The 144,179-nt window shown below is 40.2% G+C and overlaps 2 protein-coding genes and 1 non-coding gene across 4 annotated transcripts; 2 read left to right on the top strand and 1 right to left on the bottom strand.

The window, feature by feature from the left end:
* Positions 1–31,253: 31,253 nt before the first annotated feature.
* Positions 31,254–50,892, bottom strand: MRPL39 (mitochondrial ribosomal protein L39). The gene is made up of 10 exons (XM_004757437.3): positions 50,760–50,892; positions 49,828–50,034; positions 47,659–47,798; positions 45,343–45,442; positions 44,327–44,394; positions 42,082–42,194; positions 39,440–39,505; positions 38,361–38,514; positions 34,413–34,460; positions 31,254–31,352 (listed from the first exon to the last, which is right to left on the bottom strand). The coding sequence occupies exons 1-10, from the start codon at positions 50,821–50,823 to the stop codon at positions 31,305–31,307; spliced, it is 1,008 nt and encodes a 335-aa protein (XP_004757494.1). The 5' UTR covers positions 50,824–50,892; the 3' UTR covers positions 31,254–31,304.
* A 9,904-nt stretch (positions 50,893–60,796) lies between these two features.
* Positions 60,797–60,903, top strand: LOC123393403. The gene has a single exon (XR_006608168.1). It is a non-coding gene; the product is annotated as a U6 spliceosomal RNA (small nuclear RNA).
* An 18,656-nt stretch (positions 60,904–79,559) lies between these two features.
* JAM2 (junctional adhesion molecule 2) lies at positions 79,560–142,146 on the top strand. 2 transcript variants are annotated; one of them, XM_045085187.1, is made up of 11 exons: positions 79,560–79,841; positions 115,383–115,448; positions 122,127–122,234; positions 126,021–126,173; positions 127,751–127,953; positions 129,849–129,948; positions 134,386–134,493; positions 136,255–136,270; positions 139,336–139,378; positions 141,197–141,424; positions 141,654–142,146. In XM_045085187.1, the coding sequence occupies exons 1-10, from the start codon at positions 79,775–79,777 to the stop codon at positions 141,227–141,229; spliced, it is 897 nt and encodes a 298-aa protein (XP_044941122.1). In that variant the 5' UTR covers positions 79,560–79,774; the 3' UTR covers positions 141,230–141,424; positions 141,654–142,146. The 2 variants fall into 2 exon arrangements, with proteins under 2 accessions (XP_044941122.1, XP_044941121.1); XM_045085186.1 differs by lacking the exon at positions 79,560–79,841 and adding an exon at positions 79,849–80,134.
* Positions 142,147–144,179: the final 2,033 nt, after the last annotated feature.

Below are 144,179 nucleotides of genomic sequence, written 5' to 3'. Positions count from 1 at the left end.
ATTTTATTTATTTATTTGGCAGAGAGAAGAGAGAGACAGAGAGATCACAAGTAGGCAGAGAGGCAGGCAGAGAGAGAGGGAGAAGAAGGCTCCTCGCCAAGCAGAGAGCCCAATGTGGGGCTCGATCCCAGGACCCTGAGATCATGACCTGAGCTAAAGGCAGAGGTTTACCCCACTGAGTCACCCAGGCACCCCAGAAAATGACTTTATATACAACACCAAAGTCACAAAATCACTGATAACCTGAACTGCATTAAAATGAAAAACTTCTGCTCTGTAAAAGACAATTATCAAGTGAATGGGAAGACAAGTCACAGACTAGGAGAAAGTATTTGCAAAAGACATATCTGATGAGAGACTGTGATTCAAAATATACAAAGAACTATTAAAAAATCAACAATAAGAAAATAAACAACCCGATTTAAAAATGGGCCACCGACCTTAACAAACACCTCACCCTAAGAAGATATATAGATGACAAGTGAGCATATGAAAAGAGGCTTCACAGCATATGTCATAAAGTAAAGGCAGATTAAAACAGCAATGCAATACCACTACACACCCATTAGAATGGCCAAAGTCCAAAATACTGACAACACCAAATGCTGGTGAGGATGTGTAGCAATGCATCCTCTCACTCAATCCTGGTGGAAATGCAAAATGGCACAAGCACTTTGGAAGACAGTTTGGCAGTTTTTTACAAAACTAAACATACTCTTACCATACAATCCTGAAATCATGCTCCTTGATATTGACCCAAAGGAGCTGAAAATTTATGTCCACACAAAAACCTGCACACAGATGTTAATAGCAGCTTTAATCTCAGAAATGCCAAAAACTTGGAAGCAACCAAGATTTCCTTCAGTAGGCAAATGGATAAACTGTAGTACATCCAGATAATAGAATATGATTCCCCACTTGGGCTACCGAGCCATTAAAAGACACTGAGGAATCTGGACAAAGCCCATATAAAAAGGCGGTGCTTCCAACTCTATGACGATTACATGGAAAAGCCAAAACTACGGGGAAAATACAAAGATCAGTGGTTGCCAGGAGTTGCAGTGGGAGGCAGAGCTAAACAGGTAGAACACAGAGGAGTTTAAGGGTAATAAAAATTCTCTGAATGATATTATGATAACAGATACACGTCATTATACATTTGTCCACCCAAGAGTGACCGCTAAGGTGAACTCTAAGTTTCGGATGACCAACATGTATCAATGTAAGTGTATCAATTGTAACAAATGTACCACTCTTGTGGGGAATGTTGATAATGGAGGAGGCCTTGTATGTGTAGAGACAAGGAGTATACGTGAAAACTCTGTAACTTCCTCTCAATTTTGCTATGACCCTAAATGTGCTCTTAAAAAAAAGAAGAAGAAGTCCTAAAACAAAAAGAAAAAGAAAAAAAAGAATATGCAACTTGTCTGGATTCTCTTGTTCATCCTCGGACACCTTCTCAGTAGGTGCACAGTTCCAGGATACTTAACTCCCTGAAAAATATTAGAGTCTGCACATTGTTTATTCCTCCCAAGAGTCCAAAGTTGTTTAGATTAGTGATCTATACACACCTTTTCTCCATATGGTATTAGATCTTCTGTTTTCTACAAATTGACCCAGTGTGGGTAGAACTTCTCGAATTCTTTTATATCATTTCTCAGCGAGGGTAATTTGTGAATGCTACTCCCTTTCATTCACTTTTTCCCATTTCCAAGGCCAGCACTGAAGTCCTTATTAAATTACACTCAATTCTTCTTAAAACAGGCATGGAGGGGTGCCCGAGTGGCACAGTTAAATGTCTGACTTTTGGTTTCGACTCAGTCTTGATCTCAGGATTGTGAGATCAGGCTCCACACTCATCATGGAGCCTGATCGAGATTCTCTCTCCCTCAAATCCTCCCTCAACGCACTCTCTCTCTCTCTAAAATAAATAAACCTTTAAAAAAAAAAAAAAAAGGCAGGCACAGAGATGCCGAAGAGTATGCAAAAGAGCCACTGCTAATATTTAAATAATATTTGAAATATAATTATAACGTTAGAAATAAATCTCTGTAAAGAGACAACTGGGATTATTTTATTTACATAAAAATACAAAAGGCGGGTGCCTGGGTGGCTCAGCTGGTTAAGCGTCTGCCTTTGGCTCAGGTCGTGATTCTGTGGTCCTGGGATGGTGATTCTCCCTCTGCCTCTCTCTCTCTCTCAATGTGTATCATGAATAAATAAATAAAATCTTTTTTAAAAATACAAAGAGAAAACCTAATATATTATCAAAGTCAAGGAGTGCTATGGACTAGACTGCATACCCCCCATGGACTAGACTGCGCACCCCCCCCCCCAAATTCATATGTTGAAGCCCTAACTGGTCACCAATGTGATTGGACTTGGAGATAAGGTTTTTAGGAGGCAATTAAAGTTAAATAAGGTCAGGAGAGTGGGATCCTAATCCAAGAAGATTAGAGACCTTGTAAGAAAAGAAAAAGAGATCTCTTCAGATGCGTGCTCTCAGAAAAGGATATGCGAGCACATGATAAGAAGATGGTCAGCTGTAAACCAGGAAGAGAGACCTCACCAGGAATTAGACTGGCTCACACCTTGATCTGCACTTCCAAGCTTCCAGAACTGTGAGCAGTAAATGTCTGTCGTGAAGCCGTCCACTCTCTGATCTTTTGTTAGAGCAGCTAGAGCTGACTAAAGCAGGGAACAACATCAGGGTAGTACTGAGTTTACAGCTGGTTCCAGGTGCCTGTTTATGCAGGATCTTCCAGAAGAAACAGAACACAAGAACAGACAGTGCTGGCACTTGAAGAAGTCTCCCTGGACATTTCAGAGAGGGGCGGGGGGGCCGATAAAGACAGTGGAGAGTGATTTACGAAGAGTGACTCATCAATTCACCAACCGAAGTTGAGAACAGGGAGCCAGGCCAAGGCAGATAAGAACGAGGCTGAGGTCGGATACGGATGAAGTGAGTGACGGGGCTGGGCAGAGGAATTGTCTCTGTAAGCGATGCTGGTAGACAGGGAAGCAGAATGGTCGCTGCCGACATTGTTCATGAACCAAAATATTTTCAGAATCCTATTTCAGTCCTGAGACCCTAACTCTTCGCCCGTCACATAAAATATTTCCAACAGACTATGACAACCTGGCTTCCCAAAAGCAGAAGACATGAGCCTAGAGCAAAAGATCTTTACTCTGAAAAAGTTTAAACATGAAGATTATGGAAGAAGTTATGTACAGAAGGCAGCATATATGCAAACAAAGGACGCTCATGAGACAACTGGTGCATACAAATGATTAAACAATTAGGGCACAGCTAATCAGAGCCTGAAACTCCTTGCAATAAACACTACTGTCCTATTCAGAGATTTGACTTAACCTCCCTGTGCTTTGGGAGGGGGTGAATGGGAAAGATAAAGTTGAAAGGTTAATTCTCTGTAATTTGTAAACTCCACCTCTTGGACAGAAAAAAAAAAAATATTTTAAAAAATTAAGGCCACTCCTTTATCCTCTGAAGGGAAAGGCACCGCAGCATTTGAGAGTGTCCCATAACACTCTCAACCAGGAATCCATTTACAGAGGAAATGTGGCTGAGAAAAACAGAAGAGTTCATTCAGATTTGTGCTTCCAAGATGTTATAAACAGTGACAGGAATAAAAATTAAATTATAATAGAAAAAAAATACTTCTGAGGCTTTGTGTCTGAAAAATAAAAACAAACACTATTTATTAAGTCTGAACATCTTCTAGAGGCAACATTTTTAGCCTCGGGTATTAATTACGGTTGCGCCACTAGGGGTCTAGAGGAAGACAATTCAACCCCACTCATCCCCAGGGAGAGAGCATCCACAAGTTCACAGAGTCATGCATTATTTCCATTTCATTGTCCAACAGAGTAAAGAATGAACTGAAACCCTGTGCTGCATGAAATAACCTGGCCAAGCCAGAAATGCCCATTTCTTAGCCCACCCTCTAAAAAGTATTATTTACTTTGAGAAATGTCTCTCTTATACTCTTTAAGTTTAGTATTCAGCCCCTAAGGAAATATTTTTTTCTCCATGATTAATTTTTAAGGCAAGAGACAGTAGGCTGGTTCCTAACCATTCCCTGTGATTAGTGAGTTTTCTGCAGAATCTGGGGACTTACGGTGCTTTTAGCAACACTTCTTCATTAGCATGTAATTAAACCAGCTGCCGCAATCTATTCATTGTTATCTACAGTGTTGTGTCAACAAGTGCAGCTCTTATCTGGGAGGTCACTGGGTTGACTTGTTCAGTCCCTGGTGGACCTGAGGAGTCCTGAGGAGGACTAAGGACACCAACCAAACCAGCAAAAACATCCGGATCCATTTGCTAGGGCTGCAAATGTGTTAACAGAGTAACACAAACTGGGTGTCTTGAACAACAGATGCTTATTGCAAAGAAATGTATCTTTTCATGGGGAAGGTGGAGATCTAGGTGTTGTCTTCTAAGGGAAGGTTCTGGTCCGGTCCTCTGCCCTCGGCTTGTAGCTTGCCATCTTCTCTCTGTGTCTCTTCATATCCTCTTCCCTCTATGTGTGTCTCTTTCTCTACACACAGCACCTTTTTTTTTTTTTTTTTTTTTTTTTTTTGGCATAAGTACACCAGTCCTATTGGTCGGATAAGGATCCACCTTCACACTGTCCCTTAATTAATTACATCTGCAACGACCCTATTCCCAGATAAGGTCACAATCTAAGGTACTGGGGGTTAGATCTTCAATATTTAATTCTGGGGGGACACAATTCAACCCACAACAACATCCATGGAACAACAATCGTGCCAGCAAATGACCTTTACTTAAGCTTTTACTTGGAGCAAGCACTTTGCATCCATCCTTTTTATTAGCTGCCATAACAAAATACCATAGATGGGTGACTTAAACAATGAACACTGATTTTCTCACAGTTCTGGAGGCTGGAAAGGCCAAGATCCAGGTCAAGCAGGATTCTGGTGAGAACTCTGTCCCCGGCTTGTAGGCAGCATGCCTCCCACTGTGTACTCACATGACCTCTTTGTGCAGATGTGGAGACGGCTCTGGGTCTCTTCCTCTTCTTATAAGGATAAGAGCCTCACTCTTCTGACCTCATTGAACCCTGGTCACCTCTTCATAGGCCCTATTTCCTAATACAGTCACATTACAGGTTAGGGTTACAACATAATAATGAATGGCTGGAGGTGGGGGCCAAGACACACGAGTCACTCCATGGCAATCCCCAATGGAAAATCCTATTCTCCTCATTTTAGAAAGGAGAGAGAAATGAAGAAGAAGAAAAAAGAAGGAAAGAAAGAAAGAAAGAAAGAAAAGAAAAGAATAGAATGAGAAAACTGACACATAGGAAACTTAACCCCAGGTCCCACAGCTAGAACTATATACAATGAGATGCAAGTTGGTTTACTCCCAAAAACCATCCGTCCACGATTATTGGGTGTCCCAAACTAGGACGTAACATGAGAAAAGGGAAATCTAGATAGGCTTTGCAGCAGTCTATAATCAGCAGAGGGGTATGACACACCCTGGTAAGGACCATGGTTCCTTTCCCCACTGGCAACTGCACTATTCTGCTCCAGATCCTGAATGATCTAGAAGGCAGGGAGGCTGAACAATGGGAGCCATACACACGGGGCCGGGCTGGGTCTGAATCATATCTCCGCTACCTACTAGGACCGAAAGTGAAGTGTTTGATCTCTCTGTGCCTCAGGGTCCTGCATGGAAAGAGTTTCAGGCCATGGTCTGGCACATAGTAAATTTACACCTGCTTTAGAAATGTTACTTGTTATCATTATGGCCATATAAGCCTTAAGAATGGAGAATTTTTGTTAAGATTTTATTTATTTATTTGAGAGCGAGGGAGAGCACGAGAGAGAGAGAGAGCATGAGAGCAGAGGCAGAGGGAGAAGCAGGAAGAGACTCTGCACAGAGCCGGGAGCCTTGATCTCAGGACCCTGGGTCCATGACCTGAGCCCAAGGCAGATTCTTAACAGACTGAACCACCCAGGTGCCCCAAGAATAGAAAATTTTTAAATGCTTCCAAGTTCCTTAACCAACCCCCCGCCATCTTTAAGCACTATGTGCTCTAACATGCTTTCAGAGGTTCCAGAAATGAATTTTCTGGCATCAGCTTAATACACAGTCTTCTAAGCTGTCGTCTGCCCTGGGAATGGAGACCTGGCTATGAAAGAGCTGCTCTGGGATCTAGCAGTGATTCTGCCTTATCTAGGAAAAGGCGCCAATCACAGGGCGATGAGGCTAAATCCGCATCAGACCACCACCTCTCTCTCCACATTTCTTTCTTCTTCCTCAAGGTCTGAAAGTTGATTACACTAACGCACAAGAATGAGTTACTCCACGAGTCTTCCAGCAGATATGTCCCATGTGTTAGATCCCTTTTAGTCCCCAGATCCCTTTCAGTCCCCTGTGTCAAATGACCTGCTCCCGGGAAATGTCCCCCTTTTGGTAGGATGGGAGAGGTCAAGAGGAAGACCATGAGGTCAACACTTTAAAACACTGGAGTCTCATATGCTCCAGGAAAATGTCCTGAAGGTGGTAAGGGGGCAAGGAAAGAATGCTGCAGAGGTCGACGTGAAAGAAGTTTCGAGCCCTGTATCCCAGCATCCCCAAAGACAAATGTGGGCAACCCGGCCTATACCTCTCAAACCGAACTCTTGACTCTGGAAGGGTCAAGAGTGGAGATGTCCCATGGAGGAGTCACTTGGGCCATTTCTTCCTCTGTTAGGGACCCTCCAGCCTCCGCTGGATTTCGTGGGGGAGAAAAAAGCCTCGCGTTTACTTCTGTGCGGCTGCCGCTTCTTTCTCCTGTGGAAGGGTTTGTCCAGACACCACCCCTGCCACCCAGTCGCAAAGAGTAGCAACTTCCCCTCCGGCCGACCGAGCGCTCATTTGAATGCGTTTCCTTTTCAGTACGAACAAAGGTTGGAGTCCGAGCCTGGCAGCGCGGGGGCAGGAAAGTTCGCGGCGTGTGTCGGGAGAAAAAACACAGAGAGAATGACCCGCGAGAAAGGGAAAGGGGGAAACACCAATCCTCGGGGGCGCTGGGCTTTTTCGACTTTTCCTTTAAAAAGAAAAAAAAAAGTTTTTCAAGCTGTAGGTTCCAAGAACAGGCAGGAGGGGGCCGAGGCGGGGGGTTTTACAGCACAGGCGGCCGGTCGGTTATGAGTCACAAGTGGGTTATAAAAGGGTCGCACGTTCGCTGGCGCGGGCTTCCTGTGCGCGGCCGGCCCCGTCGGGCCGCCTGCAGCGTCGGGACCGGAGCAGACGCGAGCGCGGGGACAGCGGGGGACAGCGGAGGCCGCCGGGCCGCCAGGTACGCCGACCCTGCCCCCGCCCTTCCGCGCGCGGCGGCCGGCGGGTCCCACGGCCCCCGCCCGGCCCCAGGGGCGGGGGCGGCGCGCACGTGGCCGCCGGGCGCCCGTCGGAGGGGCGCTGTCCGCGGGGCCCGGGCCGGGCCGGGGAGGGGAGGGGAGGGGAGGCCGCTCGGGGGTGGGGGGCCGCGAGGGCAGGGGCGCGCGGAAGGGCGGCTGGGAGCCCCGGCCCTGGACGAGCTCAGCGCGCGGGGGGGGCCGAGTGTGTGCGAAACGCACCCGAGAGGGACAAGGGTAGAGCCAAAGGGACTGCGTTCAAAACGAATCCTCTTTCTTTTCTTCTGAAAAGCAGCTAGGAATAGACCTTAGTTTTCTAAGGGTTAGAATCCGAACTTACCGGATACCAGTGCCTGTTTAAGGAACCTGAGGCCGGAGCAGAACCTTCAATGAACTTTGGGATGTATTCGCTCCCGTGGTGCCAAGGGTGCAGTTTTTTGGCAGAGCACACTGGCTCTCTTTATCCCTAAAACCCCTATGGGTGTCTATCCTCCACATTTTACAGTTCCCGAGGGTGGGTCGGGTCTTTTGATTTTTACATCATCCTAAGCAGACTTATTAGGATGATTATGAATCAGACTGAAGCTAGAATTACTGAAGCTGATGGCTGACAAAGATCTAAATGAGAATCCAGTCCTTAACGATGAGGGACCTTGAGGCCCAGAGAGGTGAAGTTACTGCTCCAATACCACACAGCAAGTCTAGGATTCCCCTATGATTTGAAGAGGCCAACAGTATCTAATGATGGTCATAATTTAACTTATAATTTGTGTCAGATAGATGAGGTTCAGTGGAGATAGACTTTTCACATGTTATGTAGATATTTCAAAGCCCAAGTCACTCATTAGGTCCATTTATCCCCCTGAAGAAATAGTGCCTCTTTTATATGGCTTTAACATAATGTATAATCTAAATGAGCTAAGGCAGCCTAACTTTTAATAATCCTAGGACTGATCATTTCAAATGGGTATGTATATTTAATTGCTTATCTGTGTGAACAGGAATATAAGCTAAAAAGTTGAGGAGGCAGTTTGCTGCACATTGTCTCATTTGATAGTCATAATGATAGGAAATTGGCAGAGTAGGTGGTGGTCTGCTCGTTTTGCCCACGAGGACGTGTGGCTCACAGAATTTGTGTTTTCTCTGGTAAGGTCATTAGGTTCTTAGTGTAAAGCCTGCCTTTAGGCACAGATGTGAGATGTGGGATGTGGGATGCTGGGGGTCGGGGAGGACTCGGGACATTAAGCCCTGTCAGTTCAGGCTCATTTCCATCAGACTTTGTTGCCTCCATGATTTCGTCAGAGGACCCAAGCGCATTCAGTAATTACTTCTGTTGCACGGGCTACTCCTTAACCGTCTGTAATAACTGGGTTTCCCCCACACGGCCAGTCGCTCACCTTGACCACAGAACAGAGCTTCCTAACCACACATATCAAGAAAGAGAATCATGAGCGCTGGCCGAGACCCGTTTCAAGGCAGAACAGTGGCATTTGCACTGATTTCTACTCTGTTTTTTTTTTTTTTTAAGATTTTATTTATTTATTTGACAGACAGATCACAAGTAGGCAGAGAAGCAGGCAGAGAGAGAGGAGGAAGCAGGCTCCCTGCATCAGGATGCAGGGCTCGATCCCAGGACCCTGGGATCATGACCTGAGCCGAAGGCAGAGGCTTTAACCCACTGAGCCACCCAGGCGCTCCTTCTACTCTGTTTTTTACCTGACTAATCCTATGTAAAAAGTATAACTTAGTGGCCTTTAAAAAAAAACAGAATCTCTAAGTGTCACGTTCCCTGCACGGGAAGGCCATCATCGCATTCTGTCTGTGCCAAACACCATGCTGGCTGCTGGAGAGAAGTCAGCAGGAGATGACAAAAGGACAGCCCTGCCCTCATGAATCTTAAAAATCCAAGAGGTGGACAGGGCTAACAGTACGTTGCTCTGCAAGTTGGCACGTCAGCTGCAGTGAAATACTACTTCAGCTAGTTCGGATGTGCTGTGAGTTCTGTCCTTTACTTTCCCATGGCCAACACGGAGAATGAATAACCTTCATCTTTCTTCATAGCTCAAGTCAGTCTTCTGTGAATCAAAAAATCCACTCCCGAAAAGCCCTCCTCGGTTTCAACTTTCAAATAGGTTTTTTGTTTTTTTTTTTTTAAATCAGCTGTTTTATGTCATGACCAAGATCTGCCATAAAATCTCAAGGAGGTTTTTAGAGTATTAGTTCTTTTTCCCTACCTGAAATCTAATGGAAGCTGTCTGTGCTTTGCTCAGAAATTTTAAGAAGAGAATATACACGCATCCTCACACACAATTTTGCATTCATGGCAGTGGGCTTCAGGCTTCCTTGAATCTCTGTTGTGACCCCTCTTGGGGTGGACTTTCATAATCCGTGTTCTGAAGCCAGTGGAAGTAAATAGCTTGAATGATGGCGAGTGGCGTGCGGAGCCTCTACCTCACACCTAGACAGAACACCTCTGTCCTTGACTAGTTGGCATCTCTACATTTTTATGAGTCACCAGCTGTGAATCATAGCTGAAGCTACCGATTTTAATAGCTTTACTGCTCTGGTGGTATGCCTGGAACCCACAGCACAGAAGCCTGGTATTATGGGAAGGGCACCAGCCTGAGAACCATGGTAGGATTCTTGTCCCACCTCTGTGCAAATTTCAGTGCCTCGTTCTGCTCATCTCTAAAATGGATGGCTGGGTTTGAGTCATTTCTAAAGTCCCTTAATCCGATGAAGAAATTCTATGACCCCAGCATGACTACCACCTCACTTCACTTTCATACATCTTCTAAGGCGCAGCTGGACTCAGTGAATTCATTTCCTCTGTCCAAAGAGAGTCAGAGTAAGTAAGTACCAGGATCATTGACTGGAGAATGTATGGTTGTCTTTCACTGACCTTCAAAGCTGCCACATGTTGGCTGAAATTGGATAGAATAAGAAAATTGTGAAACCCTTCTTCTCAAGGATAGATGTTTAAATTTTTTAAAAGCCTCTCTCTATCCCACCTTTGCACTGACTCTGCTCTTTCTTAAATGTATTCCCTTTATCTCAGTCTCGTAAGGAAAATAGCACTTTTAACGGGATGACTGCTGTGTAATTCTCAACCACCATGAAACACGGAAGCTCTGTCCGATCAGTCTTGTCTTTGGGTTTCCAGTTCAGGGCCAAAAGCACACTTATCCTCAAAGTAACACGTCGCACGTCTAAGCGATTCAGCATCCCTGCTCACCAGACTTTCAGCAACATCAAGAACAGAGAACCGAAAGGCACAGTTCCTACCCCAACACACGATGACATACTAGGTAGAAAAACAAACTTCACAGCAGTCCAGTAGCATGGTTTAAAATTTAGATTTGTGCCAATTTGGTACCAACAGTGCCCAGTTCTGAAAAACAGCATCCACGTTTGGCAGATGGGGGTTAAGGCAAGGGCAGAAAGATGAGTGAAGAGTATCAAACAGCTGATTTAGTGAAGTTGTGCAACTGGTGTTTGGGTAAGGCAAAATGACACACGACGATGACATCTGTGTAAGTCTCCATAATGAGAATGTTCTATACACAGAGGAAGCAGAGGAAGCTCCTGGCTGTCCTAACCAAATGCTGTGCTTGGCCACCCTCGGGCCAGCAGAGTGGTTCAGAGCATGGACGCCAGAGCCAGGCTGCTTGAGTTTGTGTTCTCCAGTGCCCCTGCCCACCCACTCTTTAACCTGGGGCAGATCACTGCCCTGTCTGAGCCTCAGGGCCACCAGGGATCAGAGGGGAGGCTGATCTAACTCACTCCCAAAGCCGGTCTAAGGAATAAGAAGTCCAACTCGTGCCTGGCCCAGAGACCCATATAAGTGTTTGCAATGAGTTTGTATACATGTATAACCTTGCATATTTCAAGAAACCAATTTGGAAAGTGAGATATAAATTCAATTTGTAAAGGGTATAGGTACAAATGGTCTCTAGTTCTTGACAAGGTGAATACTTGTTTGGTTGTAAAGAGTTTTTGAGAGTTTCCTAACACACTTTTTTTTTGTCTCCTTAACCCAAAGAAAAACTAATAAGACACTTCAGAAAACTCCTAAGGAAACATTTTGGTATACATTTATGATTTGGAGATTAGGGTACCAAAGAATTATTTTCCTTTGACTTGTGTTTGTTGATAACCTCTAATTTACATAGTGATTCAGTCAGACAGTTGTAAATGTATCTTGTACTTTTCAAATGACAAGGTGGTAGCCGGACAGGTACCTGCAGGCCCTCAGCAGCGACCCACGACTGATGCCGCTAGTACCGCAACCAGCATCCACTGAGCCTTGACTAGGAGCCTAGTGCCCATCCTCAGTGTTTCACGTTCACTGTGTCCTTCCATCTTCACAGTGACCTTTTGAGTAAGTTCTGTCACTATCTCCATTTTTAAAGAAGCAACTAAGACGTAAAGAGTTTAGTTAAATTGCCAAATATCACACAGCCAGGAACACTGCTGGGGTCAAGAAAGGAACCCAGGCAGGCTGAAAACAGCAGAGCAGGAACACTCCAAGACCTTCCACTTAGACTCACAACATTTGTCACATCAGCCTTCTTTCTCTCTGTCCCTATCCATCTCTCTCTCTCTGTTGGTGTCTGAATCACCGCTGGCATCTCACCTCTAAATGCTTGGACATGGGCACCTGGGTGGCTCAGCATGAAGCATCTGCCTTCTGCTCAAGTCATGATCCCAGGGTCCTGGGATCGACCCCGCATCAGGCTCTCTGCTCAGCAGGGAAGCCTGCTTCTCCCTCTACCACTCCCCCTGCTTGTGTTCCCTCTCTCTGTGTCTCTCTCTGTCAAATAAAAAATAAAATCTTTAAAATAATGGAATAAATAAATAAAATAAATGCTTGGGCACATGTCTCCTAAGAATGAGGGCACACTCCTCCACAATGAAATGAAAACACATATTATTACATCCAAGGGTGGTTTTAAAAAACAAGAACCTAATTTTTACCCATAACTTCAGATGATTATTTCTGGTAGTATCCTCCAGCTTTATCCTATAATGGCCATGCTTTATGGAAGGAGATCCAAGCCTGAAATCCCCCAAACGTAAGTAGTCCATTACTACTGCGGAGTAGCACCAGACCTCATTAGTGTATTTCCACATTTATAAGCTTCTATGATACTAGTTCTCCAAAAATCTGCATATTAGTTCAATCTCACTGAGTTGCTCCAGTGCCAGAGCCAAGCCAGTTGTGCAAACAGAAATGCCTTTGAAGTATCTCAAGCATTTACTCTCAGAACTAATGAGTGTTAGCCATGTATCAAGCTCTGAGGTAGGACCCTGTCTCTGCCCTCAAGGATACCTCAGCCCTGAGGAAGAGACAAGAGAAAATCACAGCATGGTGTGAGGCAGAGAGAGAGGGTCACACCAGGACCCGAAGAGAGCCCCGCCTCCAGGAGTTCACTGTCTGTAAGAAAAAGAAAGAAAGCAAGGTGAGCAAGCCCGTATCTGAGAAGCAATTTAAGTAGGTAGACAGTGCCTAAGTGTACTTAGGACACACATCTAGAGACACCTTGAGGAGTACCAAACATGACCCTCTTTTGGTGTGTTAAGACACTGAATAGAACACTGTGGGGATGTAAGTAATAAAGGGTATGGTGTATGCCTTGTACCAGGGTATTCCCATATATCATAAGAAAACTTTTAAACAGGCAAAACCAAACCTTTTGTTCCCAGAACTTGCTCAGTTTTTCTGACATAGTTCCCAGTACACAGATTCCCCCTTGTTTGAAGCCATGATCACGTGTAGAGAAGTGTAAATAGAGAAGTGTAAACTGTGGCTCATAGAAATAGAAAAGAAGACTTTTCCTAGGATGCCAGACACACGGGCCCTAGTACATGTAATGGACAAAGAGGTTACCCATAGTGTGTTCCAAAGAAGGCATTTTCTAGAAATTCCACACTGAGAACAAACACTGTGAACTCAAATGGAAGAGGAGGAGGTCTCTAGAAAAGGTAACTCTTTAAAGGATGACAGAGCAGTCCAGAGTTGCTAACTGCCATCATGTCTCCTTTTTCCCTTGGGAAGTGGGGGATAGGGGTAGGGGAAGGATATTGAAAATAAATTATAAACAAAAAAAGAAAATTATTACAGTTCTCTTGTGGAAATATATTAAAACGTCTAAGTGGTTAGGCATGTGGAAAAGCTTTGGAGAACTTATGAAAGGAGAACGAATGGCCATGATTTAGAAGAAAAGAATGCATCTCCCTCCTGAGCTCTCTCCTTCCTGCCCGTTGTTTCTATCCAGGTTGGTTTGGTAACATTTTCCCCAGGTTTCGGGCCAGCAGCTGAGCTGGCGGGAGGTTGGGGTAGTGAGGAAGGCCCTCCGCTGTGACACACTGGTTCAGGATGGGGGCTGGACTCGGGCTGGCTCTGGACCTCCTCCTGCTTACTCCACAGAATTGCTCTGGGGGCAGATGCTTCTAACCTATTTTCTCCCACATTCTTATCTGAGAAGTGAAGGTATTAACACTGGCTGTTGGGAAGGCTGCTTAGCTTGGACATAAGATCACAAGTGGTTTCAGCAAAAACTTTCTAGTTCTAAAATTGGGGAAAACAGGGGCGCCTGGGTGGCTCAGTGGGTTAAGCGCCTGCCTCCAGCTCAGGTCATGATCCCAGAGTCCTGGGATCGAGTTTCACATCGGGCTCCCTGCTTGGTGGGGAGCCTGCTTCTCCCTCTGCCTGCTGCTCCCCCTGCTTGTGTTCTCTCTCTCTTTCTGACAAATAAATAAAATCTTCAAAATTGGGAAAAGCAGAATAATCCTCTGTGGTCCAGATTCTTTCTCATTTGTACATTCACAGTTAAACGCCACTCATTATGACGTTTCCATAGTGATCCTATGAATTCCACGTTGGTTTTCTTCGGAGAGAGTTCAAAAGTGTGTCACACTTAGTTTTATGTATTAATATCATTACTGGCATATATCTTTAGAAACATTCATTTTCTGTATTTCAAGATACAGAAAGGTATGTTGTATTAAAGCAGTCTTGCATGCAAACCAGTCTTTTCAGCAGGAGCTCTTAATTTAGAAATAGTATTTTCCTTAAAGAATTCCTAATTAGGGGCGCCTGGGTGGCTCAGTGGGTTAAAGTCTCTGCCTTCGGCTCAGGTCATGATCCCAGGTCCTGGGATCGAGACCAATATCGGGCTCTGCTCAGCCTGCTTCCTCCTCTTTCTCTGCCTGCCTCTCTGCCTATTTGTGATCTCTGTCTGTCAAATAAACAAATAAAATCTTTAAATAAAAAAAAAAGAATTCCTAATTAGAATTATCAAAGGATGTTAGATTTTTGTGAAAGCAGATGACATAAAGAGCCATTCCCCAGCAATGGCTTATACAGAGAATTTTTCTTAAATGTAAGAAAAAAGTTAATGATATAAAAAGTGATCTTAGCATTCACCAAGAGGTCAGGATATGGGTGACGCTGACAGAACAATCCATTTTACTTTTAGAAGATGCATTTCTGTGCTTTTGAAGACAGGAAGACAGGTGCTACTTCCAACCGCAGTCAGTAGCAGGCCACACGATCAATCACTTTTCACTGCTGGAACTTGGGTAAATTCAAAAGGAAACATAATATTCTTTGCCCATTTCCTGACAGCACAGAAGTTGACTTAGCTTTAAAATCAGTTACTGACAGGACACCTGGGTGGCTCAGTCGGTTAAGTGTCTCCCTTCAGCTCGGTTCATAGTTCCCAAGTCCCATGGGATGGAGAACTGAGTCAGGCCCCCTGCTCAGCGGGGAGCCTGCTTCTCCCTCTTCCTGCTGCTCCCCCCCCTTGTGCTCCCCTCCTCTCTCTCTCACTCTTGTTCTACCTCAATAAATAAAATCTTAAAACTCAGTTACTGAGATGTAACATAAAATAATCACATTCTACAGAAAACGTGATTTTTAAAAATTCATACAAATAAACAGTTTAGAAAACCAGCCACTTGAATATTTTTTGTCACAATACTAAAGGTCTTTATGAAGAATTACTGAAAGAATACACTTTCTAGGAGATTTTAGACCATGTAGGAAGTTCAAACACAGAGGGCTGAACTAACAGTCAGGTGCTACTGTTTTAAATCATCTGTGACTGTTCTAGGCTGGACATGAAGAGGGGGAGCTCTTGAAATATTTGGAGTATATCCTAATCTCTCCTCTAAATCATTCTTTGTCCCCACTAAAACTTTCCCACCCTGAGTCCTCTCTCCTCAGTCCTTTATCTCTGATTCCAAAGATGACTAGCTAACTCACCTACTAAGTCCAAGTGCCGATGGGAGGGGCTTCAACTCAACCTTTTCCTTCCTCTCCAGGACAACTTCTTTCCATTTCAACAACAGCTTACCGGAAACCTTGCCAGCCAACTTCCTTCTCTCACCCCAAGGATGGTACTAGTGGTAAGAAATTCAGACTAAGTGGAAGGGAAGGGAAGCACTATGACAGATGTAGAATTTTTAGAGGGGCAGGTTTTTGAGAGATCATGTTGGCAGCCACCTTTGACCTTAGGTCAAAATGGTAATCAAGAAATTGTCATTCCAAAGATTAACCATGACAGTTCAGATTTTCTCAGGATCTGGATCTTCACATACCTGCATTAATCTTCACTGCTTATTATCATGACCTAAGCCAAAACAGCAACTCCCAAATATAAGAAATCAGAGTAACTTCTGGGGAATACCAGATATGCTTTCTTAGGCAGTTAGTCACTAGTCACTTGTAGTGATTGGATCCAAATAGGGATCAACACTGAATTCCATTTTAATGCTTGTGTTTTTTACTGGTATATAAGAAAATTAAATAAATGTGGGAAATACTTCAAAGAAATTATCTGCATTTAACCATTTTAATTTTCAAAAACATAATTTCTTTTCATCCATTAAAATGGCTTTGGATGAGAATTTGTACTGCTCCATCAATATAGGATCATGCCTTTTAGCAGAAATTGGTGTACATTCCCTTCATAACAACAAATAAATAGTTTCCAAGTAATTGCACATTTCAGGATCAATAAACTCATGATGGCTGAGTTATGAAATTCAACCACTGTGACTCTTTTTTAAAAGAAAATTCTATGACATGCAGTTCTTTTGGTAGGCAAATATTAAGTAGCTGGTGCTAGGAATAAGAAAAATGGGAAAATATACAGGCATATACAATTGTGGAAGGCTATAACTTATAATTCATCATGAAAAGAGATCCTTAGTGACAAATTTAGGACATATTCTGTTCTGAATATATAGCTGATACCATCTTTCCTGGCAAATCAGTAAGGTAAGAATTAAAGGATTGGGGTACTTGGCTGGCTCAGTTGGTAGAGCACGCAACCCTTGATCTTGGCATTGTGACTTCGAGCCCCACTTTGGGTGCAGAGCTTACTTAAAAATGGGGGGGGGGGTGCGCCTGGGTGGCTTAGCCGGTTAAGCATCTGCCTTCAGCTCAGGTCATGATCCCAGCGTCCTGGGATCGAGCTCTGCATCGGGCTCCTTGCTTAATGGGAAGCCTGCTTCTCCCACTCCCTCTCCCTCTCCTTGTGTTCCCCCTCTCGCTGTATCTCTCTCTGTCAAATAAATAAATAAAATTTTTAAAAAATAAATAATTTTTAAAAAGATAACATTGAAATCATGTGGCCCTCCTCAAAAAAAAAAAAAAAAAAAAAAAATCCTTTAGGAAAGCTTAATTTGAGGAAAATTTTCTCCAGAGTGCTCCCTTCAGTTCTTACTACCAGAGGAAAAGTAGGCTTGCCATATGATGAAAGATATCTAGTACTATTATTTATCTAGCATATATACCAAGGGCTTCACCTTGGTAGATTTTTATCTAAGGTGAGAAGGGACGGTTTTGACACTCAATTACTTTGAAATCCTAGATTTGTGCCATAGTAAAGCTTATCTTGACAATGGATGTGGGCCTACAAGTACTGTGGAGTGAGGGGTTTTGAAGCAGGTCTTCAGAACCACCCTCGTGAAGACTCCTGCTCTAATTTATATTGTGTGATCCAGACAAATTTCTCATGTATTGCCAAACACTGGAAATTATGCTTGTCACAGTCTTAACAAATGCTTAGCAGCTGTGGCTATTGATTGCTGGGTCTAGAATTACGTCCAATTCGTGTCCTACCACTCTACCGGTGGGGTGGCTGTATTCTTTCCTCACTGCCTTGTGACAGCATCTTCTGCCCAGTGTCTTGGCTATTAGCCCAGCTTTTGTTGTCTGTGATCACTAGTTTTCGTTCAGACACAGAGCAATTCTGTCGTTGCTTAACTTAGTTAACAAGCCTCGTCAAAAACACTGAGAGTGAGCTCAACTTCAATACTCATGGGCCTTCTGGCCAATCGGATTGTCTACAAGTCTACTGAACATACTTTTTAAAAAGCTGTTCTCGGATATTTTCTCCTTCTGTTTATTGGGGTTAATGTTTTTCATCTCTCATTGTTTTTAATGGGATTTACGATTTTGTAGTAGAGTCAAACTGCTCATTCTCTGCAGTTTTAGGAATTCATCGTGCCTGAGAAGTCTGTCTAGATACATGGTACCACAGTTTCTGCTTGAGCACTGAGATCAGAAGACCCCATGATGCTTTTCATTTCAGCATACCTTCAGAGTCTGAGCCAATAAAAAGAAAGGTGTTAGAATGTTTAATACAGTATATAGCACATTGTGAAAAACATTTGTCACTTTTCTGAGCACTCTAATCAATTTGTGAAAAAAAGATGAAAGACAAAAAAAAGAATCCAACTATTATACTAAATGCATTTTTTTAATACCTGTGTTCAGATGTCATCTTTAAAGAACAGGAAGAAAATGTGTGGGTGGAATAAGTATGCTATTTACCTTTAATATGAATTAGAAAAAGCTCTTTAAAAAAGGTTTGAATTATATTGGTTGGAGAAGAACCAACATAAGGATATTAATATTTATGGAGTATTTACTATATCTAAGGCACTATCGGTAGGGGGGGAAAGTTATTTTTACAGTCTTTATTGACTAAAAAAAAATCTGTAAAAGGCATTAAAATCCTCAACTGACATCATTTAATTCAAAGCTCTTCATCTTTAAGTTAATTCATCTCAAAAAAAGCAAAGGTAAGAAAAAAATTACTATCAGTAAGAATGATATATTTCCTTGGTTTGGAAATTTCCAAACCACGATATTCTGCCCTGTCAAAATACATTCATTGGGGAATTTTTTACTTTAGAATTTCTTTTGAACTTAATCACAGTTTTTTACATCTAGCTGGTTTCATGATTAAATAAAAGAGAAGGTGATTCCCCTCTTGTATGGAGGAGACCACATACTTGAATGGTACTCTAACTTCTAGGTTCTGCTATAGTAACACTGAAACCAGAAGCTTGTGGGAGAAATGTCACTTTATCTGAGAGAGTAAAATCAGACTCTAACAGGAAGTAGCAAATTCATCTTTTTCTTTTTTCTTACTCCACTCATTGCTGAAGACAAGAAGTTTGAGAAACAGTACTTTTTAAGTCATACTTCCTTTACGTAGATCAAAACCAAAGCCACTGGGTGGTGCTTTCCCCAAGGGAATCTCTAAAGAGCAAATGGGGCCATTTAATGATGGATTCATTAAAGGAGGGACCCCACTGCATATACCACACCTCTTGAAAAAAAAAAAAAAAATAAAGCTAAAGCCTCAACTGTTTACAACAGAATAAAAATCTAGCCCGAATCTGACCTTTATAAACTAGGTGAATTGAATTCAGGTTTAATTTTCACAAATTATAAAACACTATTTTGAATGTTTTGGCCTTTTACTTAAATGATCTAGTTCCCAGGTAAAACTTAAATCAAAAACGTACTGTCAGAACTCAAGGGTCACCTCTTTATATTTTAGCATGTGGCGACTCTGAAGAGTTGTTTTGGTTTTGTTTTAAAAGAACATAACACATATGCATAAATAACTCCGAATTTAAAATATAGATTTGAAAATAGTCCTCAAATACACTTAAAGGTAAAAATGCCTTTTAATCGCCAGTTTCCCTACCCTTTTCAATAAATTACTTCCTGGGATTCAGTGAGCTCACTCTCTGTCTTAAAAGGAAAATAAAGACTGTTTTTGCTTTCAGATTTATATTCCCTCACTCCAGCTTTATGACTACGTGTGCACACACAACCATTTCTCTCTCTCTTGCAGGTGGCGCAGACCAGGAAGGGGAAATCTGTGGTTTTAAATTCTTTATGCCTCATCCTCTGAATGCTGGAGGCTTGCTGTAGGCTGTATGCTGTTAATGCTAATCGTGATAGGGGTTTTTACCTGCAACTGACTCCTACATGTTAGCATTAACAGGGTATAATGCCTGTTACTAGCATTCACTGGAACAAATTGCTGCCGTGGGAGGATGACAAAGAAGCATGAGTCACCCTGCTGGATCAGCTTAAGACTTCGGGCTTGATTGTTTTTGTTAATCATAATCTGGTCACCGAGAAGTTCCACCTTCAGTTTTTAAGAGAGTAAGGTCATTCAAAAGATTTACCAGCAGCATTCTGAATGCAACCACTTTTACATGAATCTTCAAGCCCACATCTTTGTTTTTATTTTTAGTGAAAAATGTATTCGCGTAGTTTTTAATTCAAAGTTATGGTGTGTTCACTGTAACTGTTCAGCAGCACTCTTCATAACTCAGCTGAAAGACATATGAACTAAACATATTCTGAAACAAATTTCTAGAATATCTCTGTAATTAAAAATTAAAAGGACCCTGCAGTTGCATCATGGATGGCCCAGCAACATTTTTAAACAGATTCACAAGTTGGCATTTTTCCCCCCTCATTTAACAATTTCCTATTTAGACAGCTAACACTTTTATTTGAATCTTAAGGGGGAACTGTATGGCTATGACAATGAGTTTTTTTAGAAATGAAATATTTTACCAATTAGCATGGTAAATGATGTCTGAGATAAACCTCTCTCTTTTCCCTACAAGGTACAAAGGCTTAATAAAAAAAACATTTCATATTTGAAAAGAAGTCCCAAATCTAGGTTCTTGAGTTTAATAGCTTGGCCACATAATCATGTTGTGGGGTCAGAGAATCCACTTTTCCTCTCAAAGTCTGTGTGTTCATCCACAGAATGGGGCTAACACTTTACAAGGTTGGTGTGAGGCTTATGTGAAATAGAACTAATTTGTAAAATAGAATGTGTTACATTAATGTTTTAGTAAAATTCATCCAAGAACTAGTTACCCCCCACACACACTTTGTTAGAGAAAAGCTAATGATTTGATTTACAGAACTGTTCAGATTTGGATTTCTCTGCAGCTGTTTTTTTTTTTCCATAATTCACTATATCATTTACAAATAAACAGTTAATCATAATTGTTAGCATATTTAGCGATACTTGTATTAGCAACTCTTCTCAACATTTTGTCAGTTGTAAACCAAATAAACCTCTTTTAGTCACTTAGTTGATTTAAAATAATTTGTTATGGCCTTTTTTCTTTTGCAAAGTATAAACTGTAATTTCAGAAGTCATTTACGCAAAAAACAAACCCAAAAAAAGACAATGGGAAGAAATTATGAGAATACCAGCGGGAACAGTCCTGATCCCCAGGACGTGGTAGTCTCATCTCAGGGCATCCCCTCCACCTGGCCCACATTTGTGCTTGAGTTGTGTGTGCTGCCAAGATAAATTTCTCCTTTTTTTTTTTTTAAAGATTTTATTTATTTATTTGACAGAAAAAGGGAGGAAGAGAGAGAGCACAAAAAGGGGGAGTGGCAGGCAAAGACAGAGGGAGAAACAGGCTCTCCACTGAGCAGGGAGCCTGACTGTGGGACTCAATCCCAGGATCCTGACATCATGACCTAAGCCGAAGGCAGTTGCTTAACCAACTGAGCCACTAAGGTGCCCTAAATTTCTCCTCTTAACCCTTGAGACGGACATTTGGCTCCAAGGAACCCCAGAGTAGGCACACCACATTGAAGGGAGTTCCTTCAGACCATGCATTTATCTGCACTGCTCATCTCTAAGAGGAGTCCTTGTTTGGAGTCCCAATTCTCCACACCCCTGCTTGCTGCCTAGTCAGAATGTTAGGCCTGGAATAGACTCATCAAGTATTACGTTCCTGCTGTTATAAGGAAAAGCCATGAATATCGAAAAGTCAGCTTAAGAAAAACTCTGCCATGAGGGACACCTGGGTGGCTCAGTCAGTAAAGCATCCAGCTCTTGGTTTCGGCTCTGGTCATGATCTCAGTGTCCTGGGATCCAGCCCCACGTCAGGCTCGTGCTCAGCACAGAGTCCGCTGAACATTCTCTCTCCCTCTGCCCCTGCCCCTGCTCGCGCTAAGTAAATAAAATCTTTAAAAAAGAAGAGAAAAGCCATGCTGTGAAAGGCTTTATTTAAAGAGAGCTTGAGTACATGAAACTTGGGTGAGTTCCTTAATCTCTGTGAGCCTCAGTTTTCTCACGGGTGACATGATAGGTCTATTTCAGGAGGACGGTGAGCTCAAGCGAAAGAGGGCGTGTAAAGAACGCAGTGTCTACTACACATTACGTGTTAAATAAACACTGGCTTTAACGCTTCCAGATTTTGGTTATTAAATCCAATGGGCTCTCCCTGATGGCACACTAGCTCCAACCTAACCATAATCCCATGGTGACAACCCAGTGAAGTGAGACCTGCCACGGGTGCTGGGTGTTCTCTGATGCCCAGCTCTTCCTGATTTCCCCATCTATTGGTTCTCTTGACCGATAGGCTCAGCTGTGCCAAAAATTCTTGGAACATGCATGAGACTGGGTGTGTCTTTATGTTGGAGAAAGGGGTAAGTAGCAAGTGTAGATATTTTGAAGTGACAAACTCAGGGGGCCTGAAGTGAAAGCAGGTGCCGTGGCAGATGGAAAAGGTAAAAGGAACCTGATTTTGTACACAGAATGCTGAACAGAGTGAAGCATGACATCATGCAGGACATGGTTTCTTTAAAAAAAAAAACTTTGAATATCAAGACGGTTGCCTAGGATCTGACCCACTTCCCTATAAACTTGCTGAATTAGAGACTACTCACTCTTAGCAAAAAGACTCAGTAACAAAAAAAAAAAAGAGAAAAAAGAAAAAATAGAATAAGGACGGGGAAAGAAAGAAATGAAGTCAGGGAATTCAAGAATATAAACATGGAGTATGAGAATTTTTCCAAAAATAAAGAGATGACAAGTACTTTGATCAAAGAAAGTAGGGAAAACTTCTGAAGAAGAAAAAGAGCTTGAAGAAAGTAAGAAGTCTGATAAGGAATAGCATGGAGGACATTAGGAGAAGGAAAGGAAAGTGAGTTGAGGGGAACTGGAGGGGAGACAAACCATGAGACACTGTGGACTCTGAGAAACAAACTGAGAGTTTTGGAGGGGTGGGGGGTGGGGGGTTGGGTAAGCCTGATGGTGGGTATTAAGGAGGGCACGTATTGCACGACCTTGGACTAGCCATAAAATGCATAAAATGAATCTTGGTACACTGAAAATATAAGATTAAATTTAGAAAAAAAAAAACAAGAAAGAAAATAAGTCTGTAAATGGGAAGCACTCAAAAGAAGTTGGCCCATTAGGTGGTTTTTCAGGTAATAATGACTAGGAAACAGTGAAATCAAGAGTAAAACTTGCACCTAACTGTTCAGCTTTCCACTCTGGACTTCAAATTCTTTCACGGCAGTAAGGGTAAGGAAATAATGTATACATAGAGGGTTTGGGTTTTTCTGGTACTATTATAACAGATCTAAGTGTTCAGGAGGAGCCTTCATCTGCTTAATCCATATACTCCTAACCACTGGAGTACGGATTTGTTTTAGATAGATTTCTCAAATATCACTCTTCTACACTTCTTTGCAGTATTCAGGGATTTCCCAGGTCACCGGCTCTAAAACACTCCATCACAATTTGTTGTGATATATAAATGACTGCACTAGAACAGGCGTATCCTGGAGGCCAATCCACTGTCTTGTAGGTTTATCTCTTATGCAAATACTTACTGATTTAATCACACCGTTACTATTCCAAGTCCAACTGTCCAAACAACTTAAGTTTAAATATACTGAACATTTTACTCTATACCCACAGGCTCAGAGAGGTGATTTTTAGTAAATAAAAGGTCATTACAGCAAACAAATGACTGAAAAGTTCTACATACAGGTGAAGAGCTGGGGCAGTGATTCTTACTTTGGAAACATGTCAAGGTGCAGGCTCCCAGGCTCCCACTGCAGAGCTGTGATTCTGTAACGGAGCTCAGGAAGCGACCTTTTACCAGGTTAACCAAGTGATCCAGATGCAAATGGTTCCTAAATCAACTCTGAGAAACAGCGGTTTATACCCAGTGCTACTGCTGATGTGGCAACCAGGAATGGCGCCCAGCAGAAATCCTGCAACACGCAGATGTAATTCGGTTTACTGTTCACACACGGTTTATTCTGTGTAATGAGAGGTTCTGCCACACGGGTGGAGCGACGGGGTACCCGATCATTTTGGGGGATAAGCAGCCATTAAAATGCAGGTCCCATTATCCACCCCAACCAAAAACATTAACGACCTTGGACTAGCCACGCGCATACCATCAGCGGCGGCTTAGAGCAGTCATTAAGGAAGGTCAGTGAAGGGATCGGGTGCCAGTTCCTGCCTCAAGAGTGGCTTGACTAAGAATACAATCACAAAATATCACCACCACCTTAACTGGCTCTGTGCTGCCAAAGCTTCACCAGTCAGGAGACTGAAGAGTCCACTTGGGAAAATCCTACCCTTTCCCAAATGCTGACAGCTCAACAATTTGGGATCCTTTAGCTTGTGCCTAGCACATAGGAAAAGAATGCTAGAAAGCATTGCACCCACAGTGACTTTTCTAATCAGTTCTCCCAAAGTACAGTATGTCGCTCTCCTATAAAAGTGCTTTGTGGGGGCGCCTGGGAGGCTCAATGGGTTAACTTCTGCCTTCAGCTCAGGTCATGGTCTCAGGGTCCTGGGATCGAGCCCCACATCGGGCTCTCTGCTCAGCAGGAAGCCTGCTTCCCCCTCTCTCTCTGCCTGCCTCTCTGCCTACTTGTGATCTCTTTCTGTCAAATAAATAAATAAAGATCTTTTAAAAAAATAAAAAAATTTTTAAAAAGTGCTTCATGCTGTGCCCCCTACTTATCTGTATACATGTTGCCCTCTCTTCTAGATCATGAGCTCCTGTAGGAAAGAAATATCATTTTATACTTGTCTATATCCCACTGAGCTTAGGGCTTGAGTGGAATGAGAAAATGTATCCAAGTTTTCACCGCCTTTGGAAATACAGCCTGTTCTGATGTTGAGACTATCTGTGCCTGGCATATGTATATGTCTTGATTATAGGAACCATTTTTTTAAGTTGACCTGTATGGACTCATTACAAACAGCTCAAGCATCAGTTTGGCTTCTCTTAAGTTCTGCAGATAAAGAAGGCTATCTCCATATTCATTTTAAGAAATTCCATTATTGGGGCACCTGGGTGGCTCAGTGGGTTAAAGCCTCTGCCTTCAGCTTGGGTAATGATCCCAGGGTCCTGGGATTGAGCCCCAAATCAGGCTCTCTCCTCAGCAGGGAGCCTGCTTCCTCCTCTCTCTCTCTCTGCCTGCCTCTCTGCCTACTTGTGATCTCTGTCAAATAAACAAATAAAATATTTTTTAAAAAAATAGGAAAGAAAAAGAAATGCCATTATTGAAAGACTATATATGAAAATTTGTCCTTTTAATCTCTACAGGCAGTCTTGACAATAACACCCAACTTGGAGATTCCTTAGAAATAACACTGCAGTAGTAACCTCTCCTAAAACTTCCCTATTTTCACTTTCTTTCAACATATGTAACCATATATGAAAGCCTTAAATCTGTTCATTGAATAAATTTATCTTTAAGTACGTTATCTATACTATCAAAACTTAAAATGTACATAGTCTTTGATCAACAGGATCACTTATAAGAATTTATATTATAGGGGCACCTGGGTGGCTCAGTCAGTTAAATGTCAAAGACTCTTGATTTCAGCTCAAGTCATGATTTTGGGGTTGTGGGATCGAGCCCTATAATGGGCTCCATGCTCAGCATGGGGTCTGCTTGTCCCTCTCCCTCTGCTCCTCCCCCTGCTTATTCTCTCTCTCAAATAAATAAATAAAACCTTTAAAAACAATAAATAAAATAGGGGTGCCTTTGTGGAGCAGTTGGTTAAGCACCCGATTCTTGGTTGAGGCTCAAATCATGATCTCGTCGTCATGAGATCGAGCTTGGTGTCTAGCTCAGCACTCAGCACAGAGTCTGCTTGAGATTCTCTTTCTCCCTCTGCCTCTCCCACTCATGCTCCTCTCTCTCTCTCTGAAATTAATAAATACATCTTTAAGATAAATAAATTTTTAAGTTATAGATCTACAAGCACATGTGTACAATCATACATACGAGTTACCAATTGAAGCATTACTTTAATAGCAAATTTAAAAATCAACCATCGATTAGATAATTGATGGAGTGATTAGATAATGGTGTACCTACAGGTGGAATACTGTATACTGAAAGAACAAAAATAAAATGTGTAACTTCTAAAATAGAAAGGAGGGGGCGCCCGGGTGACTAGGCAGTTAAGCATCTGACTGTTGGTTTGGGCTCAAGTCATGATCTCAGCAGTGAGATCCAGCCCCATGTCGGGCTCAGCACTAAGTGTGGAGCCTGCTTAGGATTCTCTCTTCCTCTCTTTACCTCTACCCTCACCCTGCTCACACTCTCTCTCTCAAAAGAAAAAAAAAAAGAAAGAAAATAGAGATAGTCTAAGAAAGGAAAAAGAGAAAATAAGAAAAATCAGATCAAATACTTGACAAACAATAATGTAAAGAAATGATACTCATTGTAAAATATACATGCACTAAAACTTATTAGAAGATGGTAATTCCGGGCGCCTGGGTGGCTCAGAGGGTTAAAGCCTCTGCCTTCGGCTCAGGTCATGATCCCAGGGTCCTAGGATAGAGCTCCGCATCGGGCTCTCTGCTCAGCAGGGAACCTGCTTCCCTTCCTCTCTCTCTGCCTGCCTCCCTGCCTACTTGTGATCCCTGTCTGTTAAATAAATAAATAAAATCTTAAAAAAAAAAAAAAAAAAAAAGATGGTAATTCCAAGACTCGGTTTTAAAAGAAAATGACAATTTCATGCTATTTGCAAAAGAGACTTGAAACATAATGACCAAAAAAAAAGTTGAAAGTAACAGGACAGAAAACCAAATACCAGGAATATAGTAATAAAAGCCCAAGGTAATAACAGAACGAGATTAAAGAAAAAATTAATTAAGGAAACCAGATTAAAGGGGATGAAATCATTATGAGGGATACAGAGGATCCTTATTTAGTGATAAAATGTGCTGGCAAGCTACAAAAACCCAAACCAGAATACATGTGTTAACAAAAGAGTCTTAAAATACAAGCAAATACTGATTTAATTACAGCAGAAACCATCAAAGCCACAATCATTGCAGGAGCATGGATTTAAGGGAGAAAAAAAGATTCCTCTATGCTTTTTTAAAGAGAAAACTTAACATAATGACACAAAAAGCTGAAAGAAATGAAAAAATATTTATCATATCCTGAAGAAACCTCATGGAGAAATTTCAGTATCAGAAAAGCAGATTTAAGACAAATGGCTCAGAAGTTGACAAGATGATCCCACAATACCCACTATAATGTTGAAAAAGAAGACTAAAAAAGGACTGATCCTACCAGAACTCTGACTTATTTAAATTCCAGTTAGTTAACATCCAATGTAACACGAGTTTCAGGCATAGAATTTAGTGATTTCATCACCCAGTGTTACTTCAACACCCAGTGTTACTTCAAGTTAGAAAAGGCTTTCTTGAATTTCTTAGGCACATATAAATCATAAAGGAAAAAATGGATAATTCGACCACATTAAAAATAGACAACACAAAGTTAAAAGGTAAGCCAAACTAGAGAAGGTATTTACAGTAACAAAAGTTTAACTTTCTGAATATATGAAGAACTCCTGATGAAAGGACCAAAGATCCACTTTTCAAAAGGGGGTTGGGGGGATAAACTGGTAACTCACAGAAGAGGAAACCTTCTTGGATAAAAAAACAAATGAAAAGATGCTCATTGTCGCTCTATGTTCAGTATTAAACAAACTGATTAAATGTTAGGATCAGGCATATCTAACCAACCTGAATGTTTGATAACGGTAACTGTTTGTGAAGGAGAGGGGAAACAGACCCACCACTGTTGACAGGGAGTAAACTGCTACAACTATTGCAGTAATTAATAACATTTAGTAAAGCTGAAGATGTTCTAGGTATATACCCTAGAGATACTGTCAAATGTGTACACAAAGAAACATACACAAGAATGTTTTTTGTAGGGGCGCCTGGGTGGCTCAGTGGGTTAAAGCCTCTGCCTTCGGCTCGGGTCATGATCCGAGGGTCCTGGGAATGAGCCCCGCATCGGGCTCTCTGCTCAAGTGGGGAGCCTGCTTCGCCCTCTCTCTCTCTCTGCCTGCTTCTCTGCCTACTTGTGATCTCTGTCTGTCAAATAGATAAATAAAATCTTTAAAAAAAAAATGTTTTTTTGTAATACTAAAAAGGGGGCACCTAGTTAGCTCAGTTTGTGGAGCACGCAACTTGGTCTCGGGGTTGTAGGTTTGACCCCTATGTTGGGTACAGAGATTACTTGGAAATAAAATCTTAAAAAAATAAATAAAATAAAATAAAAAATCAAGACCATCCTCAATGGCCAACAACAAGAGAAGTGAATTAACTGTGGGATTAATCACACAACGGAATAGTAAACGTTATCAACCAGCTCTGCATATTAAACTAGCTCTACACATATCTACATGTTAAATGTGAAAACTAAACTGCTGAGTGATAAACTTTAAAAGGATACATATCATGAAACAAATTATATTTAGTTTAAAACACAGAGGACACTATACATTGCAAATCATGAAGGGTTAAAGATGTGCATGAAAAAGATGGTAGTTCTTGGAAGGAAATGACAAAAGGGAGATTTTCAATGGGCAATGGGTAGGTAGCTTTTTATTTTAAAAGAAGGATCTGTAATGAATAAGGAAAAGGCTAACAATGGTTAAATTTGGGTAGTGACTATATGTCAACATTCTTGGCTGCAAACAGGATCTGCTCTTGCCAGTTTAAGCAAAAAACAAATGGCTCACAAATGGCCTCAGGCTTGGCAATCTGGTTATACAACTCCGAAACATGTCATTACAGCAGAGCAGCTGTAGGGGGAGAACTACTGAGCATAGCTCTCTGAACCACTGTGGCCTTGAAAGCCACAAGTCACTGCTCCCCTAACAAAATGGATCCCATGAGCCACACTGTCTTCGTGGTGTCCCGTCTCAATTTCATACAAGTATGTCTAACTGGGGACCTAGGATGCCTGCCTGAGCCCCCAGCTACAAGGAAATTTTGGAAATTATGTTTTACTCTTCTTCTACTCTATGGAGAGAAGATCCAGAGTGGGAAGTTGTCAGAGTGGATGGATGTTCAAGCAGTGCTAGGTATTCAAAAAAGGAGAATAAATATCTACTTAAACAGGGGTTAAATTATTTTTTTATTTTTCTGTATGGTCAAAATCGTTCAGAATTTTTTAAAAATCGAAGTATAAATTCACCAAGGGGATGGGAGAGGAAAGCTGCAGCAGATGAGAAATTTCCAAAAGATGGGACTAATAGAACAGCAGAGGATGTCACCACTTAGAATGTGGACAGAACCTGTCAGAGAGACAGACAACCTGCCCAGATGAGCCTGGAGAAGCTCCGGTGGTAGAAGACAGAAAACAGAAGAAGGGCTAAAAAGAAAGGAATTAGAAGTCTATATACAAACCAGCTGACCTTGACCCCTCATCCCCATGAACCCCAGTATTTCCCCCCAGGTAAACTAATGGAAGGATCTCATGAAATAAGTGGGAGCACTATCTGGGAAGAGTGAGAGCAGTCAGTAAAGACATCTATGACCAAGGCTGAAGAGCTCTTCATTCTAGCATTGAGAAAACCCCCATCATAACTGTCAGTGGTATAAGAAGTTCAATTAAAAAGATTAGGATATAAATGAAAAAGAGGGGGGAGGGGAAATACAGGAGACCAATACAGAAGACCCAAAATCTAATAAAAGGTATTAGAGAAACAGAAAAGAAAAATATTTAGAAATAAAAACTTCCTGGAGCTCAAGAGATATCAAAAAAAATTTTTTTTTAATCTAGATACAGACATAAAATTTACCACTTTATAACACCAAGAACATTAAGATCCTAAAAGTATCCAGGGTGTGTATGTATGTGGGTAGATGGCAGGGTGAATGGTATGAAGGCAGGGTTCCAGAGAATAGCTTATATAAAAAGGAACACAATCAGATGAGTATCAGATTTTCATTAGCAACATTGCCAGAAGATACTTGAGTTGCTTTCAAAGTCTTGACAGAAAATTATTTTTCAATCTGTAATTCTCTACCAGCCAAACAGCTGATCAAACTTAAGTTTGCAAAACAAAGGTACTTTAGACATGCAAGGGCTTAACCTCTTAGATGTTTTTTCTCAAGATGTAACTTACTGTGGACTCCAGCACAATGAAAAAGTTAATAAAGCAAAAGGAAGATACAGTCTCTAGGAAGAAGTAGATCCCACCCAGGAAAGAAATAAATTCAGAAGAAACCTGTACACTACACCCAGGAAGAAATTTTTTGGCAAAAGTTTTAACAGACTGACAATCAAGACTTGCCCCAGTCACGGGAAAGCAGAACTCTGTTATTGGGACTGTCATTTGGCAAAACCTTTGGGAGGCTAAGATCTGGTAGCATCTGCCAGTAACTCTATCAGAAATCTATTCCTACAAAGTATTTATATGTGAGGCAGTGCAGAGGACGAGTGAAGTTACTTGGCTTTGCTATTGGCCAGTTCTATGGTCTGTTTCCTCATTTACAAAACAGAAACACTTTCTCAAACGTTGTGAGGATTAAATAAGAGATTCCATGTGAAAGGCTTAGCATCATGGCCAATATATAATGAATATTCAGTTAATTAGTAAATTCTCAGTTAACCTATCCACAAAACACTTGCACTTTTGTGTTTTTGTTTGTTTGTTTTTAAGATTTTATTTACTTGTCAGAGAGAGCGAGCGAGAGCGAGCACAGGCAGACAGAGTGGAAGGCAGAGTCAGAGGGAGAAGCAGGCTCCCTGCGGAGCAATGAGCCCGATGTGGGACTCGATCCCAGGACGTTGGGATCGTGACCTGAGCCGAAGGCAGCTGCTTAACCAACTGAGCCACCCAGGCGTCCCAAACACTTGCACTTTTGTACAAAAATATTTATTGTGCCATTGCTTAAAATGGCAAAAATGGAAACTAGTTTTATGATCTTTTATGTTTTTAAAAGATCCCATTTGTATTTATACATATATGTTTATACATGTAGAAAAAGGACTGAACAGAGAAAACATGTCAAAGTGTCCTATCTGGGGAGGACAGGGTTGTTTCTGCACAAAATTTTTACTGTGAACAGCGTAAGTTGTTTTAAACTTTAAAGAAAGTAAAAAGTAAATAATAATAATAGAGGGAAAATAAACATCAGTATAAGTCTTAGGGAGAAAAAAGATAGTAAATTTTCTTTTTTTAAGATTTCTTTATTAATTTAGAGGGAGTACTCAAGGAGCGGGAGGGGCAGAGCCAGAGTGAGATAAAGAATCCCAAGCGACTTCCCCCTGAGCATGGTGTCCATATGCTGAGCATGGAGCCTGACAGGGCTCAATCCCATGACCCCAAGATCATGACCTGAGCCAAAACCAAGAGTGGGACACCCAACCGAGACACCCTGGTGCCCCAATAGTTAATCTTTATAAGAACACACAAATATTTCATATAAAATTTTTATTTTATTATACATATTTAAATTTTAGGAAGTTATTAGGTCGATGCACTTTCCTCTGTAGGTTTAGTTTGATCTTCAGTTACCTGTAAATACATGAATACTTTACTTTTCTAATAAATAACCACTTTTAGTTTTACTCTTCCCCCACCATTTTAAATCATTCCATAGTCCTTTTCCTATTACCCTTGGTCTTTCTCCTTCATTAGTAATTATTACAGAAAGTTAAGCAGAAAAAGAAGAAAATGCACAAGGCCAGGTTCCCAATATAGATTATCATGTAAAGTACAATAATTTCATTAAAAATATAATCTGAAGCATATAGCTAGGCTTCTCCAGTCTGTCATTTTATTTTTCAATTACAAAATGAAATCACTCACGTACGAAAAATACCAGCAATGCTGTCACACAGTATTTTAAATCAGTGGATTTTCTTGGGAGGTATAATTCTATTTTAAATATGGTATATTACAGGTTTAGTAGAAGTAGGTATCTGTACATCCACATTTCTACTCTGTGTCACTCAAACACATCAAACAGCTAAACTTACTCCTCATTACCCTGATACTCACCCCACCTCCAGCATTATTTATCCCTGTGAAGGTCTCTACCCAGCTGCCCACACCTGCTATTCGACCTGCTAATCCACTGTTCTCTTACGTGCATATTCAACCAACAGTCCTACTAATTCTACCTGAGTGACTCTCACTGCCACACCTAAGCTTCAGGACCTCACCACCTTCTATCCCTCTAACAGGACTGCTAGTTTAAGCCACAGCTTTCTTCCATGCTGCTTCAGAGTAAGCATTTAAACACAAACAGCTGACCCATAAGTTACTTCCTTTTTCACATTCCCCAGTAGCCCCCAATCACTTCCAGGAGGGGAATGCCAATTCTTTAGCATGGAAGACAAGCCCCTCTTCATACGCTATTTCCAACAGACTTTGCTGGATTCGTCACCCACCCTACAGAAGACTGTACATTCAGATCCATCTTCTATTCCTCTCTCTCTCCATTCCTCCATCTCTCTAGGCATTATCTCCTCTGAGATAACCACCAACCCAACCCCAAGCAAATTATCTGCCAGGCCCACTTTCAGTCATCCTCTAAGCCAACTTAAGCAACTCCAATCCCTGGGAACCCTCCTTAGCCGATCCTCCAGCTTAGTCCAGGTCCTTTGCTGTATGCCAGAATTCCACTTGTACACCCAACTGTCAGCTTGCAAGTCTAGTTTCCATTAAAGTAGCCTCCCTGAGGCCAGTAAGTAGGTTTTATTCATTTCTTTACCTACAGCTCCCGGCACATAACACACATTCGACATGTCTATGCTAGTTGAATCGATGCACCATATGTTTAACCTACTCCCTTTAAACAAAATGGACAGAAGGAAATTGAACCAGAATAAATTTTGCAAAAACAGCTATTCCCTGATTCCTATTACATACTCTAGGTTACTACCCCCACTATTTTTCTACATCTATTATAAACTCATTTCTCCTCTAGTTTCCTAACCTAAAATGATGATTATGGTGAAGGGGATCAAGAGTGCACTTAATCGTGACGAGCACTGAGTAATGTATAGAATTGATGAATCGTTGCACTGTACACCTGAAACTAATATAACACTGTGTGTTAATTACACTTGGATAATATATATGTATATATATAAATTAAAAATAAATAATAAAATGATAATTGTTACCAAAGAAATAAAATTTTTCTATCCATTCAAAAGTACTTTCTTTTCATGAGGAAATTATATGTACTCTTTACACAAGAACATTATGACTAAGTGCCTCAATAATAAATTCTATCTGTAAATTCATTAATAGAGACTAGGTTTGTACATCATCATAAAAAATTATCAATACTTACCAGGTAACCCATACACCAAAGGTTGGGCTCAAAATTTGCCATGACACATATATAATAAACCCTGAATGGGTTAACAGACTGAATGTAAATGCACTAGCAAAAACAACTGAAAAACCGTATGAAGAGATATATAATCAAGTGGAATTTGTAAGAATGGGTATTTGTTCGGAGGTCACTTTGCAAATGGTTCATGAAGACAGTAAGACTTGGATGAGGTACTGAAGAATAAGTAGGATGTATTCATTCACAGAGAGGAGGAGAAAAGGACAGAGAGTCCAGACAGAAAAAGTGCCATGAGCAAACAAACTTGAAAATAAGTCGGAGTTAATAATGTTAATATATATTTGAAAGTTACTGAGAGTAGATTTTAAAAGTTCTTACCACACACACAGAATATGTAACTCTGTGAGGTGATGGCAATGCTAACCTTATTGTGGTAATTAGTTTGCACTACATACAAATATAGAATCATTACAATGTACATCTTAAACTTACACAATGCTATATATATATCAATTATAAAGCTGGGAAAAAATAAAGTGATATAAGACTGCAAACTAAAAAAAAAAAGAAGAAGAAGAAGAAGAAAAAAGATAGTTTGATGTATGCTTGCAAGCTTGAGTGGAAAATCAGGGTAACTAGGAAGGGTTTATGAGGCCAGATTACATGGACCAGCTATTCAATGATGTACGTAAAGGACGAGCACTTAGCCTATGAACGAGTAAATAGGGATAGCAGAGGTCAAGAAATACAATCACTCCTACTGGTGAAATCACAATCATCCCTACTGTGTCAGTTTAAAGGCCTGACACAAAATGAACTACAAAACACAAGAACTCAAATACTATTCTTCAGGACATCTGCACATTTAATATGTCAACCAATGTCAAGGCAGTTTCAAAATATATCTGACAAACTTTAATCTTCCCATGCTCATTAAGTCTACAAAAAAATTATCAAAGACATAATTAACATCACTGGACCCTCTAAGAACTATTACTACTATAGAGCAGCATTCTTCTTCTTCAAGTTCTACAGTATCATCTCCATGATATTAACAAACAAAAAGAGAAGAAATGCCAAATTACAACTATTCTCTTGCCAAGATACTACTGGGGTCACCAACTATAACACTGCTTTAGCTATTGAGACAACTAATTACTTTTTTCTTTTGTTTTCTTTTCTTCTCTTTTTTATTTGTTGTGTTGTTGCTTGATTCCAGTAAAAATTTCTTCATGGAACAGTAGTCATTAGCCGTCAAAAACACTTACCATTTTCCGAGATCTTTCCAACAACTTATTCCATATCGTAAAATGTGCCTTGAAAAGAAAAGATTCACTATGAATTAAATAAAGCAATGAAGTTAAAATAAAAGGAAATGAGTCTTAAGTAGGTTTTAAACAAAACAAATACATAAGAAGTCAGGCGGTACTAACGAGCCTAAGTAGTTACAAAAGTAGATTCGAGGAGGAGAAAAGGTACTTTACAGGACAGCTGCTGTGTCTGGCATGTAAGAAAAGCAGACATAGCACTGAAAATGCCACTCGTCCTCTTTTCTCCTTCCTAATCACCACCATCGCAGACAGCATTCCTTCTAATGGGAAGCAAAACTCTGCCTCATTTTCCCATGGGCTGTAGTTCTTTCCCTAAATAGCCATTTTCAACAAACTAGAGGTCATTCTTCAAACCACTAGCAATCACAAGGAGAGGTTCATCAAGAACTGATGTGACCAGTGTTGACCGACGGTGACACCTTCACACTGAAATGGCAGTTTTAGAGGATTTAACACATTACCTTAAAGAACAAGTAAAAACTAATGGAGACAAAATAATTATAGAACCAATTACTTAATCCTTAAAAATTGTATATAGTTGGGGATTCTCAGAATGCACAGATGAAAACTGTGTAAAATGCATTAAGGACTGCATCAATTTTACTAAGTCATTTAAAGGTGATACTGAGGGATACGGGTGGGCCAGTGACTATGTCTCACTGAATGACCTGGTAAAATCTATGATAAAAGATAAAATTACTGTATGTACATGTAAGCCCTTCTGGAGAAAAGAGCAGCATTGTATGTTTAAAGGGAAAACCACACCTGACTCCAGCAGAATGGACAATGGGTGCAGACCCTCCGGTGTGGCTGGAAGCCGGTGGATGATGGAGAAAGTGGTATGCGAGGTCAGAGAGGCAGGCAAAGGCCAGATAATGTAGGGCTTTGTGAGATAACATACAGGGCTAGGATTTTTTTTTTTTTTTTTTTTTTTTTATTCATTTCAGATAGAGAAGGAGAGAACACAAGCTGGGGGAGAGGGAGAGGAAGAAGCAGGCTCCCTGCTGAGCTGGAAGCCCAATGCAGGGCTCAATCCCAGGACCTGGAGATCATGACCTGAGTGGAAGGCAGATGTTTAACCATTGAGTCACCCAGGTGCCCCCAGGGTTGGGATTTTTATAAGAAGCCCCTGGAATGTATAGGGCAAAGGGATTACATGATCTGATTTGTATATGAAAAAGGTCATTCTGGATACTAAGTAAGGAATGTGCTTCAGGGGCCAGAGTGAAATCAAGGAAGGGGTAGAGTAAGGCGGGTTGGAAAGGGTGGTGGTAGCAGATGTGATGCCATGCGACAGAGGGACTCCGACAGAGGGACTCCGGGCATGTTTCAGTGTTAAGAATTTAAAGGCCTTGCTGATGAATGGGATAGAGCATAGATAGGAGGGAAATGGAGAATCAAGGATTACCTCTCAGCTAAGTAGATGGTGAAATGCAGAAAGCTAGCAAAGGAAACGGGTACGTGGAGAAAAATCGCACGTGTCAAGGACAAATGCTAAAAAGTACAAAATGTTGATGAATGAGATGAAGGATTTAAATGAAAGATATACTATGTTCATAGACTAGAAGATACAATTTAGTAAAGACATCAATTCTTCCCAAATTGATACACAGGTTAAATAAAATTCCTATCAAAGTCCAGTAAGACCGGTCAAAACAGAAAGATTATCCTTAAATTAAATGAAAAAGCAAAGAACCTAAAATAATTTAATCAATTTTTATAAATAATAACACAGAATGAATTCTTCTACCTGATTCAAGAACCGTTTACTGCTACAGTAATCAAGACCATGATACTGGTAGGACAGACACACAAACCAATGGAACAGAATAGAGAACCCAGAAATAGAACCATAGGGATATCCCCAAATGATTTTAACAAGGTGCCAAAGCAATTTAATGGAGGAAGGAAGCCTTTTTAACAAATGATGTTGGATGGGACGCCTGGGTGGCTCAGTTGGTTGGACAACTGCCTTCGGCTCGGGTCATAATCCTGGAGTTCTGGGATCGAGTCCTGCATCGGACTCCCAGCTCCATGGGGAGTCTGCTTCTCTCTCTGACCTTCTCCTCGTTCATGCTCTCTCTCACTGTCTCTCTCTCAAGTAAATAAATAAAATATTTAAACAAAACAAAACAAAACAAAACAAATGATGTTGGAGCAATTTGACATGTATAGGCAAGAAAAATGAATCACAACCTGAATCTCAGACATTATGTAAAATTTAACAAAAAATGGAACACAGAATTAAATATAAAACTATAAAACTGTTAGGGGGAAAAAAGGAAGAAAATCATTGGGCTCTAGGTCCAGGCAAAGAATTCTTTGAATCAACACCAAAAACATGATCCACACACAGAAAAACTGATAAACTAAACATCAAAACTAAAAACTTCTGATCTGCCCAACTTCTAATCTTCTGTTAGAAAGATGAAAAGATGTAATTACGGACGGAAAATATATGTAAACTTGTTATATATATATACAATGAAAGACTAATAGCCAGAATATACTAGGAAAAAAACTCTTAGAAATTCAACAGCAGTAAAAAAAAAAAAAAAAAAAAAAATTAGAACATAAACAAAAAAAAAAAAACAGACATTTCACCAAAAAAAATATACAGATGGTAAACACATGAAAAGTTGTTCAACAAAATTAGCCAACAGGAAAATGCAAATTAAAGCTACAGTATGAAATCACTACGAGCCTATCATAATGGCTAAAAACAGTGACAATGTCAAATGCTGGCAAAGATCAAAAAACTGATTACTCACACACTGTTGATAGGAATGGTCAAATGGCAGAGTCACTCTGGAAATCAGTTTGATAGTTTCTTAAAAAACTAAGTATATGCCTACCATATGAGCCAGCAATTGCACTCATGGGCATTTATCCCAGAGAAACGAAAACACATATTCACAAAAATGTTCATAGCAGCTTTATCCATAATAGCCAAAAAACTATAAAAAAATATATATATATATCCCTTAACAGGTGAATGGTTAAATAATACACAGTAGGTCTATACCACAGAATACTATACAGCAATAAAAAAGAACCAACTACACAACAACCTTGATGAATCCTCAGAGAATGATGCTGTGAGAAAAAAGCCAATCCCCAAAGATTACATAACGTATTATTCCATTCATGATATTCCTAAGATGGAAATTTGTAGGAGAGAGCAGACTAATAGTGGCCAGAAGTGAGGAGGTGGAGGTGGGGCAGAGAAGAGTGGGTATGCCTATAAAGGGCCAAAAGGAGGGAGCCTTGTAAAGAAATTGTACTATATCCTCATTATGTCAATGTCCATACTCTGGCTGTGAAACTGTACTGTTAGTTTTGTAAGACGCTATCATTGGGAAAACTATGTAAAGGTAACTTGGAATCTCTGTATTATTTCTTATAACTACATGTGAACCTATACAGATTTTGAATTATCTCAAAATCCAAAGTTGAATTTTTAAAAAAAAAAAGGCATTAACAAGGAGTGGGAACAATATGGAAAATAACAGACTCTGGGTCATAAATAGATTAGGAAAATTAAGGAGAAAAGTCTGCCAAACCTAAACCTGAAAGACATTCCAGAAGGCCTTACCAATATGCACTCCAATAATCTTCAGTGCTCCCTCCTTCCCTATACTAACTCGAAAAATTAAAATTACTATCCCAGTTTGATTCAACTTTTTCAACTAGTATTTCTTTTGTGAATGATCAGTTTACATTCCAGGGAAAATTGTTTTTATCATAAACCTGAATTTACAAAGTATTACTGTCACACAACTTAATGAAAATTAAAATGTCTGTCCTTCAAACTGGTATAAAATCAAGACCAGAATCACAATCACTCCCCAAACTGGATGATCTGAAACTTTAAACTTTACTTACTCTTAAGTGTACGGGTAAAGACAGACCCTGGAATCTTCGTACAAGACCCAATGGGGTGGCTTGAAGATTATGAACTGCCGACACTTCATACTGGAAACAAATACTTGTTCTTGGGATAAGAGGACCCTCACTCACATCAATGAAGTCACCAAACCTGATTTGATTTTAAAAACAAACACATTAAACCTCAAAATGAAACCATTTACAGTAGTTTAGAAAAAATCTATTTATTCTCTTTGGGACAATGTCCCCAAGTCAAGAACATTTCATGTGGGTCAATTCAGTCTCTACTGCTCCTGACACAATAATCTCAAGTGAGGAGGCTAAAACTATGAAAATTAAAGTCAAGTGAACCCTGTTCTTCATTAGCACTGATAAAATTTTACAGAGATTTTTAGACCACTGAATGTAACATGCTATCGAAGGAATCCAATTTCTAAAACCCTGTAATCTATAACCTTGTAACAACTCATTGTAATAGAGTTAGGAACTCAATGTATAAAACAGATTGTCCGAGGAGCAGCTTTGTAGAAAAAAATTAACTCTGAGCCAAGAAAACATGAGACTGAGAAAAAAAGATATAGGTCACAAAGTCACTTCTGCGCATGCATTATGCATTGTCTTATCTCCCTCATCCCTGTATCAGAAAGCACATTCCTATTTTACTTACTTATATGTAACATAAGTAGTAATTAGTATTGACATTTGTGAATACACATGAATTATGTTCAATTCGTAGCAATGAATATTTTGCCCAATTTCAAAATTAACTTTTGAAAATCACATTTTTAAACAATGGTTTTCAACTCTTAAACAATGGTTTTCAACTCTTGAAATGCTGAAATAAAAATAACAAACAATAGAATGAGGAACAGAAACCAGAACTGCTCCTGAAGATAATTTAAATCATCCAGTTACCACCCTATAAAAACAATGAACAAAGCAACAGAAAATAAGATAATGAGAATAACAAATTTGAGTACAAATGCATCTTTTGCAGTCATACACCACATTGGGTAACCACAATAAAGCTACATCTTCCTATAAATTAGCATGACAGCCAATTTATTTTTACTTACCTGTGTAGCTTAACTATTCTCTCAGGGTTCTGAGACGCCTTCTCTTCTATGAAATCCATTTTGTACCTAAAAAGTGGCAAAGAAAAAAAAATTTTACTTCTAAATATACAAAATTTTTAAAGGACCCCTCCTTTTCTCTTCCCCTTTGGCCATAGTTTTTGAAAGAGGGGTTTACACTTGGAGCCTCCCCTTCATGCCTCACGTCCTTCAGTCTGGCCACGATGTCACAACTCCACCAAACTCCATCTCTCCGAGTGCTCTTTTCCTCTGGCTTCCATGACACTCCCTACTGCTGAATACTTTAACTCTCTGGCCACTCTTCCCCCTCTCCACTCTCTAGTGGACCTGTCCTACAGCCCCTTTTCACTAAGTAACCTCCCTGGGCTAGCTCCTTAACATGCACAGCTTTAATCCCACTTCTGTTTTCCTCCTTCCACAGTTCAGCTTTTAATCCACATCCCTCTTATGAGCCTTGAACTACATATCTAAGACCCTCCTGAACATCTATTAGACTGTTTCACAAGTACCTTACACTCTGCAATTCTCACACAGAGCAAAAATTTACTCCTTCTTTTCCTGCCAAATGTATTCTTACTCCTGAGTTTCCTAGCTTAGTAAATGACACCGCCAACTACCCACACGTCTAAGTGAAAAACTTCAGAGATTTCCTCGATTCCTGCTTCTCCTGCCACACCCCCTCCATCCAATTCATTGCCAAGTCATGTCAATTCTACGGCCTAAATGTTTCTCAAATCTACCCAATCCTGTTACTACAGCTAATAGCAGAGATGGAACTGCACAACCCAGGTTCAAATCATAGTTTTACCACTATTAAGAGCCCTCTTTACCCCAGAGCTAAAGGAGTATTAGGAGGGTGTATGTCAAAGTTGGGAAGCATGAGTTGATGTGAAAACATCCACTTACTGCCATACCCCTTCTGCCAAAGCCCCCCATACATTATTATGGGAGCCAGTTCCCTTAATATTGGTCCCTCTTGACCCACCTCTAAGAGATGCACATGTCCCCTGGGAGTCAAAGCCATGTAAGGCTCCCCCTACAGCAGAAGGCCTAATCACTGACCTACCTTAACCATCCAAAATTCTCTATTCCCTCAAACTTGCCCCCAAACCATCCCTAAACCTCCTTCCACACATTCAGCTAACTTTCCTACAAGCCCTCCTAGACTTGTAAAGTGGAGTGGAGAGAATGGGAAATCTCATGGAATGAACATCTAGAGTACACTATGGTGGCTATGGAGCACTTAATGTAATTAGCCCGAAATAAAATGTGCCTTCAGAGTAGAGGGGGGCGCCTGGTGGCTCAGTGGGTTAGGCCTCTGCCTTCAGCTTGGGTCGCAATGTCAGAGTCCTGGGATCGAGCCCTGCATGGGGCTCTCTGCTCAGCGGGGAGCCTGCTTCCCCCTCTCTCTCTGCCTGCCTCTCTGCCTACTTGTGTTCTGTCAAATAAATAAGCAAAATCTTAAAAAAAAAAAAAAAAAAAAAAAAAGTAAATACATGAGATTCTGAAGACCTAGCATGAAAAACTGTAAAGTATCATCAATTTTGTAATATTGATCACATGCTGAATTACCATTTTAGATATATTGTTTAAATAAAATGTATTACTAAAATTAACTTCACCTTTTGACTTGTTTAATGTAGCTACTAGAAAATTTAGTTATATAGATGGCTTACATTATATCTCTATTGGACAGCATGACCCTAGAATTGTAGCACAGGAAGTATCTTGGTATGTTCTAATAATACAAGGAATTTTCTTATAGAATCAATGGTGCTTTGGGTCTATAGAACTACCTGCAGTCTAGTTCAGTTAAACTAGTATGTTCCTACTGCTTTCTTAGTACACTGGTTCCAGGATATGCAAAATATTATAAACTAACCCTATGCAAACTTACATCTCATTTTATAAATACCTAAAGAAATTCCAGCCCATAACCTTGAATGAATTGCAGGGGTATATTCTGTCTTAAGAATCTAGTATCTATGTTATTTTTTTGCAATGAAGATTTCCCTAATTAGTTCTAATTTCAATTAGATTAATATTAAAACATAGTTTATGTTGTTACAATTAGTAGAAGGTGGTAAAGTTTAAGTTTTCTGAGTGAGAAAGGGGACTGAGGACCCAGGGAAGATTTAAAATGTTGGCAAAGAAAATCCACCAGATGAATAATTCTGGTGCAGAAGACTAAGACCTGGCTATGTGAATGTTTTATTTTGGTGTTAGCTCCCTCCAGAGGACTGGCATTCTCTATCTCACCCCTGTAGGAGGGTGAGAAGGAAAGGCTGCCAAATGAACAAAATGATACAGTTCCATGGATGCTATCACTTCATGATGAAAGGAAAAAGGGGAAACACACTGCAATGCTGCTATGAAGTGAAGGACTTCTCTGGTCAAAGAAACAGAGAAGTAAGACAAACAGAATTATCGAGGGGAGGTCTTTTCTCTGTGAAATAAGCAATGAGATGAATCAAAGTAAATAGGCTGGTACAGAAAAAGAGATCTGAGAGCTAAAAATAAGTGTCCTTTACACATCAGATATAGAGATTCTTAAGAGCTAAATTTTCTTCATTACATATAATTTCAGGAGGTTGAATCTCACTTCCAAGGGAGCCAACACTTACTTGTTGTGCTGAAATATTTCTAATGCCACTTTTGCTTCCACTTCCAGAACTTCAAATGGAAGATCTTTATAAATTAAAGTGTGAGCATCTTTCGTGAAGGAACGTAGATTCTCCTTCAAAATGAAAGTATTAACTTTTTGTAACAATTGACTTAAAAGCATTTCTCCATAAGGCAGATAAAACTGTATGCTAAATACTATAAATCCAACTAAAAGAAAAAGCAAAAGCAACTTTGTTAGGAGTTATTAATTTATAACAATTAAGTATTCAGACCATAAATTTAACTATTGAAACTTGTAATTTACTTGTAATTAAGATATTAGCCTATATTAATTATTATAGATAATCCTACAAAGAAATCTTAATAAACATTTCATTCAAATTATACAACCCTTACAGTTTATTAAAACATGACGCAATTAAAAATGCTAATAAAAACATACAAAAATGTGTTTACATTTTAAGTAAAACTAAGCTTTTTTAAATGAACAGGGAAATTATTGTTTGTCATTCAGAACATTTTACCAGGAAATATAATGTCATCATTGGCCTTGCCCAAAATATAGCATACATTTAATATAAAAATTCATGTTTAATAAAAAGTCACTTTTATGCAATTAAAATGACTGATTAATACACATTAACAATATTTATGACACTTTTAATAAAAGCTGTAACTGAGTTTTCATACTATAAATCATTATTAATACACAAAAGACCAAGCACTGTTACGCAAGTAATTTTTGTAATAAAATTCTTTCCATAAACTTCCTATTAGATTTTTTTGCATGAAATGACTCTTCTCCATTCTTAAAGGGACAATTTATAACAAAGCCACATTCATGATTTTATACAACTGTTACTTGAATGTAACTCTCCACCACTTTTTCTAAGTGATCCACCCAACCCCATGGTGCCTGTAATTAGTACATTTCTTTTTTATTTAAAGTTTTACATTTAAAAAAAGGAAAAGAAGGCAGCAAGTTTCATACATAATGAGAACTCTTAATCTCATTAGTTCTTACTTAACCCCCCAACAAGTGAGAATCCTTTCTTAAATCTGAGGGCATATCTGAGAGAGAAATTACACTGACACCAGTTCAGAGATCACAGAGTTCCAATCCCTTCCCTGTACCCCCTGCACCTTCCACCTTTCTTTCTACATCTCTTCCCTCTCCCCTCTCTCCCTCTCTTCGCTCCTTCCTGTTTCCCTCTGCTGTCCTTCTTGATATTAACCAATTTAAGCAGGATTATACAAGAAATAACTTCCAAAGCCAGAATTACTAATTACTAGACATAAAAAAAAACTCCAAAATTTTGCAATAAGGAATTACAACATTTCACTAAATCTAAAATATACCATTAAGAAAAAACGCTACCATGCTATCTATAGTAAGATATATTTTTTTTCCAGAGATGTTAAAATGTGAAAAAAATGTACACAGTAGCATTGATAAAATGGTATGGTACATCACCTTTCCTTTCCTGATCTCCAGACTTCCATGTGTAGGACATACAGTTTGGCTTAAGAATCAAGTATTTGCCTCTTCTCCCCAGTGATAACTGAATTTCTAGGCTTGACAATTTAAAGTCATCAGTATACTCTCCTTACAGGGCATCTGATCTAAATCATCTTTGTTAGCCATGTGCTACCCAGTTGCCAGACCAACAAGGACAACACTCATTACACAATCAGATCATTCACCAATTGTCTAGTTTGTTGCTATCTGAGTTAGCTTTGTCGAAGCCTGATTCTTAATTCACTCTATCCTCTACCCTCTATCCCTCCTTTCAGGGTAACCTGTGTGTATAAGGGAGATCTCACAGCATGCAACAAGCTAAAATCGTTTAGGGCAGTGGTTTTCAAATTGTGCTCGGATGATTCAAGAAAGTAAGGTTCCAAGCTTCCCACCACTACATCAACCAAGATGGTTAACCTTCTCTATTTTATATTCTGGGCATCTTGAAAACCACTATCTTAAGAAACAGAATGAACAATACTAGGAAGAAAGTACTTCAAGTAAGACACAAAACTTCCACACAACTGACCACATTGTGAATACCCTCATTCATCTGCCTCTATCTTAAATTCACTGAAAAAGCCAACAACACAAGTAGGGAGGTAGGTAAGTAGGGTCTTTTAAATTAAATATTCTTAACATGCAGTAGCATTCAACAATTTAGGACTCATTCTAACAACAAAAGGCCCAGATTCTAAAATTAATATTCCAAACACTATACTTACTTTTGTTGGCATCCACTCATCAAGTCTCTTATCCAGAACTACATCATAGCAGAAGGCTCCACAGATTACTGTAAATCCAACCAAAATGAAAGGCAAAGTCAAATCTGTTACAATAGAGTGACTTATTGGGAACAAATATTTAGACCATAAAAAGAAGGGCCAACAATCTCTCTGCACTCTACAAACTATAAAACTGTCACCATTATCCCAGCTCTTGCCAAAGTTCTACAACTTGGCCCCACCCAAAAAACTAATTCACCTTTTGTTAACCCAAAATCACAAGTATGTTTTTCAACATTCATGTTTTCTTCCAGAATAGTATCACTACAGAGATTTCAAATAGTTACTAAACATAAAAATTCCAAAAGAATAAGATATTTAATATGTAGGGGAATGACTAAATGGACATAAAATGTTGAATTTTTTGTGTTCTAAACTGCCTTATTTTTGTTGTTTTGCCTTTCTTAGAATCATTCATTTAGCTTTTTAAATATTTTTGGTGTATATACTTCTATATATTTTTTAAATTACAAATGTGATCCTACTGCACATACTGATGCAAAATCCTAGTTTCACCAAAATTACAAAGAGTGTGAACTCTTGATTCTTCCCAATATGGTTCCTCTCCAGAGTAGTAGATGTTTCTGGTGAAAAAGTGCCACCTAAACACAGCTTTCTCCAGAATTCTATTTATATTCTCATTTCTTCTTCTTCCACATATTTGATTCAGAAATACATGCTTAAAGGCAGGAAACAAACGCGGAGACAATGTAACTACATGAAATTCATATTCAAAAGAAACATTCTCCTCGAATTCCGTTATTACATAATGGACTCCATTAATTAAATAAGACGTTTCATTACCCTTTATAAATGGAATATATGTATGATAGCAGTATATATTATATAAAATTAGACATAAGCTAAAAAAAAAAAAAGCATCTCTATAAAATACCAAAAATAGGTATGAAACCACTGAAGGATTATAAAAATATGCATGTGTGTGTGTACATTACCAGGAACTTCTGGAGCTCGGACCAAACTGACCACATATTCATCTTTGAATGCCCTCTCTATCACACAGCCCATCATCATGGCACAAGAACGCCAATAAGCCTGGCAAAATAAAATACACACAAACATAATACATACGAAGATTCACTAACATTTCTTCAGTATTAAAATTTAGGTTAACTTTTGACTTAGGAGCTCTTTCTCTGTCCATCCTCAGCATGGAGCAACAGGGAACATCAGGCCGTGGCATTACCTCTCCCAAGCAACAGGCACAAAAGAATGTGCTGTTAGCAATGTTTCTGTGCCAGATGCCATGCACTATGTTATCAAACAATACATAGTTTTACTATCTGGTTGCAACTTTATGTTTAACCCAAGATAAAGGTAACTTGTTAACAAACCTGTGCTAAAGTAAAAATAAATAAATAAATAGTATTAATATAAACCTGTTTATACCATATATAATAAAGAGGAAAAACTCAACTTTTAAGAATTTATGACTCCTGGGGCGCCTGGGTGGCTCAGTGGGTTAAAGCCTCTGCCTTCGGCTCAGGTCATGATCCCAGGGTCCTGCGATCAAGCCCCACATCAGGCTCTCTGCTAAGCGGGAAGCCTGCTTCCTCCTCTCTCTCTCTGCCTACTTGTGATTTCTGTCTGTCAAATAAATAAATAAAATCTTTAAAAAAAAGAAAAAAGAATTTATGACTCCTACACTCTAACTAACATCACAAGGCACATCACTCAAGTTATTTGTATTTACAGCAAAGCAACCAATTAACTGGGCTTTCATTTTACCAGCACATTTGACCCATGGACAAGCTTAATGTGGGTATCCATGCAATGACCTGATCAGAGTCATAAACAGAAACACAAGTCCCACAGCAGACCTGCCCATACTATGTCCCATACTGGCACCACTATAACTGGGCAACTGACCTTCATAAGCACTTCTCACCTGAGGACTAAAAAACTGGGCTCACTTGATTGTGTACAGCAGAAACTGCTCCAGGATTTACTCTACAGAACCACATACCATATATTAGAAATAACAAATCCAAGCTTTGAAGGCAAGTAGCAAAATGCAGCTCATCTATCCTACTTAAATGTTTTTAATGTCTGTTGAACTCCAGAGTCAGAACACCTAGATTAAAATCCAAGCGCTACTATCTCCTAAACTGGTAAGCTAGGTCAAGCTACTGAACCTCTCTTTGTTTCAGTTTACTTATCTAGAAAGCAGGAATAACAGTACCCATTTTTATGGGATTTTTATGAAGAGTAAATGAGTTAATACCTATAAATCAACTAAGATAGTGCCTGATACATAATTAATACATGATGTGAGCTATTATCATGTCTATCATTTTCTTAAGTGTTTCATTTCAACATATACTTATTGAATACCTACTGTATGTAAGTCAAGAACTAGGTCCAACAGGGGACATAATCCCTGTCTTCACAGAGCCAAGAATCCAACGCGTTCAATGGTTCATATTGCAAGGCAATATTAAAATATTATATCTAGAGACATTTATCCAAGTGCTGTGAAGCCCTAAAGAGGGATTCGTTCTGACAAGAAGAAATTGACAACATCCCAAAGAGCAGGTAGCATTTTAACTGAACTATAAAAGAGAAATAGGATTTTAAGAGGGAGGAAAGAAAATACCCAGAGTTAAAGAAGAACATCAGCAAAAGCCAGGAGACTAAACCATTAGTGACCAAGGCCCTTAGTATGACCAGAGCAAAGAGGAAGTAGAAAGCTGCCATGAAAGTAAGCTCGAAAGCAAGATGGGCATCAGATCATGCACGGGGCTTGGAAAGGAAGGGGAATAACTTTCATGTCCTTCCTGAAAGTTAGCAGGTAGGAAAAAAGTGGCACAATCTTTAGTCATGTCACTTAATGAAACTCTTACAGGGCTACTCAGGAAGACTTTAGAATTAAAAATGGGGGCAGGACGCAGAGTTAAAAAGTTACTGAAAAAATCCAACAATGATCAAAGGCTGAATTGAAGCAGTTTTGGGAATGTAAAGTAGAGAGTGATCAATAAATGTCAGTGCAGCAAAGAGATGAATGTAAAGACAAGTTAAATAGTTTTTCTCACACCAAAATACAAAGAAAGGATGCCAAGTTCAAGGATTTTTTGAACTGTGGAAACGCCTAATCTAACAAGCAAAACACTGGTTATCTAGTACATTACATTTGACCTTGGCCACATTTGCACATTTAATGGTCTGTAGCAAAAGTATTTTAATTAAAAAAAAAAAAGAAGAAGAAGAAGAAGAAAACTAAGGGGGAAAAAAGAACACAGAGGCAGAAATACCTTATTCACTTCTCCTGGATCACGATCTTTGAAAGTAAGAAATTCAATTTCACAGGATTTGGTCAAAGGTTTATACATGTCCCAAGGCTGTCCGTCCACAAGAGCCAGAATGGACTTCCTGCAGTACCACTCACTTAAATCTAGAGATTTAAAACAGATTGAAGGTCTAAATCTAACAGAACCCAAAGTGAAAACTTACATGTTTAAGTGCTCCATTAAGAAATAAAACAACAGAAAAGCAAAATTCTGCAATGACTTCCTTCAGGGGAAAAAAAGTCTTACAACTTACATCTGTAACTAATAAAAAAATATTCAACACATCCAATATATTCTTACTAACAAAACTGCCCAAACTATTTACAAAAATCATTAAGGCTAAGTCTAATTTCAAATTAATCTGTCAATTATTAAGTAGTAAAACAATTTTCCAAGAGCTACACTTAAATATTAAGAGAGCAGTATCATGGATATATTTGGGTATGTACCCACATAACTTGATAGAGAAAATATCTAAATATATATCCAGAGTAAATCTGGTCTAAATGGCTTTGGGGTCTTGCATCCAAACCACCTCTTACTTCCCTAACATGGCCTGTTCAAGTTAAATACCACTAACAGTTTTTAATTATCAGTACGAATTCACATATAAGCCCATCATCTCTGGCCTGTTCTTTGACCAGAAGGCAAGTGCAACTCCAACCCTGGTTAGATGTTTTTCAAGTACACAGCTACTCACAGAAGGGGTCAAGCTCCTGGTACAGGGTCTAAGTTCCATACAGAGGGGTCAGGTCTGGTTTTGTTCACTCATTCGTATACGCAGAACCTAGCACCATGCCTGTAGCATGGTAAGGACTCAAAAGCGTACTGGGTGATGTGAGAAGGTACGAACGACGAGCCAGCATCAGTGCAGGAGTCGAGCCAGCATCAGTGCAGGAGTCGTGCTGAGGGCGCTCACAGGCTTCGTCCCGACGTGCAAAACGTACAAAGCCCCTTAAGGACCTGTACTTTGTCTTAACCTCTTCTGTAATCCTAATGCCTATCACACAGCAACGGTCCAGGAAATGTTCACAAAAGTAGTAAACAATGATCATAAGTACTAATACAAGTGCCCAAACAACGGAAGATCCAGAGTAATATGCTAGCTTAAGCTTTTAACTTAAATTATTTATTACTTAAATGAAATCATTACTGAGTTTTTCAAAAGTTTAAACAATGCAGCTAGCCCTATATATGAGCACGCATGCTGGTGTACAGATCTATTTTGAAAGTTTTCTAAATTTCAATATGACCAGTTCTATCAAAGGTACTTTAAAAGCATTTTGATGGGGGCACCTGGGAGGCTCAGGTCATGATCCCAGGGTCCTAGGATAAAGCCCCACATCGGGCTCCCTGGGCACTGGATGCCCTGCTCAGCGGGAAGCCTGCTTCTCCCGCTCCTACTCCCCTGTTCATGTTCCCTCTCTCGCTGTGTCTCTCTCCATTAATAAATAAGTGAAATCTTTTAAAGTTTAAAATAAAAGCATTTTGATCACAAATAATCTATACAGAGGCCCTGTACCCTTCCTGTACACACTGAATCACACAGAGGGCACAGTGATCTCCTTTAAAATATGAACACAACACGTAATTTGACCCTCATCACATGCACCCCATGCAAATACCACTGGCACATTTACTAGGTAGACACATGGCTGTCAAAACATAGTATGCGCAAATCCTAACGCACAAGGAGGCAAGTGGTGAGCAGGTAAGACTGAAAGGCGGCCATAAAGGCTGGTCACCCGAGGTCAGGGCTGTCCCTCTACCCCAAATTTCTTTGATGAGCTCCCCACAGTGACCGCCCCCATCACCCCAGGGTGCTGTCTAAAAAGGGCAAGCACACTAGTGACACCTCTGCCTCCTCCCGCCTGGAACAGTTAACAGCACCCCAAACCCCGCCGGATTCAAGCGAGTCCGGGGACCACCGGTGCGTGACAGGGCCGGCGTTTCTAGACCCACGGGGAGTCTGAAGAGCTCAAGGCAGCGAACAGAGAGCGAGATGCCCGAGAAAGGAGAAGGTCTCCAACCAAGTTCAGGGAGCAACCACCGAGTCTCGCCTCCCCGGAACCCACTCTTCCGCAGAGGTGACGCAATAAAACAGTCAAAACTGGATCCTGGTTCGCTACTTACGCATGGCACAGTTGTAAGGAGTGGAAATGTTTTTATTCATCACAAAAACCGTGCCAGGGTCGGTTTTCCCAACGTGTTTAACTTCGATCTTCTCGGTGCGAGGAGTGAAGGACAGCTGCCTGTGCTTCTCTTGATTGAAGAGATCGTTCTGCCTTTCTGCCCGTTCGGTCGGGGACAGGCGGGAGGCTGGCGACGTCGCGATCGACCCTGGGTGGAAGTGACAAGCCAGGTCGACGGGGAACGAACGCGCAACGCGGCGGGGATGCCCCACCCCGCACCCCGCTCCTTGCTGGACCGGGGAGGCCACGCCATTTTAAACCGCCGCTTGCCAAAATGCGCTCCGAGGTCAACCTGAGGCGCTTTCCAGGGTTGATGATGAAAAAGGCCGGCGGAAGAAATCCGCACCGGCCCGGACCCCGGCCCGGACCCCCGCCCTTGCACGCGGCCGCCTCCCCGCCCGATCTGCACCGCCCGCCGGTCCGCCGTCCCACTCCGAACTCGAGGACCCCAAGTCAGCCCCGTCGCTGGGAAGGGGAGCAAAGCGGTCGCTCTGGAAGACCCTGGGGACGAGAAAGCTCCAGAGCACGGAGCGCCCTCGCCCAAACGATCCATCCCAGAGCGGGAAACGCTGAGCCTGTTTCCCAAACCCTAAATGAGAGCGGATGTGCAGTCCTCCAACGGGAAAACGAGCCCCTGTCGCGCCGGGGACGCGGGGTCCTTCCCGGCCGGCCCTGAGCTCCTCCCGCGCCCCCTGCGCCCCGAGGTCTGGACCCTCCGGCCGGGAGCCGGCCGCGGCCGCCACAGCCGGGACCTGAAGCGCCACCTCCGCCCTCAACCCCGTGCGTGGGACCTCCCAGGACCCGCCTCGGGCCCCATCTGAGTAGACACTCCCTCAAGCCTCGGTTTTCGTCCGCTCGGACGCTGACACTCACTCCAGCCAGCCCCGCCACTGGGGGCGGCCCGCCAGAGGCGCAGCCCCCGGATCCCCACGGCCATTGCCGCCTCCTCTGCCGTAAGAATCGCCTCGCGCGGGTCCTCCTCTGCACCCCCTCCCCGGAAACTCTAAGCACGCACCCTGCGTTCCGTACACCAGATTAGTTCCGATGCCCCCGCGCTCGGGCCGCGGGCCGCCGCTAGGGGGCGCGCTTGCGCCTCGCTGAAGATCAGTGCCGGGAGGGCGGCGTGCAGAGCTGGGGTACGTTCCAGGGGCGCGTAGGGGGGCATGTCCGCCAGCCCCGCGGGCTCTGCAGGGAAACATCCTCCCTCTTTGGAGTCGCGCAGTCTGACTGGCTCCCTCACCCGCCTGCCTCCGCGAGTTCGAGCCCAGAGAGCTGGACAAAACCCTTGCTTCCCGCAAAGAGTATTTCTGGGGAGGAAAAACCGGGGAAAGACGACGCCCGTGGTCAGCCCGGCGGGTCACGCTGATGACAGCTCAACTCTCGGTTTTGCAAGGGTGAGTTCTTGGGTGGGCGGAGGGACCTGTGCCAGGCTTCTGCGTTTACTGGGCCACTGAAGGGAACTCTATGAGCCATAGAACTCTTTACAAATTAGTGTATGTAGTGTTTGGAGTGTAGAGAGAGCCTGTTAGAGGCATCCTGGTGATGCCGGCAGGTCCTCTAGGAGCCCTGAGCGGGCACCGCAGGCCCAGCCTCTCGAGAGGATCCCTGGCTGCGTGCAGGATGGAAATGAAACATGAGCCCGCAGGCGGGGAAAGCAGAGTTGATGGAAGGTCTGGAGAGAGTGCAGGTCCAGACAGGGTGTCTGGGAGACTCAGAAAGGAAAAGAGAGAGCCTCGTCTTTGCTCGGAGCCTGGGAGTTTTTACTGAGGACGGCGGTGTCCTCTTAGGCATCCAGGAACCAGTTAGAACAGAGGTGAGGGCTCAGGTCTTACTCCTGTGATCCGGGTGGGGATCTTGGTGTCCCGATGTCTAGCTCTGGGGGTCTGGAATACCATAGGAACGCTTCCTCGCCATTCTCACCTGAATGGAATAGAAATAATCTGTTCTAAAGAAGTCATTCACTCCTGGTCCCTTACAAAGAGGATACACACTGTTAGTATTATAAGGCATGTGTAAAGTGCGGGTGCGGGTCCTAGCAAGAATAGAAGCGGGAAAAGGAGCAAAAAGCAGATTTTTATGGAGTCCCTCAGTTTCCCTATCTCACTGGGGTGGAAATTTGTCTCTTATCCCAAGGGGCCAGAGCCCTGCCTGGCACACAGTAGGCACTCAATAAATACGTATTGAATGATTGACTTCCTTTGCGGGAAGTTCCAGCTCAGCGTCTAACTCCTCTGTCCTAACAGCGTATAGGAAGTATAACCTAGGTGAAGTATGATAATGATGTTTATTCAGAGTTGTCAGACGCTGTGGCATTACTTGGGGCGTTTTAAGTTTACAAATTAAGCCCGTGGCCTTTTCTCCTCGGCTCCGACTTGCAATGGGAAGATGTCGCCACCAGGGGGCGGCACCGGCTAAAGAACAAACACTGGGCAAGGCACCCCTGCCTTCCCTTGGGGACCTGGATAAAATGTGGTCAGCAGGTAGACTTCCAGCTATAAGATCAATCGGTACTGGGGAAGTAATGTCCAACATGATCACTGTAATTAACAATATGGTATATTTGAAAGTTGCTAAAAATATAAATCCTCAAAGTTCTCATCACAATCTCCAAAACAACAGATACTAACATCCTGTGCTCATCCTTGGGCGATATGCCTGTGTTTCAAGTCTTTGTGCTGTACACCTTAAACAGTGTTGTGTGCCAGTTACAAAACTGGAAGAAAAATGAAACACTCCCTGCCTCCATACATGGGTCTCCTTGTTCCGAATTTGACATTCACATCAATTGCTCAGGGAGTGTCATTCCCTTCCCTTGCAAGATAAAAAATGGAAGCCAGCGACCTTGGACTTAAAGCCGGCCAAGTATTACTACGCCACCTCTCATTTAAGATCCTATTTCAAACCATGAAGTATACATATACACCTGCGGGGGATGTGTGTGTGTCTTTTGCTTCCTTCTTAAACTTATGTATACTTACTCCCTTGAAAGACCGTTGTTCATCAGTCCTTTAGATTTTACCCCCATCTGGTTGTAGAGCAATATTTAAACAAAGCCTCAGAACATAAATTTAAACAAATTTAATCATAAGTCAACCACAGTGGGAACAGTAATTGGAAATCTCAAGTATCGCAGAAATTAACTTGGTTGGAAGTATGTTAGTAATGGTAATTGAATGTTGAACATATGCCAATCAATCAGGTTTGTTCATTTTTGCAAACCTACTCATTCAATAGGCATAATAATCTTTATTTTCCAGAAGAGGAGATTCGGGTTTGGGGAAACCTGAGAGACCTACCCAAGGTAAATCTTTGGTCAAGAATTCCCTCAAGGGGCGCCTGGGTGGCTCAGGGGTTAAAGCTTCTGCCTTCGGCTCAGGTCATGATCCCAGGGTCCTGGGCCTGCTTCCTCCTCTCTCTTTGCCTGCCTCTCTGCCTACTTGTGATCTCTGTCAAATAAATAAATAAAATCTTAAAAAAAAAAAAAAAAAATTCCCTCAAAATATTTGCTAGTGCTAAATCTTTCCAGCCTTCTTTATCAGCTTTCTCCCCAAATCTTTGTCTCATTCTTAGTCTCATTCCCAAATGAAAAGAACCATCAGGTCTGTGGCAGTAAATATCAAAGTTCAGCCTAGAACATCTTGCTGTGCCAGAAAACAAGAAAATTCTCAAAAGGCAGGCAGAAACATGTAAAAAGGACACAGGATCCAGCTTGACAAGAGCTCCCGTTGTACAAATTCAGGACAACTTAAATAACAAAAAGGATAATGATGGAGGATTATCACATTATATATGTTTTTAAAAATCCATGAATCCATAGTGATACTCAAAAATAAATGGGAGCAGAGAGGAAGTTTTCTTTACAAAATCCACATAATAGAATAACAGAATGGGGCGGGGGGGGGGAGGGGCAGTTGGCACCAGGGAATCATCTCTCTGCAACTATCCAGATAATAATTGATTCAGAAAGGGATCACCTATGGATGCTGAAAGCAGTGGGGAAATTTTGTTGGGATCAAGATATTCACCAAGTACCTAAGTATCACCCCACAGATTATCCCCACAGAGGGATAAAGGAAATGTCATTGGAGAAATCTGGTGGACAACAACTTAACAAGGGGTCAGAATTTATCATCACCCCAAATGGAACAATCACATTATTTGTGCCTCCCGGTTGGAATAAACAACGGGACACGTGTAATATTCCTGCCCCAACTGTGTGACCTGAATCTGAAGAATCATGAGGAAGAGAGATCAGATATATCCGGGAAATGATACATTCCACAAAACAACTGGTCTAAGCTCTCGGTTCTGCGAAAGAGGAACCAAAAGAGTTCAGGAACTGTTCTAAATGGAAGGAGACTAGAGAGATAGATGATGAGTAGCCGTGTATGATCCTCACCTGGGTTTTGGATCAGAAAGGAAAAAAAATTCCAAGGATATTATTTTGACAAATTTGAACATGAACTGTGTGGTAAACAATATCACTGCCGGTGATAACAGTGGTAAATAAAAAAACTGTTTTTTTGGACCTGGCAACAGTATTATGGTCACACAGGAGACAGTCCATGATCTTAGGATATAACGTGGAAAGATTTAGGGGTACAGCACCATCATGTCTATAACTCCAATGCCTCAGAAAAAATCGAGGGCTTTATATCTAGAGTGGGGGCAAGAGAAATTTAGCAAATGTGGCAAAATGTTAGCAACCAGGGAAGCTACGTGAGGTGTCGATCATACTACCCTTTCAACCTTACTCTGAAATTTTTATAAAAATAAAAAGTTGAGGGAGTAACCACAGTGGTTTTCAACCACAGAAGTTTGCTTTGCTCTCATGACACATCGCGGGGGGGGGGGGGGGGCCGTCGGCAGCTACAAGCCAGCTGCGGCTCAGCCACTTTATTCCAAGAATCCAAGCTGTCAGAGAGCCCTCTTCCGCACCCCCCCCCCCGCCCTCACACTCCCCACCCCCAATACCCACTCCCTGCCCACCCTTCCTCCCCCACCACCCAGCTGCTCCCCGCTTCCCCCTAGCTCGGGACTTATGGTTCCCTGGAGGAAGGAAGGAACAGCAAGATCTGCTCAGTGCGCTGGTTCTTGAGAGCCTCTCAGACTCACTAGCTTGTGGCCTCACAGGCCCCTAGCCTGAGCCAGTCCAAGGCCAAGCCCAGTGGCAATGGGGTTGGCAGAATATGCCTTCTTGAGAGCCAGTGAATGAGATCATAGAATTCAAGGAGAAAAGCAACTCACTGATATCTGGAATCCAAGAGCCCAGTGACCCTCCCGAGATCCATTATTCTCCCAAAATCACCAGCTGAGTGGAGACTCAAACTCAGATCCATCTCCAAAGGATATACTTTGTTCTTCTCTCAAATTCATGTTTGTTTGTTTGTTTTTAATCCAAATATATAATTTTACATTTTCAAATTATTGTACATTTACTTGCCTGGAAAATCAAGGAACTGTTTATTATAGGGTATACTTTGAAAAGTTTCTCTCCCAGCTCTTGTCCCCATTCATTCTTCCCAAAAACCTCACATAGGATACCACTGTGATTAATTTCTTGTGCATTGCTGAGAGTTCTGGGCACGTCCATCAGCTAACCCAAACGCATAAACTCCCTCTCTTCCTCCTTTATGTCTCCTTTTAGTCTTTGTCTTGCAAAGCTGTGCTTTTCATCAGCTTGAATATGTTGTTTCTGGTTCTCCTGAGAAGCAGAGGCCAAGACTGAGTTAAATATGCAAGGATTTTCTTCCATGAGAGAAGAGGGGAAGGCTGCCTCCACCTGAAGCAGAGGAGGAAGAGAGCCTGGAGAGGCATTCCTGCATGCCCCAGCAGGATAGGGAAGCTGGTCAAGACCATGAAAGGAGAGGGCTCAGTCCTTGAGCCCAAGTCCAGAACAAGAAGGATCCCAGTCTTCCAGCGGCAGGCCTGCCAGACTGAGTGTCCCCGGCTGAGAGCAGCCGGTGGAAGGCGTGCCCTCAGAGCACACAGGATGGATTTCAGAGTTACAACAGCAGGGGCTCTCGGTTATGAACCCCCACCCTCGTAGCTGGAGGTCTGTGAAGCATTTGAAATAAGCTGTGTTAAAGAAATCAAATAATTAAAGAAGCGCTTGCTATGCATTTTACACTTACTATGTAATAAACACGCACACACATTTCTATCAATGATCTCCTATCCAGGTTCTACACCCTCCACTTCCACCTGGCCTGAAAGGTACAGACAAACACACAACTCCTAAAAGTGTAAGAACAGAGGAAAAAGCAGGTGCCAACTGAAGGCTTTTCTTTCTATTAGTGTGCCACCATGGGTCAAAATGGTACCTTCACTTCAACATCACTCCTTACCAACTCCTTAATGTGCTAAGGTAGCAGTGGAGTGTGGGCATGTGTGTACATTTCCGCGGGCTTCTGGAGAAATGAAATGCAGTTGAATATTAAAGTGTACATATAGATGGGACACCTGGGTGGCACAGTCAGTTAAGCATCTGCCATTGGCTCAGGTCATGATCTCAGGGTCCTAGGTTCAGAGCCCTGTATCAGGCTCCCAGCTTGGCAGGGGAGTCTGCTTTTCCTTCTCCCTCTGCCTCTCCCCACGCTCATGCTCTCCTCTGTCTGTCTCTCTCTCTCTCAAATAAATAAATAAAATCTTTAAAAAATAAAGATTTTTTTAAAAATGTATGTACATATAGGAGCGCCTGGCTGACTTAGTCAGTGGAGCACGCGACTCTTGATCTCAGGGTCGCAAAGTCAAGCTGAGTGTAGAGATTACTTAAAAATAAAAAAATAGGGGCACCTGGGAGGCTCAGTGGGTTAAAGCGTCTGCCTTCAGCTCAGGTCATGATCTCAGGGTCCTGGGATCGAGCCCCACATTGGGCTCTCTGCTCAGTGGGGAGCCTGCTTCCCCCTCTCTCTCTGCCTGCCTCTCTGCCTACTTGTGATCTCTCTCTGTGTCAAATAAATAAAGGCTTTTAAAAAAATTAAAACGTTAAAAACGTACATAGAGTATACTCCTGCTAGCATTCCTCCTTTAAACTATTCCATTCTTCCTTATACCACAGAAAATGTTACTGGTTCTTCCTTCTTCGCAAGGAAGAAAGAACCAAGGATACAGATCACCAAAGTATAGAGTTTCTTCTTAGGTAGTGTTTTATATTTCATTTTACAAATGCATGTGTGTGTGTGTGTATTTCCACATGTGTGCATGTGTAAGAATTGTGTTAGGAAATTTTTTTTTCTAACCTTCATTAATAAGTAATGCTTATTTAAAATCCTAATGATTCAGTAAGTCTGGAAAACGATACATTAAATCACAAGTTGAAGGGAGACTATGGATCATTTGTTCCAGCCACCTCATGTACTAGAGAGAGAAGATGACTTACAGAAAGACCAGTATTTGGCTCAAGGTCATACAGAAGGCTAGTGTAGCATCTGGGATCACTGGAAACACCAGGGCATGTGGAAAATGCCAGGACTCCTGAAACTGGCATGCACTCCTTAAAATGCTCTGAATCATCCCACGCTGCGGCAGCCACACCAGACCCTTCATTTCATAGTTCTGTGAACACTGCAAGAATTCTCTTCCCATTTGCTTAGGATTTCAAAGATGTACTAATCCCTCAAACACATGTTAAAATGGATTTTCTTTGATGAAAAGGGACAGATAGGTTCTCCAGAATAAGCTCCTCCTTCAGTCCTCTCTGCTCTTTGAGCTTGAGAAAACCTATGAGAGTCCCCTCAAGCTCACTTAGGGTCTTTTAGGATAAGGGTTTATGGTGAGTGAAAATAGGGAGTGGGGTGAAAACTGGCCAAGGTGACACTTCTTTAGTGAGACAAAATACTTTCCTCCAGAATCCCTCTCCCTAATTTATACATAACTTCTTTTTTCCCACTTTTTTTTTTTTTAAGATTTTATTTATTTGACAGACAGAGATCACAAGTAGGCAGAGGGGCAGGAAGAGAGAGAGGGAAGCAGGCTGCCTGCTGAGCAGAGAGCCCGATGCGGGACTCGATCCCAGGACTCTGGGATCATGACCTGAGCCGAAGGCAGCGGCTTAACCCACTGAGCCACCCAGGCGCCCCCACTTTTTATTGTTGGTTGAAACTCTTGACTTTTTCTGTCTAATTCACTGTTCCTTGGCTATGACACTGGCCTGTCCTTGCTCCTCTCCCCAACATCCAATCTTGACCTACCCTGGGAGAACATACAAGTTGAATTCTGAACACCAAAAAGCCACCCACACTCACTAATTCATGAAATGTAGTATTGTGAGCAAGTGAAAGCTTCTGTTAGATTCCCAGATCTCTACTTTCTGAGCCGTGTGACATGGGGACAGATAGACCATAATTTACTAAACCATACTCCCTTTGATGTACACTTAAGATATGTGAAATATTTTGCTGCAATCAGCATCTGTCTATCCAAAATCTGTGCACTGGTATATTTCTTCAGAAGAGGTTCCTAGCAACAGAATTGCTTGGTCAAGGGTATATGTGTTTGAAATTTCGATAGGTGCTGTCAAAGTGTCCTTCAAAGCCTTTGAACAAGACAAAGCAGAGATAGGTTTATTCCAGATGATAGTTGCAAATATTATCATAGTGGTAAAAGACCACACTTTCATGCATGTTTGACGTGGTGAATGAGGTCCAAGGTCACGCCCTCTAATATTCTACCTTCCCCATTTCAGATACAAGAGCCTTTTTAACCTGACTTGGCATTTATCTGTTGGAGTCATCAGAGAAAATGCAAACCCAGAGCCAGTAATTTCTTGTCAATCTTTATTTCAAAGGGCTGGATTATATCTCTCAATCCTGTTATAATGTACCACCTAATTGCATATCTTCAATTACAATGACTTGATCTATCCAGACTTTTCTTTGTGTTTTTGTCTAGATTCCCCCTCAAATGGTTTTTAAATTTTTATTGCTGTTTTATGTTACACAAACAACACAGTCTCTATAAAAATGCAAACACAGAGAGAGTAGAACATGAGTCATCCTTCCCAATCTCACTGCACTCTATATCTCTATGTTTCCATACCTAGATCTCAGATAGTCTTAGTTTCTCAATCCATTGTTTAAGACTCAACTGCTCCATATAATGTTCAGATTATTCAAATAAATCCCCAAGGAGTGGCAAAGGCAATGAAATATAGGAACGACAAGAATAAAGAAACATAAACTCCCTAAACAGTTCTCTCTGTGACAACTGTGGGAGTATTTTGATAACTGTTGGCAGCAGGGCGCTGCATGTGATGTGGGGAAGGAAACCTTGGCATTCAAACAAGCAAATGGTTTGGTGACAGTTTATTAAATTTCTGCAATGCTTGCAAATGCTGGTAACAATTTCTCAGACTGCAGACTTACTACATGTGACAGGTTTGAGAATGGTTCACAATTGTCATCAAATAAATCACTCTTCAAAATTAAAAATCATAGGAACTCTGAATATTTGTCACCACTAAAACAAAAGCTCCCTGGAGTTTCTGTGTTTAACTTGTGGGGTTTGGTTGCTTCCTTACCACAGAATCAGAAAGTAAAGACATCCAAGTAAAATTATAATTAAATCTCACTGGTTAAGTTTTTATCAAACTATTAGATCTTCTTTGTGCAAAAAAAAAAAAAAAAAAAAAGGAAGTCCACATTCCTTCCTAAATGTATATCTGTAAATGCCTGCATTAAAAAAGATTTTCAAAGCAGTAGCTAACATTATACCTTAAGGAACTAGAATAAGAAGACCAAAGCTAAAAAAAAAAAAAAGGTAGGAAATAATAAAGATTAGAGCAGAGATCAGTGAAATAGAGAACAGAAAAACAACAGAGAAAGTCAATGTATCCAAAAATAAGTTACTTGAAAAGATAGATTTTTTTCTTGGCTAGCTAAGAGAAAAAAAGAGAAAAGACACAAATTACAAAAATCAGGAATAAAAGAGGGAACATAACTACCAAACTTATAGTAATCAAATAGATTATAAGGAAAGCTATGAACAGCTGTATGCCAACAAATCAGATAACTTAGATGAAATGGACCAATTCCTAAAAAGACACAACCAGGTGGTGGGTATTGTGGAGGGCACGGATTGCAAGGAGCACTGGGTGTGGTGCAAAAATAATGGATACTGTTATGCTGAAAATAAATTTTTAAAAATGGAATTTAGGATTTAAGGACATTAAAAAGAAAAAAAAACTACCAAAACTGACTCGAGAAAAAAAAAATTAAAAATCTGAATAGGCCTATAATAAGTAAAGAGACAAAATTAGTAATTTTTAAAATTTCCTACCAATAAAAGACCAAGTTCAGATGACTACTGGTGAAGTTTACCAAATGTTTGAAGGAAAATTAATACTCATTTTTTGCAAACTCTTCCAAAACACAGGAGAGGCAGGAACACTTTTCAATTCATTTTATGAGGCCAGAGTTATTTTGATACCAAAACCAGAAAAATATATCACAAGGAAAAAAAAAGAACTATAGACCAAAATCCTGTATGAATATAGATGCAAAAAATCTTCAACAAAATAAGAACAAACTTAATCCAGCAACATATAATAAGATTACATACTGGGCCAAATGAGATTTATCCAAGAAATTCAAAGGTAGTGTCACCTTTGACGGATATCAATAAATGTAATACAATATATATAGAATAAATGACAAAAACCACCTGATAATTTCAACAGATGCAGAAAAGGCATTTGGTAAAATCCAACATCCTTTCTTGATCAAAACACTCAACAAACCAGGAATAGAAGGGAACTTTCTCAATCATCCACATCTAATATCATACATGATGGTGAAAGACTGAATACTTTCTCTTAAATCAAGAATAAGAAAGAAAAGCATGTTCACTTTTTGACTTCTATTTAACATCTTACTGGAGATGGACAATTAGGCAAGAAAAAGAAGTAAAAAGTGCTCACTTGAGCAGCACATATACTAAAATTTGAACAACACAGAGAGGATTAGCATGGCCCCCGCACAAAGATGACACACAACTTCATGAAACATTTAAAAAAAAAAAAGAAAAAAGAAGGAAGGAAGGAAGAAAAGTTTCTGATTATAAAAGAAGCGGCAAAAATATATTTGCAGGTAACATGATATTGTACATAGAATACCTTAAGGAATCCACTTAAAAAGTAGTAAAAGTAATAAAAGAGTACAGGAAGGTTGCAGGATACAAGATCAATATAAAAAATCAATCCCTATTCCTATAGACTAGCTCTGAAAATAAAATTAAGAAAACAATTCCATTTACAATAGCATCAAAAAGAATAAATCACTTAGGTATAAGATTAGTAAAAGAAGTGTAAGACTTGTACACTGAAAACTATAAAACACCATTGAAAGTAATTAACGACCTTAAAAAATGGGAAGATATCCTATGTTCATGGATCAAAAGACTTAATATTGTCAAGATTGTAGATGCAGTATAATCCCTATCAAAATCCCAGTGGCTTTTGAAGAAATTGACAACTCATTATAAAATTCATACAGAATTGCAAAGAACCCAGAATAACAAAACAATCTTGCAAAAGAACAACAAAGTTAGAAGATTCATGCTTCCTCATTTCAAAACTTACTACAAAGCTACAGTAATTAAGATAATGTGGCACTGGCTTACAGATGGACATACAGAATGGTGGAAAAGTTTAGAGTCCAAAAATAAATCCTTATTGAGTTTTGACAAATGTACCAAGACATAATAGGGAGAGGATAATGTTTTCGATAAATGGTGCTGGGACAACCAGATATCCACACACAAAGAATGGAATTTATTTACCAGGATATATCTCCCATACCAGACAACATACACAAAAGTTACATGACTATACCACAGCATATACAAAAAGTTCATTCAAAATAAATTATAAACCTAAATGAAAGAGCTAAAACTAGAAAACTCATAGGAGAAAACATAAGAGTAAATAATTTTGACCTTTAGGTAAGCACTGGTTTCTTAGATTAAAAAAAAAAAAAAGGCAGAAGTAAAAAAAGAAAAAAAGAATGCAGTACATCATACTTTGTGCACAAATCATCAAGAAAGTGAACAGATTCCCACAGAAGGGGAAAAAATTTTGTAAATCACATATCTGACAAGAAATTTGTATCCAGAATATATAAAAAACACATAAATAAAAAAAAAAGGGCAACTAATCTAAATTAAAAATGGGCAAAGTATTTGAATAGTCATTTATCAAAGAAGATAAACAAAATAACCAGCAGGCATGAAAACCAAGAAGATGCTCAACATCATTAACCATTAGGGAAATGTACATCTAAACCCAATGAGATATTACTTCACACCCATTAAGATGGCTTTAACTAAATAGGCAGTTGTTGACAAGCTCTGAGGAGGATGTGGACACACCATAACCCACACACTGCTGGTGGAGATGTCAAGTGGTATGCTGCTTTGGAAAACTGACTGGCAGTTCCTCAAAATGTTGAACATACAGTTATCATGCAACCTAGCAATTCAACTCTCAGGCATACACCAAGAGAAATGAAAACATACAACCACACCAAAAGTGGTACCTGAATATTCATAGAAGCATGAGTCATAATAGCCAAAAGGTAGAAACAACCCAAATGTCCATCAACTAATGGATGAAAAATAAAATGTAGTGAATCAAATCAACGAATATTACTCACCAGTGAAAAGGAACCAAGCACTGATACATGCTACAACAGAGGTAAGTCCAGAAAACATTATGCTAAATGAAAGAAACCCATCACGAAAGATCGCATAGATATGGTTCAATTTATATTAAGTGTTTAGAATAGGAAACTATTATAGAGACGGAAGGTAGGTTAGTGGTTGATTAGGGCTGGGGGTAGGGGGGTTGAGAGTTGGGGGTGAATGCTAACGGGTATGAGCTATCTTTTAGGAGACACTAAAATGTTCGAAAATTAGATGTGGTGATGGTTGAAGCACTTGGGTGGCTCAGTTGGTTGAGTTGCCAAATCTTGATTTTGGCTCAGGTCATGATCTCAAGGTTCTAGGATGGAGTTCCATGCCTTGGAATCCAGTTGGGATTCCCTTTCTCCCTCTGCCTGTCCCCTTATTTGCTCATTCTCTCTAAAATAAATAAATAAATCTTCTTTTCTTTCTTTTTTTTTTTTTTTAAGATACGATGATGGTTTCACATACCCATAAATATACTAAACAACACTGAATTCATGCTTGAATGGGTGAATTGTATAGTATTTGACTAATATCCCCTTATTAAAACTGTTTTTAAAAAATTCCCGATTAGTCGGGCTGGACTTTTTTTTTTTTTTTAAAGATTTTATTTATTCGACAGAGAGAAATCACAAGTAGGCAGAGGCAGAGAGAGAGAGAGAGAGGAGCCCGATGAGGGGCTCGATCCCAGGACCCTGGGATCATGACCCGAGCTGAAGGCAGAGGCTTTAACCCTCTGAGCCACCCAGGCACCCTACAGACTGGACTTTTAACAAGATACCTTATTCCTAGTCCCTTGGTCATGGCTCTAGCCTACCTCTTCCTGTCAACCTTGACATGCCCTAGAGAGGAAGCCAGGTGGGTCTTGACCACCTAAAACCACTCCCAAATTAGTTGGATACAACCAGCATGAACTGCCAATGAGAGAGGCGAGCTCCAGGGGAAAGCTCCCTTTGTTCAAATCCCTGCTCTCTGCTTCTTAGCCCTTGACTTGTATTAGCTTATTTGCACCTCATGCTTCTAATTAATCATGAAAAATTGGAGTAATTATAATACCTTGTAGCACTTGGGGATGATGAAAGCACCGGCATTCAGCTCATTAATAGGTACACTTAAGGAGGTCAGTTTTTGTTACTGGGAGAAGCCTTCACATTGTGACCCTTGTGGAACAGGTTCGGGCCCAGATTTGGGTGATTTCTCATTTTATTTCACATGGAGATGACAGCAGTTGCCTTTGCTGGCCTCCCTGACCTAGCAGAAGGCACTAGCTCTCTCTGCTTATGCCAGGGGTTGGCCATGCATATTTGGACATGAGAGGTAGTTTAGCACATATCCATAGTTAAATGGAATTATGTATTTTTAATTAGAATATTCTGTGCATCAAGTGTGCACTAAGGGGACTCATTACCTCATTCTTAGAAAAATAATTACACATAAAATAGGAGTATAAAGAAGTGCATTTAAAAGGTAATGTATATTTAAAACATCAGGAAAAAGGGTGTATTTATAATTCCAGTTGTAAATCTCTCATTTATTTGTAATCTGACTAATTTTTTATTCAACTCAGGTTAATTTTCATGTTCGTATAAGTCATCTCTGATCATCATTCTGTATTTATTCTCATCCCTCTCCTTTGCAATTCATAATATTTAGATGCTTGATAAAGGGGAAAATTCACCGCAGCATCCTCTACAATAAAAAATTTTCATCATGTTTATCAATGAGAATTTGAGAATCCAGGTAGTAATATATAACAGAAAGCTTAGATGTTGGTGACTGAGTGTTTATAATCAGGCAGTCTGTGCCAGTTTCATGAGACTTTATAATAGTTTAGGGCAGTGGTTCTAAACCTTCCATCAGTAGTTTTTTAGACATTTTTCCTGTGGCTCCTCCTGACATTTTATTTTCAAGAAATCTCCACACCCAATGTGGGACTCAAACTCATGACCCTGAGACCAAGAGTGGCATTCTCTACCGGCTACCATGACATTTTAATATCACTGATAATACAGTTGACCCTTGGACAGCATGAGGGTTAGGAACACCAACCCCCCACACAGTTGAAAATCTGCATGTAACTTTTGATTCCCCCAAAACTTACTCCTAATAGCCTACTTTTGACTAGAAGCCTTACGGATAACATGAACAGTATATTAACACATAGTTTATATGTTACATGTATTATACATTGCATTCTTACAATGAAGTAGGTTAGTGAAAAGAAAATGTCATTAAGAAAGTCATAGGGAAGAGAAAATACATTTACGGTACTGTATTTATTGAAAAAAATCCATGTATAAGTGGATCTGCACAGTTCAAACCCCTGTTGTTCAAGGGCCAACTCTACCATATATCTGTTTCAGCTTTTTTATTTCCAACAAAACAATCTCCTCCCCTTTGGGGGCAATATTGCACCCACTGAGAATTGATGGCCTTATTCTAGTATTCAGATTTCATACGGTAAGAAAAAGTAGGATGAGCTCATTGTTATTTTGGTAGCAGAAATACATTAAAAAAACTTTAGAATATTGCCAAGTTAATGGAGGGTGGATCACAGATCAGCAGCAACACCATCACCCGGTAGTTGGTTAGAAATGCAGACTCTCAGCCCCACCGCAGACCTATTCCATCAGCATCTGCATTTATCTTATTTATTTTTTTTTTCTCACCAGAGCACATACCCTTCCTAATGTCCGTCACCCAGCCATTTCATTCCTCCCACGTCCTCCCCACTCCTCGCCAACCCTCAGTTTGTTTCCTGAGATTAAGTCTCGTATGGTTTCTCTCCTTCTCAGGATATAAAATCAATGTACAGAAATCAGTTGCATTTCTATACACCAACAACAAGACAGAAGAAAGAGAAATTAAGAAGTCTATCCCATTTACAATTGCACCCCAAACCATAAGATACCCAGGAATAAATCTAAAAAGAGTCAAGAATCTGTACTCAGAAAACTAGAATACTCAAGAAAGAAACTGAGGAAGACACAAAGAAACGGAAAAACGTTCCACGCTCATGGATTAGAAGAACAAATATCGGGCGCCTGGGTGGCTCAGTGGGTTAAGCCACTGCCTTCAGCTCAGGTCATGATCTCAGGGTCCTGGGATCCAGTCCTGCATCGGGCTCTCTAATCAGCAGGGAGCCTGCTTCCTCCTCTCTCTCTCTCTGCCTGCCTCTCTGCCTACTTATGATCTCTCTCTGTCAAATATATAAATAAAATCTTAAAAAAAAAACAAACCAAGAACAAATATTATGAATGTGTCTATGCTACCTACAGCAATCTACACATTTAATGCAATCCCTATAAAATATCAAAATACCAACTTTTTTGAAGAAATGGAACACATGAAAAAGACCATCTACATTTTTAACACGATCCTCTGTTAATTCAGATGCCCGTTAGCCTGAGAAAGCCTTGGTTTACAGGATAGGCCTCTACTCAGGTGGGAAACATTAAACTAATGTGTAAATGGAAAAAAAGGTGCATAAGCCCTAAAGCCAGTTTTTAAGTAACCCACGCCTTCCTTCCAAGTTCTGACTCACACACCAAGTTTCTTTGGTCATCAGTATCATTTTTTAAATGTACAACTGGGTGTGTTTTGTTTGTTTGAGAAACGATCATTTTACTTACCACTAGGCAAGTGAAAAATCCCCAAGAGGCCTCATCTTGTTGCCCTGCCTCCTCTCCCCTTTTTCTCCATTCCCCCTACCACTCTTTTCTCCCAAAAAGCAGGTGCATTCCAATTAGTTGGAGAGAACAAGGTAAATAAAAATAAAGAGAAGCTTCTCTTTTTCTCCCCAGTGAATTAGCCTTCCAGTGTCCAGTCAAGGTTTCCATAAAATTAAGTTTGTTTTGACAGTGATAATTTCTCTGGGAGCAAGTGAATTAGGTGGATCCAGTAATAAGGGCAAAGAGGTTTTATCTACTTTCCCATTTTGAAGAGCCAGCAAGTCAGCATGGGGGAGAGAGGATATTGGATTAATTCAATACACTTTGGTTTCTTATTTATAAAGATTTATAAAAACAATAATTTTTCATTCATTTTTGAGGGGATAAGAATGAAATTTTGAAATATGTGTGGGGCTCCTGGGTGGCTCAGTTGGTTAGACAACTGCCTTCGGCTCAGGTCACAATCCTGGAGTCCCAGGATCGAGTCCCGCATCAGGCTCCCGGCTCTGTGGGGAGTCTGCTTCTCTCTCTGACCTTCTCGCCTCTCTCTCACTGTCTCTCTCTCAAATAAATAAATAAAATCCTTAAAGAAAAAAAAGTGGAAATATGAGTGAAATAAATCTGAAAACACTCAGCCATAGAGACAAAGACATAGTATGACAATGCCACAGACCCACCACCTACATTAACAATTGGCCTCATTTAACTGCTTCTGTATTTTTTTGAAGCATTTTTAATACGAGTTACAAATAGATGACAGTTCAGCCTAATTTTTCAAGGGGTCTTTTTCCAAATGAGGATTTCTTTCTTTTTTTTTTTTTTTTTTTTTACACAAAACATGAGTTTTACTTAACTAAGACTTTGGAGGTTCAAACTGGAGAGATTTCCCCTACCACAAAGCTTCCATTGTTATTCCCATCACTATTTCCCCAACCAGCAGGAGATGAGAAAACAACAAAAAAAAAAAACTGGACCTGTTAAAATTGGCCCAAATACCAGCTGAGACTTTATTTTTGTTGTTTCCAGAAGAGTCTTGACAGCAGAAAGCAACGTTCTCTTGAATTCCACACTATTGACGAAGACCGTGGTCAACTTCGGCCAAAAGCCAAAGCTCTCCTCACTGAAAAATGCTGCGGAGGGTTTACCTCGGTACAGCCGCGTTTCCTTAGTTAAAAATCTCAGCTAACGTGTTGGAGTTTTTATTTTTTTATTTTTTAAATATTTTATTTATTTATTTGACAGACAGAGATCACAAGTAGGCAGAGAGGCAGGCAGAGAGAGAGAGAGAGAGGAGGAAGCGGACTCTCACTGAGCAGAGAGCCCGATGCGGGGCTCGACCCAGGGACCCTGAGATCATGACCTGCGCTGAAAGCAGAAGCTTAACCCACTGAGCCATCCAGGCCCCCCGTGTTGGAGCTTTTAAAAGCAGAAAGAAGGGAGTATGGAAAAGAGGTAAGAGGAAGATCAGAAGAGAGAAGACGCAGAAGAGTCTTATAAACCCCAACTCAAATGGCAGGCAAAAGGCATCTCTTCCTTCTATCCCCTGATATCCCTTCCTAGTCTAACTCATGCTCACTGGGATAAACTTAAATGTATTGTAAACAGTTAACGAGACCCGTGTGCGCAGGTGCGTGCGTGCGCTTGCGTGGGTACGTGTGCGTGCGCTTGCGTGGGCGCGTGTGCGTGTGCGCGTGCGCATGTAGTGCTGGGGGTGGGAAGGAAGAGAAGGAAAAAATCTGTAGCAGTTGAGTGGGGGGTGCTTATCATAGGGACATCTTTCCAGCAGCAATGTGTGGTATCGTTTTTTAGAAGACTAGCTTATTCTTCACGTTTCAGTTGAAAGACGAAAACACAAGAGTTGTCTTGTTTTAAAGTACCTTTACAATCACACACCTCGGTCCCCTCTTCCACGTATGAGGAGCTGGAGTTCCAGAGGCGGGAGGTGACTTATCTCAGAGCGTGTCTAGGAAAAGGAAGTGTTGCTTCTGGAATGGCCCGTGTATCCTCACTTTTGATTTTCAGTATTCCAGGATGTTTAGTCCCTATCCTAGGAAGGAATCACCCGGAGGGCCACTTCCCCCAGAGGCTCCACCCCGGGCATCCTGGTTGTTAAACAGCATCCATCCCCAGGGGGCATTTTCAAAGCCTGCAGTGCTCCAAGCCCTTGTGTTCACTGGCTCCCAGCCAGCAGTCAGGCATGTGAACTTCTGTGCCTGGGATAATGCCTGGCACTTCAGGGAATCAACAGTCCAGCTTTCTTTATAATAATTACACTTCCAGGGGGGGAAAAAAAATTTTTTTTTTGAAAAGTGTTCTAATTCCTAAGAGTATTTACATCTAAAAGGCACAATGCAAGCCTTAAAAATTCAGTGAGATGACAGGGTTTTAAAAGCTATCATGTGAGAAAATATGCCCTCTCTTGACTTTTCAAAAAAAAAAAAAAATTAAGTGTTGGCTCGTGTGGTGGACAGAATGTTGTCACTTAGAGTATTATCAGTGGCGAAACTAAATGTTCATTTGAACTACTTTTTCATCAGAGCCCAAAAGAGCATTCTGGAAAGACTAAAACTATCCACCTGGCTTAAAGGAGACAGATCCAAGAACACAGCGGAATTCCTAAATCTTTGCAAGTGAAAGGGTATCCTTCTGTTCCTTGTCCATCCCATCCAGGCTTTGCCAGAGCAAGGTAGATCAAGTTCACTTGTGTTCTCCAACACCTTCCCAAAGATCTTAAAGGTTTTGAAAGAATGCAGTTGAGATGCTGGTAAGAAGTTCTTTTGAGTATAGAATTCCATCACCATTAAGAATTTGATGATGTGGGGCGTCTGGGTGGCTCAGTTGGTTAAGCGTCTGCCTTGGGAACAGGTCATGATATCAGGGTCCTGGGATCGAGCCTCACCCCCATCAGGTTCTCTGCTTAGTGGCAAGTCTGCTTCTTCCTCTCCCTCTCTCAAATAAATAAATAAAATCTTAAAAAAAAAAAAAGAATTTGTGCAAAACATTAAAAGTTTATATAGACATATTGAAGAGAAATATGTTTGGGATATAAACACCAAATAAATAATAAAAGCTTGTTTTGCTACCCATGCATTTTTATTTATCTGCCGTATGTTGGAGTACATACTAAATACCATACTTCAAAGGAATGCCTTGAGGACTAGGCTCAAAGGAAAAAAGGGCTACTATCTTTTTCTCTCTGTAATTCAAGAAAAATTAATCAAAATGCAAAGCATACTTTTTAAATCATGTTTTTCTTCATTAGCACAATGGCAGAAATACTATCTTGGCAAATAGACAGGTAAGAGACTACTACTAAAAGCTCACTATTGCTGCTGCCAATTTGGCCATGAATCAAAGGCTCACAGATTACTTACCCATCAACTACCTTGTAGAGATAAGTAGACAAGACCACAAATGTATAAGAATGTGCATCACAATTTATGATGTCAAAAAATAAAACAACCTCAAAGTAAATAAAATCAGAATCTGTTAATTAATTGATACTTTATCTATTATTATAATTATTATATTCCTCTGATGCTAAGGTACCGTAAGAACCCATGCTGCAGCAGACTGATTGACTTGGAAAGACAGTTACAAGAGTGAAGGGAACATGTGAGGGTCAGACCTGGAACCATGTCTTATTGGGCCCTTGACCAGCTGAGTGTCCTGGGGCAATCTTTTAGACTGGGCTCCACTGGGCTCCCACTGTGCAATCAAGGGAGATAATGGAAATACGGTACTTAGCAATGAGATTAGCATATAGAGAGATTGAAGCTTAAAAGTACTTTTGACTTTACAAAGATATTGTTAGATGCAATGGACCTAATGTTTGTGTCCCCTCAAAATTCATATGTTGAAACTGTAATCCCAATGTGTTGGTATTTTGGAGGTGGGGCCTTTGAGAGGGGATTAGGTCATAAGGGTGGAACCCTCCTGAATGGGATTAGTGCCCTCATAAAAAGAGGCCATAGGAGCAGCCTGCTTTCATTCTGTCATGTGAGGGTACAAGGACAAGATGTCTATCTGCAAACCCAAAGAGGACCCTTGCTAAAACCTGATCATTCTGGCATACTGATCTTAAGACTTCTGGCCTCCAGACTGTGATAAATAAACTTCTGTCATTTAAAAGCCACCTTGTATCTATCTGGTACTTTATTACAGCAGCCTAAAGAGGCCAAGTTATTAGGTTAAAAAATACAGCAACTTCTGGTCCAATCACATTCTTGTCAAGTCAAAGGTATAGGGATCTGTAGATTCATCTAGTAGCCAAATATTTAGTGAGCATTTAATAACAAGGCCATGTTAGGAAAAGATGCTATAATAATGAAATGAAAATCAGATGAACTCTGCCTTCGTAGGGTCCAGTCCATTACTGATGACTGAGTGTGACCACCTGAGTTTAAAATCCCAGCTGTGATGCCAGAGAGGAAGGAGGTAATGAGAGCCTACGATAGTAGGATTTGACTCAATCAGGAAGGGCAGGGAAGTTTCCTAAGGAAACTGCAGTTTAGCAGAGACAGAAGGATGAAGAGGCCTTGACCAGAGGAGAAGGAAGTATATGGGAAGCAATGCACTTGTAAATGGTTAAGCCCATTGAGTCTGGAGTGAGCCAGGTACTATTCCAAACCTCCTTCTGCCACCCACAGGCTATTGTGATTCTGGTCTGTGGCTCATTCTCTCTGTCCCAATGCCCTCCCCTGTGAAACGGACATAATAGCTTTCCTTATTTAACATGATTTTCATGATAGTTAAAATTGACAAAATGAAAAGAGCTTAGCATAGTGCCTACTACTTGGAAGATATTTAATAAATGCTAGATAGCACCAAAGGGGGGGGTGAGAAAAGAATAAAGATCCAAGTGCAAAGGGGGAACAGGATATGCAAAGGCCCTGTGGGCACATGATGACAAAAAGGGAAAGAAGCTATCTTGGTCAATCTGAAGCTCCTGGAAGCCATTGATTTAAGCAGTGGGCATTCCGTGGTGTTGTGGTGTTCATCATTCTCCCTTTCAACCTTGGTGCTACGGGCCCACCGGGCAACTCTCATTCTCTAGCACTTGTCACAAGGCATTCACACGTGATGTTTCCTCATCATAGTCTGTTCTTTCTACCTCTCTTCTCCTACCTTCTTCAGATTTTGGACTGTGTTAGTCCTTCAGAGAAAACTTCCCTGATGTCCCAACCAGGCAAAACCCTATTAACAGCTACTCTAGAGTGCAAGCTTGCTTTGCCTGATTGAGGTCTACCTCCCTCACCTACAACTCCAGAGATGAGAAACTGTCTGTTAATGTGCTCATTGTGTCCACAAACATTCACACAGTGGTTGGTTTCTATTTCATATTTCATATTATGTAATGGAAGACAAATGTTGAAAGAGAAGGAGGAAGGTTAAAAAAAAAAAGTGGAGAAAAAATGATGTAGGGTGAAGAAGTGATGAAATCAACTCAATTTTAGACTTAATTTTAAAATTTTAAAGTCAGGGATGCCTGGGTGGCTCAGTCGGTTAAGCATCTACCTTCGACTGGGGTCATGATCCCAGGGTCCTGGGAGTGAGTCCCACGTCAGGCTCCTTGCTTGGTGGGGAGCCTGCTTCTCCCTTTGCCTGCCGCTCCCCCTGCTTGTGCATGCGCACGCTCTCTCTCTCTCTGACAAATAAACAAATAACATATTTTAAAAATAATAAAAATTGAAAATCAAATTGATTTTGACTGACCCATCTATGTAAGATGTTCTTAAAAGAGAGAAGAGTGATCTGGAGTTTGAGATCTAAGCTAGAGACATACGTGTCCACTAAGGCGTTGTTAGGGAGAAAACCCAAGCAAGGGAATGGGGAATAGCAGAGCCTCTGGAGACAGATGGTTTGGGGTCCTACCTGCATGAATGTGAGCAAGCTGCTAAGTCCCTAGGTCTCCTAAGAACTGAGAAGGATAGTACCCTATCACAGCTAACCACATATCCAAACAGCATGCTTCCCATATGTCTGGGCTGCCTCATACACAGCCAGTCACTCAGAGTACCCTGAATATTAACCATACAGAAATGGGATTCTCCTATTGGCTTGTACTGGAGTTTCTCAAGTGTGGACTGCTATCTGTCAGTTATAGATGGGGCTGTTAAAATACACATCATTTTACCTTTCCCCAGCTCCCTCACTGGGTTATGCAGAGAGCCAAAGAGAAAATGCATATGAAAAGACTTTCAAAATCTCAAAAGAAGTCAAACAAAGGAAGATGTCATTATCATGACAGAGACCAAGTGACAATATTCATGATGTCTTTTTCTTTTTCCTAAGGGAAGAGAGAAATGCATTCCAATGGAGTCCATCTTTTCAGATAGATTAGCAGTTAGCATATGTCTTGGCAGTCCAACAAACCTGTGCTTAAATCGGGCTCAGTGATTTCCTAGTTGCCCACTCCTGAGTCAGGGACTTAATTTTTTTTAGTTTTTCTTCTCCTCTGTAAGATAATAATAACAGCACCCCTTCACAAAGTTGTTTATTAGATAATACCTATGAAGTGCTTTGCACAGTGCCAGGCATTAGAAGTACTTAAAAATTTTTAACATTTTTTATCATTATCTTTAGGAGTGTTCTGGAGAGCAGTGACCAAATGGAAGAACCACTGAATCTTGCCAGACTCTCAGCATCCTCTCATCTGGGCTGTATTGTCCCGGATCCACGATGTTGAGTTAGAAGTCAGAGCTCCCTTCAACTCAAAGGAGAATTCTTACTGTCTCCACTCACTCTTTAATTAAGGACATATATGAAGTGTGTTCATCCCAGGCAAGGGATTCCTGGGGGGATGTCAGGTAATAACTTGGGTCAGGGTATACACAGAAAGGCAAGCCTGCTCCCAGACAATGCAGAGGAATCCATGCTGTTTTAAGAGAAAGGTCAAGAGTGATCGATCATTCCAGGCCTGGCTGTCTCTTATCTTGCCATGTGATCTTGAGTAGGTCATGTCACACTTTGGGTCTCATTGTCCATTTTTTTTTTTTTTTAAGATTTACTTTTTTAAGGTGGCAGCCTGGCTCAGTTGGTTGAACATCTGCCTTCAGCTTGGGTCATGATCCCAGAGTCCCGGGATCAAGTCCCACATTGGGCTCCCTGCTCCGCGGAGAGCCTGCTCCTCCCTCTGCCCCTCACCCTGCTCACGCTCTCTCTCTTTCTCAAATAAGTAAATAAAATCTTAAAAAAAAAAAAAAAGATTTACTTATTTCCCTACTTGAGAGAGAGAATAAGCAGGAGGCGGGGCAGAGTGAGTGGGGGAAGTAGACTCCATGCTGAGTGGGAATCTCAATATGGGGCTCGATATGGGGCTCGATCCCTGGACCCCGAGACCATGACCTGAGCCAAAGTCAGACTCTTAACCCACTGAGCCGCCCAGGTGCCCTATCTATCATCTTTAACTGTGACAAGAGAAAGGGGAGAAATGGAGGGAGGAACGGAGTTGCGAATTATCTCTAAGTTCTCCCCAAGTATTAGTTGTTACGGTGCCATGCTTATGGACTAATTGGTGCCTGTCCAGTCTTCATTGACCCTAACAAATGTTTATTAGTTGCTAGCTCCTCCCTGAAGGAAATCCATGTATTAAAAAAATCATTTTCATATTATCTAATTCATATTATCTAATTTCATATTATCTAATTCATAATATCTTTCATCTTATCTAATTGCTCATTATCACTCAAAAAAGAAGCCAACCATTGAGTTGACAATAAATGTGCTTTTTAGAAAGAAAGCATTAATAATTTACTGATCGCTGGTGAAGTTCACTTAACTGGCACGTAGAACCACCTTAGTGATGTTAAGTCATTTAGAGCAAAGAATGGGAAAGAAAGATATTCCTGCTTGTAGTAATTAGAACCGGGGTCTAGGGAGGGTTTTCTCGTTTGTTGTTTTTCTTGGAAGGAAGTTTGGTTATAAGGTACCTGAAGAACGATGTCACTTTGGGAGAGAGATGTAGGGTACGTGCTGGAGACACTGTGGTTTTCTCTGAATAGGTTTATTTGGCTGGAAAGGGGTGTGGTTTGAGCATGAGCCATGAGTGTGCTTGTGGGCATATCAGAATGAAATGCTGAAATGAGGATTATTCCAGAAAATGATCTGAGGAGATAATAATGAGGGATAAGTAATGAGGATCCCATTAGTTAAAGACCTTAAATTGTATCCGCAGCTTAAAATTATAGGAGAGGCATTTGAGAATTTGCGTGGTTCTGGAAATGAAAGACTTTTTTTTTTTCCTTTTTCTAAATTGTAGAGTGTAGGCACACTTTCCAGCACCTTCTCCACACCCATGAAGAAAAATAACCCATCCAACACAGAAATACCAGATCTGAGGTGTTGTGAGAAGTCCCTCAATTTAAACCCAGCCATTCTCTCTGTTGCCTGTTTTAGGAAACGTGTCTCGACACCCTCCTCAACGTTACCTTGAATTCGGAATAAAAGTGGGTAGAAAGAATAAAAAATGGTACAAAAGCACCAAGTCCCCATTTATGGTAACCTGACAAAACTGTTTATAGTGTCAGAATGATTACGACCCTTGGGGAGCGGGGAGCCCAATATGATCATGGAGAGTAAAAGCAAGTTTGAGGGACTCTCTGTATTTCCTCTCCATTCCTCCCAACAAGCTACCTCAAGCTCCCTACCTCAATCCCTAGGGCAGGGATTCTTACAAACAGAACATTAATGAAACCAACTCCCAACCACTCATTGATGAAGCAGTATTAACCATTGCTATTTCTTTCATCATCTGGCTGATGTTGTAAGCATGTCACTGTTTTTTGTTTGTTTGTTTGTTTTAATCTTATGCACTAGTTTTATACCTAGTATTAACTATAGAACACAAGTCTCCAAGTTTTTTCTACAAGATTTTTGGGGGCTTGCTTTCTCTCTCATCCAAGGGGTCAATGCCTTTGTAATTGCAAACTGCAGAAGAAATTCTCAATTGCTTTTTTGGCATGTGATACTCTAAACACCTCCATCTTTGCTTCTATTTCTCTCCTGGTTTCTCTCACACTTTCTGACTGCTCTCTTCTGTGATCTTGCCCTGGGTCTTCTTTTGTTTAACTTTGTTGCTAGATTTTGCATTTTTAGCTTTTTAAAAAGATTTTATCTTTAAAATCTGTCTCTATTTGAGACCGAATGAGAGTGAGAGAGAGAGAAAGAGAGAAAGCTTGCACAAGTGGGGTAAGGGCAGAAGGAGAGGGAGAAGCAGACTCCTGGCTGAGCAGGGAGCCTGATGTGGGGTTCGAAGGTAGACACTTAACCCACTAACCCACCCATGCGCCCTGAGTTTGCATTTTTTTTTTTTTAGAGCAGTTTTTTTAGAGTAGTTTCACAGCAAGATGAAGGAGAAGGTACAAAGATTTCCCATGTACCTTCCCCCATTATTAACATCCATCCAGAATGGTATGTTTGTTAAATTCATAAACCTACATTGACACATCATAAACACCCAGAGTCCACAGATTACACAAGGGTTCACTCCCGCTGTTGCATATACTGTGGGTTTGGACAAATATGTTTTGACATGTATTCACCACTGTAGTATTATACAGAGTAGTTTCACTACCCTAAAACTCCTCTGTATTCCACCCCTCTGTCTCTCCCTATTATACAGAGTAGTTTCACTACCCTAAAACTCCTCTGTATTCCACCCCTCTGTCTCTCCCTAATCCCTGGAAACCAGTGATCTTTTTACTGCCTCCATAGCTTTGAATTTCCAGAATGTCATATAGTCAGAATCAAACAATATGTAGCCATTTCAGATTGTGGCTTCTTTCACTTAATAATATGCATTTAAGTTTCCTCCAGGTTTTTTCATCGATTTGTTTCTTTTTAGCTGTGAATATTATTGCACTGTCTGCATGTACCACAGCTTATTTTTCCATTCGCCTGCTGAAGAACATCTTGATTGACAATTATGAATAAAGTTGTTCCAAACATCCATGAGCAGGTTTTTGTGTAGACATAAATTCTTGACTCCTTTGGATAAATACCAAGAAGCATGATTGCTGGAGTGTATAGTGTGATATTGTGATATAATAAGAAATATATATTTGGTCTTCATCCCTGGCTCCTTGTACAGAGCTTCTAAAATCCTTGTAACTTCCTGAGTGATGGGTGATAGGAGCATCTTTGTTATAATATTTGACCTTAGTCCCTGTTTCCTAACACAAAAGCTTCTAAGACACTTGGAATCTCCAGAATGATGAATGTCTTTTGAATGCTAATGAGATGTCTAGTGGCTGGGGGCCCCTAGATAGATTCAGATTGGGGGCTGCTCACTAGAAAGACCAAGGCACGATTAGAGGGTTAGCACTTTCAGCCCCATGCCACACCTCCAGAGAGGGGAGAGGGGCTGGAGACTGAGTTAATCGCCAATGGCCAATGATTTCATCAGTCACATCTGCTAATGAAACTGCCATAAAAACCTCTAACCACAGGGATCGGAGATCTTCCAGGTTGGTGAATGTATCCATACCCCAAGAGGACGGCACACCCCAACTCCATGGGGCAAAAGCTCTTGTGCTTAGGACTCTCCCAGCCCTTACCTTATGTATCTCTTCATCTGGCTGTTCAGTAGTATCCTCTTTATAAACAGGTAATAGTAAATCAGAACACTTCCCTGAATTCTGTGAGCTATTCTAGCAAATGAGTCAACTCATTCCAAAACGGCTGGAACTATGTATGCTCCCTATGTTTCTTACTCAGTTAATTTATAACCACCACATCATTCCATCCAGGCTAAAAATCTCAGGTACCTTCTCCCCTTCCTCACCTCTATACCTAATTGCTGACCTAATCCTGTTACCCAGGTTTACGAAATATCATCAGAATCTACCTGCTTCTTTACTTATCCCACTGTGGCCATTTACTTCATGCCTCATCTCTTTCCCAGAATATTGCAATAGTTTTCAGACTTGCCTAACATTCTAATTCTCTTATCCCTAATCCAGTCTATATTTCCATAGGAGTCATCATTTTAAGGCAGCAGAGTCTTGAAGAACTTTCTGAAATGATGGAAATGCTCTCTATCTTCACTAGCCAATAGGATAGCCATTACCTCCTATGTTGCTATTGAGACCATCAAATATGGCACGTGTGGCTGAAGAACTGAATTTTAAATTTAACTGAATTCAAATCTACACAGCCTCATGGATCTAGAGGCTACCATATTAAACAGCACAGTTCTAAAACATGGATTTTTATATATATATATATATATATATATATATATATATCCTACCGTGGTGCTTTCAAAAGTTCTGTAACTATAGGATAAGGTCTAGAGTTTGTAGTATGACACTGAGTGACTCTCATAATCCAGTCTCTTTTCAGTTCTGGCCACCTGTGCCTCCTCTGCACCAATCCCACATACCATCTAGCTCTGTCGAACAGGGCTTCACCTAAACAAGCCATAATTTTTAGATCTTCCAGCTTTCGATCCTGCTCCTTCCTCTACCTAGCATGCCCTTTGCTTATTTTATTCCTTCAAAATCTGTGACTTTCCATGCCTCCTAAAGCCATGCACACACTCTCCAACAGAGAGACATCCCCTTATCCTTGACCTTGAACAAGTTAGTAGAATCTCTTAGCCCAGTTTTCTCATCTGTAAAGTGGGAGTGATAATATTTTTGGCCATACACCATTGTTGGGGGGATTAGATTAAGGCTATCCAGACTCCACCACTGAGAAAGCACTCAATAAGAACTGCTGTTACTTTTTTCTGTTCTCCCACAACACTTATCATGTGATATTAAAGGTCTTTCCAGAGGGGACTCTCTCTGTCTCAAGACTATGAGCTCATGTGCAGCAAAGACTCCATCTAGCTCCTCATCATACACCAGCATCTGACACAATGTAGCTATTTGGCAAATGCTTTAACTGGGTGACAAATAATGGGCGAATCAATTATTCACATAGGATGCCACAGAATACTCATAAAAAAAAAAAGTATGACTTTTTGTGAGTATCTTTAGAGAGGAGTCAAAGAGATATACAGTGGCAAGAATGAGAAAAGAGAACGCCATCAGCTTCTCTTGTAAAGCATTACATTTTTCTGGTTGCCGCCCAGAAAAACTGGCCTAAGTCTGTTGTTAAATCTGTGTCTTCTCTCCTTGCTTGACTAAAGTATAGCTCTAATGTTTTGGCCATTTTGACTATCTGGGTCCTCTGCCCCACCCTGCCTTGGGTATCAAGCTTCCATCACCGTCACCAAGGAAACAGCAGGGATGGCTCCTTCCTCACAGTTCTGCATATCTCAACTCCGGTCGCCTTTGTCCAGTGAGCTAAATTCTTCGTGTGCACCCCGCTAAATCAAACTGTCTTTTATTCAGTACTTAATCCATTATTCTACCTTAAAAAAAAAAAAAAACTGATGTATAACATTTTTTTTTTCTCTTGGGAATGGTCTTTTTTCCAGACCTGTCACTATTCTTGAATGCACCAGACATTTTTGGTCCCTGGGGAGTAAATACAAAAATTGTCTGTTTAGCCCTTGGAGTGTGTGCAGTATAAGTGCGGGTCAATTTTAAAGAAGGCAACAGAGCATTCATAATGGGTTTCCCTTTTAAAAGCACAGTAGACCAAAAATAAACCTGACAAAGGGCAGCTGTAGAGTTTTAACATGTGGAAAACTCCACAGGCAGCAGTTATGTAACTGGAAAGAAACATGATAAATATTTTACACCGTTAGATGAACTTCCAACTCTGACACGTGAAAAGCAAGGAACACAAAACACAGCTCAACTCTCCAAAGAGCAAAATGCTTAGACTGAGAAGGGGCCAAGGCTATTGCTAAAATGGGAGTCCTGGCTTCCAGCACGAGTCTTAATTGCTCCCCCCTCCCCACCACTCGCGTCCAAGGAGGAGCCCGCGAGCCCCATCTCCCCCGAGCGCCTCCCCCGCAACTTCTCCGGTTGGCCAGAAATTTTCCCCAAATCTCCACCCCTAGGCTGAAAAACCCCAAAAAGTTTTGTGCCACGGAGAAGAAAGACAGGAGTTGGAGCGAGGCAGGCAGAGTTGCCCTCCACCGCCGCCTCGCCCCAGCCCCCGCGGCCCGCGCCTCCCGCCCCCGGGCTCCTGGCCCCGGGGACAGCTGGCAGCCCCGCGCCGGACCAGACACAAAGCCGATCAATCCCGGTGGCGCGGGGGCGGGGGGACGCCCGCCAGGGCTTCCCTTCCGCTCCTCGCCGCCTCCGGCCCCCTCATTAGGACCCAGCCCACACCTCGTCCGGCGTCCGCGGCCCTCCCCCCTCCCACCCCTCACCGCACAAAAGGAACAGCCCAGGCCCCCCCGCCCCCCAGCCCGGGACGGGCCAGACCTGCCCCCAGGCGACCAGCTGAGAAGGCGCCCCCGGCGGGGGGAAGCTGACATCCATCAGGGTCCGCCCACCGCTCCCCTCCTCTCCGCGGAGCGAGTCTCTCCGCCTCGCCTGCCCCAGAAGTTCAGGGGCCCCGCGCCCCGCCTCCCGCGCTCCGGCCGCCGCGACCCTCGGCCTCCGAGGAGCAGCCAGCTCGGACCCCGGGAAGATGGCGAGGAGGAGCCGCCACCGCCTCCTCCTGCTGCTGCTGCGCTACCTGGTGGTCGCGCTGGGCTGTAAGTCGCGGGGGTACCTCCGCCCTCCCACCCACGCGCGCCGGGACCGGCCCCGCAGACCCCCGGCCCCTGGACGCGGCGCTCGCTGACCGCTGTCTCTGGGGCCCTGGACTGCGGGTGCGCCGCGGGGCGTCGGACTTGGCACCCGGCGAGCGGGGATCGGGGGGTGCAGGCAGGCGCGGGGCGGCGCGGGGGGGTCTCCGGTTTATGGCAAATGGCATCTGATTCTGTCCGTTCTGGGGGGAGAAAATTGAGTCCACACCCGCAGGTTCTCACCTTCTTCCAAAGTTGGGGTAAGTTTTCAAAGACTCAGGGACGCGCACAGAATGCAAAACGCGCTCCGTGGAAGATGCCGGGATCTCAAGATGGCATCGGAGGGAGGCAGGCGCCGGCCGCACGCGAAGTGCCCGAGAAGGGGATGGTGTTCGAGTTGCCTTGATTTCTGGGGCTTCCGACTGCGGCGATGAAAGGCGGTGTCCTTGTGGGGCAGGGGCATGAGGGGAGTTGGTGGCTGCTGAGCCACAATTACTTTTATCCTTTCCACCTGCACATCGATATTCAGTGAGGGACCTGTGGTCTGGGGACTCCAGCCAGCTGCTGTGTCCTCTGGGGACGCCCGACGGAACGGTTGTTAGAAAGAGGCAGAAGCTGAATGAAACGGGGGTGGGGGGAGGACGTCCCAAGGCCCATTTCACGGGGTGGTGCTAAACAGGATTTTCGCGGATTCTGGGCTCCTGAGATTTAAAATCCTGGGAAGGTATCCTATTATTTTGTTTTCTTTGCGTTAACTTTTTAGGAAAATAGAGGAAATCGAAATAGATCTTAAGCACTTCAGCAATGAAATCCTTTTTCTATTATGTTTCGTTTTTCTTTCTCTTTTTTCCTTTTTTTCTTTCTTTCTTCTTCTTCTTTTTTTTTTTTCAATAGAATGGGTTATTATTGTTGCTATTCAAGTTCTGGGGATATTTAAAATAACCCGCCGGATGAGTGTCTAATACCATAATACAATGACTTTTTCTCACGCTCTTATTGCCGAAGTGAGTATTGCTGAACTCAACGTGATGTGAGCTTTGTTCCTTAGTGGGGGAGGAAGGAGCAAGTTGTTTCGGTGAAGGGACATGTGCTGACCTATATTATAGAAAATCAAACCAAGAAGGCAAGTCCTCACGACAAAACCATTATGCAGTTTTGAAATTGGTATGGTATCGGGCACACAAAGAAAAAATGCAGGAATGGTGAAGGGCAACAGACAGGCTAGAGGAATTGTCACAAAACTGCTGGGAAAGTTATATATATATATTTGATGATCCTAAATTTCAAATTAAAAACGACTGGCTTTACAATTACCACTAATTAAAAACAGAGAAAATGGTTTTACTCTTCTATTATTATTCAGTGATCAAAATAGAAACAATACACCCTAAGTTTGAAAGTGTAGCCAGGAAATAACCAAGAGGTAAACACAGGCTTAGATGAATGAGCAGAAAAACCTCTTCTTCAGACATTGGGTAAATTGAAACCCCTGGCTCTACACCTTTTTTTTTTTTTTTTTTTTTAAGGCTTTTATTTATTTAACACAGAGAAAGCACAGGCAGGGGGAGTGGGAGAGGGAGAAGCAGGCTCCCCACTGAACAGGGAAATTGATGCGGGCCTCAATCCCAGAACCCTGGGATCATGATATGAACCAAAGGCAGATGCTTAACCATCTTAGCCACCCAGGAGCCTCTAACCATTGGTCCTTCTTCTTTTTTTTTTTTTTTAAGATTTTATTTATTTACCGGACAGAGAGAAATCACAAGTAGGCAAAGAAGCAGGCAGATAGAGAGGGGGAAGCAGGCTTCCCGCTGAGGAGAGAGCCCCAGGACCCTGAGATCATGACCTGAGCGGAAGGCAGAGGCTTAACCCACCAAACCACCCAGGCGCCCCACTATTGGTCCTTCTAACCCTGACTCCTGTGGCGGGAATAATTTGGGAGTATGTGTAGATCTTTTCTATGTTGTTCCCAGGATGCTAAAAGGTCTGGCATTGCAAGAATGTTCCCTTTCTTTCTTTCTTTTTCTTTTTTAAAAATAAGCTCAGTTATTTTATAACTGAGTACAAGTACATTTGAAGAAATATTGTGAAGATAGTATGGAGAGTTCCATATATACCACATCCAACTTTCTCCTTTTAATTATATTTTATATTAGTATGAAACATGTCATAATTAATGAAACAATTTTTGCACATTATTATTAACTAATGTCCAGACTATTCAAATTTCCTTCACTTTTTCCTAATGTCCTTTTTAATTTCAGGATCTAATTCAGAATACTTTATTCTATTTAGTCGTTCTGTCTCCTTAGGCTCCTCTTCGCTATGGACAGTTCCTCAGATTCCCTTGGTTTTTATTACCATGACAAGTTTGAGGAGTACATGTGAAGTATTTTGTAAAATATCCTGTAATTGGTGTTTTTCTGATGTTTTCTCATGACTTCTATATCAATATGGGCTTATGAATATTATTTTATACTTTGGATTATTGTCAAATATGATTTTATTTGTTTTAGTACTAAAGTTCTTCCAGCTTTGGCCACTAGGAGTTCTTCTAGTGGTTTCTGTATCTTCTAATATACCCCGTTATTATATATATAATGATGGGATATGTCAAAGGATATATGTCATATGTCATATGTCATATTGACATACCCCATCATTATATATATAATAATATATATATAAATATATATGTATATATATATATATATATATATGCATTTCTGTTTGTTTTGCTTAGCAAGTCCTTGCTTTTTGGCAACACAAAGTGCTTCAGGCTGATCTTTTATGTTCCCTGATCCAGTCCTAGAATCAGCCATTTCTCCACAGAGTGCTGGTTCCTTTTATTGGAGAATGGTATTAGAAACCAAGATTTGAGTCTACCGCATACCACCCTGAATACACCTGATTTCATCTCATCTCAGAAGATAAGCAGGGTTGGGCCTCCTTAGTACTTGGATGGGAGAAACCAAGATGTAGGCATTGAGTATGATCTTGGATGAAAGAAACCAAGAAACAGGAATTGGGTACACTCATTGCTATCAGAGTGTTGTTGAAAAACAAGAAAGTTTTTCAGGGCTAAGTTTCACTCCACAGTCCTATTTGTGATTTATCCACTCAGGTTTCATGTCCAGATCCAACAACTGTATATTAAAGACTTTGTATATATCAGATACTGTTCTAAGGACTTTTTTGAATAGTCTCTCTTTTTAAGTTCTCAGAAAATGCATGAAACAGAGCAAATCTTCAGATTACAGCTAATGTCCCCCAAGGCTCAAAGAAAGCTCATTCATGTAGCTCATTCCATTTCTAGAAAGAAATGGAACTGAGATTTGAAGATCTGAGAATTTGTTCCACAGATAATTGGGCTTCTCTCCTTTTTCTCTCTGAGCAGTTAACTCCTTTCACTGTCTTCATTCAAAAAAAAAAAAAAAAAAACCTTGTGGATTTTTATTCTTTAATTACATACTTATCTTCTTAATATCCATCCCCAATATAACTGTACCACCCTTTTGTCCCAATCCTATTATATATAATACCATTCTTATTCCATTCTTTTATTTCCATTTGTCTATATTCTTATTTCTTTCTTAGTCGTCTGGAAGATTTTGATGGTTGCTGCTGCTGTTGTTAATTGGACTACCAGTTCAGTGCACCTGTTGATATATGGACGTTTACGTGTGTGTTTATGAAACTGCATTTTTCTTTACCATGAAAGTGGGAGCTCCATGAGGGAAGGAGTTTTTTCATGTTTGCTCACCATTCTATGCACAATGCTAAGCAAAGCACCTGGTTAGTAGGAGGTGTAAATAGATGTCTGTTGATCAGATAGGAAGGGCATGAGTGGAGGACTTGGAAATATGGACGGATGGAATTAATGATTGCAATAGAAATCATGAAGCTGTAACTAATCCTAGGTAGGTGAGGTGTCTGATTTCTCTGAGGTGACATTTAAGCAAAGCATTACATCAAACAAAGTTGAATGTAACTGATAGCCGTGCACTGGGAAACGGTCCTCAATTCTGGACTGGAACCCAAGCCAGGCTTACTTGGCCTGACTCAGTAATCTCTCATCAGCTGATAAGGACTGTGGAGCAGGGAGAGGTCTGGATTTTCTGCAGAATCCCAAAGTTCTGCCCTGGTGGCGGAACTGACCCAAAAGAGTACTCCAGGGAACCAGTGCCAGGAAAAGTCTGCCCTCTGTAAACATTGTTAAGAACAAAGCATCATCATCAATCTGCAGAGGAAGACTGGTTTCTTCCTGGCATGGTCTTAATTATCTGATGAACATATAGGTCAGATTGGGCTTGCTGGTACACCTGATAATGGTTTTAAAACTGAGACAGAGATGACATTCAAAAGGAAGAAGTCTAACCCCCCCCCAAAAAAAAACAAAACCCAAAGGAAGACATCTAAAACAAAAAGTCAACATAAAGATAACAGTTAATTCCCTAAGACTGATGATATTCATTTTCCTTCCACCAGAACAGTTTAATGAGAGGAGCGCATGTGCATTTACACATGTTTTCTCTACCCATGGTTTCTATCACATCGGTTTCCTCCAGTAGGCCTTGTTGGTAGAGAAGATGTTTTGAACTGGGGAAGTTAGAGCTGCTGCGTTTGCTGAAGTGGGACCAGAAGAAATCTGTACAGGCCATTTTTTTTAAATGACCTTCTCATGCCATAGCACCGCTGAGTCAGTACTCCAGTATACCTGGATTGCCAGATTGATGCCTTGAGGAAGACAAAGGTCAGTATAGAAAAGGGGGAATCAGAATCTAGGTCAAGGGCTTGCTTTGGCAAAAGCAGAGAAAGAAAACTTAAAACTGGGTACTGTTTTCTTGGGAGGTGTTACTATTAACGTGACCAGAACTCAGAAAAACAACCCAACTATATTATTTTTCTATTGCTGCAGAAACAATCACCATAAATTGAATATAACACAGATTTATTATCTTAAAGTTCTAGAGGCTAGAAATCTGAAATAGGTCTCACTAGGCTAAAATCAAAGCATGAGAAGGGCAGCTATCTTCTGGAGATTCGAATGGAGAATCAGCTTCCAAGCTGTTTTCCCAGCTTCTAGAGGCCACTGACTGGTGGCCCCATTCCTCCAGCTTTGAAGCCAGCAATGCTAGGCTTCCATAAATCTGTTTTCTCTCATATACCTCCCTCTTCCACTTATAAGGACCCTTACACTTACATTGGACTCATTGGACCCACCTAGGTAATCCAGATTAATCTATCCATCCCAAAGTTAGCGGGTTAGCAACTTTAATTCTACCTACAACCTTAATTCCCATTTACCATGTAAGGTACCGTGTTTTAGGCTCCTGGGATTAGGATGTGGCCATCTCTGGGAAACCATGACACCAACCAAAATTAGGATGTACACAGTAACAGTGTAATCAGCATTGTAGCCAAGAATATTCTAGATCCCATGGAGCAACCATAACTTTTATCTTTAAATTATAATTTATAGTGATGTAGAACTGTAGTTTTTGAGATCTATTTCAAATCATGTAGTGTAGCAGTAAAGAACATGTACTCTGATGCTGAATTCTGTGTTAATTTGCTAGCTAACTGTATGATCTGGTACAAGCTATTTGATTTCTCTGTGTGTTGGTTTACCAATCTGTAATGGTGATCATCCCAATAATAGACTTACTTCGTAGGGGTGTAAGGTAAATTAAATGTGTACACATTTATAGCATACATAGCACTTGGAAAACTGGTCTTGTTACTATTGATAATATTTGGGGTCAGTGGAGCTAAACATTCATATTATCATTTATAATGGATTTCCTACATTTCTGAGAGTCCTATCCAAGCACAAATAATAGGCTGTTTCATAAGTATTATACTAATATTAACAGTTTGTTTTATTCATTTTTATTATTTAAAGAATTTATTTTAAAATGTGTTTTTTAAAGTTTTATTGCAAAATACACAGATATATTTGTATTATTACACAATATTCACACATATATATAGACACCTGTCTATCTACATGAAAAGAATATGCCAGGCAACTGAAGGAGAGGGCAGACCATCCCAGATACAGAGGAACAGTGCTGTAGAGAGGTACTTGAGCAAAAGCAATAAGGAAGCAGAAGAAGTCCCCTATAGCCAGAGCATGGAGGACAGGGGAAGACCAAAGACAGCAGCCAGGTGGTAAGAGGGCCTTGTGGATTTTGGATTTATCCTAAAGACTAGGAGAAGCCATTGAAGGCTTTTAAACACTGAGTACCAGTTAGATTTGCCTTTCAAAGAGAACACATTGTATGGAGTGTGGAGAATGGGCAAGATGGGTGGTGGGACATGGAAGTGGGAGCCCCGTTAGACGTTATTGGAGGGGTCCAGGCTGTGATTTACTAAGTATTTCTTTTTATATGGCTGGTTGAAAACATGTACAGGTTCATGTATAATTAGACATTTACATTCACCCACAGAAAGTTGTTTTAAATCTGAAATGTAGTTAATTAAATTTTATCAGGATTTGAGGAAAATAACTCTTTGGTTTTTTAAGGTATTTAAAATGGCGTATGCTGCACGTTTTTCCAACTCTCTCTTCAGCTTTCGACATCTAAACATGAAACTAGCTTTTGGGGCTACTAGTTATGGTCTTTCAATATTATTCTCTAACACTCTCTGCGCCCCCCCCCCCGGGGGGGGCTTGTCTTCCCTTAGCTTTGTTTTTACCTTATTCCCAATTTGCCATCCTTAGGAGGATGATTGGAGTAGATTTGTTGGGGAGAAGGGTGTCCTTCTGTGTTACTAAGCATGTGAGGGTACGCCTGTATGAGAGAGATGGAGACACAGAGAGAGATAGAGAGATAGAGGGGTAGAGGTGGAGAGAGAGGGGGAGAGAGGAAACAGGAGAGAGAAGGAGAGAATGTGTGTGCTCAGATGAATGCCTGCTAACAGGACCCGCAGAATCCTACTCTTGGAATCCTCAGGCTGGTGAAGGGTTTGGAAATGTTTACAGTTTAAATTGTTCCCACATTTTATGAACAGAAAAGCAAAGAACTACTGGACCAGTCCTATGAAGGCATTTCAAGAGCTATACTCTTAGCTCTCCACTGTCTTGGCTCACACAGTCCTGAGCAAGAATTCTTGTGATCTTCGTCGTCGTCGTCATCGTCTTCTTCTTCTTCTTCTTTTTTTAATTTAGAGGTAGAGAGAGAATCCCCAACCCCAAGCAGACTCCCCACTGAGCACAGAGCCCGAAGCAGGGCTTGATCCTAGGGCCCAGAGATCATGAGCTGAGCCAAAATCAAGAGTAGATGCTTAACCATCTGAGCTACCCAGGTGCCCCAAGAATGCTTATGATTTTAACAGATGGAAGTTTTAGTTCTTTACTGAAGAATTTTGCCTATCTCTCTCTTCGTAGGTCATTGGCATTTTTAATTTGTTTTGCTAAATTTTCTGTTTTGTTTTAGTTTTCAAAATTTTTCATAGGGACAGTTTGGGACTGAGTTGTTTTTATACTGGTAAGGAGTAAAAAAGCCTAATTTGGTCTTTCTCCTTCATTCTAGGTGTTTCCAGATCACTCAATCTCCTTTTGTCAAAGCAGTCACCTGCTGTTTTTAGTTTTAGCTTTGCTCACACTGTAAAAACTTGCTAAATACTTTATTTATGGGCATAATTCAAGAAAAGGAATAGATCATTGCTGAATGCAATTACTTACACATTTTACTTAGAAAAAGGTATGTATCTGGTAAATTCAAACAGTACAGAAATGAAAAATAACTCTCCTTTCTAGCTCCCTGACTTCTATTCCACTCCTTACAGATAGCCTACTCTTAAACTTTTTGCATATAGTCCAGAAAAATTGGGGGGAAAATACAGTTCCAGTATATAAGAGCATACTTGTATAGCTTCTTTAAAAATAAAAATCAGGGGTGCCTGGGTGGCTCAGTTGTTAAGTGTCTGCCTTCAGCTCAGGTATTGATCGCAGGGTTCTGGGATCCAGCCCCACATCGGGCTCCCTGCTCTGCAGGAAGCCTGCTTCTCCCTCTCACACTCCCCCTGCTTGTGTTCCCTCTCTTCCCGTGTGTCTCTTTTCCAAATAAACAAATAAAATCTCTAAAAAAGTAAAATAATAGGGGCGCCTAGGTGGCTCAGTGGGTTAAAGCCGCTGCCTTCGGCTCAGGTCATGATCCCAGGGTCCTGGGATCGAGCCCCACATTTAGCTCTCTGCTCAGTCGGGAGCCTGCTTCTTCCTCTCTCTCTCTCTCTGCCTGCCTCTCTGCCTACTTGTGATCTCTGCCTGTCAAATAAATAAATAAAATCTTTAAAAAAAAAAAAGTAAAATAATAAAAATAAAAATTTACTACGCTTCTTGTTTTCACCTTCCAATAAATCAAATCATATTATATATGATATTCTATGCCTTTCTGCAAAACTTTATTTTTTAGTTTCTTAAAGATTTATTTTAGAGGGAGGTAGAGTGTGCATGTAAGTGAGGGGAGGAGCAGAGGGAGAGAACCCCAAGCACACTCACAGACTCCCTGCTGAGCACAGAGGGCTGGTGGGTTGGGGTTTGTTTGATCCCACAACTCATGAGATCTTGACCTCAGCTAAACCAAGAGTTGGAAGCTTAACACACTGAGCCACTCAGGCTTCCCATGCAAAAATTTATTTTTACTAGTAATTAAGCCACAACCCAAAGCTATCTCACAAATAGGACCATGATAACACCTTGCAGAGGCCTTTAAAATCCTTACGCTGAAGTGCAGCAGGGGTTACCATCTAATTAAAACCAACAAAAGTAAGTAGTGAAACAAAATGAATATAACAAAACAGAGGGGAAATAAACTCCCAAACCAGTGATCAAATCTAGAAAGGGAAAAATTCCAACTCCGATGCTATGAAAAAAGTCCGGAGTAGAAGATAAGGGCCAAGGCCCAGAGAAGACCAACACCAGCACCAGCTAAGACTTACAGACAAGTGCAAACTGTTACTATTTTTAAAGGAGACCAAAGAAGTAATGACCGCAGATAAAAAGGGAACATGTTGAACTACTGGGAAAGTGTTAAATCTGAAAATGGAGGATTGTGCTAATGTCTTTAAAAATGCTCTAGAGGCACTTTAAAATGGGAATGGGTTCTGATCAGAAGTTGAACGCCCACCGTAGAATAAACAGTAACCCAAGGGTCTATTTGTTTAGTAATCTAAACACAGCAGTAGGCTAGGTCATTAAAAAATAGGATAAAAATTCCACATAAGGTGATTGGAGCTGTGGATCATTGGACTTTGGCCCCATACAGTGCTTTTGGTCCCAGAACAAGTCAGGTGCTTTATGCCCTGCCTTTGTGGGTGTGTGTAAAGGAGTGAACAACTCTGTCATTTTAGATACAGTGTTTCTCCTTCCCTGCCATCTTCTCTTTTCTTGTGTTGTTATTGTCCCAGTTTTCTCCCTGTGGCAAGTGCAATTACTCCCTGAAGGTCTAAACCCCCTCTTTCTCTTGAACCCTCTCCAGCTCATCCATTCCTCAAAGCTGAAGTCTACCCACATGTATTATACTCCTGGCGTTCTTGGTAGGTTCCTGGTTCTCTTTTGTACTTACTGGGCTATACTGTCACCATGTTTTTTTGTTTGTTCGTTTGCTTTTGTCACCATGCTTACATGGGTTTCTGTCTGGATTGTGAACTTGTCAAGGACAGAGAAAATACATCTATGTGTCTCTAGCACCTAGAATCCTGCCTGACACATGATGATTCTCTAATACTTAACTGAATAGAGGTAAGTAACCTGGAGTTTAATGTTTATTTGCTTCTTAGCTTCATAAAATGACATTTTAATACTAAGGATCCAAGGACATGTATAGGGTGAATATTACGTAATGAATGCACAATTTGACTGCTCTTAGAACTTCCTCCTTCCTCATGAACTATAGTGTCCCTAGAGTTTAGACTGACAAGGTAATATAGAGACTGGTCTGCCCTATAGAGTTTTAAGAAGTTTTGCTGATTGCTTGATGCCTTCTTGTATTGTAAACAAAACAAAACACACACACAAAAACTAATGTAACCTCCTCTTGAATTAGTAAGCACTGATTAAAGGTTCAGATGAATCCAACAATACCTCTTCGCAAGGTGCCTGAGATAAACTACAGCACAGAATGGTAGAGAGTTGTGCAAGTACTGCCCGGAGCAGGGGGTTCCAGACTTGGCCCTCATGGTCCAATCTCTTTGCCACTCAATTGGTACCATAGCAATCCACGCTTCATGGTAGGTAAAAGTTTGCTAAAAAAGAAGGGAGGGCCTGATAAACTGATCTTTATTTCCAAACCAAAGATGGTTTTCTTAGGCATTCTTGTCCAGTAATCATATCTTCTTGCAGTGAAAAAGAAGAAAGTGAAAAACTTTCTTCTGGATCAGGTGACTCATCTGCTAGGTCCAAGAGTATTCTTCTATCGCAAATGCCAAGATTAGAGGCATCCTAAGATTTTCAACCCTACTGTGCCACTCTCCCAGAAAATCTGAATGAGGATGCTAAAATATTCAAAAAACACCTGCCTGGAGAGCTAGTTCTTCAGACTTTTTTTTTATTCCATGTCCTACTTCTCTTAAAAAGAGCATATGCCCCAACATACGTTTTCGGTATTGAATGACATGCATGTATTTCTGCATCAATATGTGATGTTAATTATAAGATATATATAAAATAAGTATCAGACAAATGAGGTAATGAAAAATAAATCAGCAGTAGTGCCTTTGGGTGGAAATGAGGTGATGGTTGCCCTAGATTATAGCACTTGACAAAACCTCTATCATTAAAATGTGAGGCTGGTATAGGAATAGGATGATAGACCAATGGAACAGAATATAAAGTCCAGGAATTGGCCCTAGTTCATTTGGAAATTTAGTAGAGATGTGAGATGTGTCTTTCCATTTATCTCTCTATAAAATAGAAGCATCTTAAACTATAGAAAATGCTTAATAGATATGGTTACAATTGGGTAGCTATTTGAGGGAAAATGATAGGATCCTGACAGTGTACATGAGGATAAACTCCCAATGAATCAAAGATCCAAATGTCAATAAGTAATAAATTCACCCTCCCAAAATAACAAAAGCATGGATGCGTTCTTTTAACTAAAACTATATATCAAGGACACCTGGGTGGCTCAGGTGGTTAAGCATCTGCCTCTGGCTCAGGTCATGATCCCAGGGTCCTGGGATCAAGTCCCACATCGGGCTCCCTGCACGGCAGGGAGTCTGCTTCTCCCTCTCCCTCTGCTGCTCCCCCTGATTGTGCTCTTCTCCTTCACTCTCTCTCTCAAATCAATAAGTAATAAAATCCTTAAAAAATTAAAAATTAAAACTATATATCAAAAGAGCATCTGCTCAGAAAAAATACTAAAATACCATAAAAAATCAAAAGGCAAATGACTAATTGGGAAAAAGACATCTGCACTCCAAATCTCAACCAGAAGGTTCTCAGTCTCATAAGTCTCAGCCTAAGAGTATTGTCACTGACATGCAACAAGCCCTGAAAAAATGGAAAGAAATAAAAATATAAAGAACAAAATAGAAAAATGGCTCACATACAACACAAACCCGAGTTCCCAGAGAAAAATTTTAATAGTTCTTTCGGATATGACACTGCACTCAACATCACTTAAATGCAAATTAAACTGTCACAAAGATAATATCTCTTCCCTGCCAGATTAGCAAAAACACATAACTCATCTGCATCTTCTGTTATTGAAGCTGTGAGCAAACAGGCACTCTGACTGCTAAGGGGCTGTGCAGTGATCTGCTATGGAGAAGAATTCAACAATATGTAGGAACATTGCATGTCTACTCTGACTCATCAACTTCACTGTCGGGAGCCTATTCCAAAGCTGTATTTGCAAAACATAGGACATGATTGGGAGGCCTGGGTGGCTCAGTTGGTTGGACGACTGCCTTCAGCCCAGGTCATGATCCTGGAGTCCCGGGATCAAGTCCCACATTGGGCTCCCAGCTCCATGGGGAGTCTGCTTCTCCCTCTGACCTTCTCCTCGCTCATGCTCTCTCTCAAATAAATAAATAAATAATCTTTAAAAAAAAAAAAAAAATAGAACATGATTGATGCATGGTATTATTTATTTCAAAATTATTTATTATAAAGAAGATTGAAAACAATCAAACACCCATCAAGAAGAGATTGGCTGAACAAAGAACAGAGTGGCATGCTGCATATCCATAAAAGGGATCAAGAGTGATCTCCGTGTGTTAGTATAGCAAAGGAAAAAAGCCAGGTGCAGAACAGTATAATGTAACATGCTATATTCTGTGTAAGGAAGAAATACTGGAAGGTTAAATGAAAGCCACTCACAATGGATGGAAAGGGGCAGAAATGGAACTTGTTTCTCTTAATAACTTACTACACCGATTTGGTTGTGAAAACTGAAGTGTTCTGTTTCAAAGAAAAATTCACTAACATGGCCATCTTAAAAATTGAAAATAGGGGAACCTGGGTGGCTCAGTGGGTTGGGGCCTCTACCTAGGGCTCAGGTCGTGGTCCCAGGGTCCTGGGATCGAGCCCTGCATCGGGCTCTCTGCTTGGCGGGGAGCCTGCTTCCCCCTCTCTCTCTGCCTGCCTCTCTGCCTACTTGTGATCTCTGTCAAATAGATACATAAAATCTTTTTTTAAAAAATTGGAAACAAGCAGAAATGAACCTACTGTGTACCAAACTATTGATGTAACTAACCATGCAGAGGAAAGAATTTTTCCAGTCTGAGTTTAGAATATAATATATCACTGAATAGTAGAATTCATTTTAAGGATAAATAAAGCTGCAAAAAGATAAACAAACAAACAAATAAATAAATAAAGCTGCAAATACATTTTCAGTGAAAATAATTGAAAACAGTGGTGCTATGTTGAAGTTATACTACAGGATAATGCAAATCAATAATTATAATAGCATAGATATCAAGATTTTCAGTGAAGGAAAAAAAGAGATACAAGTATTATGTTTTTAAAATGGTAAAAGTCCCATTATGTATATTTGAATTGAAAATGTCAGCATGAACTCCTAATGCTTTCTTGTTCCTAAACTGTGTATTTCTTATCTCTGTCTACTAAAAAAGCCTAGATTAAATCACAACCTGTATCAGTTCATTTCAATCAAGTGACAGATAACCTAAGAAATCTCAGTAGTTTGCCACCATACACAGAACTTTTGCCTGCTTCCCCTTTTGGGAGCCCCATGTCAGCAGCAGAATCTGGGCTCTGCATGTCTCGCTCTCCTTCCAGGCCACAGGCTGAAGGAGCCGACCCCGTTTGGGACAGACAGTGCTTGTGGCCACAGGAAAAGCAAGAGACCAACTAAAAACTATGTGTTTGTTCTTAAAGCTTCCACTTACCAGAACGTATGTTTGTTGGTGAGAACAATCCCACAGTCAAAACTGCAAGTGGGCTGGGGAAGTGCATCCTACCAGCCAGGACGCCCTGGATATCACGTGATAATAAGTGGGAAGGGAAATAGAGAAGTTGGGAATAGGAATGAAATCTATCCTACAACACTATAAAAGTCAGCATACACATTGTGATCTCTAAATACCATTCCTAGCAGTGACCGGAGAACCTTTGGCGGAACATCTGATTCCATATCTAGGGTTGGACATATATAACCCCGGAAACATTTATTTTGTTGTGCCAGAAAGCAAGAAAACTCTTCAAAGTTAATGGGGTCGTGTCTAAAGGACACAGGATGCAACATGAAAAGACTCACTGTGGCCAAATTAGAGGCAATTCGAGAACCAAAAGTGAGAAAAAAAAAAAAAATGAAGGCAATTGATTTAAAGATGACAAACATGTTTTTAAGTGTATTCATGACAGACAATAAAAAGAGAGTTGATAAAATTTTAAAAAATCATTACACTTTGGTCATGATTAGAGCCAACTACATCAATGGCTCCCTACCCTGATTTTTAACAATTAAAATAAAGTAGTAAGCCTTCATCTTCTTTTCCTTTAGTGTTTGATATAGCCTTAATGGATAGGGGAAATTCTTCTTTATGGAAGTCAAGCTAGTAAATGTGCAAAGATAATATGGAAAACAAAAGAATCTAATCATCATCATCTTGCAACATGTCATTGGTTCAGGTTATGATTATTCAAAATTAGGCAAAATGTGAGAGGGACCTTTAAAATGGAAGGAGCAGTCTGTTATCACCTAAAACCACAGATTAATCTTAGCATCCTTAAAAGTAGGACAATCATTGTGTGATACAGCAGGAGGCACATGACATTCCCTACGTAGTGTCTGTGCTCATCCCTCAAGAAAATAATAATAATTGACCTTTATTTGGATCAAGCCACTAGCAAGCTACCTTCTCTTTACAGGAGAGTAGATGCACAGATTAAAGACACAGATAAACTTAGAAAGTGGGCTGTTCTACAGAATAAATAGCTAGATTTCCATGATAAGACAATGGATGGGAGAATAGGTCAGGCTAGCTCTGGATTAAAAACAAAACAAGACAAAAATCTCAAGAAGCAAGTGTAATGCTTTAAAATGCGGATCCAGATTCAAAAAAGACATTACATGAATTTGACTAAGGCAGGGCATTAGATTATACTAAGAAATGGATTATAATTTGTTATTTTAATGTCATTATAGCCATATGTCCTTAATTTGCATTGATACCTCCTAAAATATTAAAGAAAATGATTGATATATATGATTGGCTCTAAAATTTCTCAACAACAAAAAGGATAGATGAAGTAAACATGGCTGTCGTTATAACTGTTGAATTCAAATAGCGAGTATATGGAGTCTATTGTTCTTTTCTCTCTGCTTTGGTGTGTATTTGAAAATTTGTCATAGGAGCACCTGGCGGGCTCAGTCAGTAGAGTATACATTTCTTGATCTCGGTGTTGTGAGTTCAAGCCCCACGTTGGGTATAGAGATTACATAAATAAATAAATCTTTAAAAAAAGAATAAAAGAAAAGGAAAATTTGTCATGATAAAAAAAACTAAACCTATAAAAAAAGAATGTGATAAATATATAAAAATTCCGTATTTCTTTTCTTTGCCCCTCTGCGTTTTATTGGACAAGCCGCCTTAGAGTCTCCTAGTTAAAGAGAAAATAATAGACCAAAGTGAGTCTACTTGAAATACCCGCTCTCCTAAATTCTACGCCTTACTTAACCAATATAAGAAAACTGAATTCTGTCGGAATGGCCCCCTTTTTAAATCTAGCTAGTCTGTGTCACACTAACAGAAAAATAAAATGCCCGACAACAAACCAAACACCCTGTTATTAATCGAACTCCAAGATCCTGGGTTATACAGCCAAGTCTGTTAGTAAATCTGCGTGTAACAGCGACGTTTTTCTTCATAATGTAGTGTGGGCCTTTCAGTTAATTTCCTTTGAAAGGGACTTAAATATTTCATTCCCTAAAATCTAGAAGTACCCATTAGATAAGTGCATGGCAAAGTCATAGACTGATGATAAGAAAAGGAGAAGATAAGGAAGACAATTGATTAAATTCCTAAAAATGTCAAGTTTTTCTCTTATATTTATTAAATGGAGACCAGTCTGATCAAACCTCTTTCGTCTACCCTCTGGCTCTTCCAAATAACAGAAGAGACCACTGCAGCTTTTTTTTTTTTTTTTTTTAATAGGGTAAGGGTATCTCCAGTGTTTAACATAGCAACTCAAGCGCATTTCAAAATTGCTCACACTTCCTAAAATATTCACTTAATACTCAAATCCATGTCATTAAAACTTAATATCAAGTTCCAAATGAGTTCTTTATATGCTTTAATTTCCCATGGTTCCTTTAACCTTGAAGACCCCGAAGTTCTGAGGATTCTCTGGAGAAGACTCTGGTTTGGGAGAAGAATGAAAGAATTGGGGTCATTTAGACGCCGCCCAGAGCTGTGCCAGCCGCTTACGCACACTCTCATTGTAGCCCTTCATGTCAGAAGGGATTTCTATGCGGGATAACCCGTTCCCCAAATACACCATGAATTCATGAGCAAGAGAATGTAGGCATTAATAGAAGCCGGAGTTCACTTCACCTCCCATCCCATTACCTTTTAGAGTGGAAACAAGACTGCATCATATTCCCCACATAGAATTTATACTTAGAGTCCCAACTATGCGAACAAGCAAGCCGTGTTCCTCTTGCTTGCATCATTCCACACATTCAACTATTTATCTTTGGGGGTGAGATACCAAAATCTGCTGAGTGATGATGAGCTCATTCAGGACAAGCCTTTCTCATTACATGGGCTAGAACACTTGAGGAAATTGATTTCTTATTATTAGAAAATAAAAAGATACATAATTTTGGAAATCAGTTATAGAAATACCTCTTTTTTTTTAAAGATTGATTTTATTTATTTGACAGAAATCACAAGTAGGCAGAGAGGCAGGCAGAGAGAGAGGAGGAAGCAGGCTCCCTGCCAAGCAGAGAGCCCGATGCAGGGCTTGATCCCAGGACCCTGAGATCATCACCTGAGCCAAAGGCAGAGGCTTAACCCACTGAGCCACCCAGGCACCCCTCAGTTACGTTTTCCATGATGGAGTAACTCAGGGGCACGTTCACACTGACTGGAATGGTGGGCAGAATCATGTTCATTTTTCATTTTTCAGAATCATGTTTCATTTTTCAGAATCATGTTCATGTTCATTAATTTTATAAATTGGAGTTCTCAGTCATTTGGCAGGGATGTGTTATTGGATTCATAAGTTATATGTCCAGGTGAAACGTCTGTACTAGAGGGTCAGAAGACCTTATACCTCCAACCATAAATGTCACTTGTTTACAAGGAAGCAAAAAGTATGACGTAAATAAAATGGAGCTTGGGATTTAAAGAACTAAGATTGTGTTAGTTCGCTCTTAGTTTTTTGTAAGGCTTTAGAAAACTATTGTATTTGGATCTCATTTTCCTTATTTGTAAAATGAAGGGGTTTATTTAAAATTATTAGATTTCTTCATAATTTAACGTTTTGCTTTCAAATGGGGAAAAAATGTACCATACTTAGATGCTAAAATTATTTTGTATGGTGTTGAGAACTTATTTTCATTCTAAACTGCCTCTTTCAGAGTTCTTATTGGTTAGAACACAGAGCTTGTTTTGAAAAGGAGCAAGAAATGGTTTGATATTCATGGAGTTGATTGTATATTATTTATAAAGTCTCTGTTTGATGCTGTGGGCCATCAGGAAGTTGCCAGAAGTTTTGAAGAGTGAAGCAGTATACCAAAAGCTGGTATTTAGGGTAAACAATAATTTTGAGCCTTACATACTGAATAGACTTAGAAGGAAAGAGGTGACTATACTCTGAGTATTAGGTAAAAAGGTACAGGATTAAGGTAACAGCTGCCAAAATTGTTTAAGAACAGTTAAATCCAAAAGACATTGAAAACAGAAATTGGTAAGATTTAGTGGTTGATTAAATATAGGGGGTCGTCAAAGACATCGAAATAGTAATTTCAAGTTTGTAAATTTGAAGAACCAGAGAAATCATAGTATTTACATTGAGAAGGAATGATTATTTTGTATATATCAAGAGGCAACAAAATATCCAACTAAAAAATGCCTCTATAGAGCCTTGAAAAGAGGATAAAGGTGTAAATCCTCTTGTACCTATCCCCTATACTTATGTGGTAAACAAAAATAGGGAGATTCACTCTGGGAGAAGACGTTCTTGGGGAAAATATAGAGGTTGATTAGTAGGGGCAAAGGACAGAAGTCTGGAGAATGTGCTCAGCTACAGAATATAAAAGATCAGAGACAATGAAGAAAAAGTGCCCAGGGAAATAGTGCACAAAGCAGGGAGGAATTTTGCCAAGTCAGTTATCTGGAGGCCAGAAGAACCAAGGGAGATCAGAGCAAAGCTATGGCTAACCTGAAGGATTAAAAAGAAGGCAGAATTAGCATTTGAATGGAACTTTGGGATTGACAAAACACTTCACACAAATAACATTACTTAATTCTCCTGTTAACATACCCGTGAGGTACCCGGAACTATTTTTATCAAGGTTTCATAAATGAGAAGCAGAGGTTCGGAACATGTTTAGGGAGACACAGAAGCAGGTCTTAAGTAAGTTAGAACTGTTGACTCCAGATCCCATTTTTTTTTTTTTTTTCTATGTGGGAGATGAGGCTACTGGGAAGTATAAGGAAAAATAGAAGGCAGAGGAGATTTTTAGGGGAAATAGAAGATGCTCTATTCTGGTGTTTACTCTGGCACTAGAAAGGCACAAGGAGAAGAGAGGGGGAGCCTCTGTCGTAGCATATATGGATTTAGAATCGGCACACAGTATCCTGCAGGGGCATTGAAGGATGACTAATTTTTTTCTGGCGTAACAAGAAAATAATTTGAGTATTCCATTTAGAGTGTGGGTGATGGCTTATAGATCTTAATATGTTATTAAAATTCTTTCTGACATTCGGTTTATTTGTAGTGCAGTTGTCTCTTAACATATATATGCCTTCTGTTCACAACTCAAATTGAATTCAAACCAATATGAACCTGAAGGGTAAGCCATTAGCCCGAAATAAGTATTTCATGATCTGAAAATATTGTTTAACTAAATGGGAAAAATATCCAAACATGAGCTCATCCAATATTGTTGAGGGATTTATTATCAAATTTAGTCACACTCTAGCATCATAGATCATTTAAAAGGGAAATAGAAAAAATCCCCATAATTTTCTGGCTTTTTTCCTAGAAGTTAATATCAAAAGAAAAATATGAATATTGTCATAAGCAAAAATAAATATTTTCATATATCACACACTTCCTAAATTTTTTATAGGTCTTGCCTTTTAAGTTACTAGGGGCTATCTGATAGTAGGACCGGAGGATTTTTTTCCCTCTATTTTGAAATGAAGAATAACTCTTTTAGCTAATTTCTGCAGTACCATTTTGTCATTTCTGCTGTCTTTTACTACTTCCCAAGTTTAGTTTCCATGGAAACAGGATCAGTCAGAAAATATTTGGGACTCTTTCAGAATGTTGAGTCCAAGATTCCTAATTAGGCTTCAGGCACTTGCAGCTTAATTAATATGAGTGTCTGTATTATATCTTTGAAGGTAACGCAGACTGGGTTAAGATTTCATGATATGTTTGCCTTTTCAAAGATTTTTATTAAAGATTTGGATCAGAGAGCTTTAAAATCATTTAAGTATGTGGCAGAACATGCCTGGAGGAAAAAGAAAAAGAAATATCTTTAGGCATACTATTCTTGACAGTTAAGAAAACTTAAGAGACCAATTATCCCAGTTAGATCATCAAAATTGGTTAAACGTTTCTAGCTGAACGTGTTATCCTTTGGAATACAGCATATTGTGAGTAGGCAGAATTATATTGGGCTTAGACTTGGAGCAGGGAGTAATTAAAAAATCAAGAGGTAAGAGAAAATTACAGAATTGAAAAGCCAGCAAACGATACCAAAACGGCCTCAATAAATCCTGTGTCCTCTCCAATATCTCCTTTGTAGTTTTATAGTGAGAACTAATACCACCAGTGGAACATGGGAGATCATAGGTTTACCCTTAAAAAATCAACTTTAAGGCCATTTATAGGCCACATCAGCTGTGTAAGTGGAGAATATCCAGTTTGTAATGGTTTCCATGAAAGCTTTCAGGTTTTTATTAGCTGAGTCTGTGTTCAAGGAATTCGACGGGGAGCTACCAATGGGTGTTACTGCCCCAGGGAGTGTTACGGAGTTCTGGGGACCCATTTGATTGTCACTATGATGGTGGGTGCTGTACACTTGCTGGGCAGGGACCAGAGCCGATCAATATCTGTGTGCCAGACAGTATTGCAAAATGAAGAACTTCCCTGTGCCCCTCACCCTTCCTCCTTCATCCTGCAACCAAGCCCCATATCATGTTCAAATAAGTGAAATCTTTATAATGATCTGAGCCTATGACTTACACTAATTTAGCTGTAAACGGATTTTTTTTTTTTTTTTTGCACAGCCTTAATGCATAAGTAAATATCCACAGTGAGCCTGTTTTTTATTTTCCTGTACCATTTGGAATGGCTTCAGGTCTTTTTCTCTTAAATCCAGCTTAACATTGTAAGTATGGACTAATACCAGAATTTTTCAATATTGTGTATTCTAGCAGACTCATGTATGAACATTTATAAATCAAAATATATAATATTTTACTATATATTGCTTTCTTTTCGTTTCTCTTTGATATTAAAGGAACACTATATTAAGTTTTCCAAATTTTATACATGTTTATATATATTTATATGTATGCATATATACACATATGCACATGGAAAATGTTATATTACCCATAAATTTTGTTTCAGGACAGTAAAGGGGCAATGAAAAATTTATTAGAAAAAGAGGTCTGGGGTGGGTGGGTGCCTCACTTGGTGATGTGTCTGCCTATGGGTCAGGTCATGATCTGAGTGAGGATCCTGGGTTCCCTCCTCAGCAGGGAGTCTGCTTCTCCCTCTCCCTCTGCCCCTCCCCCATTCCTCCTGCTCCCAAACGCGCGCACGCGCGCTCACTCACGCTCTCTCTCTGTCTCTCATGCTCTCTCACTCTCAAATAAATAAATAAACGCTTTAAAGAAGGAAAGAAAAAGAGATTCTGGTAGTGCTGAAAACCAACCAATTAAAATAAATGGATGCAAATTACATGTATTTCATTACTGCAGTAAATTCTTCAGTTTGTGAAGGACAGGAAACTTATATTCTATTTTTAGGGAAGCAGTTTTTCCCTTCCTAGGGTTCATTTTTAGCTGATACAAGAGAAAAAATTAAATGGGAGAAAAATATTAAAATAATGACTCTGTAGAATGCACTGAAGAATAACTGTTCATATGCACCCATGTTTCACTCAAATATGTCGTTTTTTTCCTTTTATATGTAATTAGAGTGAGGGTAGTTTAGAGTCATGCAATGTGAAAGTTACTTTTAGATTTTCATGCAAAGAGGCTATAAACTTTAATATTATCAAAGAGTTATTAAAGTATCACTAAAGCCTAGTATTGTATTTTAGTTCACCTAGTATTTGTGGGTCTAGTGTGCTAAGCAGTGTGCTAAATTACAAAGATACGTAGTTTATACCATCTTTTTTTCCATCTTTAAAATATATTTCATGCTCTATGTAAATATATTATTTATAAAATATACTAAAAAAGTTTATACATCGTATTTGAAGACAAGACCTGTTCAGTTTTGTTTGGAACAGACATTTAATTATCTCTAATTGTGTGTGAAGCACGATGTAGGTACAAATGTGTCACACAGTTCCTAACAGTGTCATGTTTCGGATGCTATTCAATGGAAGACACAGATATGTCAAAGATAGTTTGTAATAAAAAATAATAAAGGTTTCTAAAAAGGGCTGCATCAGATAGAGAAGGGCTGTGTACAGAAGGATAGAAGGGACTGGGGAAGGCTTTGCCTTTCATGATGTTTGAGTGGGGCACTGGATTATCTATGGACGTTCCCCATTTGTCAGGCGAGGGTTGGAAGGAGAGGATTCCAGGGACAGTAGAGGATGGAAAGACTTGTGGTGTTCAAAGAGCAGTGGGAGCCCTCTGGGTGTGGGGGAGGACTTGAACACAGAGCCTGTGGGGGTCAGTGATTGAGGGGGAGGCTGGAAAGACAAGCCAGTTCTGAAAGGCTATTTGAAGGAATTTGGCGTTCGTCCTGAAGGCAGGGGGGGAAGCCTCTGAAGGAAGCTCAGTAAGATCAGGTTGTGGGGCGCTTGGGTGGCTCAGTCGTTTAAGCGTCTGCCTTTGGCTCAGGTCATGATCCCAGGGTCCTGGGATCGAGCCCCACATCAGAGTCCTTGCTCAGCGGGGAGTCTGTTTCTTCCTCTGCCTCTCTCTGTCTCTCTCAAATAAATAAATAAAATCTTAAAAATAAATAAATAACCGGATTATATTGTGAGAAGGTACCTCATAAAGGAGAGAAGCCGATGAATTCATACCTGTGCACATTCGTGTCCATCTTTAGCAATTTCCCTCCTGAACCAAAATTTCCCTCTGCCCCCAGAAGCTCGTTTCTTCCCCGTGCTCAGGATGATACTCCTCCAGTCTCCTTGGGTCCTTTGTTCCATCTTCGCTTATCTTCATTGCCAGCTCTCCCATCATGGGCTACAAACATGTTCGAGCCTCTACAATTGCTGTGGGAAAGAGCTCACCATGATCCTGTAATGAAATTCTTGAATCGGTGATCTGTATTCATCTCCGTTTTTGTAATGACCCCTCAGCCCACTACAGAGTGCTCCCTTGCCATGCCACTGAATTGCCATCATTGTATCACCAGTGATTTACTGACCTCTAAATTCACAGCTTACTTTCAGTTAAAACCTTACTTGACCTCTCCGGAACATCCAATATTGTTGACGCTCGCTCCTTGAAAGTCTGCCCACCCCTGACTTCCATGACATCATTCTGCCCTAGTTTTTCTTTTTTCTCTGATTACCTCTTCTTGGTCTTCTACAGAACTTTCCCTTCGGCTTTATTCTAACTCTATTCCACGGTTCATGCTGTAAGTTATGGTTCCCCTTGGAGAATCACAGTGCTCCTTAGCATGCCAAAAGCTCTAGTAACCCCTATACTAGAGAATTTTAACTCTTTTTTTTCAAGGATTTTATTTTTAAGTAATATCTACACCCAACATGGGACTCGAACTTACAACCTCAATATCAAGAGTTGCCTGTTCTGGGGCACCTGGGTGGCTCAGTCAATTAAGCATTTGCCTTTGGTTCAGGTCATGATCTCGCTTCCTGGGATGGAGCCCAGCATCAGGCTCCCTGCCTGATGATGAAGTCTGCTTCTCCCTCTCTTTCTGCTTGCTACTTTCCCTGCTTGTACTCTCTCTCTCTCTCTCTCAGTCAAATAAATGAATAAAATCTTAAAAAAAAAAAAAAAAGTTACGTGTTCTACCGACTGAGCCAGTCAAGCACCCGCGCTTAACTTACCAACTGGATGTTTCCCAAACCTTTATGGCCATGGAACCCTCATCTTTCTAAAAGTCAGAGGCCAGTCTCAGGGAGAGGAGACAGGAAAGGAGCATCAGAGATGAGAACGGGGAGAGAATGTTGTCGCAAAAACTGTCAAATGTGACAAATCATAAAAGGCTATTTAATTTTATCAAAGTGGATTTTGTCAAGATGTTACTTAGAGTTTTGGCAGGAGAACTTTTTTTTAAGTTGTTATCTATTTATTTATTTATTTGACTGCGAGAGAGAAGAGAGAGTGAGGACAAGCAGGAGGACAAGAGGAAGAGGGAGAAGTAGGCTCCCTGCTGAGCGAGGAGCCCTTGCCCTGGTGCTCTGACAGGAGAACTTTCTAGAAGTGGTGAGACTTAGGAGAGGTCTTAAATATTGGATAGACTTTTAATGGAGAGGAGACGGAGGCTTCACTCCTATGCACACCTCCCCTCCAAGTGAAGGCTGTGTGAAAAGGATAAGGAAGACTATCCGTTGTCCTTGAGGATATAGACGTGGCTCAGAGGACGGTGTTTGTTAAGGCTTAAAGGAGAACAACTGACTACACAAGGTTGTTCTAGGTCACTATTCTTGGGATATAAATGACTGTGAGCATTTTTAAAAATTATAGTGTATTGCTGAACTTCCACAAAGAACTCCTAAGATACAAAGCACCCTTGTATTAGACACCCCCAAATTAATTTATTACAGTAATTCAATATGATGCTTGTATTGGAGTTCTCCAGAGAAACAGAACCAATAGGGAGTGGCTTTAAATAAAAAGACTTATTTTGAGGACTTGGCTCATGGGATCAGAGAGGTGAGCAAGTCCAAAATCTGCAGTGTGGGCCCACAGGTTGGAGACCCAGGAAGAGTCAGTGCTGCAGTTCAAGGCCAATGGCTGTCTGCTGACAGATTCCCTCTTGCTCAAGGGAGGTCATTCTCTTGTTCTGTTCAGGCCTTCACCTTATGGGATGAAGCCCACCCACGTTATGAAGGGTAATCTGCTTTACTCAAAGTCTAGCCACTTAAATGTTAACATCATCCAAAAACACCTTCACAGGAACATCCAGAATAATGTTTGACCCCATATCTGGCATTCTGGCCCATCCAAGAGGACACAAAATTAACCAAAATGCTGTTTTAAATTATATATTAAAACTTTTAAAACAAGTAGTTTTACTTTAAAAAATAAAACCTCTCACTATGGGGTGCTGAGTGGCTCAGTTGTTAAGTGGCTGCTTTTGACTCAGGTCATGATCCCAGGGTCCTGGGATGGAGCCCTTCATTGTGCCCCCTGCTCGGCAGGAAGCCTGCTTCTCCCTCTCCCACCGCCCCCTACCCCCGCTTGTGTTCCCTCTCGTGCTGTGTCTCTGTCAAATAAATAAATAAAATCTTTAAAAAGAAAAAAAAAAAAAGAACTCACCTTGTGTTATTAAAATTAGAGTTTTTAAAATGGATATTTTTAAAAATAGGAACAGTGATTTATGGCTTTAAAATCACATTTTAGGTAACGCTTCCACATACTTCATACTGCTACTACTATGTACTTTTTTGCTGCAGCACAATATGAAAATTAATTCTGCACAGTGATGTTGTGATGCAGTGTTTTTGACTTCAAAATTAGCTGCTTCAGAATCGTTGATTGATTAATTTTGTGCAACTCGTCCCTTCATTCAAAAAATTAAGCATAGCTCTTTATATTCTGTTTCCATTTTCTCCATTATTAACTTTGTTTCCATTCATTTGGCAAATAGTTGCTATTATCTACTACAAATCAAGTAATTTTTGGCCCTGGGGGTATAGATCAGAAAATAAAGCTCCCTGCCTTCAGTGCATAAGTACATCATAAAGTGTGTTAGAAGGTGATGGGTTCTATGGAAAAAAGAAAAATCAGGATTAAGGAAATCAGGGAGTTTGGAAGGAAAAAGTTCAGAGGGAGGTAGGGTTGCAATACGGAAGAGGGTGGCCAGAGTAGACTTCATTAAGGAGGTGTCTGTCCTCTGAGCAAAAACTTGAAGAAGTAAGAGAGTTCATAGACATCTGAAGGAAGAGTCTTTCAGGAAGAAGGAACAGTCAAGCTTGGCCTATTTTGAGGATGAGGAAGGAGGCCAGTGTCCCTGGAGCAGAGAGAGGGAGGAATTGAGGAAAGGGGGTGGAAAGGAAGCAAGGCCAGATTGCATAGGATTTCCAGGCCAATGTAAGGGTGTCTGCACTGGGAAAATGGATAACTGATGGAAGGTTTTGAGCAAAAGTGCCATGATCCAATCTAGTATTTTAACGCATCTCTCTAGAATGCATTGAAATCAGATTTTAGAGGGACTGGATAGAGTAGAAGGCCAGTCAGGAGTCTGTTGCAAGGATCCAGGCAGAGATGATGGCGCTCCGAGTGGTGGCAATGGACGTAGTAAGAGGTAGTTCTGGATGCATTTTGAAGGTAGAGCTAATAGGATTTGCTGATGAATTGGATCCAGGCAATGGTAACTGGAATCATTAAGGATAAGTGCAAACTTTTTGGCCGGAACCACTGAAAGAACAGAGTTGCCATCATCTGAGTTGGGGTAAGTGGGGCAGATACAGAAGGAAAGATGAGGTTTGGACATAGTGTTTGAAATGTCTGTTAAACCTTTAAGCGAGAGAGTTAAATAGGCATTTGAATCTGAGTCCAGAGTTCAACAGAGACGCCTCGACCGGAGATAGATATATATTTGGGAATTGTTAGTATCTGAGGGTGTTCAATGCCGTGAGTCTGGATGACCGCATTAATGGAGGAAGCCTAGGCAGAGAAGAGGAGGTGACCAAGGTCAGACCTGTGGGAAGGAAAGCTAGGAAGTGTGCGGTCCTGGATGCTACGTGTAGAAGGTGCTCTCAAGGTGAAGGGCGGGGTGAACTGTGTCAATAAAAGTAGTTAGGGAAGGCGTCGCCATCATTTATCGTGTTTTACAGAGGACGAGGCAGAGCCCAAAGAGGCTGTAGCTGACCCAAATGTGTCACAGCAAAGATACAGCGGAGGTCGAATTTAAACCCAGGACTTGCCACTCTGAGCAGCCACTGTAATGAAGACATCATGTAAATCATTTAAAGAAAGGAGAAAAATACAGAACCCTGGCAACGCATTCTGTGCTAGCTATCATCCGAATACATGATTAGTGCGGAATCGTTTGTAAAACACTCCGCTTGCATCGTCCCATTGGATAAAACGCACTGTCGTGAGAGGGGAGAGCTGAGAGCTGAGAGGCGAGTATTTGTAGAGAGTCTGCTGCAGGCCAGGAAGTAGGCCAAGCCATTACATGCTTTATTTAATCTTGTAACCCATTAGGGAAGGCGCTGGTAGGTGCATTTTACTTCAGTGGAAACTGAGGTTTGGAAGGTTAAGGCTGTAACTTGCCCCAGGCGATGTGACCAGTAATTCAGAGCACAGGGTATTCAAAGCTAGGGGGTCTCCTTTAATCTCTATCAGCTGTGACTTCCTGAAGACAAGGACCGATTCTGTCCCCAGCTGTGATAAAGTCTTGGGCCACCTTTATAAGAGATAACCCTTTCTTCACCCATCTGGACTTTCATGTTGCTTTTTGTTTGATTTCAGATATTTAATCAAAAAGCCAAGCTGTTGAAAATGGTGCTGCTGGCGGTGGTGCAGTGCTGTTGAGTGCTTTCTCCCATTGGGTGAGAAGCCAGGTCTGACACCACCTCAGCAAAGTAGGACATGCTAGGGTTACCTCTACAGCATTTCAAAGTATCTGGTGGATTTTGTGACCAATGTAGTCCTCCTCATGCTACCTGGGATATCCGACAACAATTCCATTTAGTTTTTTTGTGCCAGTTACACTTTTAGACACCATTTTTGGACACAATTATCTTTGTCCATTTTGTAAATGCTTTGTCTGAAAAAGTTTCGAAAATTGGATCTCTCCTGGCACGTGCTCATTTCCTGACCTGCTCAGGATGCAGCTCAGATTGGAATGTAGGCAGATCGTCTTAGTTTGCTAGAGCGAAAATACCATAGGCCGGGTGGCTCAGAAACAAATATCTATTTCTCGCAGTTCTGGAGGCTAGAGGCTAGAAATTCCAAGACAAGGTGCTGGCAGATTCCGTGTCTGGTGAGAGCCTACTTCCTGCTTACAAGCTGCAGCTCTCTTGTCGTGTCCTCGGTTGGCTGAGATGGGGATCTCTGGAGTCTCTTTCATAGGGGCGATATTCCCATTCTTGAAGACTCCATCCATGACCTACTTAATCATCTCCCAAATGTCCCCACCTCCTAATCTTAACATACTGGCCATTAGGATTTCAACACACAGATTTGGGGGGAGGAACACAAACATTCAACCCATAACACAGATTTTCATTAAACCATTTCTTTTACTGGTCTAGGTGATTGACCCTGACGAGTTGGTTTTGGTGTTGGATGTGTAGAACCAGTTTTGAAATAAGAAGAGTGAGTCAAGGAACTGTCTTTGTGGAAAGAGAAGGGGGAAATTCTAGTTCCTGTTTGTAAAGCACCTGAGAAATTAGGGTAATTAATTCTGAGGGGTCTTACCTGACAGTTGTAAAATATGACAGCTAAGCACTGCCAAACCATTGTTTCTATGGTCAGCATTTCAAAATAAATCGTTCTTGTTCCTTTGGCTTCCTGAAGACTAATCAAAGGAAACGTGAAGCAACAATAAGCTGGGAGAGTTTCCCTTAGGTTTCGAATATCTTCTGGAACCATTTATGGTAATAGAATTTAATTAGTAACATATGTATGAACTGGAAGGGCCAAAGCTTTTATGAGCCATCCTCCAGCAGGAGAGTTGAAAAATTAAATTCATACAACCGCCATATTGTAAGAGTGAAGTTTAAGAGGGAGGGAAGTGCTAAGTTGTTGGTCATATAAAATCCTTAGTATTTTGAAGGTTGAACTATTAGGCAGTGAACTCTGGAGGTCACTTTCTTTACTATAAGTGGTCAAGTCCAGAAAGCTAAATAAACTTGTTAATAAGAAGAAGCCCATCATTTTGTGCAAAGATAATTAGAGCCCTCACTAAGAAAAATTGTATCTTGGGATGCCTGGTTGGCCCAGTAGGTTGGGCCTCTGCCTTCAGCTCAGGTCATGATTTCAGGGTGATCAGATAGAGCCCTACATTGGGCTCTCTGCTCAGCAAAGAGCCTGCTTCCCCCTCTCTCTCTGCCTGCCTCTCTACTTGTGATCTCTCTTTGTCTGTGTCAAATAAATAAATAAAATCTTTAAAATAAAAAAATTTAAAAAAACAAAAAGAAAAACTGTATCCCCAAAAATCTGATCTTGAAAGTTTTTTGTTTTTTGTTTTTTTAGAGAGGGAAAGTGTGCAGGAACGCTGGGTTGGGGAGGGGCAGAGAGAGAGAATCTCAAGTATACGCATGCCGAATGCAGAGCCCAATGCGGAGCTTGATCTCATAACCCTGAGATCATGACCCGAGCTGAGATCAAGCATCGGATACTTAACCGAATGAGCCACCCAGGCGCTCCTTATTCTTGCAAGTTTTACAAAATATGCACCTATTGCTAGGCCCCCCACTTCACCGTCAGGGCCTCTGGAGGTGCTCATGCAAGGGAGAGCTCCAAAACTTACACCTCATTAAATTCACGGTCAGTCCTCCTTCCTTTATATGTTTATTCATTACATTTTATAAACCTTCTGATTCAAAAAAAGATTTAAGACATTAGCAGTGCTCTATCTTCCTCTAAGAAATGCAAAGATAACTTCATTTGCAGATTATAAATTTGACGGATTAGGAATATTAGAGAATATGTTTGACATTCTGTGCTGATCCCTGTAAAACTCAATTGGTATCCATTACTGCATGTTTGCGCTTTCAAAAATGAAAACATGGGATGCATCAAAGTGGTTCCCCAAATTCATTCAGTAAAGCAGAGAAATAAGACACTGGAGGTACCAAGAGCTTAAAACAAACATCTGTGTAGGCTCAGTGTGGAAAGAGCTTGGTAGATGGTAGAATTCTACTGACATTCTCTCTGCCTGCTTGTGATCTCCCTCTCTTTGTCAAATAAATAAAAATTCTTTAAAAAAAGAAAAGAAAAGAAAAGAAAAGAAAAGGATGTGCCAAGACACAGTCCAGACCACATGAGTCAATTAGTGAGGAGAGACACTCAGGTTTATTATCTTTACGTTTTTCATTTTTGTATTCTTTACCTTAACACCATGTGTCTATTTTGATATCTGACTACTTTAGTAGTCTTGTTTTATACTAATCAAGTTTTGGGGCCATTGCTTCTTGGCATCTTAATCTTAGGGAGAACCAGTCAGAACATCCAATGGTCACCATCCCTGTCTTCCATTGAGTGTGTGATTTTTGTTAGCATCTGTTTTGGAAGATGACATTCCTGCATCTTGTCTTGAGAATCTACTCGATTTGAGTTGACGATTGTCATCTATCTAAAATCTATAGTTAACGCCAGTCGTGAACAAATTGTGTGTGGCTGAGATTGTCACTTAGGGAATATTAAAGAAAGATCTCAGAATCCTAAAATTGCTTGTCTCATGTCCTTGTGGGGAGTACCTGGTGAGAAATTTAGCTGTTGATGGCTTTCTGATACCACAGGACACTGTTAAATTCGAAGATGTGCTTGAAGAACACTTTAAAATTTTTTTTGAGAATCTATTTTACTGTAAGAATTTAGTTCCTTTATTTCATCTAATAATGGAATCTATCTAATATCACCCCCCCAAATTTAATCATTCAGCTGTTTGGGTAACAGAAAGCCTTGAACATTTTCCTAAATTTACTAAAGCATATAACTTATATGAAAACAACTGTGTATGCAATTCTGAAATACGATTCTTTTTCAACTCAAATTACTAAAAAAAAAAAAAAAAAAAAAAAAAAAAAAAGAAAGAAGAGAAAACCAGAAAAGAGGAGGAGACATACCATCTTTGTTCAGTATTTAATAAATATACAAGTGTTATTCAAATTACTTGTCCAGTCTCCATAAATATTTGCCCATTAACATTTTTCTGCTAAAATGACAATTCATTATATACTCTCTGCACAATATCTTTACCCTGAAGATTGAAAATGGGTGTGAAGGGGCACCTGGGTGGCTCAGTGGGTTAAGCCGCTGCCTTCGGCTCAGGTCATGATCTCAGGGTCCTGGGATCAAGTCCCACATCGGGCTCTCTGCTCAGCAGGGAGCCTGCTTCCCTCTCTCTCTGCCTGCCTCTCTGTCTACTTGTGATCTCTCTCTGTCAAATAAATAAATAAATAAAATCTTAAAAAAAAAAAAAAGAAAATGGGTGTGAAGCCATCTTCAGAGCATCTAACAGAGTAGTGTTTGGTATGTCTTTCTCCACACTGCCTTGTGCCAATCCGAGAATGGGGGGGGAGGGGGAAAGGAACCAGAGTAACTAGATGTAAATGAGTATCTTTGCTTCTCTGCATTCTAGCGTTGTGACCCTGAGCAAGGACCTCTCCCAGTGGTCATATCTGTCCAGTGAGGATTTTAACACAAAAGAGTCACATCTTACTTAGATGCTAGGTTCTTAAGGGGAAAATTTATTCATAGTCAAAATCACTCTTTAATTGTTTAGGTCATCATTAACTCACCAGAACACCAGCGATGGGTAGCTCTAAAGCCAAGCAGATCTTTTATTTTTCCATGCATTTCGGTATGGTTTCCCTTTCTCTCATTAAAAGGGCCCGAAGGATTGGCTGAGTGGCTTCATTCGTTTGGCAACTGGCTCTTGGTTTTGACTCCGATCATGATCCCAGGTTTATGGGATCTAGCCCTGCTCTGCGCTCAGCGGGGAGTCTGCTTCTCTCCCTCTCCCCCTGCTCACATGCTCGCTCGCTCTCTCAAATAAAGAAATAAATATTAAAAAAAAAAAAAAAAAGGAAAGAAGGGCCAGAATGTCCAGTGTGAGAGGCTAGAAGGACAGGTCTCTGTTTCTTTCTCTGTCTTCTTCTCTCTTGACCTCCTATCTCCTTCTCTCTCCTTCCGCCTACCCTCTCCCCCTCTCCCTACTCTCTAGACCTACTATGGTCGAATCATAGTGAGATAGATGAGTATATTAACCTAACTCCTGATTCCTACTTCAATGGGATACATTTGACCCTATAAAGATTTATCCATAATAAATACTGAAAGTACTCTACATCGAAAACCAATACTACATTGTAGGTTAATTAATTGAATTTAAATTTTAAAATTGCAAATATTAAAAAAAAGCGTCCTTTTAAAAAAATGTAAAAATAAATAAAAAATTAAAAGTCTCCTTTAAAAAATAAATAAATAAATGCTGGGTAATATTATTTTATGTTACTACTAGCCCTGTACATCTTTTCTATATTTGTTAATACAATAATTGTTTATTAGTGATGTTCAAAACCACATGGCTATTAATTTTCATTTTTGAAAACTTACAAAATAACTCATATCCATGGTTTTTATAACTTGCTTTTATCATGATACTCTGTAATGTGCTCCTCTGTAACACATCAATTTTCCCTCATCATGTTTCCAATTAAAAGTGTTACTTTAAATACTACTCTCATAGTAGATTTAAAAATTGTGGTATAAATATAAATATTTATTCTTAGTCATACTAAATGATCCTTGGTCACACAAGAATATTTTAGATGATTGATAGACAACATAAGAAATTTTATTCTTAGAATCAAGGGTGAAGAAACACAAAAAATTTTGTTTTGTTAGGGATTACTTGACTTGGAGTTGCTAGCAGTTATGGAAATAATCATCTCTTAACCTCATTTTATGAACTTCTGCCCATGATTTTGGAACGCATCCAAAACTATTAAAGATGTTTTGTAGCTAACTTTAAAACAATTGTTGACCTCAACTAGCAGACCTCTATGACGATTTTTTGTTTGTTTTCTTTTTTAACTCACTCTGGAAAGGTGAAGAAAAAATAAAAGTCAGTCAAGAAAGCAGCCAGCAGAGACTCTTCCCAACATCTGCTAGTGAAATGTTGGTACAAAATCCAACATTTTGTTTTCATAAAGTCATTGGGTTCAAGTTAAAACACACACACACACACACAACTGAATTCCAAGACCAGAAAGGCTAAAAACAAGAAAGAAATCTTATAATGTATAATTATTTTTTTAAGATTCAGAACTTTCTGTTTAAATAAATTCATCATAGGTGACCACACATTTTAAGTGGTTTTACTTGATTAAAAAGCAAACCTTGAAGTAAATAGAACCAGACAAAGCAGCATAGCTAGAAAACACTTAAAATCATAGAAATAAATATTCAGGTACCAAGAAATAGTATTTATTTGTTAATTTACTAAAACCAATCCTCTTTATAGTTGCTTTGCATTCATAGTTTTGTCAATTCAGTGAATCTTCTCTTTTTTGGTGTTTGGGACATTTTTTTTTTCTATTCAAACATATACATATGAAAGTTCTGAAGAAATTAATAAAATCCCTGAGTTAATAGCCGTTTTTTACATAGAACTTTTAAAGTGATTTTTGAAAATTTAAGAAATTTTTCTTTAAGGGTGTTTTAGCAAGTAAGAAACTGGAACTGAGAAAAGGGGAAAATATTTGGACCCAGTCCTGAATCCTCCAATGTCAGATCGGACTAACATTCGCCTCAAATGAAAGACGACCCAAGCCAGCCGAAGAAAATAAACACTCTCAGTAGGCAGTGCAGGGTTTGAAAAGTTCAAAGATATGATGATGTGGAGGGAACAAAGATTATCTTTTTCTATTTTGTCCAGATTTTCCCCTCAACTGGTTTCTAGGGAATATGAGTCTTCATTGTTCTGTCTAAAACAAATCAACGAAAAGAGTTAAAAAATCATGAGAAATGCTTGTCACAATCAGAACTTCTCTACGGGCACTAATTTACACATTGCTAAAGAAGAAAAGAGGCTTTTTCAAAGTGTGCTTTGAAAGTTTCACAGAATAATGATTTAGAATCGGAATCATCGGATAAATGTTCCGCGATCGTGTCATTTAAATGTAGGTATAACACAGAATGAACGCAGGAGGTCCTGGCTTTCCTGGCTTGGCGAGCGTAGTGTCTTCCCTCCCTCTGGGAATCTGGACCTCTTTACGATCTACAAAATAAAACTGGGGAAGGAGAGGGGGAACTGGAGAAGAAAGGCTTATGGGGCGAGGGTGAGGTTCAGAGGATTATGGGACATAGTCTGGTATGTGGCAGAATATATGGAAAAGGGAAAAGGGGATACTTAAAAAGTTGTCTTGGACCCTTTCGTAGTTTTTTGTTTTTTGTTTTTTTAATACACAAACAGAAGTTGTATTTTGAAATCACTCTTTGGTGACCTGTCATCTCTCTAAACTGGGCCACGTAGGTCCCTTCTTTATACGCACAGCTTTACAGTTGTCAATAAAAGCAATCAGCCCAGTTCTACATTCTTCCCAATAGACACCAGCTTTGCCGATGTGTCTAGTGAAGAGGTTTGCAATTTAGAGATACAGAACCTGAGTATCGTTGAACAACGTTAGATGGGAGAACTAGACACTTGAGGCCTGTAGGTTTCTAAGAGTTTTCATTTCATTCACAATTATGTTTGCTGTCCAGGCTTCTAAGGCAGAGAAAAAGAAAAAAATTTTTTTCCCAAATAGCATGTATTCCTTAGGAGCACAGTGTCATAATTTACATGTCAGTGTCCCTACAGATGAATAAATCAAAGATGGCATGCTATGTGAAACACTTTTCTCTCCTTCCCAGAAATGTAATACATTATTTCATACCCAAGAAATCCTGATCTCGTAGGAACTTTTTTTTAAGTCCTTGAACTCATGGTTTTTTGGTCCTTCTTTAATGTATTTATTTCTATTCCTTGTTCTTCAAAGCAGCCTCACTGTTACGTATAAAGCAGTGGTTTTCCACCACGTATAATTTCCCCACCCCCACCCCCCGGGGGCGTTTGAGAAGGTCTGGAAACATTTTTGGTTGTCATGACTTGGATTTGCCATAGGGGAGATGGAGGTTCTACTGGCGCACAGTGGGCAGAAGCCAGGGATACAACAAAACGTCCTGCCGTGCCCCGGGCAGCCCCCCACAACAAAGAATGAGCTGGTTCCAACTGTGAATAGTGTCAAGATGGAGGAACCTCAGCTACAGCCTCCCGGCTGAGATGACCATGACGTGCTACTTCTCTAGTTACCGCCACCCAGCTTCCATCTTCCCACTGTACTTCAGAGCCAGTCCTTAGCCTTCCTTATAACCACCAGTTTCTCACCAAATCCCAACTTCATTAGATCAGTGGACCTTTCCACCTGGCATCCTTGCTAATCTGCAGTGCTTCCTCATAGGTCAGCTTGGGGGAAACACCATGTGGGGCCGGTGTGGTCCTACAGTAATAAACTACTCGGGCTACTGGATGAGTTCAAATCCCAGCCCCACTACTTACTACTTGTATAACCTTGACCAAAATTTATTACTCTCTCTGGGTCTGTTTCCCCATCTGCAAAACAGACGGATAAATAATGGTACTGGACCACAGAGAATTGTTGTGAGAGTTCAGTGAGTTAATGTTTGCAAAGCACTGGGAGTGTTGCCTAACACCAAAGTGCTTAATAAACGTTAACTGTTGTTGAGGTGCCTGGTTGGCTCGGTCACTTGAAGGTCTGACTTTTGGTTTCAGCTGAGGTCATGCTCTCAGGGTCATGATCTCAGGGTCGTTACATTCAGCGCACATGCATTGTGGAGCTTGCTTAAGATTATCTGTCTCCCTCTGCACACCGCCCCTGAAATAAATAATAAATCTTTTAAAAATGAAATTTTCTGTTTAAGTTTATGAAAGTGATGATGAGCTCATCGTCGTTGTCATGTTATTTTCAGATCACATTAGCCACCATAATTGGTCAGTCATTTCAATCCTATAGACTATTCTGTGTATATCCAAGGTTTATATACAATATATGTTATATGTACCTTTGCTAGTCAAAAATACGTTAAATGACCCATTTCTATATGATGTAGGTGTAATCAGGGATAAGTTTGTAAAGCAACTTAAACCCTTAAATAATTAGCCTTTATCTTAAAGGGGCAATACCTTAAGCGCTAGAGCATATTGGGCTAAATTAAGGACAAAGCCGCCTGGGGCCTCCTGAGGGGCTCAGTCCATTCCAAATCGTTGGACTCTTGGTTTCAGCTCAGGTCATGATCTCGGGGTCCTGGTATCTAGCCCAGACTCAGGCTCTGCACTCAGCGGGGAGTGTGCTTCTCTGCCTCACCCTCTGCCCCTCCCTCTGCTCATACTTTCTCTAAAATAAATAAATATATCTTAAAAAAAAAAAAAAAAAAGCCTTTCACAGTCAGGCTTGTCAGACTGTGTTGTCTGTCCTGGGGCCCTGACAGATCAATGGGTTTTGCTTTGGGAAAGGAGAGCAGAAAACCACAATACAGAAAATGGAAGAGACATAGATGGTTTGACTTGGTTTTTCTTATTTTGATAACTTTAAAACTTATGGGTTATGCATATGTGAAACAGTCAGCAAACTTTATGCCCGTTTTCCTTAATGTTGCATTCCATTCAAACATTTACAAGTGGTCTTTGGTGCTATTTTAATTATCCTATCTGTTTTAATTTTTCAGATCATAAGGCCTATGGATTCTCCGCCCCAAAAGACCATCAAGTGGTCACAGCGATAGAATATCAAGGTAGAGTAACTTATGCTTCTCACGGACTGTGTTGTTCAAATGACTCACAAGTATGACGTGTGTGATGTTATCTATTTGTTGGACTATCTGCCTTCCCTCACACTAATTCTTCCTTCCGAAATGCTGCTCTGTGCTGTTTCCACTTGAGAACTTTCTCCACTGCCTCAGTGGAAATTTTGGACATTCGATGAAAGACCCGATGTACAAAGAAGGCCTCTAATTGCGTATATTATCTGCAGCAAAGCAGATCTAATTTCTAATTTGTGGAACTGGTAAATGGAGGGTCCTGCAAAGTTTCCAGCCAGCTGGATGTGGTAAATGGAAATTAATGCTGCAAACCCCACTCTACTTCATGTTTTTCGTTTTTGTTTTTTTTTGGGGGGGGGGGTAAAGAGTCTGTTCTTTTTTTTTTTTTTTTTTTTAAGATTTTATTTATTTATTTGACAGAGATAGAGAGAGAGACAGAACACAAGCAGGGGAGTGGGAGAGGGAGAAGCAGGCTCCCCGCTGCGAAAGGAGCCTGCTTCGGGTCTTGATCCCAGGTCCCTGGGATCATGCCCTGAGCCAAAGGCAGAGGCTTAACTGACTGAGCCACCCAGGCACCCCTCTACTTCATGTTTTTAAGATGACATTAATATAGATTATTTTGGGGTGCCATCTTATTATGTATTTAACTTCTTAAATATATTTACAGTAGGGAGTTGGTGTTTAATGGGTGTAACATTTCACTTCTGCAAAGTGAAAAAGTTCTAGAGATTGGTTGCCTAACAATGTGAATATACGTAACACTACTCAATTATTAAAAATCATGAAGATGGTAAAAAATTAAAAAGTGTTAAGATGATAAATGTTAAGATACGTGTATTTAACCACGATTAAAAAATTAAAGCCTCTAATACCCAAAGAGAACTTTATAAGGGCTTTTATAAGTTTGTTTCAAATATTGACCACCTACTACTGTTATGAAATCTCTTTTACCCAGAACACAGTAATACTAGGCAACCGGAAGATTTATCGTATCCTAAGTGTGATGCTCGTTTGAGCTGGAGATTGTAAACATTTAAGAAACAAGTCTTAAATGTGTCTGAGCTCTTGTCTTCAGGCACATCGTAGGTTCCTGGAGTTGGAAGAGATAGGTTTGAAGGAAAGAGACAAATATTAAAGAATAGAGCTGTGGGTAGGAAGGAACTAAGTAAATTAGTATTTAGCTAATACTAATAATAGTACTTATAATATAATAGTGCTCAGCCCACAGTATTACATGTGTTTCGTCAGTAAAAATATGCTACAATAAGAATCAGCCTGCCATTCACAAGTAACACATCACTTGATAACAAATGACTAGAACAACTATTTCAATTAATGAGCTCCTAATCTATTACATGATAAAGTCAAAAACACTCACTCTTTATCATGAATTAGTTTTAAGTGGAAAGACGTGGGAAGAACAAATTAATGATTGGGAGTGATGTAGGGCTGTGAAGCACTTGTAGAGGGGATAGACAGGGCTGAATATGGTGTTAAAAAGGAGACCAGAAAGGCCAAAAGAAGGACCACGCAGGGAGAGGGAAAGATGGGCCAGGACTCTGTAAGGACAAAAGAAGTGAATTGTCCTACTCTGTACTTTCCTGAAGGTTCTCACTGTTGGGCCCAACTGGTACCATGAATATACATCCCAACCCCTCCACCACCACCCAGGTCCTATGACGTGTTATCTCAGTTAAGATGCCAAAGTTATACTCTACAATCTTCTATTACTAAAAAAAAAAACACACACACAAAAAAAGTAGTAAGGTGAAATTCACATAACATAAAACCAGTACATTCAAGTGAATGGTTCAGTGGCATTTAGTACATTTGCAATGTTGTGTAACTCCCACCTCTGTCTAGTTCCAAAAATTTCCATCACTCCAAACTAAAATCCTGTGCCATTTACATTATTTTCTAATGAGTGTTTTCTTTTTAATATAAAAAAAATCCTTCTTTAATTTATTGCAGCCAAATGTTTGTCTTACTCCTGAAAAAGTATTTTTTATTTTTATTTATTTTTTTAAAGATTTTATTTATTTATTTGACACACAGAGAGACATCACAAGTAGGCAGAGAGGCAGGTACAGAGAGAGAGGGAAGCAGGCTCCCCACTGAGCAGAGACACCCCCTCCCCCCCAATGCGGGACTCGATCCGGGGACTCTGAGATCATGACCTGAGCCGAAGGCAGAGGTTTAACCAACCCACTGAGCCATCCAGGCGCCCGATTTTTTATTTTTTGTTTGTTTGTTTCCCTTCTGCTCTTTTTAATTAAGAATTATAGGGGCACCTGGGTGGCTCCGTCGGTTGAGCATCTGATTCTTGGTTTCAGCTCAGGTCAGGATTTCAGGTTCCTGAGATAGAGCCCCACATTGTGGGGGCGTTGGTGGGAGGGGTCCTGCCCTCAGGTGGAGTCTGCTTCTCTCTCTCTGCCCCTTCCCCCACTCACATGCTCTCTGTCTCTGTCTCTTTCTCTCAAATAGAATAAAAACATTGTTAAAGAAAAAGATGTATATTCTGATTCTATTTTATATGTGCCCCAGTTGTTCCAACTTGGCTCTCCTTAAAGCAAAAATAAATTTCTATCTTCTTCCACATTTTTAGTAGTAGCGTATTTCATGCAGTGGCTTGGTTTTAGTTAGTCTAAAATATCTTGTGATTTGTGTATATGTGTAGGTATGTTCCACCTCATTCATTTCTTTCTTTTCTTTTTTTTTTTTTTTTGTCTCTTGTCTCTTTGATGTCAACAAATCATGAATTAATGCCTTCTTTGCAGTACTGCTGTTTCGTATCACTTCCCGTAGTGGTGCCAAGAACAGAACGAGACCGAAGTGAGAGCAGCTTTTCTATGCTTATAAATTATATGAGCAGCCTCTATGCAGAATGTCCAACACTGTGAGCTATGAATCAGTTTAATAGCACGCTTTTCTTCACAGAAGTAATTTCTTGGTAATTTTTCAGAGCTGTGTTGGTTGTAGCAATTCTATTTTTGCATTACATAAGATTTTGATGATTTTTAACTGAGCACAGAGAATAAAATCAGAAGATAATTAGCAGAATCCTAGAAAAATTAAAATTCACAATGATTTCTAGCGATGTGATTCCTAAAATGACTGTTTTGCTACATGAAAATATTACTGCTTATATGCTTTTTCTAAACAAAAGAATCATCTTTTCCTCAACCTAAAGGAAACATATTTTTGAGAATGAAATAATCATCTTAACAAAAGAACTTGAAGCATTTTTATGCTTTAGTATGCCTTGTTTTGCAAAAATAGGAGTTATGTCTGTATCCTATCCTGCTGGCTCAAATTTGAGTGATTCTTAGGTAAATTTGGGTTGTAGAAAGTGAGGATTTCTATCATGTCAAGGCGTACTTACAACTACAACTAAAAGAAGTTTCTCAGGGGTGAAAGCAATAATAACCATTGATGGAACACGCTATGTATGAAGTACCACAGACACCCAAGTGTACCAATAATGTATTCCCTCACTTAATCTCACAACGGCTTCATGAGATGAGTACTGTTATTTTCTTTCTTTTAACAAATGTGAGGATAGGGATGCCTGAGTGGCTCAGTTGGTCAAGCATTTGACCTCGGCTCAGATCATGATCCCAGCATCCTGGGATTGAGCCCCCCTCAACGGGCTCCTTGCTCAGCGGAGAGCCTGCTTCTCCCCTTCCCTTCACCCTGTTCGTGCTCTCTCTCTCTTTCCCCCTATCTCTATCAAAATAAATAAAATCTTTAAAAACAAACAAACAAACAAATGTGAGTATAATGTTCAAAAACAGTTAGTAATTTTCCCAACAGCGCACACATAAGTGTATGGCGGAGGTCTGACTCCAAAAGGCCGTGCCTTAAACTACTACCTTATGGTATAATAATCCTAAGGGCTGCATATAAGATTATGCTGGTCGTGCATTTTAACTGAAAATAGAGAGGAGAGTCCATGGTAGTTAGCTTCTCAGTTCATCTGGTTCTTTATCCTTGGATATTGACCCCATGGTTCCAGCTGACTTACTGACCCCCAGTTATGGGGGTCACGGAGTTGGCACCTTCAGATCGAGGCACTGACTGTGGTGCAGCCTGTGGGCACCAAGTGCCTTTCTCTGTTTACCTTTGGGACACTTGCTTGGAGTGTCCCAAAGAAACACATGGTGAATTCCAACTTCGAATTCTAGGAAATGTGTTCTCACATTCTAAGGAATCCTAATTTCTTTTTTTTTTCAGTCTTTAGTCAGATGGGTCACTCTCTAAATGAGTTGAAGTCTGACCACTCAGGTGTTTTGTAATTGCACACTAGCACTCCTGTTCTACTAAACAGAGTAGAGTAGAGCACTCATTACCTCCCGATGTAGCATTTAATTCACCTTATGATATTTCTTTTAAACAGTTTTTTTAAAAGATTTTATTTATTTATTTGACACACAGAGAGAGATCACCAGTAGGCAGAAAGGCAGGCAGAGAGAGAGGGGGAAGCAGGCTCCCCGCTGAGCAGAGAGCCCAATGCAGGACTCGATCCCAGAACCCTGAGATCCCAGAACCCTGAGCCGAAGGCAGAGGATTAACCCACTGAGCCACCCAGGTGCCCCTGTGATATTTCTTGTGTGCCTGACTCCCCCTGCAAAGTGTGAGAGCTGAAGGAATGCGGATCTTTGTCTTGCTCACTGATATAGCTCCAGAACAATGCTGGACACAACAGTAAGTACTCAGCGTCTGAGGATGACCTATACCATCACTTCACATCTTCCATGGTCATTGTGAGTGAGGGGAAGCGGGGTCATTGCATTTAGGAAAATCATAGGTTTTGTTTTTGAATATAATTTGTGCAGAGGTTTTCCAGAGAGCAAGGAGAACAAAAGTCATATCTTCCTGGTGAAAAAGACCGTGCGTGCGTGCGCGTGTGCGTGTGTGTGTGTGTGTCTGCGTATGTAGTTAAATATAAGAAACAATGTGACTGAATACAAATTTATTCCTAAGACTAGAGCGTGTGGGCTAAAAATGAGTGTGGGTGTGTGTTTAATTGTTGGAAACTCAACAAAATACGGGAAGGAAACCTATCTCAAACTCAAGACTCCGGAAAGTCACCACCCATTCTCCTTAATCAACAGAACAGAACCGTGTTTCCTCAGACAAGTCCCTCAGCACACATTTGTCTTTGTAGCCTAGTTGTAAACATGTCTGTAAAATGATGTCTCTTTGTCATATAAAACCTGCTCTAAAAACTTTAGGCACCCTTGAAAACCATTTTGTGGGTTTTTTTCTTTCCCTTGCCTTTCTTTTCTCTGTCCTATTTTCTGTTTTCCATTACCTTGTTCTATTTCTCTATTTCCAGCAATATGTGTGTAACTAAAAGGAAAATTAGAAACTACATATAACAAAAAGGAACACCATAATTCTATCACATAGAAATCATCACTGGGTTCATATTTTTGTACACATTTCTATAAGCTTTCTGTCCATATCTATGTGTATGTTAATAAAACCTGGGGTAATAGAAGTATTGCTCTCTAATCTACCATATCATGTAATATCCTGAATTTTTTTTAATGGCATTAAATCTGCTACATCAAAACCAGAGGTATGGAAAGGATTTGAACATAATTTCTCCTCTAGTCAAAGATGTGTGCTTTTGGGGTCAAACTGTATGCATTTAAAAAAAAAAAAAAAACCTGTATGCATTGTGAGGAAGAAAAGTCTCAGAACTATGAAGGTGACACTCTAGGGAGCGTGATTGAAATGTACTTTAAAAATATTTACAACCAGAGGTTTCCTTTTGTCAACGCAAAGCAGCTGGTAGGTAAGTGCTGGGCTTCCACACCCCCACCCCTACCATGGCTAGTCATCTTGTTTGGACAGTTAAAAGAGGGGTTCCTTCGGAGGTTCCAGGAATTTTTAATAACGTAAGTATAGTAAATTTCCTGCAATAAAGTGATTTAAATGGGTTACAGTGAGGCAGTTAAATGTGATGCCAAGATTAAATCTTCTCAGAATTTATCTGGATAGAGATAAGAAATAGAAATTCATGATTTAATAGAAGATCATATCGGGTTTGTATCAATATATCTACACAAAGGATTCTCAAAGAATGGGTCTGAGTGAGGACACAGCATGTTGATGGCATGTTTGTGGATCCCACAGGCTGCACCAAGTGCCTTTCTCTGTTTACCTTCGTGGCACTCATGGCACATTATCACAATGGAATAAAATTACATTATCTTATTTGTCTCTTCTCTCAGGCTATAAACTCCCTGACAACTGAGGCTGGGAATGTAAATGATAATGTAATATAAATGATAAATAATTATCATAACTGCCACTTTTCAATTACTTACCATGTCCAGGCATGTGCACTCTGCATGTATTACTGTATTTGAAGACTCATTACAACTCTGTGACAACTGAGGCTCACGAGCTATGGTCAGTAGCCTAGTGTCAAGCAGTTGTTATGGAGAAGAGCTCTAATGCTTTTGGTTCATCGTTGGGCTAAGCCATCATGGTGCCCACTGAAGTAATTTATGAGAGAATGAATGAATGAAGTGAACTAAATTATAAAGGAATACCTAAACGTTATTTAAAAATTTACTTAAGTAAAATATAAATTCATAGGGACAATTAGAAAACAAGTATTTTTGTTGTTGTTCCTAGAGGTTATTTTAGCCTGTAAATCCCCAAAGAAGACCATTTCCTCCAGATTAGAGTGGAAGAAACTGGGCCGGAGTGTCTCCTTTGTCTACTACCAACAGGCTCTTCAAGGTAAGAAGCTATAGACTTGATGAGGTGAGAACAGGAGAACACCAAGTATAGCCTGAGTTGTTTAGTTTACAGATGAGAACAAAACAGGACTAATTATTGAGAATATTGGGTTTTTAAATCATTTTATTTTGTTTTGTTTTGTTTTCATCATGGTAAGTGTACTCTTAATCCCCATGCCCCTACCCATCTTCCCTCTGGTAACCATCAGTTTGTTCTCTGTATTAAGAGTCTACTTCCTGGTTTCTCTCTCTCTCTCTCTCGTTTCCCCTTTGCTCACTTGTTTTGCTTCTTAAATTCCACATATGAGTGAGATCATATGGTATTTTTCTTTCTCTGACTGACTTATTTTGCTTAGTATAATACCCTCTAGCTCTATCCATGTTGTTGCAAATGGCAAGATTTCATACTTTTTGTAGCTGAGTAACATTCCATTATATATAGATCTACCACATCTTCTTTAGCCATTCATCTACCAATGGACACTGGGCTGCTCTCATAATTTAGCTATTATAAATAATGCTGCAATAAACATAGGGATGCATGTATCTCTTTGAATTTAGTGTTTTTATATCTTTTGGGTAAGTACCCAGTTGTGCAATTCCTGGACTATAGATAGTTCTGTTTTTTAATTTTTTGAGGAAATTCCATACAGTTTTCCATAGTAGCTGCAGCAGTTTGCATTCCCACAGTGCACAAGGGTTCTTTTTTCTCCTCATCCTCACTAGTACCTGTTGTTTCTTGTGTTTTTGATGTTAGCCATTCTGACAGGTGTGAGATGATATCTCACTGTAGTTTTGATTTGTATTTTCCTGATGATGAGTGACGTTGAGCATCTTTTCATGTGTCTGTTGGACATCTGTCTGTCTTTGGAGAAATATCTGTTCATGTCTTCTGTCCATTTTTTAACTGGACTACTTGTTTTGGGGGTATTGAGTTGATTCAGTTCTTTATATATTTTGAATACAAACCCTTTATCAGATGTATCATTTGCAAATATCTTCTTGCATTCCATAGGTTGCCTTTTAGTTTTCATTGTTTCCTTCACTGTGCAGAAACTTTTTATTTTGGTATAGTCCCAGTAGTTTATTTTTGCTTTTATTTCCCTTGCCTCAGAAGACCTATCTATTGAAGACATGTCTCCAAAGGCAAAGGAAACAAAAGTGAAAATGAACCTTTGTGACTTCTTCAAGATCAAAAGCTTCTGCACAGCAAAGGAAACAGTCAACAAAACAAAGAAGCAAAGCACAGAATGGGAGAAGATATTTGCAAATGACACTACCGACAAAGGGCTGATATCCAAGGTCTATAAAGAACTCCTCAAACTCAATTCCCAAAAAACAGATAATCATGTCAAAAGATGGACAGAAGACATTGGAGACACTTCTCCAATGAAGACATACATCATCATTAGCCATCAAGGAAACTCAAATCAAAGCCACATTGAGATACCACCTTACACCAGTTATAATGGCAAAGATTAACAAGACAGGAAACAACAAATGTTGGAGAGGATGTGGAGAAAGGGGAACCCTCATACAATGTTGGTGGGAATGCAAGTTGGTGCAGCCACTTTGGAAAACAGTGTGGAGATTCCTCAAAAAATTAAAAATAGAGTTTCTCTATGACCCTGAAATTGCACTTCTGGGTATTTACCCCAAAGATACAGATGTAGTGAAAAGAAGGGACATATGTACCCCAATGTTCATAGCAGCAATGGCCACAATCACAAGCTGTGGGAAGAGCCAAGATGCCCTTCAACAGACGAATGGATAAAGAAGACGTGGTCCATATATACTATGGAATATTATGCCTCCATCAGAAAGGGTGAATACCCAACTTTTATATCAACATGAATGGGACTGGAGAATATTATGCTGAATGAAATAAGAGAGAGTCAATTATCCTATGGTTTCACTTACTTGTGGAGCATAAGGAATAACATGGAGGACATTATGGGAAGGAAAAGAAAAGTGAATTGAGGGAAATCGGAGGGGGAGATGAACCATGAGAGACTGTGGACTTTGAGAAACAAACAAGGTTTTAGAGGGAAGAGGAACGGGGGGATGGGTGAGCCTGGTGGCGGGTATTAAGGAGGACACATATTGTATGGAGCACTGGATGTGGTGCAAAAACAATGAATCTTAGAACACTGGGTAAAAAAAAAGGCTTATCTAGAAAACTTGTTACAACCAATGTCAGAGAGAACCTCTGCTCTCTTCAAGGATTTTTATGGTTTCAGGTCTCATATTTAGACCTTTAATCCATTTTGAGTTTATTTTTGTGTATGGTGAAAGAGAAAGTGTTTTAAGTGTGAGATGAAACCAACAATGCCTGAAACTTAGAACACAATCACCGTGATAACAGAAGAAGGTGAACTTCATGGAGACCCTGGACCCTTCATATCTCAGCTCAGCCCTGAAAGATGTAAAATGGACTGATTTTTGCTGGCCTCGTAGATTAGACTTTTGAGAGTCTTGAGAGAAGAGCTGATGTGGAAGTGAGATGGAGGGTCACTGCTCGGTGGTAATAATTTTACCCTATCTCCACATCACCATCTAGAAAGCTAGGCCATCACTAAGAAGCCTATGGAGTTAAGACTTAGACTTATGGCGGGGAAGGTAAATAAAACTATTGTTAACAAGGCTTTATTTTAATTATTTGTCATACATTTCTTTCCACTTGCTATTTTTCTTGTTGGATATATAATGAGCTTTTGAAGTATTTATGATAATAGATAAAATGCTATGATGTCTGGGATTTGCCTCCAAATAATTCAGTGTTTAGAGGTGTAGACAGAATAGGAAGGCTGTGTATGGATTGCTTTGTCACTGGGTGATGAGATTTATTTTAAAATACTCCGTAATTTTTTGTGCACTTGAAATTTTCCATTATAAACATTTTAAAAGTTGGGAATATAATTTAACAAGTGTAAGAAGCATGTTATTATTTTAGATGCTATGTATTACCTTAATTTTAAAGAGTTAAACATGTGAACAAACATTCGAAGTCCATAAAGAATTTAAAATACCCCCCATGTTCTCATCTGTCAAGATAGAACTGCTGCAGTCCTCAGGGATATCTTTGCTTGAATTTTCTGCCATTGCTAGTCTAGCATCTGAATGATATCCAAAACGCTATCTTCATTCTGCACCGAAAACGTAATCAAAAGAGTGTTTTTAAGATCCCGTCACCTTGTCTTTGTGGCAGTCTGATGTGGGCCACTGCACGTAATTTACTGTTCTAGGTAATTGAACTAGAGTCTGCAGTGTCTTCTGAAGGCGGGAATGGTCGTATAAGCATATTAGAAAGGGCCTGAGGCAGGAATGAGAATTGAATCCTCTAAAAGATGAGAATACTGAACTGCATATTCTTTTGGGAACTGTATGTCACTCTAAAAAAAAGGAAATTTGAAAATAGTCACATTTGCATACAGTGTTTTGAGTCTCTATTTTTTTTTACTTAACTTCAATTAGCCAACATATAGCACATTATTAGTTTCAGATGTAGAGGTCAATAATTCATCAGTCTTATAGAACACCCAGTGCTCATCACATCACGTGCCCTCCTTAATGCTGGTCACGCAGTTTCCCATCCCCCCACCCACCTCCCCTCCAGCAACCCTCTGTTTGTTTCCTATACTTAAGAGGTTTTTTTGAGTTTTTAAACTGAGTTTACTAATAATAGGAAAATAAATCCTTTGGTCACTGAATGAAGTGACTCGAGGAAAGTAGTATGTAGAAAGCTATTTGCATTCTTATTAACATCATTGTCTTCTTTTTCTAAAAGGTGATTTTAAAGATCGAGCTGAGATGATAGATTTCAGTATACGGATCAAAAATGTTACACGAACTGATGCTGGGAAATATCGCTGTGAAGTTAGCGCCCCATCTGAGCAAGGCCAGAACCTGGAAGAAGATACGGTCACTCTAGAAGTCCTAGGTGTGATGTGCTTGTATCTGTGGGATTACTGTTCCCCACCCTCTTTCCCATCCAGAAGGTTCTAGAAATCAGCAGCACCACCTTCCCTGTAAAATCTTGGCGATAGCCCCTTTTCACCTCATTCGCTGCTGAAATTTTACTCTTATAAATTTGTTCTAACAAAATCTCTTTTCATTTCAGATTAAGGTAAATCTTAATGAGCCCATCTTGTACATAGGAGCATTTCCCTGAAGAACTTATTTTTCAATACCTTTCAGTATATGTGGACTATCTCTTACCATATAAAATCCTAACACATGAGATGACAGAAGAGCAATAAAACAAAAAAAGTAGGGCAGGTAAAGTGTTAGAAGTTATTTGGGAGAAGAGAAGAGAAGAGGGGAGAGGAGAGGAAGAAGTTATTTAGTAAAGAAGGGAAATTAGCATTTATTGTGCAACTAGTGTATGTTAGGCTCTTTAACATACATAATTGTACTTAATTTTTCACTGACAACTTCATTTTTATAGATGAGAAAATAGAAGCTAAATGATTTTCCCAAGTCTACACAGCTAATAAGTGTCTGGACCAGGATTTGGATCCTGGTGGGACTAACTCCAAGGCCAATATATCTAGCTACTATGAGAAACACTGATAGATATTAACAGCTCATGATGACAATTGGTGGAGGAACATCTTCTTGCCTTTCCACAGATGTTAGTATAAACTGCTGATCATAGAGACTAAAATGGCTCCTCTTCCTTTTTCTTTATAACCCAGGGTCTTGCTAAAATACTAGTGATGCACTAGTAGAGAAGAAATTTAACTCAGAAAACCTTGCAGGAGATTCCACTGGTGTATTAGTCTTCTCTTGCTACATACAAGATGATCAAAACCTGGCAACTTAAAACACCACCCATGTATTGGCTCACAGTTGTGTAGATCAGAAGTCTAGCTCGGCAAGGCAGGGCTTGCTGCCCAGGGTATTTTAAGACAGAAATCAGGGAGTCAGTGGGCTGAGTTCTGGTCTGGAGAAAAGTTGCTCTCATTGTTGGCAGATTCCAGATCCTTTGGCTATCTGTACAGCTGAAGATTCAGTTCCATGCTGGCTGTGAGCTGGGGGCCACACTCGGCTCCTGGGGGCACCATATTCCCCATCACATGGCCCTCTCCATCTACAGCCCAACAGAAGCATGTTGAGTCTTTCCTGTGCTCTGAATTTCTGACTTTCCCATCTGTGAGAAAACAAGTTTTCAAGGGGCCATGGGATTAGGTCAGACCCATCTATGTAATCTCCCTATCTTAAAAGACAATAGATTTGGGACCTTAGTTGCATCTCCAAAATCTTCAAAGTAGTACCTAGACTCGTGTTTATATGTAAGGCCTTGGAAATGGCATATATGACGTTTCCCACATGCCATTGGCCAGAACTCATGCTGGCAAATGTGGTCTGGCTGTGTGCCCATGAAGAAAGGAAATGGATCTCTTGAGCAAGTAGCCAGTCTCTCTCACAGGTGTCTAATAAGCCCATCTTGACCTGGCTGTTAAAATCCTTGTTTAACTTATAAATAACCAGTGCCATTTGACTTCTCTCCTTTAGTGGCTCCAGCAGTTCCAACCTGTGAAGTACCCAGTTCTGCTCTGAGTGGAACTGTGGTAGAGCTTCGATGTCAAGACAAAGAAGGGAATCCCGCCCCTGAGTACACATGGTTTAAAGATGGCATCCCTTTGTCAGAGAATTCAAAACTTGGCTCCCAAAGCACCAACAGCTCCTATACAGTGAACACAAAATCTGGAACTCTGGTAAGGTCATTTCAAGCACTGGCCTCATAGCTGTCTTGTATTTGGAGAGGAAAAATTATTAGAACTAAACTGATGGAGAAGAGAGGGCTGATACCATTGCTTAAGGGGCTGCGGGAAAGATGGCGGTACACACCCAGGGAAGTGATGGAAAAGGCACTACCAGAGATGGGCAGACTATATAGAGAACTAATAATAATAATTTTAACAAATTTTGAAAGTTTCATTCTTTCACTCTACTAGTACATAATAACTTTAAAAGAGTAGATCCTCTGGTAAATAATAAAGCATATTTAATAACGTGGCTAAGTAATAAAGCATATCGATGGGCTTTGTTCCTTGAGGAAGACCGTGGTCCCGCCTTCCGCGGCTCCAGCAGGCTCAGTCAGCAGGTCCGACAGATTTTACACTGAGAAATTAGGCAGAAAAACTGCCGTCACACATTGCTATATTTACTTTTCAAATTTATTTTTTCTCAGAGCAGGTGATAAAAGCCCCAAGGCAGGTTTGAGACAGGTTCACTTTCCCTGCTTAGCCTCAACCCTTGAAATATCTCATGATGTCAAAGGGATGCGCCAGGTCAGAACAAGGGTGGGTTCTTTGCTGAGAAATAGGCAACAAAAGACTCTGGTGTATGAATGGCAATGACCTTCTTTTCATTACCAGTTGTGTGCTAGTAGGTCATTTATGGTTTTAGTCTAACTTATCATTAATGACTTACCCTTGCCCATGCATTGCTGGTGAGAATTTTTCGAGTCTGGCTTTTGGCACAACGAGAGAGGATTTCATAAGGTGAAACACACAAGGGGAAACTTTCTGTCCCATCACGTTGAAGTATACAAAAAGAAAAAGGATGTAAGTAGTGGGGAATGACAAGAGAGAAAAAGGGATTCGTAGATCAAAAACCTGGCTGCTTTTCGGAGCATGTATTGCATGAGGATCCAAGCCAGTGAGGAGGTGCTCCTTAGAGACTCATGGCTATCGTGGCTGTGGTGCATGGTGACCACGGCGGTATTGAGGGTGTGACAGGAGGACACCGAAAGCATGCTTCTGGGCGTCCTTCTCACCCTCTGTGCTGGTCCTGGAAGGATCCTTTAAGGTGTTCAGGACCTACTGTGTTCCCTCCCTCCCTGACTGTCTCCTAACTTCCTCCCTCCTTTCGCTTCCTTGTCATCCATCCGTCCATCTTCGCTTCCTTCCTTCCTCTTCCCTCCACTTCCCTCCAGAAATCCACCAAGGGGATCAATCCACTCAGAGCAGTTATCAAACCTATTATACCAGAGTCTTACCTTTTGGTTGTTTTGGCAGAGAGTAGAAGGAGCAAAGGTTAGAGCATTATCCTTTCAGAATGTTCGAAGATGCTGCAACTGATAGAATTTGTAATCCCATAAACCACACTGATTAAGATCTTCCTAGACCCTCTGCTACTTCCTGGTAGCAGTTCTGGTTCCTTAGAGGAAGTGTTCATTACTTGCTGCTGTAGGGAACTCACTTGTGGCTGAGGAAGCTGCCTTAGCCCTTTTAGGCCGAGGAGGCCTTTCGTTACAAATGGTGTTTCCTGGGAATTAGAAATACCACCAAACTTTAAACTAGCATGTGCTATAAACTTTAAAAAATGCCCATTGCCTTCCTAACCATACCCACTTCCACGGTATCACGAAACAAAGACACTTCCCCATATATATTTAAGACTTTCTCTGTCAGAATAAACAGGAAGCCCAGCTCCTTACCCCTTGAAGGCATGGCCGAGTTTTGAATTCACAGTCAAGACATCAAGTCCTAACTCATGACAAAGGAAAGACTGACTTCATGCTAAAATTCAAGAGACATGGTTAGTTGAGGAGTCTTCTTGCAGATTCATGGCTTAAAATATATATTTATTTTCCTTCCACAAATAGCAATTTAACACTGTTTCGAAACTAGACAGTGGAGAGTATTCCTGTGAAGCCCGTAATTCTGTTGGACATCGCAGGTGTCCGGGGAAACGAATGCAAGTAGGTAAGCCTGTGGTGCTGGGAGGAACGATGGTCTGCAGTCAGAGCGCAGGTGAACTTGGGGATGGGAAGGAGCCAGGGGTGGGACCGTGCCTGACTGGCTAGAAGAATAACCAGAGGGAGTGTTTAAAATTAGCTTGACATAATGTGTTGCAGAAAGCAAACATGCTGTTCTTAGTCCATCTCCCAAACAAGCCAAGAATATTTAGCACTCTACTCTTCAAGTTTTTGGATTTTTCAAACCATTTAAAAAAAAAATATTCTTGTCCTGGTGTTCTTTCAAACAAAAGCGGAGAGTCTTGTAAGTTGCTCAGGGTCAAGGATTGGGGAGTTCAGTTTCCAGCTCTGTCACTTACTAGCTACATATTCTTGGGTGAATTATTTAACCACAGTCTCCCCAAAGTAGAGGTAATAATACGCTGTCTCCGTTGTGTTACCGTTCCATCGGTAGAGCATGTGACTGTTGATCTCAGAGTCATGAATTCAAGTTCCACATTGGGAGTACATCTTACTTAACAAAAAGAAAAAAATAATCGATATTTGAAAGGGTTAGAATAGCACTGGCATATTGCGAGCACTGCCAGGAGTCGGCCGTCTTAGTGGTGGATAATTTTTTCAGTCCCCTAAAATACAGTGCTTTACTTATCCCAGAGCGGGCTCTCAAGAAAGACATGTCAAATGTAGTTATGGATCTTTATTTGCTATAAAACATATCTGCCATATATTTCACAAAATAAGCTTCTTAGAAGTCAATAAAATTAGTACAATAAATTAGTACTCAGGAATCTTTTCAGATTATATGAGTTTCAGGGAAAACTTTTTTTCCTTTTATTTCTAATAATTTGGTTCCATTCTCCCTTGGTGAAAGTCCTGTGTTTTGAAAAAGATTATGTCATAGGGCAGCTGGAGATTGCTCTTGTGGGGTTAAAGGTCATTCCAGAGGGCTGCACCCCGAAACAGAATACGCACGGGTCCCCTTCGTTCAGGAGTTTGTCCTCATCTCTTTGAGGTCAGAAATTCATGTCTTCAATGTGCTCAGAGATATACAGATCTATGCACCCTAATTTGTGGTGTTTATGTACGATTAAACTCTTGGGATTGTTTTTTAAAGAAAATATAATCTTTTTTTTTTTTTAAAGATTTTATTTATTTATTTGACAGAGAGAAATCACAAGTAGATGGAGAGGCAGGCAGAGAGAGAGAGGGAAGCAGGCTCCCGGCCGATCAGAGAGCCCGATGCGGGACTCGATCCCAGGACTCTGAGATCATGACCTGAGCCGAAGGCAGCGGCTTAACCCACTGAGCCACCCAGGCGCCCCAAGAAAATATAATCTTATTAGACCTTAGAATGCCATAAAGGATAAGATACTCAGGAGTGTATTGTAGTTTCCACAAGTGTCTTTTTAAAATTCAGGGTTACATATTATCCATCCAATTCACTCAAGTGTTGACAGTTATAGTCAAACATAAGCATTTGCTTAAAATATCAGAAGTATCCGTCTTAGTGCTGGAGTTACCATTAGAAAAGTCATCAGAACATATTTAAAACTAATGCATGAATACCGTGTTTTCCTAATTGCATTTATTCACATATTACCCTCATGGTTTTTTTTACTTATGCCACCAGCACTATTTATTCTTTCTTTAAATGGTCCTGTTTAATTTCAATGCCTAATTTAGCCTCATCTCAAGAAATAATACCTTTGATGTCATGGCCTTAACATATGAATTACATTTTCCAATCATGCAATTTTATTTGGAATACGTTATTCCAAGCATGCATGTTTACTTAAAATGTGAAACAGCTGAAATTTAATAGTTTGCATTACACTAGTTTTGTTTTTTTGGGGTTTTTTTAAAGATTTTATTTATTTGACAGAGATCACAAGTAGGCAGAGAGGCAGGCAGAGAGAGAAAGGAAGGGAAGCAGGCTCCCTGCTGAGCAGAGAGCCCATTGCGGGGCTCAATCCAAGGACCTTGAGATCATGACCTGAGCCAAAGGCAGAGGCTTTAACCCACTGAGCCACCAGGTGCCCCACGTTGCACTAGTCTTACCAGTTTAATTTGACCATGATTTTCACATATCTACTCTTTTTGGTATAAATCAGCTTAGAAGTTAAAATTTGTTCATTTAATGCTCATCCATTGATCCTAGATATTTCATGACCTTGGGTTGAAATTGAATATCTTTTGATACATAAAAATTTGTGAAATCCTATGTCAAGTTTCCTTCATGAGTTATCACTAATAACTTACGACCAAACCAGAATCTATTCTAAGGAAGCTCTTTTTGAAGTATAAAAAGAAAGTAAATCATGGATCTGATGATTATGCCCAAGCTGCCCCCTGTAGAACTCCCAGGAGACCCTGCTCACACTTAGCATCTTAACAGTTTGGTTCCTTTTGTTTCGGTTAGAATGATGATGCCTTCCTTTTATAGTGACTTTTTTTTTTTCCAAGAAAAAACAAAATATTTTTGTATATGTTGTTACTAACTCATCTCTAACTTACAAGTCTTCTTCCATTTCACTGAGAGAAGTAAAGTAAAATTTATACCATAACTTACAGGATAAGACAGGTTTTTGTTGTTGTTAGAATCTGCCTTGAGGTTGAATCCTTCATAGATGTCAAGTTCATTGACAAACTATAGAACGGATATTTGTCTGATAATAGCCCTGAGATTGAAACCTTTGCAGACGTCACATTCGTTGACTGCTATAAAGAAAATAGTAGGTACAGTTTGGTTCTGTAGTTATTAACTTAATTTTGCCTTATTATAATTAGTGTAGATTTTTTCCTTATTGATTTCATTTAGCCTTAAATTATTAATATTGTGGAATGTTTTTCTCTGTCTGCTACTTTTTTAAGTAAATAAATAGCTGGGTCTTACTGACCTCTCAATGCTCAAGCAAAATGAACTGAGTTTTTTGTTCGTTTGTTTGTTTGCTTTTTAAGATTTTAGTTTATAGTACCCAATGTGGGGCCTGAACTTATAACCTTGAGATCAAGTGTCACATGCTCTACTGATTGAGCCAGGCAGGTGCCCCTAAAAATGAACTGACTTTATACCAAGCAATAATTAATGTTTTGTACTCTAGTCAAATTGCTCAGCCTTCCAAAAAATGTATTCAGTTTTTTTTCTTAAAAAATCAGTTAATAATTCAGATATATGAGAAAATTAATAACCCTTGGTGTTAGAAAAAAATTTTGAGACCAAAAAGTTTTATGATGAGGATACTCACTTAAATAATATTTCTTAAAAAAATCTTTCCCAAAATGTGCAGTGCTTTTAAATATCTACAATTACTGTTGAGAAAATGCTACCTATATTTTCTCCAAATTATTTAATCACATATTAATTAATACTTGCTTTTAAAAACAAGAACTCTTTGAGGAATTGTACCTTTAACAAGTGTAGGTAATTTATATATTAATCAATATATAGGAAGTATCCAAATGATGGAAAGGTGTGGCTCATGAAATCCTGATGGACAAGCTGGAGAAATGTGACCCAGGTTAAATATTTAGATGTATTCACACAGTTGGAGCCCATACCCAGAGGGTATAATAAATTCCATTATATGAAGGGAGGTGTGTAATAGCCTTTCCATAGTTCTTTGCCTAACAAAGTCATAGTCATCATTTTATTAGCGATCTGAATGGGGGTGTTTTTGATGTTGTTCCCAATTGCATAAATATTAATCTTGGAAGGTTCATAATCTAATCCTTGGACAACAGAATCAGTATCTGAAAAGAACCTCGCAGGTTAGTAACATGGTAGTGATTTCAAACTTGGGTCCAAAAAATCCAGTTGTATTAGGTTAGAGGAAAGATCACTTAATAGCAACAGGAAAAAGCCTTGGGGAGTGTAGTTCATTTTAAAATTAATGGGATGATAATTTAATGGCATATATGTTGTGGGTGTGTACCCATACAAGCCCAGTTAAATTCAAGAAACATGTTTCCAGCTCTTATTTTATAGAACAACAGTCACATGGCTTTCTTGGGGGCTGAATGAGTTTTCCATTATTGATAAAATTGACCCAGATGATGGTGTAGAAGAATTCTGAGTAGAATTGGGGTTGTGTGGTGGTTTAATACTTGACCTCACTGAACCTTGAAGATCACTTCCAATCTGGTATTTAATCCGTTGAAGTGCTATTTCCCCAAATGAATGCAAGAGAATACCATACATGTTATTTCTGAATCATGGAACTTCTTTCAATTTAAGATTCTTGCAAAACTTAATTCTGTTAGCATTTTCAGTCAGTTTTGAACCTTGTCCTGGAAGGGAATCAACGGAACAGGCTTAGCAGCATGGAACCACCCATGTTAATAGTATAGCGACCAATGGGGAGCTTACTTGAATTTTCTCAATTTAATAATTGAATCTGTCCGTATATTTGACCTGAATTCATGCATGGCTTGTTTTGCATTCCAGATGATCTCAACGTAAGTGGCATCATAGCAGCTGTAGTAGTCGTGGCCTTAGTGATTTCAGTTTGTGGCCTTGGCGTGTGCTATGCTCAGAGGAAAGGCTACTTTTCAAGTAAGTGAATCTCACTCTTCTTTTCTAGATAACTTCCTGTGGATATAGAGTTTTCTTACAAGACCTTGTAGCTCTCAATTAGTTCTAACAAATTCTAGTGGGTATTTTTCCTTGTTTTTTCTGCAGCAGAAAATGTCCTAGGTGACAGGTAGGTGAGTTATGAAGGACCTTGGCAAACAGAGGGAGAAAAGGCAGAGCTTCCTCATCACAACGTTCAGGAAACACCACAGACTATGTGAGAGGCACCGTGGGGTGGCTTAATGGGGTGATACTGACAGATAGTCAACGCACTTGGATATTTATAGTATATTGACTTGTATTTAAGAGCCCCTTAAGTTAGGAATTATGTATCTCAAGATGTAAATGGATTTCCAGTTTTATCATAAGAAGCTTCATTGAAATATTTTATCAGTGTTGAATACCAGAATGTTGAATGTCAACTTAGAATAACTATATATATAGCCTTGTTCAATAAAAACTAGAAACCTGTAGTATTACAGTTGCTTCTGGACAAAGTTTTTAATTCTTAGGTTTAGACCTCTTATAACTCCAAACACCCATTTTATGATAAAATGGGTTTAATATGAATGAGATTTGAAAATAATGTATTATTCTTTTAAAGTATTTCTTTACTCCCCGTCTTTATTTAAAATTAGGGGATTTTTTAAATTTTCTGAGAGCTCAAAAGCTGCAGAACTCCATCAAGTCTGTTGGAAAGAGTGTACAAAGCAGGATTTTTTTTAAAGAATAGTAAATTAATTTATAGCATAAGCAAGTTTTAGACCCATTGTTTTATAGTGAACATTAATTTTAGAACTTAGGTTTAAAAAACATATTAACATAAAAATTAACCTATAAATAGATATTCAGTGTTATAAAATGTTTCCATGGCATTGTTTCAAGCATATTCCCTATAATTAAGAATAGCTGCTTTGTGAATTAATAGCTCCTTTCCTTGGTGCTCCAATCTTAGTCTAGTGTAAATGTAACTTTATGAATGGAATCCAGCTGAGGCCCCCTGCTGGTCACCGGTGAAAGTACAGACAGATAAGATGATTCAGACAAAATTCTTGTCATCTTTATCCACAGTTGCAAAATAAAGTATATCTTATTGGAAACTTGGTAAATACATTTTTCTTAAAATGCTGAATTAATCAAAGATTTGACTTGGGTGTTAGGAATTCATTAGTGAAGAATATTACTCCCATTCTCAGCTGATAGAAAATCTATCCGAAAATCTATATGAAATCTTGATTTCAGACAGGAGTTTGGTGGACCAAATCCAGCCTGCCACCTGGTTTTCTGTGGCTCACAAGCTAAGAATGGTTTTTACAAATGAATATTTACAATCTATTTGATAAGAATAGATTGAATCCCAGTTAGAAGAAATGTTATACTTGTCAACGAAAGATTTGTTTTTCCAATTAATAGACCTATACAAAAGACTTTGATTATTATTATTGTATTTTGAATTTTATTAATAAAAAATTTCTGGAAACTTGGTCTCTCTTATTATGTAAGTGCCTACTTAATACTTCAATTCTACCTCTTGGCCCAAAAAACCTAAAGATTTGCCTTGTGGCCCTTGACTTGTGGCCCTTGACAGAAAAAAGTTTGCAAACCCTTGATTTAGAAAGTACAGATGTCACCAAGAGAGAATCAAGATTGAGAAAAAGAAATTAAGCCTAAACTTGCTTTTCTATGAATATGTATCCTACCATATTACTCTTGCATTAATGATATATCCTTATTCTTTTGTAGAAGAGACGTCATTCCAGTAAGTATACTTTCTTAAATGCATGTCTTTCTGCCCATACCAGCTAATTTTCGGCTAATTATCTATTTTAAGTCAAACATGGACAGTTGGGTTATTTGTGAAGGTTTTATCCTAAGGGAAGTGACTCAAATTCATCAAGAAATATCTCCCACCTCATACCTACCTGTCAATGCTGTTTAATTAGCTAGAGAAGACAGGTAGTCACTAATTCGACTCTGTAGGCATTTCTGTAGTACTCTTTAAAAAATATATTTTCTGTATTTTGATAACTTTAAATTTTTCAAATAAAAATTTATTAAACAGCCATTTTCACATTGAATTGGTTACTTTTTTGGTGCCCAGCTCTGTCCTAAGGAGTGGCCACACAGCAGTGAACAAAACAGGCTACACCACTCCCTGCCTCGTGGAGCTTACATAGAGAAGGGTGGAAAGTGAACACACATGTAAACTCTACAGCATGTCAGACTGTGATAAGTGTTCCGGAGTCAGCTAAAGTGGATAAGGGAATAGAGAGTACATGGGGTAGGAGAGGAGATTGTCCTTTACAGTGGTTAGGTGGTTCATTCACTGATGAAGTGGTGTTTGAGAAGGTCCTAAAGGAGCAGAAAGAGCCAATTATGCAGATACCCATGAGAAGAGCGTTCAAGCAGAGGAGAAAGTATAGATGGAAAGGTCTAGAGTCCAGGCCCACCTGCAGTATCTGAGGCACATGGAGCGGACTGGTGTGGCTGAAACTGAGTGAGGACAGGAGAGGGAAGGGATAAGTGTGCAAACGTAGTGGAGGCCAGATGACACGGACCCCTTCAGGGCACTTGTGAGGAGTCTGACCTTAATTCTGAGTCAGATGGGAAGTCATTGGAAGGCTTTGAGGCAGCAAGTAGTATCCTGTTACTTAATTTTTAGAAGCTCACATTCACTGCTCTGTTAAGAATCAACTATAAGGGGGGCACCTGGGTGGCTCAGTGGGTTAAAGCCTCTGCCTTCGGCTCCAGTCAAGATCTCAGGGTCGTGGGATCGAGTCCCGCATCGGGCTTTCTGCTCGGCAGGGAGCCTGCTTCCTCCTCTGTCTCCGCCTGCCTCTCTGCCTACTTGTGATCTCTGTCTGTCAAATAAATAAATAAAATCTTAAAAAATAAAAAGAACCAACTATAATGTAGCGAAGAGTGGAGGAAGTTAGGAAATTACTGAGTAATTATCCAGCCAAAATAAAATGGTGGCTGGTTATGTGAAGCAATAGGATTCTGGATACATTTGAACAATTTACTGATTGGTTGGATGTCGATGTGAGAGAAAAAGAGAAAAATCAAAGATAGTTCCATGGCTATGAGAAGAATGATGTTACCAATTTACCGCAATGTGCAAGATTTCAGGAGGAGCAGGTTTGGGGGCGTTAGGTGGGAAGGTCTGGAATGTTTGGGAATTTTAATATTTGAGATGCCAATCAGGCTTCCTAGTAGAGATAATTAGTAAATAACAGGATATATAAGCCTGGAGTTTGTGGAAATAACTAGGATCAGCAATTTAAAAATCATTGGTGTATGAGATGACAAAGGTTTTTTTTTAAAATATTATTTATTTATTTATATAAGAGAGAGAGAGAAGAGAGCAAGCACAAGCAGGTAGAAGAGCGGAGGGAGAGGGAGAAGCAGACTCCCCGCTGAGTAGGGAGCCCGACGCGGGGGCCCAATCCCAGGACCCTGGGATCATGTCCTAAGCTGAAGGCAGACACTTAACCCACTGAGCCATCCAGGCGCCCTGAGATGACAAAGTTTATGTGCACTTGATTTGTGACCATCCTTTGGGTGTACCTGGAAATGGCAGACCCAACGCGGGGCAATGGGCATTCGCATCTACTCTCAGCTGCCATGGCTCTAGAGATGTCATAATCTTCAAGTCTTTTTGAAGATTCAGCTGCCATTGATCTCCTATTTCCAGACTTCCTGCTCAACCCTGGTTGCTCATTCTAATCCTATCCCAATACGAGTCCAGGATGAGTTCCAAGTTATCAGGACTAGCAGTCGAGAAGGGGGAGATTTCAGAGAACAGGGTTGCCTGATATAGCCTCCCACAACCCACCACAGGCAATTGTGAGGACTGCCACTTTTATTGAGGTAGCTGGAAAGTAATTAGAGGGTTTTGAGCAGAAGAGAGAATCAATCATCTTACATAAGGAGAAAGGTCGACATTGCTACTGTGAAGAAGTTTATTCTTATTTTCTATCACAATGTCTCTTAACAACCCAGGGAGGAATCTGGGAGGCAGTATCTTTACTCCAAGACACATCTCCTGACATTTGTCAAATCCATGACCCTTAAAATTTGTTGGGTAATGAATCGGATGTTATATTAATTTGCTAGGACTGCTGTCACAAAGTGCCACAGATAAGTAGCTTAAACAGAAATTCCTTTTCTTATGCTTCTGGAGGCTACAAGTCCAGATCAAGGTGACAACCAAGAAGGATTGGTTCCTTCTGAGGGCGGTGAGGGAAGTTCTATACCAAGCCTCTCTCTCTCCTTGGCTTGTACATGGTCTTCTGTCTTCATATTGTCTTCCTTCTGCATGTGTTTGTCTCCACATTTACTCTTCCTATAAGCCCAGCGGTCATTTTGGATGGGGTCCACCCTAATGACCACATTTTATTTTAATTACCTTTGTAAAGACCCTGTCTCCAAATATGGTCACATTTTGAGGTATTGGTTATTGGAATTTCAGCATGAATTTTTGAGGAAGGCAGCTCAGCCTATAACAGATGACTAGATAACTAGAACCCTAGTTACCTTGTAAAACTTTCTTTCCATATGGGGCGGGGAGAGGGGGAGGGATAAATTTTGATCATAATGTTCAAGATTTCAAATTGCTAAATGTTAAAATGTTGCTAAGTTAAAAGTGAGTAAGTCTCTGCACATTCCAGAGAAATCTTTAGTCTTAGGCTACAAAGATACATAGGGCTTCACAGGCTGATACTTTGTTATACGGTTTTCTCTGTGAATATTGCCTATAAATATAAGAAATTCAGTTAAGAATGCTGGCATTTTTAAATATTGTCTGTTATATTCCACAAACAGGAAGAGTAGTTCTGCATCTAAAGCCACCACAATGAGTGAAAATGTGAGTATTTTAAAAACATATTATTTATAGATCAGATGTGTTTAGAAAATAGGGCAGGGAAATAAAATAATTATACAGAAGTGATGGACTGTCACTTTTACTATACTTTTGTCTTCTTGGGTCTATGACTGGTCTTTAGAAGGAGCTGAGGGAATGTTAGCTTCCATTCTCTGTCTGGAATGGTAGGATAAAGTTACCCCACATTTGTAGATCAGTGGGGCTTTGCCATACCGTTCATCCTTTTTCTCATGTTTGCTATCAGTAGCCTCCTCAGCATCATTCAGTCTGATTATTATCAGCTCCATTTCACAGATGAGAAAATTAAGGCCCAAGTTCTCACAGGTCCCAGTGGTGGGGCTGGATACAGGTACCTTGATTATTGTCAGCTTACCCAAGCAGATGCCTTCCCCTAGATCTGTGACTGTAAGACTCTCCTTTCGTTATTCAGACAACCCGGAAAATTTAGGAATATGGAATATCCTCTGCTATTGCCAAAAGGAATATTTCAGAAATCCCTGAAGGGATACAATAATTATCTAATTCAGGTGTTTTAAGCAACATAAGTTGGACCCTTGTGTACTTATGCTTCTGTGAACACTATAGTGAAGCAGTAAATAACATCGTTGCTCAGATTTTGTAGCTCTTTGGATGGATATTCAACCATCTGGATTTTTTATTTATTTTTTTTTTTTCAGGAATATGGGAGGTAAGCGGGGAAGGTTTCCAGTGTTTTTAGAGGTCTAACCCCTCTCTTGAGAAATGGAACACTGGTTCTCTGAATTCACACATAAAGCTAGGGGTATGCAGTGGAAACCAGTATTTTTTTTTTAAAAATTTATTAACACATAATGTATTATTAGTCCCAGGGGTACAGGTCTGTGAATCGCCAGGTTTACACACTTCACAGCACTCACCATAGCACATACCTTCCCCAATGTCCATAACCCCACCCCCCTCTCCCTACCCTCCTCCCCCTGGGCAACCCTCCGTTTGTTTTGTGAGATTAAGAGCCTCTTATGGTTTGTGGATACTAGTATTTTAATAACTTGAGTGATTTTAAGTGACACTAATTTACAATCCACTTATTATTCCATATATTTTTTTCTGTCAAAATTTGATTTTTTTAAATTGTCTACTCCAGAATCTCTCACAGAAGTCACTTTATTTTGTACTTTACCGCGCCACAATCATATTATTCTTTCATTAGCAGATAAGCAATACGTAACTCCATCATTTGATCCTAGAATTTATAGAAAACACTCCTTAAATGTGGAATAAAGTAATCTTATCCTTCCAAACAGTAAGAGACACTTTGTGCCTGTATCTTTTTTTTTTTTTTTTGTCATTGTCTTCTTCCTGGTTGCCCTCATTCCACTGAGAGGTTGAGCCCCCCATTATGGTTTTGCCATAAAGCACGATTTCTCAGTCTTAGCATTATTGACAATTTCTCATCATTCTTATATTGTAATTTCTTTATAATGAGTTCTTACAATTTTACATATTCGGGGGGGGGGCGCTGTACCATGCATGATAGGATGTTTAGCAGCACCCCGGCCTCTACCCTCTAGATGTCAGGAACATACCCCAAGCAGATAAGATTACCCCATTCTGACTTCTTTACTCTTTAGGCAAAGTCTCAAAGAACTTATTTCCTAATATTTCTTTAATTCCCCATAAAACAGATTTAGTTCACTCTATGCTGGTTTGTACCTATGAGAGTCTCATAGTGCATGTAACCTTATACTGATAAAATTTATATATTTCTTTAATTATGAATTAATACATTGTACTTAAACTTATTTTTTTCCCTTTTCTTAGGATTTCAAGCATACAAAATCCTTTATAATTTAAAAGAAGTCCACCTCTGAGATACGCCAAAACCACAGTTGTTACACGTTATTAAAAGATTGTAAAACTCTGCTTTGTCTTACATTTGCAAAGAGGTACATGAGGAGATGAAGCTGATATTTCACGATAATTTTTATGATCGTTAAGTTACTTGAAATTGTTATTTTAAACAAATAGTTCTGTCAGCACCTAAATAAAATCCAGTCTGGGGCGCCTGGGTGGCTCAGTGGGTTAAGCCGCTGCCTTCGGCTCAGGTCATGATCTCAGAGTCCTGGGATCGAGTCCCGCATCGGGCTCTCTGCTCAGCGGAGAGCCTGCTTCCCTCTCTCTCTCTCTCTGGCTGCCTCTCCGTCTACTTGTGATTTCTCTCTGTCAAATTAATAAATAAAATCTTTAAAAAAAAAAAAAAAAAAAAAAAAAAAAAAAAATCCAGTCTGACTTCTCGCGTCTGGACTAAATTAAAAGAATCACAAAACTCTGTAATATTCTGGGGTTTACGAAATGTTAAATGTCCTAACTTCTAGAGGAAATTACTAAAATATATGATACTGATTGTGAAATTAATCCACAGAGCATGAAAATATATACTGTGCTCACCTTCTGTGCAGCAGTCTGATTTAGAAGGTTAAGAAAATACTGACAGACACAAAAGGAACCCCTGGTCTCATTTCTACCAGAATCCTCTTTTCTCCCTTAATACAATCCTTATTCCGCTGCTCATTTATCACTAATCTATTCACAGAAAGGAGGTAGGAGGACTGGGTTTTATTTCCAAGGATTTGTGCTTTGTGTTTACTTTTATTTGTGGGAACCAAAACCAACATGAAAAAAAAAAAAAAAAACCTAATGACCAGAGCCCACTCCCCCAGTGTGTGTCATTGATTTCTTCATTAAACATAATTTTGAGAGTCAAACACAAACCCAAGTGTGTTATTTCACTTGAGTTGTTTGTTGGTCTTTCCTTCTTCTAAGACTATTTTGAAGAGGATCGACGGCCTTGACCTCAGAACTCGGCACTGCACCTACAGCGTAACCTTGCAGACACCTTTCTCTGCGTGATGGTGACTTCATACTGATTTTCATATGATTTTCTCTGAAAACCACGCAGTGAAATTCTGAGCTGAGCCGAGTCCCTTGCTAGCCAATCCTGCTTATTGCAGAGCCGGGGATGTTAAGAGAAGGGGTTATCTGACAAGCGAAACAAAAGAGCTCACTGGGCTCCCCACACTTGTTGCCTTCCTTGATACATTGAAAGACACAGGAGAAACGGTGGCCAAAGTGAAAAATCAGTCTCATCATCTGATTAATTGTAAGGTGTCCAACTAACAGTAAGAACAATCAGACTGTGTCAAAAAAAGCATAATTTTCTATAACTTACGATGATTATTCAATTCATATAAAATATGGGTAATAAAATATGGGTAGGGCATTTCTCATTCTAGGAAAATCTGGATGAAACTTTGTCACGAACTTTGAACATGGTTAAGCTACTTTTAAAGGAATCTATTCCTTTTTCCCATTAGACAAAGCAAATCCCAGGATTATCTGGACAAATGGTTTAAGCATTAGCATGTACCTGGACACCACACCAGGCCACTGGAAGATGCCTGTTGTCAGACCATACCTTGCCCCCCACTTGTCTGTGGCACTGGGTGCTTCTCAACAGAACAGACTCCTTCCACATTTTCTATATAAAGGGCCAGACAGTAAATATTTTAAACCATACTGGCCTGTTACAATTACTCAACTCTGCCTTTGTAGCACAAAAGCGGCCATAGACAATAATAAACAAATAGCATGTTTGTGTTCCAGTAAAACTTTATTTATAAAAATGGCAGGCGCAGACAGGATTTGGCTCCTTATACGTGGTTCCCCAACTCCTAGTGGTGAAGCATGAGAAAAATACCTGTCTATAAACATTTGCAGAAATTAAGCTAAATGTTGCCCATGCTTTGATTTGCTTTGGTATGAGTAATGCTTTCTTCTTGCATTGCCAAGTGTCAAGGGTATATGTGAGTCTCCAAGGTGGCCCTTCAGGGGGCGTCTGGGTGGCTCAGTTGGTTAAGTGTCTGATTCTTGATCTCAGCTCAGATCTTCTTGATCTCAGGGTTATAAATTCAAGCCCCACATTGGGTTCCACACTGGGCTTGAAGCCTACTTTAAAAAAAAAAAAAAAAGATGGCTCCTCAGGTATACCTACCATCACATAAGATTAATTTCTTCCACTTAAATGACACAAATCCATGTTGTGGAGGAAAATACATAGTGCCTTAACTTTACTAACAGATGAAAGCTTCTGAGTCATTTGGCTAGAGGATTCATCTTATAAAGTATTAACATACAATACTTTCTTTGAGCCAAATATATATTATACATTATTTTACCATATTATATGTAGCTAAGTAGATGTTATTGTGTAGAGAATGCTTTCTCCCACACAAAGGATATACTATAGAGCACTCATTCTCCATTTATTGAAAGTATATCGACTTGTGTCTGGACTTATGCTTCCATTTGCTTTTGACGGGACTTGAATATTAACAATTGGTAAAACCCCATTTCATAGAGCATTTTATTTTCCTGCAGTAAAATTGTATTGTATAAGAATTAGGGCTCTGAAATCTCTAATAGAAAGTTTTGCTTTGTTTTAATTATCATTGTTGTTCCTATAACTAGATTTATTTTTAGTTGTAGGTTTAACCTTACTAAATCTGGAACAATTGATTGTTTTTTAGTACAACTTTGCAAAGACCTTCCCTCAACTCACGAGTGGCTTTGTTTGATGAAAATCTACTTTAATAAAAATAGCTGAACTTGTTCAACTTTTTAGGTCCATTTAACCGGAGCAGGGCAAGAGTCATCCACCTATTGTTCAGTAAAACCTGGGAAACTACACCCTCTCACCATCTGTGGCTACAGGGCGAGTTCTTTAGCTGCTCAAGATTAGAACCTC

Source organism: Mustela putorius, unplaced genomic scaffold (assembly GCF_011764305.1).
Source record: "Mustela putorius furo isolate JIRA1106 unplaced genomic scaffold, ASM1176430v1.1 tig00000832_pilon_pilon_pilon, whole genome shotgun sequence".
NCBI classification, from domain to species: domain Eukaryota; kingdom Metazoa; phylum Chordata; class Mammalia; order Carnivora; family Mustelidae; genus Mustela; species Mustela putorius.
This window is presented reverse-complemented; position numbering and strand designations above follow the sequence as displayed.

Bases quoted from the DNA above. Each gene is read 5' to 3' on its own strand.
- MRPL39 (XM_004757437.3), bottom strand. From the start codon at position 50,823: ATGGCCGTGGGGATCCGGGGGCTGCGCCTCTGGCGGGCCGCCCCCAGT. The intron at 44,395-45,342 runs GTAATGTACACA...TTGGATTTACAG, and splicing joins CCGAGCTCCAGAAGTTCCTG to TAATCTGTGGAGCCTTCTGC. The intron at 38,515-39,439 runs GTAAGTAAAAAT...AAATCAAATCAG, and splicing joins AGAATAGTTAAGCTACACAG to GTTTGGTGACTTCATTGATG.
- JAM2 (XM_045085186.1), top strand. From the start codon at position 80,056: ATGGCATCTGATTCTGTCCGTTCTGGGGGGAGAAAATTGAGTCCACAC. The intron at 80,135-115,382 runs GTAAGTTTTCAA...TTAATTTTTCAG, and splicing joins CACCTTCTTCCAAAGTTGGG to ATCATAAGGCCTATGGATTC. The intron at 122,235-126,020 runs GTAAGAAGCTAT...TTTTTCTAAAAG, and splicing joins CTACCAACAGGCTCTTCAAG to GTGATTTTAAAGATCGAGCT.